We start from the raw sequence: 141,507 nt of genomic DNA on the forward strand, positions 1-141,507 counted from the left end.
TCCCCCTGAATATTAACCTTCATCAGGCGATGAAAGGTTTGTTCTTTTTATTGTGTCCCAGATTTCCTGAATGTTTTGGGATGAGAGTTTGTTGGCCTTGCTGTTTTCTTTGATCAGTGCGTTTATTTTCTCTATGGTATCTTCAGAATCTGAGATTCTTTCTTCTATCTCTTGTATTCTGTTGGTTATGCTTGTTTCTGTAGTCTCTATTTGTTTACCTAGATATTCCATGTCCAGCTAGCCCTCTGTTTGTGTTTTCTTCCTGACCTCCATTTCAGTTTTCAAGTCTTGAACTGTTTCCATGATCTGTTTGATTGTTTTTCCTTGGTCTCCTAGGGCATCATTCACTGATTTATTCAATTCTTCAAACTTTCTGTTATACTTCTCATCCATTTCTGTAAGGGCTTTTTTTACATGCTGTTTAAGGGCATCTATCATTTTCATAAAGTCAATTTTTTTCTACTTCTTCTTGATTAAGGTGTTCATGTCCTCCTGTTGTGAGGTCACTGGGTTCTGGTGGTTTCATGTTGTTTTTCAGGTTGTTGGGTGAATTCTTGTATTAACACCTGCCCATCTCTTCTTCCAAATGCTCCCCTATGGATCTTCTTTTACAGGATCAGGTTTCCTTGCCCACTGATGTACCTTCCCAGTGATGGCACTCCCCAGTGATGGTTCTCCTGATGCCGAGATCAGATCTCCGTGCTGGTTGGGTAGCTCATAAACAAAGTGCCTACCTTGCTTGGTAAAGGCAGGCTATTAAGACAAAGAAACTCCTACATGATTCGGCCCCAGCACCCAAGCAGGCTGAGCTGGGTGATGTTATGTGCCCGAAGAGGGGAGGGAGGCAGAAGGGAGAGGGGGTTCTGGATGCAAGCTGGGTGGGATAGGAAGAGAGAGGGAGTATCCCAGGAGTCTAGCCCCCACAGGAAGATCAGGAAGTATAGGGGGGATGGGGAATGTCTGAGTTCCGTGTCCCAGGCTGCTGCCGCAGGTCTGAAACTCACTCACCCCAGTGATGGCTCTCCCGTTGGTAAGATCAGATCTCTGTGCTGGTTGGGTAGCTAGTAAACAAAGTGCCTACCTTGCTTGGTGCAGGCAGGCTATTGAGACAAAGGAACTCCCGCAAAATTCGGCCCCAGCGCCCAAGCAGGCTGAGCTGGGTGATGTTATGTGCCCGAAGAGGAGAGGGCGAAGCAGGAAATTTCAAAAGCAGTTCAGTCACTATCTGCTGTGTCCTGCAGAATGTCTCGCAGATTCCTTCATGAATCAGGAACCCGGAAAGATCATCTCACCTTTACGCAAGTTCAGTAGTCCTCTCTCTCTGCGGGTTCTCTGTGTCCAGTTTATACAATAGTCCAGGCAAGAGCAGTTTCTTGCCCAAATGGCTATCAAACTCCCTAAGGATCCTCTTCGATGCCCATCTTCTTCTTGAAGTAGATTCGTGCTGCCAGGAGCAGAGTGTCTCATTGTCATGAAAAGTCCTAAGTTATTAAATCATTAAATAGCAGAATCCGTAGTCTTTGAAAGATATGAAGAATGTCTATCTAAAATATATCTATGTACATCTAGAAAATCTAACATGACTACAAACTTGACTATTATAGATAACTATTCATTAACAACTTATATACATAACATTTTTACATGAGCTACACAATCACAATACCTTAATCAATATCAGAAATACATATACATATATACATATAACAAAATTGACCTTAAATCTCTATCAATTAAGCAAAATCTATACTAATGCAAATTATTCATACCTATATCATAACTCCCTTTAAATGTAAAAGAACATTTATAAACAGTATTTGGGAATATGGGTGCAGTTATTTCTCTCCAAACTGCTTCCTGCTGAATGGGGGCACTGTTATTCAGATCTTTTATGGGATAACCTGTCTGCTAGGTTCATCTCAGTCGGCAGTTGAGCAAAGTAATTTTTTGAGGGTGTTCACAGCAACCTGTCAGGAGGGCGTGGTCTATCATACCATATTGGGATGGAAGCAATCTGCAGGGTGTCATCATCTGTGAAAACAAAAGAAGAATCTCTTTTCCAAAGTATCATATTCTTAGATCCAAATTCTGAAGTCAAGGTATTTTCAAAATATCTATGTTGGATTAGTTCAGCAGCATTTATAAACAAATATCTTTTAGCATCTGTTGCTCCTTCCTCAGTATTCAAACAAATCAAAGAGAGCATAATAGCATACAGTATCAAGATTTTCTGTGTATTTTCCATCTTTGTGCGGCTTTATTTTAATATCTATTTCGTTTATTTTTACTTTTATTTTATATTCTCTGTATATCGTTGTCCTGGAATAACTCTGTATACCAGGCTGTCCTTGAACTCTCAGAGATCCCTCTGTCTCTGCCTTCCAGGCATTGGGATTAAAGGTGTGTACTGCCACACCTTGAAGTCACAGAGGTCAATCTCCCTCTGCCTCCCAAGTGTTGAGATTAAAGGTGTGTACTACCACACCCAACTACTTTCTTTCTTCCTTTTTTTAACTTTTAAGAACTTTAACTTTTAGCCTGCATATATTTTTAAACACACTGTAAATCATTTAAAGGTTTTCTTTGTCTTTGAATCTCTCTTTACTGTATATCTCTCTTTTTCTGACCACACGAGCCTTTAAATTACTGAGCAATATGGGTAGGATTAAAGCTGTGGCTTTGCCAGCTAGATCGAGCCCATTCCTTAGCTTTTAAGCCTCATGGCAGAGGTACTGCTGGAGCCATTTTTATCACCACAACTCTGTGGTGTTTCAAAGTCCCTGCCAGCAAGCATGTTGCAGCATTCTGCTCACAGATCACACTCATTCGGACTGACTGCCTGAAAGAGTCGGAGTTTGCCCTGGCAGGACAGACCAGAAAGCCAGCATTTTAAATAAAACAGCACAACTTTTTTCCTGCTATGGCTGAAAACAAACAAGCATGCAGCCAGCTTTTATCAATATCATTTAAGTGTTTCGTGGCAGGACATCTTAATGAGCTGCAGGGTTTTGCAGCTAAAGCTGAGTCAGGAAGCCTCTCTTAGATGAGAGCACTTTCTTGCCTCTAGCAAGCAGAGCAGACCCAAGAAATTGCTGCTACCACGTCGGGCACCATAGGGCCATAGGGCCATAGGGCTATAGGACCGATTTTGAACTTACTCTGTAACCTAGGTAAGTCTTGTAGTTGCCATTTATTCTCCTGCCTAAGCTACACAGTAGCTGGGATACAGGAGTGGCCCACCATTCTTGGTGAACATTTATTTCAAAAAGGCAAAAGTCATGTCTAACCCTCCAGTATTGCAATATACACGCACAGAATGCTCAGTAGTGGACATATATCCATATATCTCAAGACTTCCAGCTTCTGCCCAATGTACAGCTCAATACTAACCTATGAGAAGCTAATCATCAGAGGGGGTACTAGACCAGCCTTTCATAAAGAACAGTACATCTTCCCAGCATGCGAGAGTGAAGTAAAACAGGGATGAGGAAAAATTTTTAAAATAAATAAATAAATAAAACTAGAGTTGTGGCAAGAGAGATACTGCAGCAGTTAAGAGCACTGACTGCTCTTCCGGAAGACCTGGGTTCAATTCCCAGCATCCACATGGCAGCTCACAACTGTCTGTAACTCCAGTCCAGGGGACCTGACACCCTCACACTGGTGCACATAAAATAAAGTTAAAATAATTTTAAAAAGAGAGAGAAAAGAAAGAGAGAGAAAGGGAGGGAGGGAGGGAAGGAGGGAGGGAGGGAGGGAGGCAGGCTCAAGGCTAAAATCAACACACTAGCACTACATATGGGTCTCACTTTGACTAACTTAAAAGAGGAAAAAAGAAAAGAAGTAGCTTTGAAAAATGAAGAAAGCTGGGTGGTGTGACACATGCCTTTAATCCCAGCACTGTGGAGATAGAATCAGGTAGACCTTTGTGAGTTCAAGGCCATCCTGGTCTACAAGTGAGTTCCAGAATAGCCAGGGCTACACAGCAAAAATAAACAAAAAAAACAAAAGACCCCGTGGGAATGAGGGGGAGGGAATGGAGAGGAGAGAAAAAGAGTGAGTGAGAATGGGGGGGGGAGAAGAGAAGAGGAGGAGGAGGGAGAATGTCTACAAACCTAACCTAAGAGAGGCACTTGTAAGCCATCTCAAAATGCCTAGAAGGTAAAGGCTATCTCTGCCTAACAAAGTGAGTTACATGATACCCTGCCTCAAAGCAAAACACAGCAATTGCAAAGCTCCTTCAGTCTGGCCCAGAATGAATTGCTAGTTTCAGAAGCCTGTTCAGTAAACCACTTCAGAAGTAATTACAGTGTCAGTTTACATTTCTAGATAACAGTAAAAAAGGGAGAGACTTCTGTCTCCTTGACAATGTCACTTTAAAAATCACAAATTTAGACATATCAAAGCTACCACTGGCATTAACAGAGTATACCTATCAGTCATATTGAATTCAATCTCTCAGCTGCACAAAATTAATATTATATTAAATCACAATTTAACTGGAATGCATGATAAATTTTTAGTGCCAGTTAATCCCTAAAATTCCAACAGAACTCTTTGGAAATTAATCATAAAACATGTTTTTTGGGGGGCTGGAGAGATGGCTCATTGGTTAAGAGCACTGGCTGCTCTTCCCGAGGTCCTGAGTTCAATTCCCAGCAACCACATGGTGGCTCACAACCATCTATAATGAGATCTGGTGCCCTCTTCTGGCATGCGGGCATACATGGAGGCAGAATGTTGTATACATAATAAATAAATAAAATCTTTTAAAAAGCATGTTTTTTTAAAAAAATTATTACACTTATCTGTGTGTGTGTGTGTGCTTATACATGTACAACGCACACATGGAGGTCAAAGGACAAAGTTCAAGAGTCAGCTTTCTCCCTAGGATGAACTAGGTCATCAGGCTTGGGAGCAACCACCTGAGCCTTTCACCAACTCAACATATGTTTTCCTGGAATCTGGAGAAATGACAGAACAGCCAAGAGCACTGGCTCCTCTTCCAAAAAAAGCAGTTTTGATTCCCAGTACCCACATACCAGCTCACTAATGTGGGAGTCCCCTCTGTATGCTGTGAATACCATTGGTTAATAAAGAAGCTGCTTTAGGCCTGTGATAGGGTAGAGCAGAACTAGGTGGGGAAAACTAAACTGAATACTAGAAGAAAGGAGGTGGAGTCAAAGAGAAGCTATGTAGCCCAGCTAGAGATAGACAATGGACAGAATCTTGCCTGTAAGCCACAGCCACGTGGTGATACACAGATTAATAGAAATGGGTTAAATTAACATGTAAGAGCCAATAAGAAACCAGAGGTAATGGGCCAAGCAGTGATTTAATTAATACAGTTTCTGTGTGGTTATTTTGGGGTGGCCCCTTTCAACAGCTCACAACTGCGTACAACTTGTTTCAGGATCTGACACCCCTCTTCTGATGGCCTCTGAAGTTCACACACATGATGTGCATACGCTCAGATAGAACCTGGATCGGCAGGTTACTCCTCAGTGACAGGGTCCCACGGAGGAATATCAGTGATAAAAAAATAAGGAAAAAATTAGGAAAGTAGGAACCAGGGGGTCTTGCATAAGCTGATGGTTTATGTCAAATAAGCTTATTAAGAAGTAGAGCCATCACCAGGCAGTAGGTGACCCATGCTTTTAACCCCAGCACTAGGAAGGCAAGATGCAGGCAGATCTCTGTAAGTTCAAGATCAGCCTGGTCTACATAGTTACAGAACAGTCAGGGCTACACAAAGAAACCTGTCTGTCCAAAAAATAATAATAATAAAATAAAAAAATGAATAAAAAAACAGAAAAGAAAAAAAAACAAGGTTGGTTGTGATAGGGCACACCATTGATGTCAGCTCTCTGGAGGCAGAGGTAAGACAATCTCCAAGGAGTTCAAGGCCAGCCTGGTCTACATATCCAGTTCCAGTCCAGCTAGGCCTACATAGTGTCTCAAATATCAACAGTATTCTATCATTTCTTTTAAACCAGTAAAGGCTAGAGAGTCAGATCAACAGTTGAAAGCACTTGGCTGCTCTTAAAGAAAACCCAGGTGGATTCCCAGCACCCACATGGTAGTTCAAAACCATCTGTAACTCCAGTTCCAGAGGATCTGATGCCCTCTTCTGACCTCCACAGGCACCAGGCACACACGTGGTACACAGACAAAACATTCATACCCATAAACTAGATAAATCTAAACAGAGCAAGTCTGATCTTTTAAAGAAAAGCTGACGTGGCAGTGGAAGGCTCATCCAGAAAAAAAGGACCTGAAGTCAATTCTCAGGATGAAGAGAACAGGCAAAAAGTACCTTGGCCTAAGTACTATCGTTTTGACTTCAGATTCTATTTTATCTACAGGGTGAAATAAAGTTCAAGTTCCCAAGCTGTAGGAAGGAGAGCTAAAACCTTCCAAAGGCTGATCAACCTCCTCCCCAAACCATAGAAACAGTCTTTAGTTTTTCAGAAACATCATGGCTGTTCCTAACAACAGAAGGCTGGTCAGACTGAAAGGCTTACACTGGATGTCAGCTGGCAACAATGGGAAACACAAAGAAAGTCCCCAGTCATTAACTTCTGACCATTGTTTGTGACTTTTGTGCTCATAAACCCCACCTCTGCACCTGCTTGGGGCTGCTGGGAGGAACAAGGCTCCAAAGTTTTTGTCCCGCTGCCCTGCTCCATCAGTGACCACTCCTGGAATGAATTATTAAAGTCTCTGGAGCCTTAAGTGGTATCTCACCTTCCTCATGGTGCACACAGCCTAGGCATAACAAGAACCCCAGAAAATTGTCCTCTGCCCTTCACTTGTGCTCCTCCCACAAATAATAAGTAAAAATAACTTTTAAAACATGAAGAAAGGTTAGCTGTGCTAGGGATAGAGCTCAGTACAATACCCTGGATTGAGTTTCCAGTTCAGCTTCCACCTCCAGAACCACATAGATAGGGGTGGCGCCACCTACACCAGTGCCTGGGAGACCGGAGCCAGGATGGCTGGGATGACGACCCTCACTGAGAAACCTGACCATATCTGAGTTAGAACCCTGGAATCTACATTAAGGTGGAAGGAGAATGGACTCTACAGATGTATGCTCCACACCCTGTAAGCACCCCTCAAACACACACACACACACACACACACACACACACCATATAATTAAAATGGTTTTAAAGGTTAAAATTCATCTGCATCTAAGTATGAGTTCAAGGTCAGTTCAGGACCCACAACACAACAAAACAAGAAATAAACTGAGTGTAAACTATCTATCAGAATACGTGGCATTACCATACAAGGTTAACAGTGAATTGCGCAAAGACAGGAGAAGCGCATACCAAATGCTGTACCTCTCTTCTATTCTGTTCTTGTCCATGAGAGGCTGTTTAATCCATTGGTTAACCAATCTTTGTCCTTGAGCAGTTTTGCATTTATTCAGTAATGCAACCAGAGACTGAGAGCCAGTGGTTCAACAGAACCCTAGTAACACACGAAATGAAAAACCCATCAGCAAAGACTTTATTTTGCCATGAAACAGAGCTGGAATAGTGAGCACTGCTCTCCAAATATAAACTAGGAACTGCCCACAATAGTTCCTCTAAGGTGAAACCTGTGCATCTGCATTTACCCTCAGCTGACTCACAGTGACTGCAGTGTCTAAACGAACTCAGAACAGAACTGTAAGGCCCTGCATTAATGCAGAGTCACCCAAACAACCAGGACAGTCTACACATACTGTCTGAGACTAGCAAAATAAAATACAATAATTAAAAACAACTTATGGGGGCTGGAGAGATGGCTCAGAGGTCAAAAGCACTGGCCACTCTTCCAGAGGTCCTGAGTTCAATTCCCAGCACCCACATGGTGGCTCATAACCATCTGTAATGAGATCTGGTGCCCTCTTCTGGCCTGTAGGCAGGCATGCCAGCAGAACACTGTATACATAATAAATAATTTTAAAAACTATCTAGTTTAACTACAATGATGTTACAGAATACAAATTCCTTACATAGATCATTATTTGTGAAAGGGAACTTTTTTTTTAATTACTCAGTTTCTTGATTTTTTTTTCCTCCCCAAGACAGGATTTCTCTGTGTATCTCTGGCTGTGCTGGAACTCGCTATGTAGACCAGGCTGGCCTCAAATTCACAGCCTCCTGCGTGCTGGGATTAAAGATCTGTGCTACCACCACCCAGCTAAATTATTCAATATTTTTAACCCATGTTGTCTTTTTTACCTGGAAAAGGTTGAGGGCTCTAACTGCTGCCATGTCCAATTTCATGTATTGGTTGAAGTCAAAAGTAGTCAGTTCAAACTGTCCAAAATTTGAATCATCTGACAAGAGTTCTAAAAACTTGATTACTGCAGATAATGATGAAACTGCAACCTAAAAATAAATATTAAATAAAAGATTCCTCCATCACTAAGTCTAGAGACTAGAAAGGCAAAACAAAAGCAAAGTAAGACTAATTGGGCAAGGAGGCACGTGCCTGGAATTCTAGTACTTGAAAGACCAAAAGAGGAAAATCAAGAGTTTGAGGCCAGTCTGGAATACATAGAGAATTGGGGGCAAATCTAGAATACAAAGAGAAACTGTCTCTCATGTTGGTGAGATGGCTCCATGGATCTCATGGTCACAGCTTGATCCCTAAACCCACAGCGGAAAGAGAACTCCTAAGTTTGTCCTCTGAGCTTCAAATACATGCTGGGCACCCTAATGACCATACACTCATATTCATATCCAATAATTAATATTTACATGTATGTGCACGTTTAAAGTGAAACTTGCCAGGTAATATGGTACAGCCTTTATTTCCAGCAGTTGAAAGGCAATGGTAGGGGGATCTGTGAGTTTGAAGCCAGCCTACACTACATTGTGAGTTCCAGACCAGGCAATGATACACAGTGATTCTCTGTCTCAGAAAGGTAGGAAAACCCAGTCTCTTGGAATGGGGAACCAGAGGGAAGATGGTTTACATCTTCAATGGACAAGTGTTAGGAATCCATCCTCAGAGAGACTGTTTCGTAACAGATCTTCTTCTAGGGAATAGCAGAATTTGCTGTTCTTTTTCTTTTTTTTTTTTATTTCCCTCCCCCCAAAAAAACTCTGCTTCAGCAAGATGTAAAAAAGAAGAGGCTACAGGAGCTCCTCTCATTCCCAGTCTGATGGAAGAAGGCCACCAAGAACCACATAGAATAAGTTGCACCAGGCGTCGTCATGGCCCCTGCCCACCTCCAACAGCTGGTGAACGAGGAAGGTAATGTGTGTCTGAGACACAGACAACTAGGCATGTACTAGCACAGAAGACAACCATCGAGAAGTGGAAAACAGCTCAAGCTGGAGAAGATGAAGGTGTCTATCTAAACAAGGACTGCTGCGTCCTTCCTCACAGATGATGAGGTCATGCCGGGAATTCCCGCTGGAGGAGCTGAACTGGCTAGCATGCAATTCTATAAACATACATGTGTGTCCCCTTACCTTCTTTGTATAGTTTACTGAATAAATATAGTTTTATTAAGTAAATAATCTCAGGTTGCAAAACTTGAATTTTTTAATCTTTATATAATTTAACAGCAATTCTCTGGTCTGAAAGAAATAAAGGCATGTATTAAGTCCTGTTAATGTTGCCTTTTTGCTGCTTCTTTGTTCTTTTTCCAAGACAGTGGTCCTCTTCGTAGCCCCTGTTGTCCTAGGACTCAATCTGTAGCTCAGGCTAGCTTCCAACTCAAGAGACAGCCTACCTATGCCCCCCAGCCTAAAATGGGCCTAAAGGATGGGCCACCACTGCCACCGGGCTGCCTTTCTACACTTCTAAAATACTGCTCCTTGTTATTTTGCACTCATTTATAAATAAACCACACCATTATTTATTTTAGTATTTTTAGTATACATAGAAGTAGAAACCCTATCTCTCAAATCAAAATAGGGTAAGAAAAATATAAAAATATAGCCCTATAAATAATTTATATAAACAAATAAAGGCAAACTAATCTATACTGTCAGAAGTCAGAACCAGGATATACCCCTAATGCAGATGAAGATGGTAAGGAAGTCTTAACAGGAAGTATAAGAAATTAACAAAAAACTAGATAGATAGATAGATAGATAGATAGATAGATAGATAGATAGATAGATAGATGAGTGAATGGACGAATAAATAAAAATAAAAGAGGAAAATATTGTCTGGGCAAGGCAGTGGTGGTACACGCCTTTAATCCAGCCTAGACGAAGGCAGATCTCTGTGAGTCTGAAACCAGTCTGGTCTATGGAGTAAGTGCAGGACAGCCAAGGCTACACAGAGAAACCCTGTCTCAAAAAACAACAAACAAAATGTATATAAACTGACAAGCAGGGGGCACATACTTTTAGTTCCAGCACTCAGGGGGAAGATAAATCTCTGAGAGTTCCAGGCCAACCTGGTTTACAAAGTGTGTTCCTAGCCAGGAAGGGTTATATAGCAAGAACTGGTCTCAAAAAAAAAGAAAGAAAGGGAGGGAGGGAGACAGGGAGGGAGGGAAGGAGGAAGGGAGGGAGATAAAGAAAGCTCCAAAATTCCAACAAGCTTCTCATCTCAGCAAGGAAGACCGTTTTCTAACCCTTAAGATTTTCACTCATCCTTGTTTTTTTCTTTTTTCTTTTTTCTTTTTTCTTTTTTTTTTTTTTTTTTGCCTTTTTGAGGCAGTTTCTTATAGCTAACGAGGGCCTCCGACTCAACTCAGTCTATACTTGAGACTGCCTCCATCTCCTGACCACAACTAACACATGATGGCTCACAACCATTTATAATGAGATCTGGTGCCCTCTTCTGGCCTGCAAGTATTCAAGCAGACAGAACACTGTATACATAATAAAATAAATCTTTAAGAAAAAACAAAAAAAGTAAAAGTAAACAGCCAGGCGGTGGTGGCACACACTTTAGTCCCAGCACTCAGGAGGCAGGCAGAGGCAGGCAGATCTCTAAGCTTGACATCAGTCTGGTATAAGAGGACAGACAACTGTCTCAAAACAACAAAAAAGTTAAAAAATAAATAAATAAATAAACAAACAAACAAACACCAAAACAACAAAGAAAAAACCTCCAACAACAATCCTTCACTGCAGACATATTTATCCTCATTTAACAGAACACTAAACTGTCTGTTACAAAGACTAGGCGATTTATGAAAGAACCCAGAACTGGTGCACAGCACAGCTGAGACACGCCACACTAGGCTATGTCTCCTACTCAAGTGACAGTAATCAGCTTCTTAACAACATTTTCTCTCTGGAAACATGGTCTCAGATCACCTGACCAGTCTCAAATCTGCTACAAACTTCTAACCCACCTTCAAGTTGCTGGAATCACAGGCTTCCATATCAGGCTCACACGCAAATGGTAGACTCCTTTCATATAGAAACTCCACAGAGATGAGCCACATATGACCACAGGGGACTTGAGAGATAGATAGCTCAGCAGTAAGAAGAGCCTGTGCTGCTCTTCCAGAGGACCCAGGTTCAGTTCCCAGCACCCACATTAGGTGCTTTACATCCACTGTAACTCCATGTCTATCCTCCAAGGGCAGCACAACACCCTCACACAGACAAAAATTAAAAATAAATCCTTAAATATAAGATTATCAGGTTATGCTAAAAATTTCCTAGCCATTTTCTTGAGTTTCCCCTCAAACTTTATTGTACATAAATAAAGAGCATCACCAGTGTGCCGTTTAGATGGGTGTGACACAAGCGTGGGCCAACAAGACGGTTCAGCAGCAGAAGCACTCACTGCCAAGCCCGGCAGGCCCAGTTTCATCCCCGAGACTGACACAGCAGGAGAAAACTGTCTTCAAAGTTGTTCTGACTGCCACCTGCATGCTGTGTCTATACACGAGAATATACACGAGCCAGCGTGCTGCAGGATGTGTGGTCACACCATGAACCCTGAGACTGTGGTGTGGCTCAGCCTTAATGCACACCTTTAATTCAAGAGCTTTCTGCTTGAATATTACAAACAGGATGGAATAAAATCAACCATAGGTCAAGATGCAGAGCAAGCACCAGTTGACAGGAAGTGAACATAGAATTATTAAGAAAAAAAACCCAGAGAGTAAGGAGGAGTTAGGAGGTGTTGTTGAGACTGCATAGGAGAAGGCAGGAGGCTTCTGGGACGCTGGCTGAGGAGGAAGGTCAGCCGGGTGCTTTCTCTGCCTCTTTGAGCTAGCAGGATTTCACCCAGCATCTGGCTCCCAGGCCTTTATTGGTAAAATTGAACGACTGAGAATTTGTTAAAAAACAACACATGCAACCACACATGTAATAAATAAAGGCTAATAAAGTCCCTAGTCATATAACACTAACCCAGGCTTGACTATACCCCAAACAATACTTCAAACTCTAACAGTCTTAGACATAAATTTGTCTCTGCTCTGACCCTACCCTTACCCTCGCAGTAGTCCAACTCTGTCTAACCCTCACACTATGATATCCCTGAGCATAACCAACAATAATCCAAGTCAGACAAAAACAAAAACATTAAACCTACTCTACATCTACCTGAACCACAAACTAAGACTAAAACTAACCACAAAACAATTTTTAACACTAGCATTACACTAAACTCTTTCCCTGAGACCCAAGCCTAAACTTAGCTCTGACTCTAACCATAATTCCAAACCAAAATTAAACACTCACATAGCTCTATTTGTAAGTTTCCATCTAATCCCAATCCTAACCATACTGCTGAATTTACTCTAAGCCTACAGCTAATATCCTACCTAAATTGACATCAAAACCAAATCTTAGCTTTCACCATGAATTTAACTCTAACTCAAACACTAGCCCTAAATAAACTGGCAAGCAGAAACCCTACCACTAACCACTAGCCCTCACAATAACACCTTAAATAACCATATATCTAATTAGTGGAAAACATTAACCCTAACCATAATCCTAAGCCTAACACTATTATGCTTAATATTAACCATAGAGGTTGCTCTCCCTTAGCACTTCAAGAGTAATACCAAAGCAAGCACTAACTCAAATCTGATACCAACACTAAATCTAAACATAAACATAATCTGAGTGTCAACTACATACAGTAGCCATACAATAACTCAGAACACCATCCCTAACCCTAACTTCCTAACCTTAAACCTAGCCCAAACCCAACCTTGACCCTAACCATTACTGAACTTTAATGCTAACCCTAATTATGGCACAATTCGCTATGAATTAACCCAACATGCACTACTTAGTACCCCCTATATACTCACATGCCAGGAACACAGTACACTGATGTGACTCTTGTCCCTTGTAATCACTCGACAATCCCCAAATAATGGAAAGCTTTTGTTAGGTATTTCTAAATTACAATTAAAATGTGAAGAAATTAAGGTAGTACATGATTTCATTTTTAATTAGAGGAAAAGAGAACTAAATCTGGGTGTGTTTGTGCCTGTTAAGGAAAGCCTGGCAGAATCAGATATTAAAGAAGGAAGTCGGGGGATCTGGACGCAATCCTTGTTCACTCCATCATCCCTAGGAGGATACCAGACTTGGGCACCTACTCCTCCTCTTCTCCCAGAACATAACAAAATCCTATTCTTGGCTTAGTTAATTAAGTAGTCAACACATCACCTATGTTCCTCAGCACCGATAGCCCCTCCCCATTACCTTTCTTCCATTTGGCCTGCAACTCAGGAGAATAAAAACCAGGTGGCACATGCCTTTAATCCCAGCATTTGGGAGGCAGAAGTAGGCAGATATCTGTAGTAGGAGCTACGGGCTGTGTTCCACCGCCCGGCTCCTGGCCACCGGCTAGCTTTATACCCGAAATTACAACACACAAATTGTATTCATTTAAACACTGCTTGGCGCATTAGCTCTAGCCTCTTACTGACTAACTCTCACATCTTGACTAACACATCTTACCAGGAAGATTCTAGCGTATGTCCATCTTAGGCTGGAGCTTCATCACATCTGCCCAAGAAAGGAGAGGCATGGCAATTAACTAACTTCCCTTCTTCCCAGCATTCTGTTCTGTCTACTCCACCTATCTAAGTCCTGCCCTATCAAAAAAGCCAAGGCGGGCGGTGGTGGCGCACACCTTTAATCCCAGCACTTGGGAGGAGAGGCAGGCGGATCTCTGTGAGTTCGAGACCAGCCTTGTCTACAAGAGCTAGTTCCAGGACAGGCTCCAAAACCACAGAGAAACCCTGTCTCAAAAAAAAACAAAAAACAAAAAAAAACAAAACAAAACAAAACAAAAAAGCCAAGGCAGTTTCTTTATTAACAAATGAGAGTCCTCCATCAGATCTCTGAGTTTAAGGCCAGCCTGATCTACAAAAAGAGTTCTAAGGTAGCCAAGTCTACACAAAGAAATCCTGTCTCAAATATATACATACAAACAAACAAACAAATATTTTTAAAAGAAGAAGAAAAGAAAATAAGATGGTTTTGCCAGTTATAGTAAATTATGGCCACTCAACCAATCACTGGAAAAGGTAAGAAGACAGGCTAATTTTTTAATGGAATATAACATTGTCTTAAAGTTGCAAAGCTTTACCATCTACTGCCTTGTCTGTTTAGTTTGATTCTCAGAATAAATAAGCTAAGAAACAGAGCCTCTGATGTATCCATTTTACAGATGGACAACAGAAACCCAGGAAGAGTGGCTTTTACTAATTCTAGGTTGCAAAAGAGATAAGGGAGTACAGAGAAGAGGCACTTTCCTGAGTGGATCACAAAAGAAATTCCAGAAATTAAACAGTGATTGAGAGTAGAAAATCACAGTTGTATACCGACACCAGTTGAAGAAGAGAAGACTCCAGGTACATGACTCTGCAAAGGTTTGAGAACATGTGGGAGTCTGGGAAGTTGACAGGATACAATAACGATGGAACTGTGGCAACAGCTGACACTATGCACCAATTAATGAAGTATGAACTTTATCCTTAGAGCCAAGATGTTTCTCTCTTCCCCTGTCTGCACACACACACACACGCACAGTATTCTCAACAGAGAGAAAATGTGCACACATATGTGCTTTAGATCTTTCTTGTGGCAGGGTGGGTGGAGGTTGGACAGGCTAGGCTAGTTGTTCAAGAACCCTAAAGAGAAGGTGGGGGTAGAAATCAGAGGTGTGTCCCCAAATCTCCTGGTGCTACTGGGTAAGAAGTTGTCCCTCGTGTCTCTACTTCCTCTGTCTATAAAGGCAAAATAATAGGTTTGCATCTGTCTGCCTTGGGAATTGCTTGAAAATTAATGGTGCAGAGACCTGGCTAGCTTCCATGAGTCAAACAACACCCTTGTACAGTACACTACTGACACACATTAAATGCTGATATAGAAAACGTGTTTTGAAGGTGGATCTGAGAATAATTATAGTTTGTTAATTATTGTTAATTTTACCACAGCTTGGAATGGTGGACTTTCTCTAGATTCTACAACAGATTGCCGCCCCTCCATCCCATTAAAGAGGCACAGTTTCTCACAGGCTCCATTTTCTCATTATACTTAGTGGTTCAGCCACCTCCATTGATTACCGAGAAAGAAAATCAAATTGTACAGAATCTCTCCTAGTGGCCTTACTGAATATACAAAAAAAAAGTTTCTTTTCACTTATCTTTAAGAAGTATAGGCACACAAGAGCTTTTAATACTTGGCACACCAACCAGGACAGCTGGATTCTGCAAGTGATGTGGTAATAGAATTGTTTCAATAGCCTGTCTTCATATTCTGCACCACTTTGTTTTCATAATATTCATTTACAGGCCGCAATCCTGGGAAATCAGTGGCTGGGTGACTTCAGGTCCTCTTGCTTCATCTGCATCATCTCTCCTAGAATAGGATTTACTGACAGTACTGCTTGTATCCTGTGAGGTTGCACTAATGTTGTTGACCAGAGAAAGAACGAAGGAACTGCCTAAATATGTTATGAGGTGTCCTGGAGCAAGAAGAGAGGGAAGCAAAGAGGCTGAAGATAGGAGTTGGGAGAGAAAAAGAGGAAGTATGGGATTATGGGACCTGGAATGAGATGGGCAATGGGCATGGAGTTCAGCAGCTGGGCCTTTAGAGGAACTCAGGAGGCTGCACTAAGAAAGATGGGACCCCCTGGTTTGGAGCCATAAAGAGGGCAGCGTCTCCAGGCTGGGGCCAGGTAAGTACTGGTTTCCTCTGTGGACTTTTGGTCAGCAGATGGCAGGAGCAGCCTCCCCTGCCTGATCCTATCTCAGGAGGCTTCCTTCGTGGGACCTTGGAATGGGGAGCGCCACCCAGATTCCACTGGGTGAGTCACTGGCTAACCAGTCCTGCAGGTCCCTGAGGATATAAGAGCGGGAGGGAGCGGCCCGGCCGCAGTCGCCAGCAACGTCCTACCCAGTCTGATCCTTCAGAATCCCGGCTCCTGGTCAGTAGCTGTAAGTACGCTCTCCTCCACCCCACCATGGCTAGGGGCTCGGAGTTAGCACCTCTGCTACTACTGCTGCTGCTGGCGGTGGTGACCCGCTTTTGCATGGCACAGACCGACTGTAAGTGTCCCACCAACAAGATGACCATCTGCAGCTCTGAGAGCCCAGGTGGCGTCTGCCAATGCCGGGCAATTGGCTCACAGGTGTTGGTCAACTGTTCCACGCTGACTTCCAAGTGCCTGCTGCTCAAGGCGCGCATGAGCGCCCAGAAGAGCGGCCGCACCCTGGTGAAGCCTAGCGAGCATGCGATTGTAGACAACGATGGCCTCTACGACCCAGAGTGTGACGCCAAAGGTCACTTCAAGGCACGCCAGTGCAACCAGACCTCGGTGTGCTGGTGTGTAAACTCAGTGGGTGTGCGCCGCACGGACAAGGGCGACCTGAGCCTGCGCTGCGACGAACTGGTGCGCACCCACCACATCCTCATTGAATTAAGCCACCGACCGACCGACCAAGCCTTCAACCACTCTGACTTAGACTCTGAGCTGCGGCGGCTCTTCAAGGAGCGCTACCAGCTGCGCCCCAACTTTCTGTCGGCAGTGCACTACGAGAAGCCCACCATCCAGATAGAGCTGCGGCAGAACGCGTCGCAGAAGAGCCTGGGAGACGTGGACATCGCTGACGCCGCCTACTACTTCGAGAGGGACATCAAAGGCGAGTCGCTTTTCACTGGTCTCCGCGGCCTGGATGTGCAGGTGCGTGGGGAGCCCCTGCACGTGGAGCGGACTCTCATCTACTACTTGGACGAGAAGCCCCCCCAGTTCTCCATGAAGCGCCTCACCGCTGGTCTCATCGCTGTCATTGTTGTGGTTGTGGTGGCGCTAGTGGCTGGCGTGGTCGTCTTGGTGATCACCAACCGGAGAAAGTCAGGAAAGTACAGAAAGGTGGAGCTAAAGGAGCTGGGGGAGATGAGAAGCGAACCTAGCTTGTAGATGCCCAGCAGGTACTGGACTTCCGCATCACCCCAGACAGAATGGACTGGCCTGTTTGTTGATTCTTGGCCAGGAGGTAATTTTCCTCCCATTTCTGACCTCTTCCTTCTCTATTCACAAACAAATTCGCTAGATGCTGAGTTCAGGTCACCTCCTCGACTTTGGTCTTGAAGGAAGCATTTCTTTAATTCCTTGTTCGGTCAATAGAAACCTGACCAGGAATTTAAGCGAAGGTGGGATAGGTGGCTTAGTTAAGAAGCAAGTGCCAGGCAGCCCGGAATTGTTTCCCAGAGACTTGAATCCACCTAAAGACTTAAAACAGTTGAAATGGGAAAGCAGAGCTTTTATTGTTGTGGGTTGGTATCCGTCTGCTCCTTGTCTTCCCAGAAAGAAGAGAAGTTCACTAATTGAGCCTGCGCAGTGTTCTTCATCCGCCGTCGTTTGTACGGGAGGAAAAGGCGTTTCCAATATTTGAATACATTTTAGATATCTCTGTTGGACTGTGTCTATTCTTCTGCCTGCTCTTGATGGAGCTGATACTAGTAATCTTCTCTTTTGTAAAATGTTTGTACAGATGCGTCTTTGATAATGCTGCTGTTTTTTAAGCAACAACTCAAGTTTAATAAAATACGGGAAAGGCATAAACCTGAAGATGGACTGTGTGAAAATTCCCTCCAGAATTATATCATTTTGTTGTTTTCCTTTGTCTAATGCTTGGGAATTCTAACATTGACTATTGAAAGTCTGGTGTTTCCTGCGGGCTGGGGTGGTATACTTGCCTACCATCTGACAGCCCCTGGGTTCTGTCCTCAGCAGGCGGCGGGGGAGGGGTGGGGAGACGGGAAAGATTGAAACTTTGGAATTGCAGTTGCCTTGAAGGTGGTTGCTAAAACTAGCCGCCTTCAAACCGGCAGAGGTGTGAGAGATGGGAGCAGCCTCTAGCTGCTTATTAAGAAACAAACCTTCCTTATATAGTTCTTAAGCCACGTGGAGGAGCTAAGACCACTCCCAAGAATCCTAGGAAATAAACGACTAGGTAGGTGGCTTCAGGTCTCTGAGACTCATCTTCTGAAAAATAGGGCTAAGAGTCTGTTTCTTTCTTGTAAGAACACTCACCTGTTGGCGATGGTAAGCTGTATAAATGCTTGCTACTGAGTGTTGGGGGGGGCAGAATCGGGGAGGGGGGTAAGGGGGAAAGATCTGAAGGTAGAAGTTGGGAGAATGGGGTGCGGCAGCGCCTCCAGGTGCTTTCCTGAAATTCCAACATTTACTATTGGTTCCCTGCTAGTTTCCGAAGGTGGGAGGTGTGGTTGCCTAGCAAAGGGAAGCCGCGCGGGGGTAGAGCCTGGGCGGGCAGGCGAGTATCGGTTTCCTCTCCTGGCTTTCGTTTGCCCAGAGGCATGTGCAGTGTGATGCTATCGCGGCAGGGCTGGCTGGGTATTCGGTGGAGAGGGAGGGCCACCCAAATTCCTTTAGGTGAGCCGCTGGAACCAGCCGATCCGGTCTGGCGGAGAATAAGGGCAAGAGAGAGAGAGAGAGGGAGCGGTCCAATCCGCAGAGTTCTGCAGTGTCCCAACACCCACTCCTAGCCTGTCAAACCCCACGTCTGGTTCACCCCTTCGCGGCCGGGCTTACTACAGTACTGCGAGTACTAAAAGTGACGCTCCACTTCACACTGGCACAGGACAACGACACCTGATCTGCTAACTAGATGGCGACCCAGGGGTTGCTGCCACTGTCGAGTTCGGCTTGGGTTTGGTGACCGACTGCTCCACGCTGACCTCCACGTGCCACCCGCAGCTCAAGTGCGTGAGCTGGTGAGGCTCCTTCGTTTCACAAGCGAAGTATTTTCTCGTAAGAGTCCTACTCTGAAATAGGAGGTACTAATCTCATTTAGCTGTTGGGCAAATACACTAATCTTGGTGTTCAAACTGTTAAGGAACTTCCCCAAACCCATATTTATGAGCACTTGCACCATTTTTTCCATTGCTGTACAAGTCAGTCACCGATTCCATCAGCTTACCGCTTCCTTTTCGCTCACTGCTACTCATGAGAAGCCAAGAGTGTCGCTCTGGGACAGCAAGTCAATGCAATAGCCGGGAAACTGATATTCCACAAATATTTAGATGCAAGGCTTTCTCCTCCACAGAAACCTATCTCCTCTCACCCCTCCTCTGCTGAACAAAACTGAGCCTCAGTCTAAAGTACCTTGCTAGTGGGTAAGGGGTAGCAGCTGGGACTGTGGGTGTTTGGCGTTGGTGGTTTAGGTTGCTTCTGGGGAGGAATGACTGTCAAGCTTAAAACTTCCTCTGCTGTTCCAGTGAAACCACTTAAAGGAAGGGAGGGGGTTCAGGCAGGTTCCCAGCAGTGGTTTGGAGGTGGAAGTGCCTAGTTACTCCCTAGTGAGAGGGACTCTGCAGTCCTCATTCCCAAGTGGCTACCTTCCTCTTACAGAGTCACCCTAGGGCCCTAGCTGAAAAGCCTTGCAGGAAGGCAAAGCATCCTTTGACCTAACCTTCCACTACAAGGGCGAAATGAACAAGGGGTTTCCCAAAACTAAATTTCTGTGGCCCAGTTGGAGCTTACAGGTTTCATTAAATTAGCTTACCCTCAAAAATCAAATAAGCAGATGTGAATGTGGATGTGGGCATTAGAAAAAGGAGCTCTCTGAGAAAGCCTTCCTCTATCAGAATGAGGTACTGGCTGAAACATCAGTTTCTTCTCTTAGCCCTGAGTAGATGCTTTGCACTTTACAGCGCTTCGAGTTGGCTACCCTCTCACAGGTGTGATCTTTGAAATACTGACTTACTGGAGCATCCAAATTCAAATCCTGTTTGGGTGAAAAAGTCACTAGCTCCCGCCTCTGTGTGAAGATCACATGAGGTATTTGATGAGTTCAGCTTATTTACACTGCTTGCTTTTCTAGATCAAATGACACAAGAAAACTAAGGTCTAAAGAGGTTGACATGCATACATATCTTCCATGAGCCAAAGTCTGCTTTGACTTCCTGGCCCATGTGACCGCCCTGAGCACCTGATGTGTAGGGGGTACCTTTCCTCTTCATTTCTTCCAAGCTGGTTATATTTCTGTTTTCAGCTCAACCTATCTGCTGAGGACAGAGCTCCTGAAGCAATGACCTTCAGGACTTTGGCCTCTTCCTCCAGGATTCCACCTCACTCCAAAATTTCCCTTTCGCTGGCTGGTTTGAGTTCAGGCTGGTGCTGGGCCTGAGAGGAATGTGAAAAGCAGGTGGGGCTCTCATCAGGTCTCAACTCGTCCTCTGAGCCACCAGCAGTCCTGGTTGATTTCCTTGTGAGTCACCAGGGTTTTCTCCACTATTTCTATTCCCTTAAGAAGAACAATAGCGAGCATTATTTACCCCTCTTGCATATTTTTGTTTACTGTTTCCAGGTAGAACTTTAGAGACAGGAAAAGTGTCAATTTAGTTGAATATTTTATTATATAGATGAAGGGATAAAACACAGAGAAAAGACTTCCCTAAGCCAGGAAGCAGGTGGCAGTTATACTTGAGTTCCTAAACTCCTCACAGTCCCACCTAGTGTTCATTTTGCCTGACTGCCTGCCTGGTTACTCTCATTTGTTTTTTGATTATTTACACACTTTTTTTTTTAAAGACAGTGTCTCACTCTGTACTCTTGGCTGGCTTAGAACTCACTCTATAAATCAGGACGGCCTCAAACTCTCTGCCTCTGCTTCCTGAATGCTGAGATTAAACATGTATGCCACCCTGCCTGGTGATTATTTATTTCTGTTTTTAAGATATGATTATTCTATAGCTTTTGGATATCATTTAAATGGGAGCGATAGTTTGGTTAAATGGTTGTAAGATGGTAAGCTTTGAAGTCACGGCTGCTATTTTCCTTTTTGTAAAATGGGTATAGTTTTATTTAACAATGTGTTAGATCTTAATAGTTAAGACCAGGCTTAGCTGTTGAAGAGATTATATCACTCCTGTTTGATCTACAGGAAGTTAGCCTAAGAGCCTGGAGGAAAAATTACTGGTTGTGAATGAGTTCGTAGATCATCCACCCACTTGCACATGGAAACATCTCCTTTTCTAGATTTCTGTGATAGGGAAACTAGGGGACCATCTGTTCACAGAGACAGTCATGGCTCCTCTGGCTTGTACAAAACATCCAAGTTCAGCTGAATGAGAAGAGACATATCTTCAACCATGATATGAAAAACAAATATCTTTCTTCTTTCCTTCCTTCTCTCCCTCCCTCCCTCCTTCCTTCCTTCCTTCTTTCCTTCTTTCCTTCCTTCCTTTTCAAGACAGAGTTTCTTTGTGTAACAGTTCTGACTGTCGCAGAACTCGCTTTGTCGACCAGGCTAGCCTCAAACTCATAGAGACCTGCCTACCTCTGCTTTCTGAATGCTGGGATTGCAGGCATGTGCCACCACCATCCATTTCAAATGTGTTTCTTTTTAAACTTCAGGTTTACACACTCGTGGAAGTTCCATCTTGTAGAAATGAAAATTCATTTAAGAAAACCCAAATTGAGAATGCCACTGAAGGGGCTCCCTACATAGGGAGTAGAGGTCTAGTATCTGATTTCTGAGGACACAGGATTAAAGAGGTTGGCACTGAGTAGCTAGGTGATAAAGCGTTCAGAACACAGAGGATCTCCCATGGCAAGACAGGCCTCTCAAAGCCACCAGGCCAGATAGATTTTTGTCCTATGTCCCCACAAACTCTCTCTCCCCATTACAACCATTTCTTTTTCATTTAATACCCAATGTCAGTTTTAAAGGATGTCTTGGTCCTGCCTTATCTCTTTTTTCCTCTTCCTATCTTTCCTTTTTCTTTTTCATCTCTCAAAAAACAGAAATAATCCTGGTTTGAGGGGTCTCCATGAACTCCTGAGAAATGGAACTGTTCTACACTATCTACAATATATTTTTACCTCTTTCTTTCAAATTACCTTCTGTCCAAACTCCCTTATCTCACCCTCCTTTTCTTGCTCTTAAAGCAACCCCTACTATTTGCAGTTTTCCCCCATGCTTTCTATCAAACCAATTCTATTCATTAGTCTTTCTTACTGTGGGATTTTTTTTCCTTCATTTTGCTTTCCAAGAATAACCATAATATCTGATGAAATAATCACACAGTACTGTCAGTGTCTCTTTAAACTCCAAAACAAAGCAATTGGTGCCTTTAGGATGATGGTTTTGTAGCTGATATAAACTAAATAACTCTATTTTCATGAAAGGTCTACCCCAGATAGTAATTAATGCAGCAAAATGCAAATAGGATTCTACTCTCATGAATGGAATGGGATTAGAGCCTAGTGCCCTGAATACTAGTCTTATAGAGGAAATGACTCTTCAACACTTCCTCAAACTAATTTCTCCAGAACACTGAAGACACTCACACTGAAAGAGGAAAAGTGACTTAAATAAAAACTTCCCAGATGCACAAGTGCCAATGCAAACACAAAAGTAACATGAACAGAAAGACAGCTTGTCTCCTCAAAAAAAAAAAAAAAAAAAAAAATACTAATCCCACGGTATTGGCCCCAATGAGAATGATTTCAATAAAATTCCAGACAAATAACTCAAAAGAATGGTTATAGACATATCTAAAGAAATCAGAGAGGCTGTGAATAAACTCCTGAATGAATTCTAAGAAAACACAAAGAGCTAAATGAAATAAGGTTATAAAAATAGAATTTAGTCAAGAGATAGAAATGCTGGGGGGGCTAAAGAGATGGTCCAACAATAAAGAGGTGCCCTATGTTCTGCTCCCAGCACCCACTTTAGGTACCTCCATGGGCACCTGCATTCCTGTGCACATACCTACACAGAGACACATAGATATACACATAATTTAAAATAAAATAAATTTTAAAACATAGAATAAATATGAATAAAAATCTGAAATAGTAAAATGAAAGTTTAATAAGTTAAATAACAAGCTCAGATGAGTACCTCACCCGTAGAATCACCATAGGAAGAACAGAATATAAGGACAGAAGACAAGGTAGAAGAATTGGAGTATTCTGTCAAGAACAAAGAAACATTATTTAAAATATACAGATGGAATATGCAAGATCTATGGGATGCTAAGAAAATAGTTACAGGCTAAAAGCATAGAAAATATTTTCAATATAACAAAAATCTGCAAATCTAAGGAAGGAAATGTTCACCAAGGTACAATAGGCATGTAGACTATCAAACAAATAAGATCAGAGTAGAAACTCTATACACCATATTGGAATCAAAACAGAACAACTAATGTATCAAAAGGTGCAAGCGATAAAAATGAAGTTACATGTACAGACAGGCCCATTAAAGTAACAGATGATTTCTCAGCAGGAACTTTTAAACAGAGAAGGCTTTAGAATGTTATATTTCAGCCTTAGGTACATCATTGGCTGCAAGATAGACTACTATACCCAGCAAAATTCTCTATCATCATGAAAAGGAAAATCAAGCTTTTTTTATAATAAAGATGACTTAAGGAACTTATGACCATTGACCTCTACAGAGAATACTGCAATAAATTCTTCAGACTGAAGAGAACAACAAACCCATGCAAGAAGCTACACAGAAAATTAGTTACACAAATAAGGATTAGGAAAAAAATATTACATCAATAATTTGAGAGTAATTAATATATAACTTTCAATAATAACTCTGAATATTAATAGCCTCAATTCTCAAACCAAAAGACACTAAATAGGAGATTAGATGAAAAAGAGAGTCCTTGTCTAGAGGACTCTGAAAACTGAAGCAACCTCTGGAAATCAATGCAGGGGTTCTTCACAAAGCTAGAAATATCTACCACATGATCCAGTTATACCACTCTTGAGAACATCCCCAATGAACTCTGTATCTTACTACAGAGATAAACTGGACCAGTAAGAGGTTTCTGGGAGGCAGAACCAGGAGATGAGAAGTAATAAGAAAGACAGGAAAGCTTTTGATCAAAAATTCTTGTACAAGTTTATAGCTCATACAAAGAAATGTATTAAATACAGCATCAGCCAGGCAGTGGTGGCATAGGCCTTTAATTCTAGCACTCAGGAGGCAGAGACAAGTAGATCTCTGTGAGGTCAAGGCCAGTCTGGTAAGTACTATGTCCTAAATACAGATTGCAGGGGGGTGAGGGTCAGGGGAGAAACATGTCAGAGTCAGCAGAAAGTTATTACACATTAGGACAAAGTCAGGAAGAAGCTAATCAAGCAATGTTGTGTAAAAGGAAAACAAGATATATCAAGTATGACAGAGTAAACATACGGTGGCCTTGCCAGTCTCTACCAGGGGAAAAGAAAAGTTCCGGGGGGGGGGAACTTAGCTCTTTTGATGCCCCCAGCTTCAGACCTTGCCCAGTCTCCTTCTGACCAACATGCAGAAGCAGCTTTCTCTCTGTCGTTTCATCAAGGCCTCTGAGAAAGCTTTCTATCAGCCTGAATCTCAGCACAGAGATCCTTGTCCTTACTTCACTGTCTCTCCATTCACAACTTCCAGAAACTAGAAAAAGCCTAGATGTTCATGAGCAAATGAATGGACAATAAAAATGACATATTTATTTACACAGTAGAGTACTATTTAGGTGTTATGAAAAGAAAACACAATTAAGCCCAGTGGTGGTGGTACATACCTTTAATCCCCCAATTAAAGGTTAAAGAGGGAGGCTGGCAGATCTCTAAGAGTTCAAGGTCAGCCTGGTCTACAAAGTGAGTTCCAGGACAACCACTACTGTTACACAGAAAATCACTCTCTAGAAAACAACAAAAAAATAGAAAAAGTGGGCCAAGGGGGGTAGAAAATTATAAAGTGTGCAAAAATTATAAATAAATGAAACTGGAAATAACCATCCTGAGTGAGGTAACACAGACTCAAAGAAACAAAGATAGCATTTTCTAGCATATGTGGACATTAACTTTGAAGCTTTGGATATAGGTGTTTGGTTTAAAATACCGATAGAAGTTAAAAAACTAATAAAGGAACCTGTCAAGCAAGGAGAGATAGAACATAATGTTATAAATGGAAGAAAGAAATAGAAGGATTAAAAGGGTGGAGGTGGAAAGGCAAGGTAGAGGAGGGAATGAGGGAGACTAACACTAAAAGTCTTTTTGAGGAAACCTACCAGAATAGATACATAATAAAAATATATACATATATAAAAAGAGTTTAAATGGAACTACCCTATAATGGGAGACAAACAAAATTCCAACTTGATACCATACACTACCAAAAGGTCCCAGTACCAGCAATAGAAATCTTAGAATTTCTGGCCAATGGGATCCCATAATCCCCACAAACATTACATGATATTCCCATTGCTCTTGGTTACCCTCCAGCACATGACAGCAATTGAAGACACCATATACTTGAGTCACAAACATTAAGAAATCAAATAGCCACTGATCTGGAAGTTCCACACCTACTGGATAACATTAATAGTGCTAGAGAATGGTTTGCACAATATGGGAGGAGAAAAGTAATCACCAGTCTCTCCCAGCAATGAACCCTGCATATTGTAATAATGACCTGTCTGGCAAGACGTGCCCATTAGGGCAATAATAGTGTGAATGTTATGGCAGTGATCGTCCACTTTCTGACTGGATCTAAGGCTCACTCCATGAGGTGGGACAAATATTTTGCACTGTTAATGAGGCCAACATCCCAAGGCCCTAAGAGAGTTTCTACTACTATTATTCTGCTAAATGGACATAGCATTTAAACTTATAATGACTTACTGATTTACTCAAAGATCAGTGTATCACTCAATCCTGTATGGTCTATTCAAACACACTGTGAACCCTGAGTTTGTAATTGCATTAGTTAAATAAAGTCAACCTTGGGTCAAGAGGCCCAGTTAGCAGTTAGTTGACAGAAAGCAATCATAGAGAATCAGGGAGTGTCTGTAAGATGATAGAAACACACGGGAAGTAGGAGGGAGGGACTTGGTATAGAGTGGGTGCCATGGTAAAAATAAAACAGTGCTGTTCCCTGAGTGGCCCATGGGCCATGAGGGCCAGTGAGTCCTAGGCAGGGAGCTTCATGGTCAGTGAGAGACCCAGACAGAGCAGCCAATCCCATAAGAAGCAGCAGCCACAGTGGGTGAGAGACAGACCGATAGGCACACCATGCAGAGTGAGGTGGGATATTTATTTAGTGGGTTATGGAAGGAAAAGAGAGAGAGTGGGAGAGGGGGGTTGAGGAAAGAAATGGGGGGGCCATGGCAATAGCAGCTAACTCTTTGGGAGAAAGACAGAAAGGAAGAAGGGACTGGCAGTCTTGCTTCAGCAGATGGGGGAGGGAGTAGGTAGGGCTTGTCTCTTAAAAGAACAGGACAGACCATTACAGTGGGTTCTTTTGTTTTGGTAGAGCAGAAGGATGCCCTCTTTCAGAGATGTTAGCAAAGAGAGAAGGTCAACTAGTTGCTACTCAATCTCCCTGAGCTAGCAGGTGTTTACACCAGGCTTTGACTCCCTAATCTTATTGGTAAATAAAACAACAGAGATTTAAGTAAAAGCAAAAGTTGGTGGCAGCAAGACAACCAGTGTCTAGGGGAACAGAATTTCTGATAGGCCACAGCCTGAGTAGCCAAAGAATCAGGCCAATAACTGTAGAGCTGACTTTGCTGGCTAAAACAGCAGCAGATTAAAGTACAGTCTCTGTGCTGATGAAAAAACAACCCTCATTAGAGAAGCTTCTTTCAGCAGATAGTGATTTTCACAGAGATCTACCACTGGAATAAGAGAATAACAGACTGTGGGATATTCACCCGTAAACGGGATATCTATGCCACAACTTAAGGCTCAGGGCTAATCACGGGGGAGAGAATGGAAAGACTGTAAGAGCCAAAGTTGGTGGATGACTTCAAGGAAATGGGGTTTTCTGGACACAAGGAGGCATACACACAGGAACTCACAGTTGTTGTGGCAGCATGCACAGGATATGAGAAAACTCAAGTCAGACAAAATCCCAGCAAGAAGTGTGATGAGGTGACCATGTAATAACCACTCATAGCTGAGGAGATGATTGATATTTGACAGCTGCTGGCGAAGGCAGAGTTGGTTTCCTTTAATGGTGTAGGCTCTAATATGTTGACCATACTCCAGGGTAGGGCCCACACCCAAGAGAAGGTTATCAATGTAAACTGGGCTTGATGGATTTGAAAAGAGAGTGTTGAATAGTGAATGAGTTAGAAAAAGAGAGAAAACAAGAAGTTGGATGGGGAGGAAGTCTAAGGTGGATCTGGAGTGACTGTGATCAAAATACACTGTATGAAAACTTCAAAGACTTAATTAAATATTATTTTAAAAATAAAACAAAACAAAACCATGAACCATCTCTTTGCTGACTTTAAGGAATATACCCCATCATCAATGTTAGTTACTACCCTAAGGGCAGAAAACAAAGAAAAGCACTGTATGTAATGTATATTTATTGTAATAATATATATAATATGTAATATATATAATATGTAATGGAATCAGATAACAATCAGGAATTGCTGCTGAAGTGGACTTCAAACAAAAAATACTCCAAAGAGAGACAGAAGGAACTTTATGTTGACTAAAGGCAAAAATCCATCAAGAGGACATTATAATTATAAACATACATTTATTAAATCCAGGTGCACTTGATCTCATTAAGACAAATGCTACTCGCTATAAGGTCACAGATTGTGATGATTGGTATTAATTGTCAACTCAACTGAATGTAGGGTCATCTGGTAGATGTGTGCATGCCTGGGAGGCATTATTTTGATAATTTTAATTGGAGCGGGTAGACTCACCTACTGTGGGTGGTAGTCCCTTGTTGGGATCCTGGGTCATATAAGTAGGGAGGGGGAATTGAAGAACATGCATGCTTTCATTGCTCTCTTCTAATTATGACTATCATGTGAGCAGCTGCTTCAAGTGCATACTGCTCTGAATTCCTTGCATGATGGACTGTAACTTGAACTGTGAGCTAAAACAAACTATCTCTCTTAAGTTTCTTCTGTTTAGAGTATTTTTTCACAGTAACAGAAAGATAACTAAAACATAGATTTACAGTGTGTTTACACTAATAGTGGGTGACTTCAATACCTACTCTACCCTTGCCCTTAGACAGGTCATCTGAACAAAAGAAAGAGAATCATCTGAGTTCAATGACATCATAGAACAAATGGGCTTAATAGATATCTACAGAGCAATCCATCAAGATGCTACAAAACACATATTCTTCTCAAAAACACATGGAATTTTCTCAAAATATATCACATATAATATATCAAAATAAGTCTCAAAAAAATATAAGAAAATTGAAGTAACTTCTTGCACTGTATCTGGCCACAGTGGAATAAACCTAGATATCAACAGCAAGAAAAAGTGTGGAAAACACACAAACTCATGGAGATTAAACAACACAGTTTGTAATGATGAAAGTGTAACAGAAGAAATCAAAAGGAAAATTTAAAATTCTTAGAAGTGAATGAAAATGAAACTTGTGGAAAACAATAAAAGTAACACTAAAAGGGAAGGTCATAGATATAAATTCTTACATCAAAAAATGGCACTCCAATAAATAGCTTAATCACGCACAACCTCACAGCCTTAGAGAAACAAAACAAAACAAACCTCAAAGGAGTCTATGGAGATAAATATTAAGATCAGGACATGTCATACACCTTATTAAATAATTATCCAGCACAAGGGAGGCAGAGGCAGGTGGATCTCTGAGCTTAAAGACAAACTGGTTTACAGGGTGAGTTCCAGGACAGTCAGGGCTACACAGAGAAACCCTGTCTTGGGGAAAATATAAACATCAGGACTTAAATTAATGAAATTGAAAAGAAAAAAAAATACAGAAAAATCAATGAAATAGTTTGTTTTTTTAAAAACATAAAAAAGATTGACAAACCCTTATCCAAACAACAACAACAAAAAATTTAGAAGAACCAAATTTTAGAATTAGGCATAAAAATTGAGACAACAGGGGAAAGGAGAGGAGGAAAGAGCATATGACCTTGAGGCTGCAGGGGAAATGGGAAGGAGGAACCAACTTAGTTAATGTGTACCTATCACATCACATTTACCTAAGGACTTGCACACAGAATCAGCTATGAGGGAGGATGGGGGCATAACTATAGATGGGCACGATCTAAGCAGTGCCTGATTTGGGTTCTAACACAATCAAAAAATTTGTAAGTCAATAAAAGGAATATTTTCTTTGTAAAAAATATATATATATAGATTGAAGCTGTGCAGTGGTGGTGCACACCTTTAATCCCAGCACTCTGGAGGCAGACGCAGGTGGATGTCTGTGAGTTTGAGGCCAGCCTGGTCTACAGAGTGAGTTCCAGAACAACCAAAGCTACACAGAGAAACCCTGTCTCAAAAAATCAAAAAAGAAAAAAAAAAAAAAGAAAGAAAGAAAATGAGCGAATTAGGAAGTGTTTGCTTGTTTGAAGAAAATTCAAGCAGCATGTAAGCATGAGACAAGAAACAAAGGAATGTGCATTTAAACGGCAAGAAGGAACAACTTTCCATATAGTGTTTCAAGTACTGTAAATACTTAAGATATTTGAATTTTGCATTTGGAGACGGTTACATATCAATATGTGAGCAATGGTATTGTAAGATAGGGTTAAGGGAAATTCTCTTTCTTATATTTATTTTTACTTATGCAATTAGGAAGTAATTATTTGCAACCACTTAAAGGAGTTCTCAGCTGGAAATTCTGAATGAGTATCTAAGCTGTGGTTGCGTCCTCTGGCTCCCCCTGGAGGACATTTAGCCATTTTGAGTTATCCTGGCTTCGACTTCAGAAACCATATCTTAGTGGTTACTAGTTAGACAAGAATGGGACTGTGGTGAAGATGTTAGTACACTAGCATTTCAAGAGTCAATTATAAAAACAACACTTGGTGTGCTGGTATGATCATTCTTTTCAAGAAAAAACAGAAAGTTTAAAGTGGAAGACCTGTTCATTGTGAAGAAGGGTTAGGATGACAAGAAACCAGAAGAATGGATAAAGGTAATGCAAGCTAATTTTTATTGGAATGTAACTTATGAATAAGGATGCAGCCGGTTTTGCAAGCACTTAAATTGTCACACCCAGTGTATGTTCCAGAAGTCTGAGGAAACATTTCAATCAAGATACTGCCCATGAACTATGGTCCATCATATCTGTGACTCTCATCAAACCCGTGGCCATTTCACCTGTTTCACATGCTGTATACCAAGAGCAACAAAGATCTGATTATTACATTGAAAGCACCTGTATGAACCTGTTATAAAATGAGTAACAGTTCATAGTTCTGCAGAGTTTCTATCACCTTTAACTTAGTATTCAGCTTCCCATACCTCATAAAAGATATGAATGCAAGTCCCTGTGTACCAACACAGCTTTCTGTAGGAGAAAATTTAGTTTTATTGCACTGGGTCCCCTGGAAACGGAGATGTGTCAGAGTGCAATATTATTGAAGAAAGTCTCCAAAAACAAAGAACACTGAGAGAGCACAAAAATTTAAATAAACAGATAGATAGATAGATAGATAGATAGATAGATAGATAGATAGATGATAGATAGATAGATAGATAGATAGATAGATAGATAGATAGATAGATAGATAGATAGAGCATTTCTCAGCCAACTTCAAGAGGAAATACGATGCCTGTAGGGTTGTGCTCACTTGTAGCACAGAGGCCATGGCTTTATATTCACAATAGATCTGTTGTTGGGTATGTGCTGTCCCAGAAAAGAGACATATGTCTTTATCCTTGGAAAACTTAGCAGGCAGGCAGTTGCTGGGATGAGAACCACTGTGAACGTGGATCTAGTATGCAGCAAGGTGACGCCTCTGAATATGAACAAAGTCCTAATTACAGTGAAGATGTCACAGGACAAATGCTTCAGTGGGATTCTTCAAGCAGCTGTCCTTTCATGACTCTTCATGAAAGTATACTCACAAAAGTTTTACATACATCATTTCAGCCATATCCCACATTGGAACACTCTTTCCAAGGGCTTAGCCAAAGGAACTTATTTTTCTTGGTCATCTGAATACAGGTGGAGTAGTTTTGGAGCCTTGACACTCACAGTCTTCAAGTGTAGCATGCTGTATTAGTTTTCATTGCTTTGAGACATAGCTGGGAAAACATGAAAAGGAAAAAGGTTTGTTTGGGCCATGATTTCAGTACATGGCTGGTCAACTCCATCACATGCTGGGGATCAAGGCTGATCACGTTTTGGGTTCTGGGAAACAGAAAGAGACACAAAGTGGAAAAGACCACATAGAGCTGTGTCCCCAGCAATGTTTTTCTTTTGATCATTCCAGTCTTCCAGAGTGCCCATCCCCTCCAAATAGCCTGTAAAATTATTAATTCATCAGTGGATTACTCCATTGATTAAGCCAGAACCTTAATGATCCAAACGCTTCCCCCAAATTCTACCTCTGAACATTTTGCAGTGGGGACCAAGCCTTCAGCATACTGGCTTTGGGGAAAAACACTGTATATTCAAACCATACAAGTCAATACAAAGATGTTGGTTCCTGAATGGGATCTGATTGTGTGTCTAAGTCTGGGCTGATATAGCAAACTACTGTAGAATGAGGTGCTTAAATGGAGAGTGTTTATTTCTCATAGCCTTGTAAGCTGGAAGCTGAAGATCAGGATGTCATTATGGTCTGATTCTGGTTGAGGGTTTCTTTCCTGCTTTATAGATAGATACTGTATACTCACATTGTAGAGAGGTCTCTAGTCTTCTCCTATAGAAGGCCATTGTCATTCAGGAGTCCTCTCTTTCAATTATATAGTTACCTCCTATATTAGTCATCTTTGAATCACTGGAATAAAAATATCTGTAAATAGTGACTAATTTTTTTTTGTTTTCTTGCTGCCCAGACCCGAATAATCACAAAGATACTAGAGCAATTACAACACTCTTTGGCTGATGGCTCAGGAATATTTCTAGCTAGCTCTTATATCTTAAATTAACCCATTTCTATTAATCTGTGTATCATTATGAGGTTGTGGCCTACAAGGTGCTGGCATCCTTCTCCTTCAGCAGCTACATGGCTTCTCCTTGACTTCACCTATTCTCTCTCTCTCTCTCTATATATATATATATATATATATATATATATATATATATATATATATATATATGTTTGGATTTCCTGCTGGGTTGTACTCTGCTAAGCCATTGGCCAAAATAGCTTTATTCATCAACCAATAAAAGCAACATATATATAGAAGGACATCCCTCATCAAATATATGACATAGTTAAATTCTAAAAAGAAAACTTTATTTTGGCCCATGGTTTGAAGGTTTTACTACCAGATGAAGTAGGACCTTTTCTCTCTGCCTCTGTTGAGGTTCCAGATAGTCACAATCAAGAAAGTATGGTTAAGCAAAATGTTTATATCATAAACTAGGAGATGGGATAAAAAGAAAGAGAGTATGGAAAGACACTTAAAAAAAATCCCACACTAGCTCATAAATGAGAAATAGATAATTATTTATTTAGGGGTAAACTCAAAAATCAGAATCTTCTGCTTGAATGGAAAACAGAAACCAAATCCAGCAACCAGAACAGAGAGACCAGAAAAAAGAGAACAGACACATGCTCTGCATCAGCACATAATAGTATAAGAGGCCACGCCCCAGTAGGTGGGTAACCACTAGCTGTAAGACTTCATACAGCACCTCCCCCTTCTGTTTAAGTAAGAGAGTTATAAGCCATACAAAACTATATACAATAAGAACAAATATATTCAATAATTATCCTATTCTAACTAGTTTAAGACTTAAATAATAAATAACTTGGCCAAGTCATGAGAGGAAAGTAACTACAACTATATAGTCTTCAACCCCATCAAAGATCCGAGAAGGGAAATAATATTACTTGAGTAAGCAGGAAGTGCAATCAAGCAACTTCTAAAATGTGCAACAAATGACAGAGACAACTGGCTGCCTGGGCAATTACCCAAAGTCTCATTTGCCACATTGAAGCAACCAACTTTGGCTAAGGCCTAGAATAACGAACAGACCATTTTCAAAGGCAGAAAATTTTTCAAAACTATCTTACCCTGTCTTGGCAAGATTTGACAGTCCTACCTCTCCATTTCAGGATACTATGTATCTTATCAATGGTTGAACCATGGGCATTTCTTTGCCCAAAGCCAGTTTTACCAAGAAGAAAATAAGCTCCAAATGGAGTGTCTTTGGTACTCAACATTCTCTCAGGAATAGACCAGTGTTGCCAGGAGCAATCGTGTCTCACTTCAACAGAAGCCTAAGTTATTTAAATGCCATATTCTACAGCTCTTTGAAGTGGTTGAAGATTACCTATCTATGCAGAATACAATCTCTATATATCTAAAGAACCTGATTAGTCTAACTATAAGTATGACAAACATAGATGACTATTGATCTAGAATCCTTAATACCTATATAACTTAAAGACTAAGTCTTCATATTAGAACATTATACAATACACAACTATGCAACAAAGGAGGACAATGACCTCAAATGTAAACAATGTGTACATATCTTGATCAGAGGTAGAAATGTATATTGCATTATGATAAATATATATCAATATATAAAAATATTTTAAGCAGAGGTAGAAGCATACATGTATACAATATTCTATGTAATTTAACTTTGCATCAAGATATGAGAATCTATACCAATGTAATTGCCTATAAATAATAACTCATAAGTATTCACTCTATCACTCACTATTATTATTAATGTGAGTAAGCTCATACTAATCTGTTATCCCATCCAATCCCCCCTTTTGCAAAGAGATCCTTGAGCCTATAAAATTTCCTCCCAACCACCAACTCTATACCAATTACAATCAACCCCTAAATGATGTCCCTAACCATGAGGACAAACGTTTTTGGGAGAGAGGACATCGTCTTATAGAATTACTTCCAGCTGTCATGGGGCCATGTTGTTTCTATGGGATCCTATGAAAGTAAAATGACAGTTAAGTTCCAAGATTAATGTCTGGTATAATTGCAAATAGTCTCTGAGCATTTGGTGGGGTTGGGTGCCAATTGTTGCAGGAGGCCACTTGTTCATCCTGGCCACCCAGCTAGCTTAGCCCCGAAATAACCACAGAAACTGTATTAATTAAATCACTGATTGGCACATTAGTTCTAGGTTTTTATTGGCTAATTCTTATGTCTTAATTTAACCCATTTCTATTAATTTGTGTATCGCCACGTAGCAATGGCTTACTGGGTAAAATTCCCAGTGTCTGTCTCCAGCGGATCCATAGCATCTCTCTCATTCTGCTTTCTTCCTCCCAGAATGCCAATTAATTTTCCCTACCTACCTAAGTTCTGCCCTATCAACAAGCCCAAAGCAGTTTCTTTATTAACCAATGAAAGCAACACAAAGACAAAAGGACCTCACACACACACACACACACACACACACACAAAGAGAGAGAGAGGGAGGGAGAGGGAGAGACAGAGACAGAGACAGAGAGAAGCCTGTCTGGGATCCCTTTAATTCCTGTGTAAATGTAGCCTCATTACTAATGTCCTATTGCCTGAAAGTCCAGAGAATCTCCAAATTCTGATAATAGGGACTGAGCCTTTGGGGCCTTTAGTCTAGTCAAAAGCATCTGGACACCATCACATTCAGCATTCAAAATATGAATTTAGAAGGCACATAAACATGTTGAAGAACTGTTCATTTGGCAAAATAATAATGTATATCCAGAACAGAAAACTTATTCAAACTCTAAAATTATCCAGATTTTTGTGGCTGTTAAGATATGTTTCTTAGATCTTCTACTGTTGAAAACTCTTGTGGGACACTATTCCTGAGAGGATGCACACAAATGTATTCACCATGTACAGGAAACATGACAGACCAAAGTAATGATACCAATGAAGTCCAACTTGAGAAACCAATGAGTTTTATTGGGATTACATAGAAGAATATAGGTTAGGGGTTTACTTACAGAAACATCACCCAAAAGCCCACCCTAGTCAGGGTGACAACTCATGAAAGCTGCATGACTTAAAGGCAGCTCAGCTGCTCTGAGAAGCCCCTTAGCAGTCCCTGAAGCTAATAGAACATTGAGGAAAGAGGTCTTTGTACAACTGGCCAGTTTTAGAGACTTTCTGGATCTTTTTAGATTTTATTTCTAAAGTTTATTTTAGACATATTTATTTATTTACTTTTGTGTATGAGTGCTTTGCCTGCATGTACTTAGACACCACATTCATGCCTGCTACTCACAGAGAAGAAAAAGTGTATCAGGTGTCCTGAAACTAGAGTTATAGGTGATTGTGGGTCACTATGTGGTTAGTGTGAACGTAGTCCCTATGTAAGAGCAACAAATGCTCTTAACCACTAAACCATCTTTCCAGACCCAAGAAGTTCCTGAATCTTAAGGGGCCTTCTTTTAGAACTTCCTGGGTGATGGAGGAAGGTGATTGGCTAATAAAGAAACTGCCTTAGCCCATTTGATTGTCCAGCCTTTAGGTGGGTGGAGTAAACAGAACAGAATGCTGGGAGGAAGAGGAAGTGAGCTCAGATGCAGGGCAGCTCCTCTCAGAGCCAGACGCTATGAAGCCAGCCGCCAGGTCAGACATGCTGAATCTTTCCAGTAAGTGCACCTAGAGGTGCTACACAGATTATTAGAAATGGGCTAAGTTAATACATGAGAATTAGCCTAGAAGAGGCTAGATATAATGGGCCAGGCAGTGTTTAAAAGAATACAGTTTGTGTGTTGTTATTTCGGGGCATAAGCTAGCCAGGCGGCCAGGAGCTGGGTGGCAGGAACGCAGCCCGCAGCTCCTTCAACACCTGGGTCTTGAGGAGCTTCAGAGGAAATTGCCATATGATAAGAGCATGACCAACTCATAATGTCTGTCCCTATCCTTGACTTTCCCCAAGAGAGAAAAACAAGCTAATGCTTCCCCAGGCTACTCCAACCCAATGACAAAGAATGATGGGAAGGACAGTGGATGCCCATCTCTGCAAGAAACAAAGTTCCTCTAATGAGCAATTTGGGGTCCAGGGATTCCCTGTCTCCAGAGCCACTCCAGAACTATGATAAACCTTGAGTCTCTTCTAACCTAATCTTCTCTTCTTTAAACAATGTCAGACCTTCATCATGACTTCCTCTGATTATTGTTATGCCTGCATCCTTCTCAAACATTTCCATTCAGTGAATACCCACTATATCTAACTCTGTCTTGATGTAGACATCACAGAAAACCTGAAATTCTAGCTTGGTATCTGGCTCACTCACAGGCTTGTGCTTTCTTGTACAATCTAAGACCACCTGCTGAGGGACGGTCTTATCCACAGTGGGCTGGGCCCCCTTATATCAATGAGTAATCATGACAGTCCTCTACAGAGGTATCCACAAACCACTGTTCTCTAGGCAATTCCTTAAACTGTGACTTTCGTCTATGAGTCTAGGTTGTCAGGTTAATAATTAACTCTAATTTGTACGGCCACTTAAGCACTCAGGGGAAGCTAGCAGGCACTTTGTTTATGGCAAAAGTGCACACACATGAAGCCTAGGCTGATCTAACACTGTGTTGGCCACAGTAAGAAAGCAGAGGTATGGTTCAGAGCAACCAAGAAGCTGAGAGTGACACCTATGCTCCTTCTTGAAGTTTTACTCTTTGGAATGAATTTGGTCCCTTAAACTTGATGGATAGTCTTTCTTTCTTGCACACATACACATGCCTTTTTTTTTTTCAAATTGGAACTAAAACATTTACCACCTTTTTTTTTTTTTTTTTTTTTTTTTGAAACCTGGTATTGTTATCCTGGGTTCAAGTGATTTCTCCAGGTTCAGTTTCCGAAGTACCTGATTTTAACTATTTGTAAGCACGAGCAAAAGCAATACTGAGTTTGGTCTGCGCACACCCATATTTCATATGCCATTTAATACTGCTTACTAGCCTGCAAGTTTGTTCATTTGGCTGAAATTAAAGTCCCTGGATTTAAAGTATTCTAAAAACTGAACTACCTAATCTTCCACTGATCAAAGTGTTAATGTCCAAAGATCCAGAAGGTTGCATTTGATCTACTTTTAGTTTAAGGTCACTTTATTTTAGCCTTAAAATTATGTAGCAATTACTCTGAAAACTGGAGAAAGATTTTAAGTCTAAGGACAGCTGGGACTACACAGCAAGTTCCAGTATATCAAGGCCTATCTCAAAAGAAAACAACAAAACTGAAATCCTGTAACTTGGTGGTATGTAGAGCTTCACACTTATCAATTATGAATCAACTTCCCAGTAATCTTTTTACACACAGTTAATTTAAAAAGGTGGCTTAGTTTGCATATTTGTTTATAACAAGTTGATAAAATTTTCCATTAAAGCTACCAGTAGCAATAAAAGTAACTATACTAAACATCATTAATAACTATTTATATTACATTGCAAACTTGTTCTTCTTTGAGTCATTAAAGCTGAGAATCGATTTTGCAACTTCGTTTTAGAGTTATTTTTTAATTATACGTATTAGTCAGGATTCTGTAAGGAACAAAACTGATAGAATGAACTATGTGCATCTATATATTAGCAAGGGATTTCTCAGAGCACCTTATAGGTTGTGGCTCAAGTGGTCCTGCAAGGGATGTCTCCTGATGGAAAGGCCAAGAATCTAGTAGCTGTTCAGTCCACAAGACTGGATGCGTGAGCAGTCCCAGTCTAGTGCTGGAGTCCCAGGGAGGTCCCAGAGAGGTGCCAGTTTTCTGTCCACATTGGAATCCTGAAGACTTAAGTTCTGACACCAGAAACGGAATGAATCAGGATAGATAAGTTTGTCAGTGAGAATGAGGACAGACAGAAATCACAAGCTTCCTTCGTGTGCACACAAATGCAAATGTACCTGGAGGCCAGAAGAGGGAGTGAATCCTCTGGAGTCAGGGTAATGGGAGATTGTGTTTCCTGGAGTGGATGCTGTGACTGACTTTGGGTCCTCTGTGGGAGCACTATGAACTCTTTATCACTGATCCATCCCTAGGTTTGGTTTCTTTGTCATAGCCCAGAATCCTTGGATGTCAAGAGCATGCTCTTTTTTCCCCATTGATGTTTTAGTATAGTATTTTCTCAGTCTTGTTCTGAATCCCTAATAATATCTCTTCTGTATGATCAAGTACATTGGTGATGGTTCTACATCCAAGTTTGAACCCAGTCAAAAATAAGCCTTTAAGAATAACAACCGATCAGACCTTGAATCTCAAAAAAAGAAAGAGAAGAAAAGAGAAGAGAGGAGAGGAGAGACGAGACAAGAAAGAGAAGAGAAGAGAAGAGAAGAGAAGAGAAGAGAAGAGAAGAGAAGAGAAGAGAAGAGAGAGAAGAGAAGAGAAGAGAAGAGAAGAGAAGAGAAGAGAAGAGAAGAGAAGAGAAGAGAAGAGAAGAGAAGAGAAGAGGAGGCTAAACATCTGAGGAAGAACTGTTTTTATACTTCTGGTTCTAATTCTGTCATAGATTTTTTTTCCTTTGGCTGGTGGATATACATATAAACATATTCAGTAGTGAAAATATTAAATCCAATGTGAAGCTCCACAGTTTCAGAATAATTACTCTAACTGTATAAAAGACCACTGAAATGTACAGGCTCTAGATCTGGTTAATTCTAGTATTTTTTTAAAAATTGTATTCCCCTTAATGAATTTATTTAGTTTTATGTACTTGATGAAAGAGAGAAAGAAGAGAAGGAGAAGGAAAGGGAGAAGAAGGAAGGAAGGAGGGAGGGAGGGAGGGAGGGAGGGAGGGAGGGAGGGAGGGAGGGAGGGAGGGAGGAGGAAAAAGTGTTGGAGCAGCTTTCTTCTGGGCCTTTGGAAACTGAAGACTGAGTGAGCATGGAAACCCAAGCTGTGATCACTGATGAAGGCCAGAGAATCAACAGTTCAAAGGGGATCCTGGGCCTACACAGCTAGGCTCACAAGATACCTTGAAACAAAATACCAGGTCAGAAGAAAAAGTGCGGTAGAGAAGTGAAGGAACCTTGGGGATTGGCAAACATATATAGAGATAAGGGATGAGGCATTAAACAATTGAACTTGTGAACTAATTTCTTGTTATTTTGATTCAGGGTCTACTTTGTAGATCAAACTGGCCTTGAATTTACAGAAATCCTTCTACCTCAGCTTCCTGCATATGGGAAATACGGCCTGCATCTTTCCTATAACAGATGCTGTACCTAGCAAGTGTTTGATGTCTCCAAGAACTACCTTCATTTCAGTAGCTTCTCTTCTTTGCATACAAGTGCCCTCTACTGGCCTCACTTAGCTTTGCAGTGCATGGACTGAACATACTATCCCACTCTGGAGATGACCTAGACCATCCTAGATAGGATGGCTGATGTTCTGAGGAGGTGTCTTCCAAGTACAATAGCTGCAAAGGGAAGAAGCCACAGCACTGAAATCTCTATAGACTGACCTGTTGTTATGCTTTCAAACTCCACTAAGCATTAATCACTCAGATGGATGGGACAGCAAGATGTCTGTTTGCTGGCACTTCAGAGTTCGTGGGCTCTACTGCATTGAACCCACAGGCAGAGAGATGCTCTGGAGGTTGATCCACCTGCTGACCTCAGGCTCAGGGATGTCACAGTCCAAAATTATTCCCAACTAATGCCATGTGCTCCCAAACACCTATGTGTGTCAGCGTCTGAATTGAGCCTCCTCTCACCTGCAGTTCCTGGTTTGTCTTTTCAATTTTACTTTAATTTTTATATATTTTTATTTAGAGCATGTTGCTTTATAGATGGGCAAACTGGGCAAACATTCCATAAATTTCTTGTGTACTACATTTTTTACTCCTTTATCAGCGGGATACTTTTATCAGAACTGATAAGCCCGTAGTGACATGTTGCTATCACACAGGGTCCTGGTTCATGATAAGGTGATGTGCATTCTATGGGTTTAACAAATATATAACGACAGGAGCCCATCACTGCAGCATCACTCAATATAGTTTCACTACCTTAAAGGTTCTCCATGCATAGTCTTTTCTCCCTTTCACTTTATCTCTGACAGTGTGATTATTATGTTGTGGTTTGTTTCATTGGTTCGTTGGTTGTTTTTCAGTTTTAACTTCTGTGATGTCATGCAGTGGGAATCAGACAGAATGTAGTCTTTCAGACTGGCTTCTTTAGCTAATAACTTTCATTAAGCTTTTCCCATGCCTTTCTATGACAACATAGCTCATTTTCTTCAACACTGAATAGTATTCTATTGTCTGTCTGTGCTACAGTTTATCCATTCCCCCACTAAAAGACATACTGGTTGCATGCAATTTTGAGTAAATATGAATCAAGTTGTAAATTTCTATATGCGTTATTCTATGTGTTTCTATATTTTTATCTTCTGAGTAAATTCCAAGGAACACTGTTTCTTATTTTTATGTATGAATTTATAAGAACCTATTTGAATTTCAAAGTGGTTGTTCTATTTTATATTTCACACTAGTGGTTTTAACTTACCTCTGTTTCTTAGAGTCTTGGGAAATCAAGTAAAGCTAGACTTTAGTGTGCACCTCACAGGAAATGGGGTAAATCTGCCTTCTGCTCCTTTCCCTCTAACAGAGCTGAGTGAGTCTAAGGAGTGTGAAGCTGAAGCCTTGAGCTGCTGATCGGGGAGCATTATCTTTCGCGTAAGCCAATTTTTGGCTCTTTCTCCTCAGAAAATCTTCAAGTATCAGTTCAGTATTGTGATAATAAGACAAAATACTCCTCGTTTATTTGGCATATTTGAAGAATGAGTAAAAGTATTCTCAATTTATTTAAAACCTATAAATAAGCCATAAACTTAGAAAGAATTAATTCAAAGAAATTTTTGGCTGCTAAGAATGGATAAGCATGCCTAACACTATGTTAATATTTTTTATAAATTCATTGAAAATAGTTTGTTTCCTTCTTAAATAATAGCTATGTCACTTAGTCTGTATGTTTCTTAATTACTCAGAATTTCCATTGTTGAAAAGTAAGTCAGGTTTAGTGAACTGTGATCCGATGTTCACCGACTGAAGGATGGTAAGGTAGCAAAAATACTAGTCAAAAGGGGGGTGCCTGCACCATGAAACCGAGTTCAGAGTGAGCATGAATAGCAAAGTATAATGTATAAAGTATGATTAAGACTCTATCAACCCAAACAAACTAAGACAAACAACTTTTAGCAGCCTGGTAATAACAATGTGTTGATTGTGCTCAGGGAAACTGAATATTTTCACCCATTCTAAGCAAAAGAATTTGCAGGACACCTCCACTTCTCTATATAGCTCTCCAAATTCCTACTGCTTGACTTTTTTTCTGGCCTCAGTTGAGTCTTGGTAGCCTTCCTCCATGGAAGGTGGCTTCATCTTTAATCAGTTCTCCGCATAGTCATCCGAATTATCTTCTAAAGCTCAATTCAATAATGTTATTTCTTTACTTAGCAATATTTGACATTACATTTTTGACTTCAGAATGACGCTTAACTGTTTAGGCAGGAATGCCATACCAATTTCAGGCTGCTGCTGACCTAAAGTTGTTTGTTTTGTTTTGTTTTGGCATGGCATGGCAGGAGTGGACTGGGCAGGGAGGATCTTGCTGGATAACTAAGGCTGGACTCATGCTCATGAGCCTCCTGCCTCAGACTCCCAAAGACTAGGATGACAGGCAAATACTGCCATGCTCACTCTCTCCTAATATTCTTTCTGGATTGAAGTTCTCTGTTCTCACTCTGGAGAAGCAAACTGAAGACCTGAGGAGCTGTCACTTGCATCTCTGTTCTTAGTGAGGGAAATGGTTTTCACACCTTCTTCACAGCTTGTAAGGTCATAACAAATAATAACTCCTGATTAGCAGTCACTTCTTCAGCTTGGTCCTCAAAGTTATAATACGTTTATGTTTTTCAGGGGTTCTCAGCTTAGTCATTTATTATAGTCATTCAGGGTTTTTTTTTTTGTTTGTTTTTTTTTTTTGTAAAAATCTCAATGTCCAGATTTTACCCACAGAAATTGCAGTCTCATTATCTGCAAAGAGTTTGAGCACAACTTTGTTTTAAATGTTCTCCCACAGTGTGGTTCCTTGGAACTGAAAATGGGTCCTCTGGAAGAGCAGAAAGCACTCTTAACAGCTAAACCACATTTCCAGACCCAGGCTTTGTTTCATTTTTGAAACAGGGTATTATTCAGTTTACCACAGTATCTTTAAACATTTTATAACCCAACTGTCCTTGAACTAGAGATCCTCAGTCCCCCCAAAGGTTTGGGATTTAAAGTAACTTTTCTTAATAAATATACATATCCCCACGAGCTGTATGGATCAGTCACAGCAAGCATTTCACCTACTTAGCCATCTCCCCAGCTCTGGTGATTCTTATTCAAGATTATCTTTCCCTGTAGGGAAGAAATTTCTTATTTTCTTTTGGAGCATGGGAGGGTATGTCCTTTTCTCACTCCAGTGAATATCTTTGAAGCCAAGCAGCCTGACGACAATATCACATTGCACCTGGTAAGTGAAAGCATCAGTAGAGACTTGCTGACAGTTTCAGAGAGTTAGTTAATGAACATTATGGCAGGGAGCATGGCGGCAGACAGGCAGACATGGTGCTGCTGCAGGGGCTGAGAACTGCTGCAGGGGCTGAGAACTCACATCTGAACAGCAAGTTGGAGGCAGAGAGATCAAGATTGTGTCTGGTGTGGGCTTCAAAAACCCCAACATCCACCCGCAACACGCACCTTGGGTAACACAGCTTCTCCAAGGCCACACCTTACTAAACAGCAGCAACTAGATAAACTGTGTTCAGGCACATGGGAGCCATTCTCATTCAAACCAGCACGGAAACCATAAGGAAAAAACATGAAGTTTTGTGCATAAGTTACTCTTTAACTTGCTGGAGGCACCAAAGCTGACTTTTCTTTCACCCACTTTCTGTTTTCTTTCCTTCACAAACCTGTTACTCTTGTCTGCTCCCTGCATTTGTTAGCAAACTAAGGATTTACAGGGCTATAATCCCTGTCCCTTTTACCCTTGTAAGGTTCGGCTCCTCTGTTGTGTTGTGCTGGGAAGTGCATATCATCCCTCCCTTCCATATTCCCTCCTCTGCTCTGAAATCTCATTTCTCAGAATTTTGCAAGCTAAGATTTGTTGTTCCTTTACCCACCATTGTCCCTCAGCAACCAAAGGAAAGAGGAGGAGCATTGGCACAGAGAAACTTCAGCTTCTTGCTGGGGAAACACAGCCTCTGGGTTAAGACTCAGGAAGTTTCTGCGCAACAGTGTGGTTGGGACTGGTAAAAATGAATCTGGAAATGAGGCCAACAGGAGAGAGTGGTGTGACTTCCTTCTTAGTTATCGTTCTCTCTGAAGGAGCTCTGGGGAGTGGAGGGTTTCTCCAAATCTCTTGCCCTCATCCTCTCTCTCACTTCAGTGTATGATGCAGATAGAAAAACAAGCAGCTATATAAAGTGACATTTTCTTTTCTAATGTTTGTTTTGGGACCACGACTCACTATGTAACCCTAGTGGGCCTCTAATTCCCTATATAGACCAGGCTGACCTTGAACTCAAAGAGATCTGCCTTCCTCTCCCTCCTAAGTGCTAGTATTAAAGACACCCATACACGCCCCCCTCCAAAAAAGGACACATACAAGCATGCCCATCTGTTTGACTTCTTGAATAAGACAGTATTTTCAGTTAAGGTGAGAAGAAAAAGTATTGACACAGCAGTTCACTTTCAGTGATCTGGGTTTTCCCAAAAGCGACACAAGAGCTAAGTCATTATGAAATGGACACCAAGTTCCTCTTCAGGAGACGGAAATGTAGGTCAAGGCTCTGCTGACATTTCCATTTGCCTCATAGGTAAAATTCTGAAGCACTCACTGACAGGCAGGCACCAGGGCAGTTGCTTGCCTCTGAAGAAAGAAGGCACTTCGAATGAGCAGAGAGGCAAAGGGACCCTGATCCCTGAAATACAGAACGACAGCTGCAATTCCCTCCGGGAATGCACAAGCCAAACTGCTCTCTCTCACATGTTCTGTGATTCTTCCATGCAATGCTCCTGATGAAAGGTGAGTCTCTCATCCTGTCTGCCACCACACCAATTCTGACAGCTAGGTGGTGAGCAGTTAGCTTCTGATGAGGCAGCTCTACAGCTTGAACTGTCTCTTCTAGAGACACATTGTCATAATTAAGAAAGAGCTCTCCAAATTCATAAGCCACAAAAAAATGCAATTGCCTGTTTTATGCTGTTTGGCGAGCCATGAATTGGGTTTTGAAGTTCTTTCAATAGGAAAAGTCAGGTTTAACTAAATGACAAAAAGCACAATAACTATTCCTGAGTAACTAACTTTTTCCACAACCAGACTGATGTGTGAAGAGCAAGGCCCCCGGTGTAAGCTGTGGACAGTGTCTTCCATCATAGGTCTCTTCTGAGGCCTAGAGATGAAGAGCCCCCTGGAGCTTTGACTTGTCATAGTTACGCCTTGGCCTTGATTCCCTTTTCCTCATTTTGTATCGTGGGAATTCTGAAACTTTCAGTTTCTGCCAGCTTTTGTTCATCAAAGACTGGTCTTCCAGTCTTGATGGCTGTGAATGGTCAGACAGCAGAGAGGGGAGCTGCTTGATGCAGGAGCCGTGTGATTTTAAAAAGGGTCTGATGGCCTCATAGGATAACCTGCAACATTTCTCTGAGGTGGACGTTCCACCCAGATGCTCTGCTTATCTGTCGCTTGATGAACCTCCTAGAACACTGCCATCTGTCTGCCCTATTTCTGTCATTCTGAAGGAAAGGATCCTATTCAAGATAATAATCACAAGACATGCAGTGATCAGTGTCTCGTTAAAACGTTGCAATATAAACATTTCTTCTTTTTTCCAGAGAGAAATGAAAGGTTTCTTCCTCATTTGGGACGTGAGTCACCTCACACTTCAGTGGCATGTAGGAATCGCCCTCTATGTTCTCTTCAGATGGTGTCATGGAGGTAAAGTGTTTCGTGTTTCTGTCTCTCTTCTCATTTAAGAAATAGAACGTTGAACAGTTATCATTTTTAAGCCATTATGTCATAATATCTATTCCACTGAGAAAAATTAGTATGGAATGAAATGAACGAAAAATATTTCAACTTCCCTCCAAAGGCAGGTTGTTTTTGTTTCATTTAGTTTGTTTTTTCCCCCAGACACCTAAATGGACACTGTCATACATGACTGTTTCCACAAAGGAGACCATCGTGAGATATTCCGTTTGGGGATTATCATAACTGTTACGTAATTTATCCAAATGCTGCCTTTACTTTAATTCTGTGAACTAATTATTGACAATCACTATACAGCAATTTCTCATTTAGTCCTTGTGATAAACCATTATTTTGTTGCTGTTTTTCTTTCTGTCTCATAATTCACACTAACATTCAATAGAACAAGTTCCTTTGAGCCTGTAGAAGTTAAGAAAGGCTATGGTTGGCACCTGGGAGTTGCTGTTGCAAACAACTGTCTCCTGGGCAAGGGTATAGTTCCGGGAAGACAAACAATACCAGCACAGGGTTCTGAACAGTTGAGTGACGTTTTTCAGACTAGGTGATTCAGAATAGTGACAAACTTGTTCATTTTCTTCCTTTTTCATTTTGTTCTGGTTTGGGGAGGTTGTTTGTTTGTTTGTTTGTTTGTTTGTTTTTAGTTTTTTGTTTTGTTTTTGTTCTGTTTTTTGTTCATGTGAAATGCTTCACAAATTTGTAAGTCATCCTTGCTTGGGACCATGCTGACTTCCAATTCGTTCATCTGTAGTCGCGAACACAGTTATGTTGGAGCTACAGATACAGATGTAAGAACTTGTAGCAAGATAACTGGACATTTCAGAGTTAGATCAACAGATGCCTTAGAAGGTTTAGAAGAAAAGATGCCAGACAATAAGTAGAACTTCTGTTTCTACATCCAAATGATGGGTACACAGCAAGTGAAGTAAGTTGGACAGTGCCTAGCACTGTGGCTCATTTTTCTGTGACTATTAGTAGAATCCAGGTGACATCTGTCAAGGTTTTCAGTAGGATAGTGTTAACTGATTTCAGTAGCTTTACTGGCCAAGTGCAGAGGCGAACATCTTTATTCTGACACTCAGGAGGCCAAGACAAGGGGACTGTTGGAAGTTTGTAGCTAGAGTGGGGTACAGAATGAGTTCAAGGATAGCCTGGCACACATAGAGAAACTACTATGTCAAAAAAAAATCCTTAAATAAACAAATAGCTTTATAAAGATATAGAAGTATAATTACACATTTCTACAAAACATCAAACATTTCTAACCAATCTAAAATGTTATTTAAGAAACTCAATTAGCTGGTCAGAGGAGCTCATGTCTATAGTACCATCATACAGGTACTATATGAGTTCAAAGTCAACATGGGCTGCATGCAAAGTAAGAGCATTTAAAAAAGAAAAGAAACTAACAAGTTAGCATGACCTACTCTTCATACTCTGTGATGCCTCCAATATGTTCTGAAAAGCCATTTCTAAAACTCAGAACATGTGACCTAATTTTTTGAGACTTTCTATGTATTCTAAAAATGGTTTCACAATGAGTCATAGAAATATGCTTTTCCTAAACTTGAATTGTCACACTTATTTAAAATAGATATGTTCTTTAAGAAAATAGAGTACATCAAAAATCTGTCTGTCATCCTTACTTGGGTCCTATGCTGTTCTACTAAATAGTATCCTGTTTTGTCTCCTCCTCCTCCTTTTCCTCTTCCTCTTCCCAGATCCTTCTTTCATTTATTTTTTAAGACCAAGTCACATTTTGTACATCAGCCTTGAACTTGCTATGTAAGACAGGCTGGCTCAAATTCCCCATCCTCCTTCTTCAGCCTGGATCCTTCTTCCAAGGATTGCTAGGATTATAAGCATATGCTACCGTGCCCTGACAGGTCTTTCTTTCTTTCTTTTTAAATATTTTTCTGGAGAACAGAGTGTGTGCCAAGGCACAAGGGAAAGGCCAGAGGACAACGTGCTTCTCTCTTTCCACCATGTGGGGTCCAAGGACCAAACTCATATCTTCAGATTCAGTGACCATCTTACTTGCTCTCATTCTTTGCTGCATAGCCTAGGCTATCTTAGAGATTAAAATATATGTAGCAAAGCTGGCTCTAAATTCGTGGTCCTCCGTCCTCACTCTCATGAGTCCTGGGATTACAAACTCCCTTTTTATGTCTCTGGTTCTACTCCCTATTGACGATGCTGTAATAATTTTATTACTTCTTTAACATTTAAGAATTGTTAATTTATGTGTAAATGTTCCTTAAACAAAATGGAATCTTAAACTACGTACTCAACAAACTAGTTCTTTAAGCTTTGTGTTTCAAGGACAAGGACCTTTTTAAAATCCAATACTGATCTTTATTCTTATCTTAATAAGATTTAAATATATTTTGATATAAGTATTTCCAGGAAGAGATACAACAAATTTTATAAAACTTCGGGTGTGTTTTCTAGATAAGAGTTTTATTTCATTAACATTTCATTTGACTTTATACAAATGACTTTATGTTAGGAGAGACTGATGGGAATGTTACTCAAGGCAAGCTCTGCACTAAACTTTAAGATAGTGATTTGGTGTCATGAAAGTAATATACCCATTGTGTCATATTTAAGTCACAGACATACACAATTTAAAATAAAAGTATTAACACTGAGATTGATGCTACTAAAAACTTTTAGTATTTCTCCATGATTTGGTCATTATTTGCTTTTTTTCAATGTTGAGCTTTTATAAATCATGTTGTTTTGCACCTTGCCCCTATATTAGTAAATTAGTGATGTGTTTTATGTGATTATTAAGTGCTCTCTTTTTGGAAGGATTTTATCATTTTATTCACATTATGCTTATAAAAGTAGTTTTATCTGAAACAAACAAACAAAAACACCCTCCCAAACAGCAAAGGCTAGGTTGAGTATCAAGAGAAGAGTTGAATTCTGCGGTTCCCAGTCTACTTTGAGTCTCATATTTGGAAAAAATGCTGTGGCTTCATAACATTCTCTACCTTACAGTAGAAGATGAAATTGTATTTGCTCTCTAACAATGAGAAAGCTCAAAGGCTGGCTCAAGCTGCTGGCCATCAGGGGATCCATAATGAAAACACACAGCTATTCTTCAGTAATCATTCAGTTATTGAAAGAATATATTTTACATGAAGTAGCATATTCTTCTTCTAAATCCCTTACAATAATTTACAAACAATTGATTATTTTATGTGTTTATTTCTAGGTATTACAACTATAAACTGCTCTGGTAACATGTGGGTAGAGCCTGGTGAAATTTTTCAGATGGGGATGAATGTTTCTATATATTGCCAAGAAGCCCTTAAGAACTGCCAACCAAGGAAGCTTAATTTTTATAAAAATGGCTTCAAAGAAACATCCCATATCACCAGGATTAATAGAACAACAGCTCAACTTTGGTATAAAGGCTTTTGGGAACCTCATGCCTCTATGCATTGCACTGCTGAATGTCCTGGACATTTTCAAGAGACACTTATTTGTGGAAAAGACATTTTCTCTGGATGTAAGTACTGTGGTGCATCCTAATGGTTAACTGATAATTGCTGGGCTTTTGAACTAAAGCAAATCAACATAGTTTACCTTTCAGTTAGATTTAAGACAGGGGCTCAACACAAATGTCTACAGAGTCGGGTTGATGAACTCTGAATTATAGAGGCTGATGAAGCCCATACAGAGAAGAAAGATTATGGCTCACTGGGACATCCACTGCCACATAGGGCCCAGTGTGCCTTGATCTGCTGGGTTTTTAAAACAAGACAGAAGTGGAAAGGGTCAATGGGAACACCATAAATTTTAAAATATGGCAAATATCCCCAGAGGACAATTTTTCCATGCTAGCCTGAATGAATAGTCTTTGTGAAGCCAGCACCTGAGGTCTGAGAGGCTACTCCTAGGTAAGGATGACCGTGCACACCTATAATCCAACACTCTGAAAGGAGGAAGCAGGATGGTGAATTCCTAATCTGTGGTGAACTGCAGAATTATGCACTGAGAGCTAAATAAATACTTCAGGGTCAAGCCATCAGAGATGCATATCTCATGGAGATAGACCTTATTTAGTGAGGTGATAAGGGATACTGCCACCAGAGAGGCACCTCTGATGGAGATACCTTATTTAGCAGGACGATAAGGTATACTGCCTTCTGAATGGGCTAGCTGTCCTCATTGCAGATTTCTTGTGTGAAGAGCTCTTTCCTTCACATTACAGTTTGAGATTCTTCCCACAGCACTACAGTGTGTTAATTGTTTACTAGGCATAATTTCCCCCTTTGCATCGGTATACTGAATGGTTCTTCTCAGCAATGTGTAATTCTAGCAAAAAAGAAATCACAGTCAATACCCTTACTCTCCCAACCAGGTCCTTGTATAACTTAGAAGCCTACCTCCCTGTAATTATCTTCCTTCACAGACAGTTGGTCAAAGTTAGTGTCCAGGCAAAGGGACCTCAATTGAGACTTTCACAGATGCCAAAGAACAAGAATTACAGCATGTCTAAAGTTGTTGAGCCATAGCTCTTGGAGATAAACAGAGCAAGAGTGTCCTAGATTCACTCTGCCAGCAGATAGCAAAGTGCTGTCCCAAGCTAACTTCGCATAAACCTTAAACCATCCCTATTCTTCACTTGCCAGTCTGTTAACTAAATACCTATGTCTCAAAGTTTACCAAACTATACACCCTGCCCTCTGGTCACAGTCTCAGTTCTGTAACCCTGGACCCTTATGTTGCCATGGCAATGGCAATGGCTCTGTCCTTACTGCTTAGCATAGGGATGTGCTTCTGACCAATGAGAGCTATTCTGGTAACTCTTTCTTTTGCTTCAAGCCTTCAAAAGAAGTAGTAACTGGAGGGAGAAGCTGGCAATAGTTAGCAGAAATGTAAAAGGATAAGAATATAGAAAAAATAAAAATGTAGGAAGAAAGAAGAAGAAGAAGAAGAAGAAGAAGAAGAAGAAGAAGAAGAAGAAGAAGAGGAGGAGGAGGAGGAGGAGGAGGAGGAGGAGGAGGAGGAGGAGGAGGAGGAGGAAGGAAGGAAGGAAGGAAGGAAGGAAGGAAGGAAGGAAGGAAGGAAGGAAGGAAGGAAGGAAAGGAAAGGAAAGGAAAGGAAAGGAAAGGAAAGGAAAGGAAAGGAAAGGAAAGGAAAGGAAAGGAAAGGAAAGGAAAGGAAAGGAAAGGAAAGGAAAGGAAAGGAAAGAAGAAAGAAAGGGAGAATTAGAATTGAGACAGAGAATTAGAGCTAGGAGGTTGTAGACAATTAGGACAAAAGAATTAGATTAGAGGCAGAAGAGAAAGAAGAGAACAAGAAATAGATAAATTGCACATAAATAGAAAGAAGGTATTGTGAGAAGAGTTTCTTTATAGCCCTCAGAAACTTGTTCTTTCACTTACTGTAGCATCTCTTTGGGTCCTGAGTGAAGACTTTTAAGGCTAGACCTTAAAATACTAATCAACCTGAGTCTTGGCAACAACAAAAAGTTTAAATGATGCTCTTTTTATTTGGATTTTGTTGGTGGATTTATTTTCCAAACTAATATAATTAACTTTGAAGCTGCTTGATCCCAATGAGAGATTTTGAAACCAAGATTCAGAATGCATTTCCAAATTACCTTTGTCTCACTGTCCTCCCAGTGAGCTGTGTGATCTTGTACAATTTGATTAGCTGACCTCAACCCCCATGGCTTTTTTGTGAAACTTAAGTACTTGTAAACAACATATTTCAATAATTTATTTAAATATATGTTAAAAATTTCAATGTATGTTAGTATTTAATTCTTATAAATGCATGATTTTGATAAAATATAAGAAGATTCTCCAGACAGGCATGGTGGCTTCTGCATTTAATCCCAGCACTTGGGAGGCTGGCAGAGTTCAAGGATAGCCCATTCTATATCAGGAGTTCGAGGCCAGTCAGGGCTACATAGTAAGATCATATTTCAATAAACAAACAAGTAACCATACTTAGGGAGATTCTCATATAATCTCTTGTTCCTAATCCCATAGGCCATGTTATGAATTACTGTCTCTGTCATTATTAAGAAAAATTTAGTCAAGTCAATCTCAAAACATACTAAATCAGTTTGTGTTCATAATATTATGAAGGTGTAAAAGTTCCTTTACTTATTTGTATAAATATCTATGGACCTTTTGTTTTTGATGTGTTTGTGTGTCTGTGACTGTGTGTTTGCAGGTGTGCATTATGTGTGTGCATGTGGGTGTAGAGGCCAGAGGTTAAACCTGTGTGCTATTTAAAAGGAGTCTTTCACCTATTTTTGTGAGACAAGGCCTTACACTGTAACCTAAAGCACACTAATTAGTCTTGCTGGTCAGGGAGCCTTAGGAATCCTCCAGTCTCTCCCCATTCAGTGCAGGGATTACAAATTTATGGCATCATGCCAGGCATGTGATGTGGGCACTTGCTGAGGGAGAGAGGACCTGCTTTTCATCCCACCTGGCTAGCTTACACCCAAAATAATCACACAGAAACTATATTAATTTAAACACTGCTTGGCCGTTAGCTCTAGCCCCCAATTGGCTAACTCTCACATTTTGATTTAACCCATTTCTAAAGATTCAACATGTCTGACCTGGCAGCTCCATGATGGCTCTCTGTCTCTGCTTTCTTCCTCCCAGAATTCAGTTCTGTCTACTCTGCCTACCTAAGTTCTGCCCTATCAAAAGGCCAAGGCAGTTTCTTTATTCAACCAATGAAAGCAGCACATAGACAGAAGGACCTCCTACACCAGGCACTAGGGACTAAACTCATGTCCTCATGCTTTTACAGCAAACAGTTTGACACCTAACTGAGCTACCTCCTTATCCTCTCACCAGGCTTCTAAAGCCAGAGTCATTCTTCAGTCCATCTTTACCATTTGGGGTGAAAGATCAGAAGGGTTCCCTTCCCCCACACTTTTGAAAATACTATAGAAGTCCTCACTTCTTCCTTGGCTTCCTATTATGGACAAGAAGAGCCAGAACAGACCCCACTATCATTTGGCCTCATGTCTGGCTGCCTGAAAACTAGGAGACTTCCCTGTTCTGTAATAAGGTCACTGTCCTAGCTAACTCCAGGCAGCTGATCAAGCATGCGTGTCTTTCAAATGAGATAGCTAGCTGTAGGATGAGGTGGAGGAGAATTGAAGAAGTATTTTTTAGACCTGAATAACAAACTTGCACCATGTGCCTTGAATTAATGCATTAAACAGTAAACTATGCCTACATTGTGAAAATCAAACCATAGACAAACAACTTGTCTGATGTATGAAATCTTGTTAGCTTGTCCATATCTTCAGGAACAAAATCACCCTCTCTATATGTCAGTACTGTGCTGTTTCTCTTCTGAGGATTGATATAAGAGTAGAGATGATATGCAATTTATTTAGAGGGAAAATGAGAAATCTCCACAGTTTCAGAGAAAGGCGAATTGTTGGTTTAACAGAAAGGAAAAAAATATAAAATAAGTATCACTTCTATTAAAAGAAATAATCCAGCAACTTTGGTTTTTAGTTCTGTGTTACTTACAGTTCCTGTTCAAAAGGCACTCATCCTATGAACAGAAAAAAAAAAGTGGTGATGGAGATCAGAGCAGACGATTTTATAAGATGGAGCAGGAAATCAAAACAGTTACCACTATGTTACTTTTAGTTAAAGCAGAATGGGTCTGCCTTACACCAGGTCCAGTTGAATGAACCTTTAATACAGGATGTTGTTGAGTCCCCTATTTTCAGGCCACCCTGATCTTAACCTTCAGTTTGGCGCTGAGCATAGGCCCTTCATTTTAGTTTGAATTTCTAGTTCATTTTCCTAGAGAAGGAACTTTATCCAAAAAACAAGCATTAAAAATTAAAATTTTTACTTAATGCCCATTCCCTGTACTGGAGTGCAGGTGACTGATTATTTGCCATCAACAGCCCAGTGTTGGTTGAGGGGTTTCTGCAGAAAGCCCAGAACCAAGCTGTTTCAGGTCAGAGATTGTTCCCCCGCCGGGACAGCCTAAGAGAAATTGTCATCCTCCACCGTCACTCTTTCCACTCATTAATTTTCGAGGTGCAATTCCTCACAGAAACCTTGGGTTATGCATGTGGAAACCCAACTGCCAGGCTAGAATTTACTCAACCCCTGGGCTTCGGGGCTGAGTTCTCAGCAAACTTACTTCCTATTAACTAGGTCAAAAGGGGGGCCGGGGCTTGAGGGTTTTGTGGTGCTCCAGAAAGCACGCTGCTTTCACTGGGCTGCTTTGATACAGGATATTTGTTCTGTAAGCTTTACGATGCCAAGTAGTCGTCCCTGCTTTAAACAGAGCGGTGGCAGGTATTTTGACACACTGTGGAAGGGAGAGGGAGACTGAGTCAGTGCTTTCCCTGAAAAGATCCAGGCATTTCAAAGGCTCTCTGGTGAGTGATTTCTGAAACACCACTATCACAGTTTCCACTATAATCCACAATCTCAAATGCTTCTTAGATACTTATCTCTGATTCAATGAGAACCTATTATGGGAAATTTGTTCAAATAGAGGTTATTGAAAAGTGTCAAATTAAATAAACCATGCAAGTGATGTTTCCATTTAACCATTTACTTAAAATTTTCAGTGCTTTTGCCTTACATGTTTTCAGTCTTCAACCTGTACTTATAGTGATGTAAGACTTGTTAGCCATTCAAAACCCTGAATATTTTCAGTGTAGCTTTTTGTGTGGATAGCCCGGCCTGCATCCTCCTGCAGCAGCTTAGTGATCTCCTCCGGAAACATCACACCTCTCTCCATCTTAATTCTTACCATTGTCATCCTTTTAATTGAGCCATTCCACTCATGGGATAAATTTCAGTGATGGGTTTATACATGTATCCAAAGACATGCTAAGTACTAGAAACACAGAGTAAAGAGAACCACAGACCCTGCCCCTTCAGAAGGTGTCCTTGGCAAATGATCTTTGGCTAGACTAAATTAATAAGTTTCCTGGTAAATGATCAGGGAGCCTTCTATAAGCGTAGGGATTGGTAAGAGAGAACAAAGTCTTAATCCTCCCTGTGTATTCAGGGTATTCTCAGGAAGTGGACAGCCAGCTTTATTCTTGGATATTTACAACCTAGCAGTGACTCTAACAATGGGATGTCCCTCCATGGCTTTACTCTCTAGCTCTTTATTCTGCTTCCCACTAACATACACTGCTCACTTAGCCATGTGCAGAGCTGTCACTTTTGTCTTTTTCAAAGTTAATGCCAACGGTGCATTCACAGTCCTGACCATTTCCTTAATGGAGAATAGTGTGAAACAAAGTCCAGAAGGTTGACGTTTGTCTTCTGTAATTGTCAAATTACAGTGCTCTCTGTCTAAAACCACAGGAAAACGTAGCAAAACTGGAAACCCCTATCAAGGCCACAAGCTCCCCAGGTCATGATCCCACTGCTATAATCCACAAGCTCTCACAACCCAGGGTACAGAATGATGTAGAGGAATGTTGCCATACTTTTGTACTTCAACTTCAAACGAGACTTAAAGATATCTTCCTCCTTGCGGAAGCCTGCGATTCTTGTTGGAACCAACGCCGCTACTCACCAAGCTCTCACAAAGCACTTTCATGTCATGAGTGCTGCTCAAAATTAGCTTTGAAAAAAGATTGGGTTGTCTGTGTTTCGGTGTGAGAATGCATGCACATATGTGTGTGAAGGTATGAAGGCTAGAAGAGGGCAGTGAATGTTTTTCTCTATACCACCCTCCTCCTTTTGTCTTTGAGGCAGCATCTCTCTCTGAACCCAGGGCTCACATTGTCTTCGCTAGACTGGAGGCCAGCAAGACACAGTTATTCTTCAGTTTCTGTTTCCCTTGGAGCTGGACTTGGATCTGGGGTTACACATGTGCATACCATGCCTAGTTCATTACACAGGTGCCATGATCTAAACTCCAGGCTTCATAATTGTTCAGCAAACACTCTTAACCCCTGAAGCATCTCTATAGCCCAAAACACAGATTTTAATAGTAAAATTGATTACATTCAACATTCTTTTGATGAGCAACAATAGAAATGTCTATCAAGTGCACGAGCCCATGTCATTATCCCATCTTTACAAGTGTGAATGAGTCTTTGAAGTTCCTGCCTTTCCCTTTCTCTCTAAGGAGGCTGCTACACTTACACCACTTTGTAATATACTTTTAAAGTCACTTTATTATATAGCTATTGTTCAGCAGCATATTTCTAATAACTCCTAAGTCCTTAAAGTATTGTCAACAGCATTGTTTTAATGTATGTTTTAGGAGCATATTATAGTTTGTTCAACCTTGTGTTGGAGCATTGAAGGAGAGTCCATGTTTTCCATTATTATGCACACTATTTTAAAGGATACTTGCATCCCTTTTTTAGCAAGTTATTTTTGTACATGTGTGGATATTTCATGAAGAATGCCCTCCTATCTGTAAAACTGCTGGGTTGTATAGTATTGTTCTCACTTGTAATTTTTAATTATATTTTTATTTATTCTGTGTGCATGTGAGCACATGTATATGTATGCACATGCCATCAAATGCATGTGGGGGGCAGAGAACAACTCCAAGAAATCCATTATCTCCACCATATGGGCCTTAGGGATCAAATTTGGATTGTCAATTTGGGCAGCAAGCACCTTTTCCTACTGAAGGATCTTGCCAGCCCTATTCTCACCTTTCACTATTATGATACACAAGAGGGTAAACCTTAGAAGTTATCCAAATTTGTACTCATACCAGAAATGTGTTACAATAGTTCCATAAACCTATCTTAACATTTTATAATTTATGATACCATTTTTAACTCTTTGTCAATTTTTTAAGCTCTATATAACTTTTTTTTGAGATTTTTGGCTGTAAAGTAATTTGTTTTGTTTTAAAGAAAATGGTCTCACTGTGTAGCTCCCTGTGTCTCACTATGGCTGACCTAGGACTCACTATGTAGATCAGGCTGTTCTTGAACTCACAGGGATCCATCTGCCTCTAGAAATAACATGTAATATTCTTGGTAGACAATTTGCAGACACCAAAATGCCTGTGTTCTTTTATATTAATTAAATTTGTTCTTTGACAATTTTATACACATATACATTTCATGATGGTTCTTAGCCTCACTGTCTTTTATCTACTCTCCATCCCCATCAACCTGCTCCTCCTCCTCACAGGTCTTTTCCCCATATCATTGTCTTTTTGTTTTGTGATCTAGCGATTTTAACCCGGGTCATCTGTGTGACCATGGTTTGAAACTGTCTATTGTGGCTAGTAGGCTCACTGGCTGGTGCACAACTGATGATAATGTTCATCCCTAACCATCAGTAGCCAAAAGTTCATCAGCAAAGGGAGAGCCCCATAAATCCATGTGGAGTGGCCCAAACTTTATTCCTCACAATTTCCCCTCCTGGTGTCCACTATGATTGCTTTCATCTGTCTTGCAATTCTCAGCATAGTCATCTCAGGCAGGAGTTTACCTAAATGGAAAAACTAAGAGAAGTGCCCTGGAAATGTGGCAATATGGCAAGCACTCAATAGTCCCATGCTTATTTGAAACCATCAGTCCTGGTAGCTTATTGTTGAATGACATAATAGGACATCTGGACGCCATTCTGGGGTTACATGGGCCTCAAGAGGCCCTAAGGGGCCAAAGACTGTCATCAAAACTCTTTGTTCAGGCTAGATTCACTCTCAAATCCTGCACCACTGAAAGGGCTGTGGACTGTGTCGGGAAGGTCACAAGCAGCTCAGCTCATGTACTGCTTAGAGAGAGAAATGGAGGGAGAGAGCAACAGGGAGAGGGAGAATGGTGAAGAGAGGGGGAGAGGAAGGGAGAGGGGGAGAGAGAGACCCTTAGAGAATTCTAATTGGTTCATCCTGAGACAGAGCTCATTCCCAAGGGAAATTCTCTGATTAGTCAGCTTAGGTCAAGTGCACCCTTGTGCGTATAGCCTAGCTACTGACATCCTTGGACTGGACTAGTGTAAGAAGGGGAGCTAAGGAGACTGGAGGGGAGTGTTCCTTCTCATAGGAAAAAACGCTAACAGACAAAACTTTTTTTAAAAATGAGGCTATGGGGAGGACAAGTTGAACAGGTGTGGGTGGGTGGGGGTGTAGTCAAGGATGTGGGAGAGAGAACACAGCTTGAAATAGTTCTATGAATACCAAACCTTAAAAAAAAACTTTTTGATGTGGTGATGGTAAAATCTGCATAGTATAAGCCACTATTTTGCCAGCTTTAAGGGCTTGTTACTGTGGCAGTTCCTGTATTTGTTTATATCCTTCCAGTACTCTCTTTCTAGGACTCTTCTTGCCAACTGTACCTATTGAATAGCATCCCAGACTTTCACACACTGCCTACCTGCCCAATGGGCCGTCATTCTACATTTTATTTGTGAATTTATCTATTCTAGATACCATTTATAAGAGGAATCATGAAGTCTTTTATGTCTGGCTTACTCTGTGCAGTGTTCTCGGGTTTTATCCATATTGTAACTTGGTTGGAAGTTTCCTTCCTCTTATGGCTGAAGTGCATGTGAACAACAAACTTTCAAAGGAGAAAGTAAAATACACTCCCCACAGGAGTAAATAGTCTTTTAGGGCAAAAGGGGAAAGCTGAAGGATCACTCACAGAGCCTAAGAACAGAGGCTTGAAGGGAAAAGTAAGAAAAGGCCCAGCTTCTGCAGAGGTCAAGCTCTGTAATACTGATGTAATTCTGATGGGGCAGAAAGGAGTTTTCCAGATGGAAGGTCACTGTGACCTTAACAGCTGTGGCTTCAGCAGAACCTGTGCAAACTAAACCTGAGTAAATTAGAGGGCTGAGGAAATGGCTCCATTAGTAAAGTGCTTGTCATGAGGACCTGAAGTTAGATCTCCTTCATCCACATGGAAGCCAGGCATGGTGATGCCTGCCTGTAATCTCCGTACTGGGGAGGCAAAGGCAGGAGAATCTCTAGGGTTTGCTGGCCTACCAGTTTAGTCAATCAGTGTGCTTCAGGTACAGTGAGAGACCTTGCCTCAAAACAAACAAACAAACAAGCAAACAAACAAAAAACAGTGGCAACAAGAACAGAAAAAAAACATGAAAGACTGTAGAGATGATTCCGTAGTTAAGAGCACACACTTTTCTTGTAGAAGTCCCAAGTTCAGTTCCCACAACCCACATAGGGCAATTTACAACTGCCTGTAACTCCATCTCTAGGGAATTCAGTGCCCTCTCCTGGCTCCCAGAGGCACCTGCACTCACATGCACATATTCCCACATAGTCAGATATATATTATTAAAAATAAAATAAATATTTAAAAAGTAATATGAAAAGTAGTGAAGGAAGACATCTAATGTGGTCTCTGGCTTCCACTTGCACCAGAATTCCTGCACACATAAGTGTACACAGACCATACACACACATACACACATCATGAACACATGCATCCACACAAAAATTTATACATGAATAATTTTTAATGATTTTATTCAAAAGAAAAAAGGTTGAATGGTAGCTGAGGGGAGGTAAAATTGGAAGGAGGCTTGCTTTATTTGAATCAGAGGAACCTGGCCTTGTTAGTATCCCACAGGAGTAGAGACTACAGGATAGTGTGAAGAGGAGTAATGCTTGGTGACAAACTGGGTTACAGGGTGGTAGTAGTGGAATGAGGAGCCCATGGGTACTCAGGGCCAAGTGGCCTAGTTTCCCTATGAAACTAACAATTTGTCAACTTTTTCCTTTATCAAGAGCAGCTCTTAGTGATTCATTTTGTTGCAGATCCACCGGATGCCCCCAGTGAAGTGACATGTGCCATTTATGAATACTCAGACAACATGACTTGTACCTGGGACGCTGGGAAGCCCACCTACATAGATACCAAGTATGTGGTGCACGTGAAGAGGTAGGTTCTACTGCCCTATAAGACACACATTCTGCTGAAGGGTGGATCGAGTAGAGACTAAGACCAGCCTCAAACCTGAGACACCTACCTTGGTTAGGGAACTTATAACCACTCCTGGGACCCTGTTGTTCTCTGCTTCATGGGACAGCAAACTCTAGGACCAATTCATTCTTTTCTCTTGATAGTAAACAGCTCAGTTTAAACAGTGACCTAAATCTCAGTCCTATTCTCCTTTGAGGATTAGTATAATATACTAAGTCACTCAAAATTTCCATTCTTTATCTTAAAAATGGGCCTTTAATGCCTGCTTGTTCTAATTGATTTTTATTTGTTTTGTGTCATGTGAGCATATAGAATACAGGCTTGGAAGTTCAAGTCCAAAGTGACAGTACATCTGATGTCTGCCACCAGCCCATTCCTCATGAGTAGTGTCTTCTGTGTGTACTCAAACGAGAGAGGGAAAAACAACTCCATTTCTTCATAAGACATTAATATCATCCTTGAGGGTGAAGCCCTCATTACATCATCACCATCAAGTAGCTCAGTCCCTTAAGACTCTTGAACTAGAGTCTGAATCATACATAGGTAACTGACTCATTGCTAGATCTCAGCATGTGAGTTTGCAGGGACTATCGCAAAGGGAACTAGACTATTATGGTGCTCTCAGAACTGACTGCCTAGGCTGATGTGATGTGTCACACACCAAGCCTGATTCATATAGGAGAACAAAGGTTAGTAAACTCATAACAATCATTTACAGAGGACTGTATACAATTTTATTTTCAGATAATTTTGGACAAATCTAGAAAATGATGCTAAATGTGTTCTGATATGAAAGATTAACTTAGATATATTAGTTATTGAACATAGATGTATCCTTATGTATAGGCAGTATTCCTAAATCTGGGAAAACATCTAAAATCCAGTGCTTCTTGTCATAAGTACTTTGGATAAGGCAGGTAAACTATAATTAAACTCTAGCAAACCCAGCCTGTATTTCGAATTGATGGAGTATAGATCAATGTAATTTTATTGTATTTTAAAGAAGACACAATGACACTGGAAAGATGGTTTAGCAATTAAGAGCATTTACTGCTCTTCTGGGAGACCCAAGTTTGGTTCGCAGCACCCATGTCAGATGACTAATAACTGTAAGTCCAGCTCTAGGTTATCTAGCCCTCTGGCCTCTATGAACACTTGCATTTACACACCTCCGTGCACACACACACACATCCATATGTGCACATCATTAAAAATTAAAAAATAATAAAACTACCTTCTTTAAAGACTACATAAGGCACTGGAAAAATTATCATACAAAAATAGTTTTCTTCTAGCAAATTCAAAGCATACTTTCCAGTAAGCACAGACAAACAAAAGGAAACAAGCATCTAATCATCTTCTAACTCACGGGAAACACAACCTTGAGTGGGAAGAAGTTAGAGAAGAAAAGCCTACCTCTCTAGTAAACTGCCCAAAGACCTTTTTCCTGCAAGAAAAAGCTGAGTTATACTGAATGCTGTGGGCAAGGTAGAAAGCAGGCAGCGGGAAGAAGAAAGAAACCTGTGTGGATCCTGGCGCCTTAGGGTATTTCCATTTAGCCAAACATCAAGAAATCAGCACAGGCAAAGTTTCACTTTTAACCTGTGTGCTTCTGTGTTCCAGTAAGAGCACACACACTGTGAAGCCTGCCACCCTGGCTTGTTCCACAGAAAAGCGGCAGCCCTTCAATGGCAGGACAGGAAAGTAGGAGATCTTCCAGTGTTGCATGGTCCTTGTCAAGCAGAGCTGAGTCTGTTGCTGCAAGAATTCTTTTCCTCCCTAGTGTTGCCCCCACTAGACAGAGCTGTGTATTGTTTTCCTGTGTGTCAGTGGGTGCTGCTGGGAAAAGACTGGCCTCTGTTATTAAGTGTCTGCTTGCCTTGTCCCCCTGTCTTCGGCTGACCCTTGTAAATAGGCTTGCTAGGAAACTCAGGAGTGTCTGATAGTGCTTTCTGCTTGTTAAAAATTGTTGAATAGAAATGAATGAATGACTCAACAGATAAAAGTGCCTGCCTCAAGCCTGACAACCTCAGTTCAATTCCTGAGACCCACAAGGTAGGAGAGAACTAAATCCAAAAGTTGAACTCTGGCCACCATATCATGATATGTGTACCTATGAGTATACACATAATAAATAAATAAATAAACAAATAAACAAATAAACAAACAAACAAATAACAGGTGAGCAGATATTCAACAATTTCAATAAGTTTTAGAAAGAGAAACGAATAAGTGATATCCCCATTCTGTCCCAGCCAAGCCAATATGTAGCAAATATGTTTTCCCATTTTATGACTTCCAAGAATGTGTTAAACCCTAGAAATTAAAGGTGGAAAAGCATAGTAATGAGCCCAACAAGATCATAAACATTTGGCAGCCAGCAGCTCTTCTTAGATGTCCAAATGGGGAACGTTTTTCTAAGTCGAACACCAGGATCTTCTGCCAGCTTGTTCCCATCAGGTTGCCAGGCTTGGAGACAAGCGTTTTGAACTGCTGAGACCCATCTGATAAACTAGAACTCTCCTCTCGCTGTTTGGGTCACATCCTTAGTAACCCATGCTTTTCTCCTTATAAGACTTGACGTCTCAATATGTGCGGTAAGAGAACTAGCCACAAACCAGTTGAGAATGTGTGTGTGTGGTTTTCTCTAACTGGAAAAGAGTTCAAAGTTGTCCCACTTACCCTTACCACTAAGCACAGTGCATCTTTCTTGTTTTCACGTTTGAATTTTTAGTTAACACACGCTAGCCTATTTTCCCAATAATTTCTCTGTTGATAAACATATGACCCCTCTTATTTCAGAAAAAAATGTAAGGCACCTATGCAAATATCTAGACACAATGACATAATTTACCTTTAGGTACAAATTTTATATATATCAAACAGATGTGGTAGTGCTCACACACTGGCAATCCCCAGTACCTAGGAAGCCAAAACAAGGGGATTAAGAGTTGAAGGCCAGCCTAAAATACGGAGCAACACTGTCTTAAATCTTTTAATTTCATTTTTAAATTTCATTTATATTCATAAAAGTAAAGTTACAAATACTTTTTAACTTGTCATAATTTAGAGTCCTCTGTTAGGTGTGAAACCATCTCATGCTTCCTCTGCCCATGCATCTACCTTCACTGGTTATCACAGTGATGCCAACATTTCTATTTCACAGATGAGCAAACTGATTTATGTCAAGGTTAAGTAAATTAGGTCTCACAACTTATGAAGGGAAGAAAGGTAATATGGTAAAACACTAGAGCTTAAAACCTGAGTTGCTAGGACATGTTATTTGGTACTACCCCTAAGGTCATGTGTCAGCTTGAGAGAGCCCTTTATCACCTGCTAAGGTGGCCTTCCTGTGGCATAACAACCTTTCTGTGCTACTTTAATGCACAAAATCATTTTTGATTAAAGCATAAAGCTCGTATCTATGTCTCTGCAAGTGTGTCACTTACATCAAGTTCTGATTCTCCTATCTGTGTCTTTGTAAGTCACATGAGTCCAGTTCTAATTTTCCCGTCTGTGTCCCTGTGAGTATGTCACATGAATCAAGTTCTGATTCTTGTTGCGGTATTAGGAAGCTGCAGAAACTCAGGAGTTGTTAAATGGACATGTAGTAATAAATGGAGCTAGAATGGAACTCTAAGCATGTAATGGCAGTAACTCTAATGCTCTCTCTTCCTCACCAACCCTATGAAAGCAGTCTCCTGGAAGAAAAGCAGTGGATGGTGTTGGCTAAAGAAATCAGGCCAATTCTTGCCTCAACTCAGCAATTCAAATGCCAAAATTGGGACAGTACAAAAAAGGTGCAGATGACTCCCCCAGCACCTGAATCCCATGAATGGTGATGTGCAGATCGGTGCAGTGTTTCCATGTCTTAGAAATAAAAAATTGGGGGCTGAAATGAGGCTCAATTAATGGAATGATTGTCTAGCATGCACAAAGCCCTAGGTTTGACCCCCAACTCTGAATAAACTGGGTCATCTTCAGCAACACAGAATTTAAAGACCAGCTAGAGCTACATGAAACCCTATCTCAAAAAGAAAAAAAGCCAGGCATAGTGGTGCAATCCTTTAATTCCAGTACCTGTTAGGCAGAAGCAAGCAGATCTCTGTCAATTTGAGGCCAGCCTGGTCTACATAATGAATTCCAAGCCAGTCAGTGCTACATGTGGGACCCTAGAGAGAGAGAGGAAGAGAGAGAGGACCAAAACACTATATGAATATTTCATAGGAGAGATTTAAAAATAAAGGGCCACAAAATGATTCAGCAGGTAAAGGTGCTCTCTACCAAATCTGATGACCTGTTTTAACCCAGGGGGTGAAAAAAGAACTGATTCCCACGGGTTGTTCTCTGACTTACACACACACACGCATGCATGCACACAGGCTCTAACATGTCTTCATCTCTTGAGAGCTAGAAGACTCTTGTTCTGCTTCTTCTGTGTGCTGTCCAACGGCAATATTGGCTAATAAAATTTGACAGTTTAGCACAAACCAAGTGGAATTCAACAGGATTAACTGGATGACGAGAAATCATCAACCATGCAATGTAAAAACATTGATGTAATTGATGTGGCATTTAATGGCTCTCCGTACTGCCTTGTCCCCAACCCCCTACCATTATCTTCTTTGTTGTCCCGGACAGCAAATGACTCCTTCTCCTCATTTAATCAACTACCTGGTACAATCAGCTCTGCTTTCTTATGTTATTTTTGGAGACTGGGTCTCATTGTAGCCCAGGATAGCCTAAAGTTCTCTGTATACCCAGGAATAACCTTGAACATAGGTTCTCAAGCCTCTGCCTCTGTTGCTGGGATGACAAGCACTCACCACCATACTCAGCTAGTTCTATTTTCAAACTATGTCACTGACCCTCACTGCAGACTAATAGTTCAATTCTGGATGATACTGCACTTGCATTCCTTCTCCTGCACCACTTTTACTTCCCAGCAGTCTACCCTTCATGAAGATGCCTCTGAAATTGCACAGCGATCCTATGTGCTCTCTTCCCCTCACGTGGTAAATCCCAACCTATCAGCTCCTCATTAGAGGGTCTTTTGTGTGTGGCCTGTTCCACTCCCAGCTACTTCCTGCCCATTCATGCTCCAGAGGACAGCACTGGTTGAGCTCTCATATAATTTCCCTTACTTGTTTTGCAATATGCTGGGGGTTTTTCTACCTATGAAGTTGTCTTCCCTACCCTGATTCAGTCTCTCACTCCTTCTTGACCCTCCTCTCACTCTCACCCTTTACCCAATATTGTGGCAGAAATAGAAATAAATGTCCAGATGAAAAGGCCAATGTGGTAAATCTCCACATTGCCCCTTGGCAGCAGGGCTCATTTATATCCAACTGTGGGCAACGCCAAGTTAGCCATTAACAGGTGCTGTAAGTACAGTGCCTGGTATCCACAATACATGAAAATATTTAATTTTTCAAATGAGAAAAGAAATAGAACTTAAAATTTTAATATATAATATTAATATTTAAGTCTATAAACATATAAACTAACATATATGACTATGTGAATATATGTATGTATTTTTACATATGTATTTTTCGCACAGTCTTATACAGGACTATATAATCACTTTTTTTTTTAGTGGAGGAGGTCTACTGAGAAAAGTATTTGGAACCCACCAAAGTTAAAGCATGGCCTATGTCATATTTGGAATTTTTTAATTCAGAAGGTTAAAATTGAGTTTGATCTATTTTTTAGTAACAGACTAAGTTTTGAAATCAGGTAAAAAATATAACATTCAACATTTCAGGAAGAAGTAAACTACATAAATATAACTTGTGGGTTTTCTTATAGTTTAGAGACAGAAGAAGAACAACAATATCTTGCCTCAAGCTATGCTACCATCTCCACTGACTCATTACAAGGTGGAAAGAAGTATTTGGTATGGGTCCAAGCTGTCAATGCCCTAGGCATGGAGGACTCACCACGACTACAAATCCATCTGGATGATATAGGTAAGGAGTGAGAGATGCTACATAGCTTTTATTACAGACAACTAATTAGCATTGATGGCATCAAATGGTCTAAATCTGAACAAAGTACACCTAAAGTTCCCACAGATCATAAACAATCAAATTTTTCTGGTATTCTTTCCCCTGGGGCAATTCTGCAAATGGACATCATTCCAGGCTCATTTCTAAATGGCGGTGATACAAATATATTTTTGAGAACTTGTGTTTCAAAAGCTAGGGAAACCTTTTTTTTTTTTTTTTACAGTTGATAATTCTAAATTTTTAATTTTTTTTATTCTTTTTTAATTAAAATTTCCACCTGCTCCCCGTTTCCCATTTCCCTCCCCTCCTCCCAAATATTGCCCCCTCCCCCCACTTCCCTCCCCCTATCCCCACTCCTCTTCTCCTCCCCCCACTCCATTCCCCCTCCCTCTCGATACTGAAGAGCAGTCCAAATTCCCTGCCCTGCGGGAAGACCAAGGTCCTTCTATCTACGTCCAGAAAGGTGAGCGTCCAAACAGGCTAAGCTCCCACAAAGCCAGTTCATGTATTAGGATCGAAACCTAGTGCCATTGTCCTTGGCTTCTCATCAGTCTTCATTGACCGCCATGCTCAGAGAGTCCGGAATCAACCCATGCTTATTCAGTCCCAGACCAGCTGGCCTTGGTGGGCTCCCAATAAATCAGTTCCACTGTCACAGTGGGTGGGTGCATCCCTCGTGGTCCTGATTTTTTGCTCATGTTCTCCCTCCTTCTGCTCCTCATTTGGACCTTAAGAGCTCAGACCGTTGCTCCAAATTGAGACTCTGTCTCTACCTCGATCCATCGCCAGATGAAGGTTCTAAGGTGATATGCAAGATATTCATCAGTATAGGATAGGGTCATTTCAGGTTCCCTCTCCTTAGTTGCCCAAGGTACCAGCTGGGGACATATTCCTGGACACCTGCGAACCCCTCAAGAGTCAAGTCTCTTGCCAACCCTAAGATGGCTCCCTTAGATAGGGTATATACTTCGCTGCTCCCGTATCCATCCTTCCTATATCCCAACCATCCCAATCCCCCGAGCTCCTCCCATCCTCCCCTTCTCATATTTCTCATCCCATTTCCCCTTTGCCCCATGCTACCTCACCCGCAAGTTCCCAGTTTTTGCCCTGCAATCTTGTCTACTTCCCCCTCTCCATGCGGATGACTATATGATTTTCTTTGGGTTCACTTTCTTATTTAACTTCTATAGGATCACACATTATATGCTCAATGTCTTTTATTTATGGCTAGAAACCGATTATGAGTGAGTACATCCCATGTTCCTCTTTTTGGGTCTGGGATACCTCACTCAGGATAGTGTTTTCTATTTCCATCCATTTGCACGCAAAATTCGAGAAGTCATTGTTTTTTACTGCTGAGTAGTACTCTAATATGTATATATTCCACACTTTCTTCATCCATTCCTCCATTGAAGGGCATCTAGGTTGTTTCCAGGTTTTGGCTATTACAAACAATGCTGCTATGAACATAGTTGAACAGATGCTTTTGTCATTTGATGTGGCATCTCTTGGGTATATTCCCAATAGTGGTATTACTGGATCTTGGGGTAGGTTGATCCCAAATTTCCTGAGAAATCGCCACACTGATTTCCAAAGTGGTTGCACAAGTTTGCATTCCCACCAGCAATGAATGAGTGTGCCTCTTTCTCCACAACCTCTCCAGCAAAGGCTATCATTGGTGTTTTTGATTTTAGCCATTCTGACAGGTGTAAGATGGTATCTCAAAGTTGTTTTAATTTGCATTTCCCTTATCGCTAAGGAGGTTGAGCATGACCTTAGGTGTCTTTTGGCCATTTGAATTTCTTCTGTTGAGAATTCTCTGTTCAGATCAGTGCCCCATTTTTTTATTGGGTTCATTAGCATTTTAAAGTTTAGTTTCTTGAGTTCTTTTTTTTTTTTTTTTTTTTTTTTTTTTTTTTATTATATATTTTTTTTTATTCTTTTTTAATTAAAATTTCCAACTGCTCCCCGTTTCCCATTTCCCTCCCCTCCTCCCACACATTGCCCCCTCCCCCCTCTCCCCTCCCCTAACCCCACTCCTCTTCTCCTCCCCCCAGTCCATTCCCCCTCCCTCTCGCTACTGAAGAGCAGTCCAAATTCCCTGCCCTACAGGAAGACCAAGGTCCTCCCACTTCCATCCAGGCCCAGGAAGGTGAGCATCAAAACAGGCTAAGCTCCCACAAAGCCAGTTCATGTATTAGGATCGAAACCTAGTGCCATTGTCCTTGGCTTCTCATCAGCCTTCATTGTCCGCCATGTTCAGAGAGTCCAGTTTCAACCCATGCTTATTCAGTCCCAGTCCAGCTGGCCTTGGAGAGCTCCCAATAGATCAGTTCCACTGTCACTGTGGGTGGGTGCACGCCTCGTGGTCCTGATTTCCTTGCTCATGTTCTCCCTCCTTCTGCTCTTCATTTGGACCTTAAGAGCTCAGACGGTTGATCCAAATTGGGTCTCTGTCTCTCTCTCGATCCATCGCCAGATGAAAGTTCCTGTGCCATTCTCCTTGGCCTCTCGTCAGCTCTCATTGTCCGCCACATTCCGAGAGTCCGGTTTTATCCCATGTTTTTTTCAGTAGCAGTCCAGCTGACCTTGGTGAGCTCCCAATAGATCGGCCCCACTGTCTCAGTGGTTGGGTGCACCCCTCATGGTCCTGACTTCCTTGTTCATGTTCTCTCTCCTTCTGCTCCTCATTATAACCTTGGGAGCTCAGTCCGGTGCTCCAGTGTGGGTCTCTGGCTCTATCTCCATCCATCGCTAGATGAAGGTTCTATGGCGATATGCAAGATATTCATCAGTAAGATTATAGGATAGGTTCATTTCAGGTTCCCTATCCTCAGGTGCCCCAATGAACTAACTGGGGACATTGCCCTGGGCATCTGGTAGCCATTCCAAGTTCAAGTCTCTTGTCACCCCTTAGGTGGCTCCCTTACCTAAGGTATGAGTTTCCCTGCTCCCCTATCCAACCTTTCTTTATCCCCATTCACCCCGATTCCCCCAGTTCCCCTCATCCTCTCCTTCACACTTTTCTCTCCCCATCACCCCTCATCCCCATCCCACCCCACCCCCAAGATTCCAATTTTTTGCCCATCAGTCATGACTATTTCCCATAGCTGGGAGGATATCTATATGTTTTCCCTTGGGTTTACCCTCTTGTTTAGCTTCTTTAGGATCACAAATTATAGACTCAGTGGCCCCTATCCATGGCTAGAAACCAATTATGAGTGAGTACATCCCATGTTCTTCTTTTTGGGTCTGGGTTACCTCACTAAGGATCGTATTTTCTATTTCCATCCATTTGCATGCAAAATTCGAGAAGTCATTGTTTTTTACCGCAGAGTAGTACTCTAATGTGTATATATTCCACACTTTCTTCATCCATTCTTCCATTGAAGGGCATCTAGGTTGCTTCCAGGTTCTGGCTATTACAAATAATGCTGCTATGAACATAGTTGGACAAATGCTTTTGTCATATGATAGGGCATCTCTTGGGTATATTCCCAAGAGTGGTATTGCTGGGTCCAGGGGTAGGTTGATCCCAATTTTTCTGAGAAACCGCCACACTGATTTCCAAAGTGGTTGCACAAGTTTGCAGTCCCACCAGCAATGGATGAGGGTACCCCTTTCTCCACAACCTCTCCAGCAAAGGCTATCCTTGGTGTTTTTGATTTTAGCCATTCTGACAGGTGTAAGATGATATCTCAAAGTTGTTTTGATTTGCATTTCTCTGATCGCTAAGGAGGTTGAGCATGACCTTAAGTATCTTTTGGCCATTTTAACTTCTTCTGTTGAGAATTCTCTGTTCAGTTCAGTGCCCCATTTTTTAATTGGGTTAATTATCCTTTTAAAGTCTAGTTTCTTGAGTTCTTTATATATTTTGGTGATCAGACCTTTGTCTGTTGCAGGGTTGGTGAAGATCTTCTCTCAGTCAGTGGGTTGCCTTTTTGTCTTAGTGACAGTGTCCTTTGCTTTACAGAAGCTACTCAGTTTCAGGAGGTCCCATTTATTCAATGTTGTCCTTAATGTCTGTGCTGCTGGGGATAAATGTAGGAAGTGATCTCCTGTACCCATATGTTGTAGAGTACTTCCAACTTTTTCTTCTATCAGGTTCAGTGTGTTCAGACTAATATTGAGGTCTTTAATCCATTTGGACTTGAGTTTTGTGCATGGTGATAGATATGGATCTATTTTCATTCTTCTACACGTTGACAACCAGTTCTGCCAGCACCATTTGTTGAAGATGCTCTCTTTTTCCATTGAATACATTTAGCTCCTTTATCAAAAATAAGGTGTTCATATGTTTGTGGGTTAAAATCAGGGTCTTCTACTCGGTTCCATTGATCGACTTCTCTGTTTTTATGCCAGTACCAAGCTGTTTTCAATACTGAAGCTCTGTAATAGAGTTACCAACTTCTGTATTAGTTATTCTTCTCTTGCTGTGCTAATACACCATGACCAATGCAACCTACAAAAGGAAGAGTTTGTTGAGTTTATCATCTCAGAGGGTGAGAGTCTATGATGACAAAGTGAAGGCCTGGTGGCAGACACCAGGAGCAGCAGCTGAGAGTTTTCATTGTGATCCACAAACAGAAAAGAGCAATAGATGACTTGAAATGGCAAGAATCTTTTGAAACATCAAAGCTGCCCCCCAGTAACATACTTCCTCCAATAAACCCATACTCCCTAATGTTCCCTAAATCACCACCAACTGGGAGCCAAGACTTATGGAGCACATCATTTAAACCAACACATGCACCACCTGCGTTTCTAAAAAAAAAAAAAAACCTATGTTTGCTTCCTCCTAAGAATAGCTGTTTCTGCAAAAGCTTCTAATATCCTAAATAATTAGCTAGGGGACTCTTCAAGGTGAATTGGTTTATTCAGACTTAGCAGTGCAATATGGCTATGTATACCATTGTAAACTCTATATGAATTCAAAGAGGGTGAGGCAAGAGATTTCAAAGGCAAAATGAGGATGACTATAAAAATTGTTTTGGATTAATTACCCTTGCCTGTAGAGATTAGTAACAAAGATAGATAGTATCAACCCAAACATGGCCAGACAGCTGATGAACAGACATTACACAAGCATTTTGTGACCAGTCCTGTCTGTAATCATGCACATGGCCATGAGTTCCTTTCCCTTTCTATCCTCACCCCCAACTTTATTTACTTAATTTCTATTAAGAGGGCTTAACACAGTTATTATGTTTCGATTCTGATCATTTTTACAGGGTTCAGAATACTTAATGATGCTATTCTGAATGCCTGCACCAAACTCAAGTGGGAAACAGGAGGAGGACTATAATTTATAGCCTTAATAGTACTTAAAAAGATTTTAAGTGGTCCCAGAGCCCTGAAAGTCTACTTTCTTTACTCCAGAAAAATTTAGAAATTGATTCCTATTGAAACAAAGCTTGTATTAGTAAAAGTGAAGTGACTGTGTAAAGCAGGGGTTATAAATCAACCACAGTGAGCTATGGAATGGAACTAGTTTCACTTTGATGTTTATGCTGTTTAGTCCTGTATAAGACTGTACTGGAAAAGCATATTTTAGCTTTATAATTCTCTATAAATTGCCTATCTGCCTACATAAGTTTAGGTAGTTGTTAATAAAACAAGAGTTTCCCAAAGTACAATCTATGAAGTTATGAATGAATTAATTGATAAAGGATATTAAGTTGTAACAATATTTCCTAGATCTAGATGCAGGCTGTTGAGTTGATAATTTATCTAACAAAGACAAAAGCTTTCATCTTTATATTATACACATAGAATAAATGAAAAGTATCAATAATGTATTCTGTTCAGATAAGGAAACTTATAGGGCCTAGAAGGATGACTCAGAGATTAAGAACATTGGCTGCTCTTCCAGAGGTTCTAAGTTCAATTCCCAACAATCGCATGGTGGATCACAACTATCTATAATGAGATCTGGTGCTCTTTTCTATCCTGAAGGCATACAAGCAGGCAGAACAATGTATATATAAAAAATAAGTAAACAACAAACAAATATTCTTAAATTACAAGTGTATATATAGTTTAGCAATATGAATATTCTAGTTACTACACAATTTCTTCTATAGTAACTATAAGATGACCCATCAGCATGTCAGTCCCCCTTTCAGGACACACAATAATTTCTTACTCTTAGAGGACTTGTTCATTGTAATTGGAGAAGAAAACAAATTAGCAGTCAATGTAAATATTCATATATTTCCCTATTCCCCAGTAGAAGAGAGTATTACTATGAAACGTATGTTATCAAGCAAGATTATCTGAAATAAACATTAATGGTGTGTTAGCTTACTGTTACTCTGACAATATACCCGAAATAATCAATTCATGAGAAGGAGGGATGTCATTTAGCTTGCCATTTTGGTAGTAACAGTCCACAATTGGTTGATCCCATTGCTTTGGGCCATGGCAGAGAAGTACATCATGGTACGGTACCTGGTGGAAGAGGCTGCTTACTTTATAGTTGCTAGGAAACAAAAAGTGCGAAAGGAAGAATCAGAGTCCCAAATATACCCTTTGAAGTCACATATCTCATAGATCTATGACCTTCTACTAAAGTATGCATCTTAAAGTTTCTGTCATCTCCCAGTGGTGTCAAGCTGGGTACTAAGCCCTTAACATATGGGACACTGAACACATGTAAAGTTAAGGTCCCAGAAGAAAAGATACCTCCTTTATCTCTTTTTTTATACTCCAGATAATGAGGCCAGCAGTTGGTGTTTCTTTAGGCTTTTAAGAAGTATTTCTTTGTTACATAATAAATCAGAAAATAAGACAAGTTCTATCAGCTGTTACTTAGATTATGAATTTATGGGACTTTGTACTTTGAATTTTGACATGTCTCTATATTGATGAAAAGCTATCAATTTCTTCCTGGGGAACTCTCTTAACCACTAGTATTTTGTTTCTTTTTCTAGTAATACCTTCTGCATCCATCATTTCCAGAGCTGAGACTATAAATGCTACTGTGCCCAAGACCATAATTTACTGGGATAGCAAAACTATGATTGGAAATGTATTCTGTGAAATGAGACACAAAGCAACAACAAACCAAACGTGGAATGTAAGCTAAGTTTTCATTTTTCCTTAGCATCTGAGGAAATGATTTACAGAACAGCCCATTAACAGTGTTCAGACTGGACTTAGGAAAGATTGGTTTCTCACACTTTTGACTGAGAGGATATTTGAACTACTCTAGTTTCAGTGATTACTGTGTGTTTCTGAATAGGATTGTTTCCCAAAATGATCTTCTGACTTCTCTAAATTGTTAAATATAGTGAATTTACAACTAAATGGGATCATTTTTAGTTCCTTAGCATTGTCTCTTAGGATGAAATTTACATCCATATCCATGAATATGAAACTAAAGCGCTCTATGCTGAAATTGGACAGCATGATTCAAAATGGAGATGTTAGAGTAAGATGTCTGTAACAAATTCCCAAGCATATATATGCTGGGGGAACTCTGTAGTGATGAGGCAAGCAGGCCTGCTTTCCTGCCACTCAGCTCGTGGCCGCCTGGCTACCTTATCTCCCAAAATAACAACACACAAACTGTATTCATATAAACACTGCCTGGCCCATTATATCTAGCCTCTTCTTGGCTAATTCTCATTTCTTGCTTAACCCATTTCTAATAATCTGTGTAGCACCACAAGGTGGTGTCTTACCGAGAAAGATTCAGCATGTCTGACCTGTGTCCATCTTGGGCTGGAGCTTCATCGCCTCTGACCCAGAGAGGAGAGGCATGGCAATTGCCTCACTTCCTCCCAGCATTCTTTTCTGTCTACTCCACCCACCTAAGGGCTGGCCTATCAAATAAAGAAATAAATAATTTCTTTATTAACCAGTGAAATTAACTCCTCCATCAGAACTCCTTTAACCACTGCCTTTGAGATGCTGGCCTACTTTGGGCGTGGCCTTGGGTGCTATAAAAGCAGATGCATAAACTTGCTCAGTCTCTCTTGGCTGCTGGATTCAGTTCCTGTTCCCTGCTTGTACAGAGGATTGTTGATCTGTGAGTCTACCCCTAATAAAGAACCCTTTATTATACTCAATTCTGAGCTAGTGTGGGACTACTTTATTGTTTTATATATATATATATATATATATATATATATATATATATATATATATATATTAGCAACTTGTTAGTATTAAAAAATTAAAACAAAAGAATTCTCAGAGACACAGGCATTCTTTGAAGATACGTAGCAAAACTTGTGAGAAAGTCTGTAGCTAACCACGGCTGCAGTTGTGAGGAGGTATTGGCAATCTTTTAAAGGGGCCACTACAAGTTACATAGGGAGAAAACAAAACCATTGAGCTATCTAAGGAAAAGTCAAAGAATACTTGCATTATTTTTCATTTCTTAAGTGTGATTAATAATATCTGGACATGGTTAGCCAGTTAGGTGCTATTGGTCCCTTGAAGGACTAAGATATATCAATGACAGACACCTGCAATACCATCCCTATTCATCATAAATCCTCTGAAGGTATAGATCCTACAAGGACAGACACTTGCAATTTCATAAATAAAATCCATGAAAGTTCCATTTATGGTCTGTACAGAAGGATGCATGTCTGACCAACTAGCTCTGTCAGTAAGACTAATGATAGAGAACAGGCTTCTAAGTTTCTCACCCTGATATGGAGAACATAGTGTAGTAAGAAGTCATACTTTTGCCCATCCATAAATATGTGTGCCTATAAGACTGAGATGTAATCATAAGATTACATGTACATATTACATGAAAGTGCATGATAATAGGGAGATATCATAGCTGTTATTGCACTAGTGAAATTGCAGATGAAAGTAACCGTTTTCAGAGTCAGTGGCCCTGCTGACTTTTCCAGGCAAGGTTCCTCCATCTGAGAATAATTTCTCAGGTGGGTTGATATCTAGATTATCTGAATTATGACTATATTATTATTATCATTATTTTAAGTAAAATTCAAAGATGAATAATCTTTTAAAATGTATCATTGTGATTAAAACATTAAAATGAACTGCAAATTCTAAGATGTTTATCTAAGTCTCAAAGTAGTTTTTTAAAATGTCAGTTTATAAAATACATAGAGTTTTTCTCTTACATAAGTCTGACTAAAATAAAGATCTTGAAAGCTTGTTTGTTTTAAAAGACACAGTAGTGGTAAAAATATACTTAATTTTTAAAAACAATATTTGTATTTATATATGCATTCACACATATATACAGTTAGCTTAGGTACAGAGTTGGTGAAAAGAAACTGTGTTTCCAGAGACTGAATGACTGATTGGAACTTCAACACTGTGGGAAGACTGGAATGTTCAATGTCCAGAGTTCTAGCCCTCTGGCACAGCCATTCCTTGCCCACCTCTGTGACAGGAGTTTTAGTGCACACATCCTCAGGATGCTGAAGCTAGCATATTTTTATAGCACGTCAGAAAAGGCAGTAAATCATTCAAAGGTTTAATGTTGTCCCTCTGATCAGGTGATCAGCTTTGTGTCTGCTTACCTCCTACACTTTCCCTCATTATGACCTCTGTGTGAGGGTAAGGGAGTTCACACACACTTTCCCTCATTATGACCTCTGTGTGAGGGGAAGGGAGTTCACACACACTTTCCCTCATTATGACCTCTGTGTGAGGGGAAGGGAGTTCACACACACTCAAGGTCATTGAATCTTACATTCCTAACAAATCACTCTGGAGTACAACTAGATTGAAGGTTAACTCAAGCAAACTGCTAAAAGTGGTGCCGGGCTCTTTACAATGTGTTCCTGCAGTCATCTTTCAAATTATGAAGTGAAAATGTACCCTTATAATACAGAATGTTGTGTGATGATATTTTCCTAGGGAGATGTAATATATACACACATAAATGGGGAGAGTGGTAGATGGATGGAGTATAGATAAATAGATCATAGATATAGATAGATCAGAGATAGAAGATAGATGATAGACAGACAGACAGACAGACAGACAGACAAACAGATAGATGGAAGGGAGAAGTCTATTCACCACAGAAAAGGAACCCATGACAGAACAAACGAAAGATTAAACCAATGTCCAACTTAGTGAAGCAATTAACTTTTATTGGGTTCCTAGCAGGACTAGGTGGCAGGTTTGCCACAGGAACAGGGATGACTCAAAAATAGCTGCATCACCCAAAGGTCCCAAAAGTAGTGATGACTCACTGAAAGCATCCACCCTGGAACTGTCTGCACAGCTTTGAGATAACTCAGTCTCTTCTCTGTGTAGCACCCAGCTGCCAACGACCCCTCCCCAAGCAGCTGTTGGCACATTTTTATGCTAGGGAGGAGAATCTTCCAAATTTCTCTTCTCTTGGTCAGTGGCATGAGTTTTTGTTTACCTCCTGAACTTCTATAACAAGTGTCATGGTGCTTCTACTCCTCCCTCCTATCCCCATCATATTCGTTATCTTCTGTAATCCTCACAACAAACCTCACAACGTTCCTTTGTGACAGGTAGCTTTAACTCCATTGTATAAATGAAGTAAAGCCTGAATGAGTCAAGTCAAGGGTTTCCACATTTGCATAGTACCTAAGTGCCTCTCACTAACTCTGTATTGCTCCAGAGACCCAGTGAATAGTCAGAAAATGAAAGCAACAGGTTCCAATTCAAAGCTCACATTCCATCCCCTCTACCATGCTTCTAAAATACAGCCACTAACACAGGAAACGGTAGATCACCATTTCTTTCCAAAATGTTCCAGTCAAGTCAAAGATAGCCAGGATGAAGCTTTGTTTAATGTTTTCATCTAGGTCATTACAGTAAAAAAAGACTGGAAAGTTGAAAAGGGCTGTACTTTCACCTCAGCTCTAGGATGACAGTCTTTATCAAATTAGCTGGCAGGCAGTGACAGAAAGCTATCTAAGGAAAATCTTGTGGCTCAGATCACAGGGTCAAAGCTCTGTTCTTCTGTGTAGCCGGCAGCACCCTTCTTCTAACTGCTGCTAATTGTAAAGTTAGTGGATGCCTCAATCTGCTGAGCTTAGTGATACATTCTGAGACATTTACCCAAGAGAATGTTAGGCCAGATTTAAATCTTAAGACAAATGGCTGTTAAAGGGGGTAAGAAAGCCTAAGAAAACACCAGGTATAAACAGCAGCATTGCATCTCTCCATAATCAGGATGTTCTGATCAGCCAAGATCAGAATCTGCAAGACCTTTAATATAGACTTCACTTCCTCAAAGAAATTCAGTTCACAATCCCTTCTTGAATTCCAAGATTGGGTTGGGACATATAAAGAAGATTTAAGAAAGTCTCAGCAATAGCAGTAGGAAAATAAGCCAGACATATTGTAGTCCAACTTACAAAATAAGACCAGATCTCCAATGATGGTTGTGTATAAGTGAGATATGTCAATAACATAGACACATTTGTGTCATTTCACATCAAAATTTTGAGTAACAATGAACACACAAGTTAAAAATTCATGTACATTCATTTCATTGACTTCAGTTTGCGAGTATAAATGTAAACTACATTCCCTGGCATAGAATGGCCCCTCTCTTTGGTTATCAGAATATTGATATAATGGTCCCTAAGATATTGGAATTACCCCCAGGAATCTCTTGCTAGAATCCTAGTCCCAGACAGAGGGGGTAAGTCATCTCCCAAAGAGAGTTCACAAAGCTTTACCAACTTGTCAGACCAATTTGAAGGACAGCTGGAACCATGACAGTGGTGATGGGTGGGCCACACCTTAACCGGAATCACTTAGCAATGCCACGTTTTACCTTTTATTTGAACTTAAACTTCATTTCAGACCTTATAAGATGTACTGGACCTCCTAGTTCTCCTCCCAATATGGCCACATTGAATAAATCACCTCATCCTGCTTTTCATTATTTCTTGGTCTTTTTAACTGACCCATTGTAGATGAGTGACTGTGCCTAACTTATTGGGCTGCCAGCTTTATTTAGGCTCTAACCCTAAAAACTTTGTTAACATTTTTGGCAAGCCATGGACTCCAGGAACAAAGGAGACATTTGGAGTGTGTGGTAGTTTGAATGAGAAATGTTCCCCTAGTGCATCTGATCATATGGTGCTCTGTTGGTGGTAACATTTGGGTAGATTTAGGAAATGTGTACTTGCTAGAGGAAGTCTGTCACTGGGAGTGAGCCTTGAGGTTTCAGATCTACAGGCTGCTACCAGTTCACTCTGTGTTTCCTGCTTGTGGTTCAAGACTGAGCCCTCAGCATCCTGCCGCAGCTGCTGTGCCTCCCCTCTGCCATCACGGACTCTTATCCTTCTGGAACTCTAGGCCAGATAAACTCTTCAATAAGTTGCCTTGGTCATGGTGTTTTATCACAGCAAGGAAACATAACTAGTACAGAAGTTGGTACCAGGAATGAACTTGTTGTGAAGAACCTGATCATACAGGAATTGCATGTATTGGTCATTCCTATGGTATCTTAAGTTGTGAGACTATAGAGAAATTCATTTTATAGTTTACCTGAGATAAAGTGAGTATCTGCTTTTTATTTTGTTTTTGTGGTTTATATGTTTTACCTTTTTATAATTGAAAAAAATTTCACAAAGATACATTTTCCAGTTGTAGGTCTCTGTGTTGTTCTCATATACTGCAAAAAGAAACTTCTCTGACAATGACTGAGCAAGGCACTGATCTGTGAGCATAGCAAGGTGTCATTTTATTGCTATGTTCTTTTAGAAGAACAATAGTATTTGGTTTTCCACTAGACCCATGAACTATCTAGTCTCAGGTTCTTGATCATCCTAGCAATGTCTGGCATGGGTTCCATCCCATGAAGTGGGCCTTAAATCTCAGCAGTGTTTGTCATTGTTAAACCAGAATATCTTGCAGACAGGTCACCTATGTAGATCTCAGGGTTTGTAACTTGATTGGTGTTTCTACTCTGGTAGCATGAGTACCTTCTAGATCATGAACACTAGTCAGTAGGGATCAAGTTCCTAGTTGGTCCCTACTGGCCAACTCAAGTAGATGTAATCCATTGCAGAGAATGGGGTTTTATGTGGTGGTGTAAGATATATAGTTGGAGCAATATCTACCCCCATTATTACTGACTCCACTTAGATTTCTTTCATCTAGTCATGTATTTTTAGGAAGCTTCTACAATAGTAGGTTTCCACATAGTACCTCAAATCGTCCTTAGTGTTGGTTTCTCTTCCCTATATTCTCTCCATTACCCCTCTCTTTCATTCCCCCTTCCCATTTAACCCTCCCAATTCAATCCCTCCCATCTCTCCATAACAATACATTCTATTTATTTTATTTTCCCTTCTTTGGGAGATCCCCTTCTCCTTCCCAATCCCTTACTATATCCCTAACTTCTGGGGTTAATTATGAACATTGTAGCGTCCATATCAAAGACTTAAAAACTAACAACCATGCCCCATGATGGTAGCACATACCTTTAATCCCAGGACTTGGAAGGCAGCAGCAGGTGGATCTCTGTGAATTCAAGGCTAGCCTGGTCTACAGAGAGAGTTCCTTAACAGCCAGGACTACATAGAGAAACCCTGTCTTGAAAGAAAAGAATTAACATTCAAATATAAGAGAAAACATACAATATTTGGGTATGGGTTACCTCACTCAAGATGACTCCTTTTAGCTCCATCCATTTGCCTACAATTTTTATGATTTTTAAAACAGTTCAACAATATCCCATTGTATAATGTACCACTTTTCATTTTTCATTCATAAATTAATAGACATCTAGGCTGTTTCCAATTTTAGCTATTATAAACAGAGCAGCAATGGATATGAATGAGCAAGTTTCTCTGTAGTAAGATGTAGAGTCCTCTGGATGTATGCCCAAGAGTGGTATAGCTGGATTTTATGATAGATACATTTTCACCTTCCTGATGAATCCACACACTGATTTAGATCATGGTTGTACAAGCTTGTGCTCCCAGCAGCAATGAGTAAGTGCTATGATTTCCTTATATGAGCTGTCCTTTGTTTTCTTGATCTTGATATTTTTGACTGTTGTGAGATGAAATCTCAAAGTAGTTTTGATTTGCATTTCCCTGATGACTAGGGATGTTGAACATTTCCTTAAGTGTTTCTCAGTCACCTGTGTTTCATTTTTTGCAAACTCTCTGCTAGGTTATGAATTACATTTTTAATTATATGCTTTCTTGATGCTTAAAATTTTTAGTTCCTTATATATTTTAAATACTCTTTCCAATGGGCAATTGACAAAAATCTTTTTCCATTCTTTAAGCTACTCCTTTTCCCAAATGATAGTTTCCTTTGCCACACAGAATCTTCTCAGTTTTACAAGGTCCTGATTACTAATTGTTGATCTTAGTGTCCATACTATTGTTGTTCTCTTCAGAACATCTTTTCCTACACCAATTAGTTCAAGCCTATTCCCACTTTCTCTTCTATCAGGTTCTTATGATGATCATATGTTGAGGGCTTTGGTTAATCTTGTATAGGATGATAAATATAAAACTATTTGGATGCAGACATCCAGTTGACCAGCATCATTGGTTGAAGATGTTGTCTTTTCTCCAGTATGTATTTCTGATTTCTTTATCAAAAAATGAAGTGTGGATATGAATCTTCAATTCAATTCCATTTATCAATGGGTCTTTGTGTGTGTGTGTGTGTGTGTGTGTGTGTGTGTGTGTGTGTGTGTGTGTGTGTGTGTACCATGCTGTTTTTACTACTATAGCTCTAAAGCACAATTTAAGGTTAGGGGTGGTGATACCTCCAGAAGTTCGGGAATTAATAAGGATTGTTTTAGTTATCCTGAGTTTATTGTGTTTTCATATGAAGCTAGAAGTTGTTCTTTTTTAAAATTTGTATAAAATTGTGTTGGAATTTTGATGGGGATTGCATTGAATCTGTAGATTGCTTTTGGTAGTATTGCCATTTTCATAATATTAAACCTAATGATCCATGAGTACGGGAGATCTTTCCATCTTCTAATATTATCTTCACTTTCTTCAGTGTCTTAAAGTTTTTACAAGTCTTTCATTTGCTTCATTTAAGTTACCCCAAGATATATTTTTTGAGTCTACTGTGGAAAGTACTGTTTCCCTGACTTTTTCTCAGTATGTTGACCATTTTATATAGGAAGGCTACTGATTTTTGTGAGTTAATTTTGTATTCAGCTACTTTGCTGAGTATGTTTATCAACTATAGAAATTTCCCACTGGAGTTTTTTGGATCCTTTATGTAAAGTCATATCATCTGAGAATGAAAATACTTTTATTTCATCCTTTCTTTTTTGTATCCTGTAGGCTGAGTTTTTTTGTCTGGACAGCCAGTTAGTTCTGTCTCACCAGCTTCTCCCAAATAACTACACAGAGACTTAATATTAATTATAATTGCTCAGGCAATAGCTTAGGCTTGTTATTAACTCTTATATCTTAAATTAATCATATTTTTATCTGTGTTCTGCCTTACCTCAATATAACGTGTTCATCTCCTGCTTCTTCTGTCTCCTCTAGACTCTTCTGACTTTGCCCTTCTTCTTCTCAACATCCTCCTAGTCTCTCCCACCCAATCTCTTCCTGCCCAGCTATATATAAATTAGTTCTTTATTAACAGTGAGAGCAATACATCTTCACAATAAAAAAAAGGATTATTTCACAACAGCATCCTCTCATTGTCCTTCAGTTGTCTTATTGCTCTACTTAATACTTCAAGTACTATACTGAATAGGTATGGAGAAAGTACATAGCCTTGTCTTGCTCTTGATTTTAGTAGAAATGCTTTGTGTTTCTCTCTGTATAGGTTGATGTTGGCTTTGGGATTGTTGTAAATTGTGTTTATTATGTTAAAGTATGTTCTATTAGTAATCTCTCCAGATCTTTTATCACTAAGTGTTGTTGGACTTTTGTCAAAGACCTTTTCTGCATCGAATGAAATGATCATGTGACTTTTGTCTTTCAGTCTCTTTGTATTGTGGAGTACTTTTATTGATTTATGTATGTTGAGCCATCCCTGCATCTCTGGGATGAAGTCAACTTTATAATGGAGGGTAATGTTTTTGATATGTTCTTGTATTTGATTTGTAAGTATTTTGTTGAAAATTTTTGGACCCGTTTTCATAAGGAATATTTGTCTATAATTTTCTATTTTGGGCTGAGTCTTTGGTTTGGGTTTCAGGGTATGCTAACTGAATACCTTCTAACTATGGTCCTTATTGTTATTAGAGTTGTTGCAATAAGTAGCCCAAATAGAATAGGTTTGGACACTTTTTTGGTTTTGGTGGTGATGGTGGTTTGGTTTTTGTCTGTTTGCTTTTTGATTTTTCAAGATGGGGTTTCTCTGCACAAAAGCCCTGGTTGTCCTGGAACTCACTTTTTATTGTAGACTAAACAGGGCTCAACTCTCAGAGCTCTACCTTCCTTTGCTTTTTGATCAAACTCACATAGTTTTGCCTGCCTCACCTCCTGACTGCCACTGTAGTGGGAGGGTGCTTGTTAGTTCCTGGCTGCCTGGCTAGCTTAGAGCCAAAATAATCACTATAGTAATTAAATCGCTACTTGGCCCATTACTTTTAGCTTCTTATTAGCTAACTTTTACATTACATCTCCATAAATCCGTATATTGCCACAAGGCTGTAGCTTACCAGACAAAGTTCTAGCATCCGTCTCTGGCGGCTACATCGCATCTCTCTAACAACACCCTTCTTCCTCCCAGCATTCAGTTCCATCTTTTCTGCCTACCTAAGTTCTGCACTATCAACAGCCCAAGGCAGTTTCTTTATTCACTAACCAATAAAAGTAACACATAGACAAAAGGACCTCCTATACCATGCCACTGCTGGGATTAAAGGCATACATCACCATGCTCAGCTGGATACCCATTCCTTATGTTAAATTATGTCAAATTCAAGAGACTAAGTAATGGTGTAAAGCAGAAAAAGGATTTTATTCAGTGGCCATACTGGGAGAGAAACAAAGAGATCCAGTGACAGACACCATCTCCACCATGGTACCATCTATCTTTAGGCAAGAGATGTGTATAACTAAGAAGTCCTGGTAAAGATGCTGTCCACTCTCATCATTTTCTTGCTTCCAGCAGTATCCTTCAAGTTGTTGTGACTGTGTAAAATATCTTTCTGGGAGATAAAGTCTCCCTCTGACTAACACCGGAGCCTCAACCTTTTCGTTCTAATGTGAAATTTTTAATGAATTCTTACATTTTGGGAATAATTGTTTCAATATTTTGATCACTAAAAGGAGAGGAACAAATGGCTCTTTAGAATATCTTTTTCCTGTTAGTACAGTTACACTACTTGTATTCTGTGTGTGATATTTGTTGCCGGCACCAGCATATTTTATCTCAAAGCTACAATGTGAAACTGGAGAGTGGGAAGTGTAACTTGTTCTGGCAAACAGACATGGACTGTTGCTCCCAGCAGTGGAGAAGTTCCCTTAGTGCTTTATCAATTCTTGTTGTGGGTTAAGAGGCATCCTTGGCTTTCTTGGAGAAAAGTAAATGGGGGTGCAAGTCAGTATGAAACAGAGTTGAACTTTATGAAGAGATTTTAGTGTAGATTTTAAGCCTGAGGGTTGTGAAAGAGAGAAGCACTTGGGAAGAATGTAAGACACACCTGAAAGCATGGGGTAGACAGGCAGGCTTCTTAGTGTCTCACTTCTTCTTTCCAATAGTATTAAAATGCTGGTGAATTTTAAGGTTATTTTCTTCAAAGATTGATAAGGAACATAATAAGACCACAGTAGCTTGTTAGATGTACCTAAAAAGGATTTGTAAAAGTCTAGACCATGAGATGTAAGAAAGGAAAGATGGAAAGAGATGAAAAAAAGGAGAAGAGAATAAGTTAGGTGGGAGGAAAGGAAGGGAAAGAAGTGGAGGGGAGGGAAGAGGAGGAAGGGGAAGGACAAGAGGCCCATAATTAGTTTCAAAAGCGTTTTGAATTCCATTTGTTGAAAAGGGGGTTGAGGAAAAATAAACTTAGCAACATCAAAGGAAGTGATGCCAAAAAGATTTAAGATATGTTTTATTGACTCCTTGACAAACAGGTTTTTTTATTGATTTTTATTGAGTGCTACATTTTTCTCTGCTCCCCTCCCTGCCTCTCCCCTCCCCTTCAACCTTCTCTCAAGGTCCCCATGCTCCCAATTTACTCAGGAGATCTTGTCTTTTTCTACTTCCATGTAGATTAGATCCATGTATGTGAACTTTGTTTGGTCTGGTCAGGAGGGCACACTGCAAGTTGGGGCTGTTGCATGTGTTACTAGAAAAGCAGTAGAGGTTCCTGTGATGTGGAGCCCTGGAGATGAGGTGGGGCACCTGTAATTGTAGAAGGAGCGGCAGGCTGTGTTCCCACCCAGCTCCCACACACCCCATAGCCAAAGCTCAGTGAAACAGCATTTTTAAAGGCAAAAGTCACAGAGACCATAATTTACATCAAAGTTAGATGAGGGTCAGAGTAACTTTGAAACATTCATTTCTGGCAGAATATAGTAATTACTTTAGACAGAACATGACGATTATTTTTTATTTATACCTTCCTCAGTTATTTTAGTTTATGTTAAGTTTGTTAATGTTTGTATAAATATTAATTATTGGTTAGTACACCTGGACCATGGTCAAGGTCATGGAAATATCAAATGTGTTGCCAAGGTAGCTGTAATTATCGTGGGGTAAAAAGCTGAGAACCATTTAAGTAAGCACAACATGGAGTCAGGACAAGATGGTGTTGTTTTAGTCATGACATACCTACATGGAGGGAGATAAGGAACAACTGTATGGTGGGTATCATCAACATCAATCAGGTCCAAGAGAAATGAGTAGGCTTTTAGAAAGACCCCAGAGAGCCAGAAAGGAGCAACCATGAACGACCATGTGTCAGGGGAGACAAACAGGACCCAAGTACAACACAGGAGAAGCCAGACCTTTTACCATCATAGCAAACTAAAGACTTGTGTGGGAATGAGGCAGCTTCCTATCACCCACAGAGAAAAGTTCCCATCTCCAACCTGCTAGAGAAAGAGGTTTCCTGGAGAGACTGTGGAGAATGTAGTAAAGAAAAGCATGGAGGGAGAAAGCTATTTTACAGTTAGAAAAGGCATTTGCTATAGGAATTGTCAAACCATTTGCCACTATGCAGTATAAAATCTAGGTCTGTACAAATGTTTACATCAAAGACACCATATTTAGGCCATTGACAGCCATTATTTAATTTTGTGTGTGTGTGACAAGATGATGCTACAGAAGAAGGTTGGCCGTTCGGGTCTGATTTCTGCCCAGGACAAGGCATTTTGAGAAAAGGTACCTGCAAGAGTCCTTGAGCAAAAATGGGTTGTATCCATTATGAGGCTTGATAAGTCAAGCAAGTGGAGGGATGTGAGGGAAGCCTCTGCTTCCTAATCTCCCAAATGTGTGGCCATTGTCACATCCAGGAAACCAAGCTGAGTTTGGGCATCCCCAAAACTGACTGGTTTAGAGCAATGAGTTCCAATCCAAGCTCAAGTGAGGCTCCGAGTTGGTCCAGAAACGGCAGTTGTCCCAAAAATGAGAGACTTACCAGAGAAAAAAAGAGGCCAGTGTAGGGTGTGGAGAAACAGCAGTAAGCACAGAGGGGTAGGGGCCCCAAAGAGCATCTGTCTCAGCTGAGCCCCCTCATGGGTTTTGGCACCATTATCATAGGTCTCAGGTTAGGAGCTCGAGTGTACACTGAGGGCGGATGGATTGTCTGAGCAGTGTTCAGACCCATGAGGCGGAGTGTGTGCCCTCTTACATGTTTAAAAAAAATGGCAAGGTTCACAGCAGCACTTTGAGTCAATGTATGCAACTGTCTCTAATCCCAGGAAGCAGGAAAAGGGGAGGAGGTCTTACGTTTTGAGAAAGGAAAGGGTGACCTTGAGAATGTGAGGAGAATAAGGGGGGACCCTTTAGCTAATATGATTCTCTCCATCCTTTAGAGTAGACAAAACTTGTTCTTGGTCAAGTAAGTAGAATCTCTGGCTGCGTAGACACCTAACATTCTGCTTATGCTGGGTCAATCACTTTGGCTAAGGGACAACCCCTAGGAAGAAGGGCTCACTTGCCATGCTTAAGAGATAAATAGAATAATTAGCTCTTTAATGAAGTTTGATACTCTTCTTTCTGCCCCAAGTTCAATGGCAACATAGAGCCATAAGTCTGCATGCTTTTCTGAATAATTCAGAAAGTATTCAGAATTATTCAGAAAAGTGAGACTTTTCTTTATTTTCTAAACATGTTTTCCAGACTTTTTGCTTGTAAGTGAGGGTACAGAGAAACCACCAAACTGGACCACACAATTTATAGAAAGAAAGCTTTATTTGAAGAAATTCAAAGCTGCCATGCAAAATGCAGGAAAAGTCTTGATATTTTTAAAGAGATGGGCTGCTGCAGAAGGAAGTGGGAATAGCCTGGAAATTAGAGTATCAAGTGGGAAAGTCTGTGAGCCAGAGAAGCCTGGGGACTAGAGAGGAGACTTTAATATGTGTTACTAGGGAACTAGATGCCGCATTACTGGAGATATTTTACTGTAGGGACAGATAAGGGAAGTAGTGGCTCTTCCTAAAAGACAGAAACTTGTTTCACGAGTTTCAGAATGCTGATTTTAGGGTTTTGTTTATCTGCTAGCAATCTTCTGTTTACCTAACCAGAGTCCAGCCTGAGCTGAGCTCAGAATGCCATTTAGGACATTGTCAATGTCACTGCCATGTTGGGGGTCCACTTTGAATCATGCATCCCCCAATATTTTGTACTTCTTACTTAAATGCTTGTGGCTACTTATAGGCCATGCATGACATTCATGACCTCCATGACAGCTTAAATGTGTGGTTTTCTCCTTCTGTAGCTGAAGTTTTACAGCATTCCTGATCCAGGAGTTTTCTTGTTAAATTCTTATAATGTCCTCATTCTTCCGTTTGAATCTATTCTCAAACTGTTTTATTCAGAGCCCCAAAGGGTTAATTAATTAATTTCCCCCGTATCAACACAGGGCAGGTAGACCCTGATAGCTTGAATGCTTTTATAGGAGAAGTGGGAGCTATGTAAATGAGCTCTATAAAAAGTACCAGAAGTCTTTTGAGCACACACTTCCCCTTCAGCTCTCCGGCCCACACCCATTCTCTGGGGTGCTTTCTTTCCCACTATAACGTTTCTGTGTTTCTATAACAATACAGCAAACTGGTGCTTCACATCCTCCCCCTCCTCTGAGTGCCAGATCCTCTCCTTCAGCTACTCATTATCTTTGTCGTCTTCGTCTTGGCGCCTTAAGCTCCTATCAAGAATCGACTAAGGGGCTGGAGACATGGCCGCTGGTTAAAGTGGACTTCAATGCTCTTGTAAAGGACCAGGGATCAGTTCCCAGCACCCACATGGTAGGTCATACCTATCCATGACTTCAGTAAGTCCCTTTCCACGTGGTGCTGCAGTGAGCCCTGGTCCCTCTCTCCTGGATGAACCAGCTGATATGGGGTATGTTTTTCACTTTCCTTGATAACAGATGATACCAGAAATAAAATCATGAGTGCATTCCTGAGCTATTTTCTCTCCTATTTCCTTTCCATTGCATTTTTAGAATCCACTTTTCTTGGGTGTTTTATTCGCTCTCATTCACTTGTGCACACACTTTCATATTCATATATATATATATATATATATATTATATATATATATATATATATATATCTTACATAAATCTCCAATTTAACAACTTAGCTTCTGAGTATTAGTTTCTAATTTTTCATGGGTAAATGAGATGTTTTCCTCATTCAGTGAAGTCATCCATACAAGTAATCAGCACTTGCCCTGAATTCAACCACAACACCAAATAACTGAATGACAGGTGCATATCAGAAATCTTAGTGATAGTTAGATGGGACAAGAGGATAAGTTCAAGATTATCCTCAGATACACATCACTTGAAGCCAGCCAAGCCTGTGTCAGATTCTAACTCAAAAAAAAAAGTCCACTACAGAGAAAGAATATGAATGATTACAATGAAATTCTCCATCCCATGGTGGGGAGGGGCAACTCTTCCAAAGTGCAAAAGGTATCATATTTTGGAATTTCTGAGATTTCCAAGTTTGTCAAATATAAACCAGTATGGATTTTCCTTTTAATTTTAAAACCTGCATCTGGTTGTGTGTGTTTTATACAAAATACTCTATTCTTGCCTGTTTTCTCTGGCTCTGGGAAGTGCCCAGGAATCTAGTAGTGTTCCATAGATCTGCTAATGGAATAACCCATCCTAAATGCCCATCACATCACCTCACTACCTCTGTGCTTCTATTGTAGGTTAAGGAATTTGACACCAACTTCACAAATGTGCAGCAATCAGAATTCTACCTGGAGCCAGACAGTGAGTATGTATTTCAAGTGAGATGCCGAGGACGAGGTAGAAGAAGCTGGCAGCCCTGGAGTTCACCCTTTGTTCACAAAACTCCCCAAACAGGTGGGTTTGCTTAAATTCTGTGTTCTCTGTGTTTTCATCTCCTTCTAAGCATTCCTGCAGCTTGCCTGCCACCATTGAGAAAGACTTTTCTGTGGAGGGTGATAACACTGAAATCAGCATTTGCTTGGAGCTTTTTAAGGGTGGCCATTTGTGAAGTGGTTTAAACCACCTGGAGATACTTAGGTTTCTACACATTTGCTCTCATTTTTTTCCCGCAAAGGACGTGTTCCACACACAGTTGGGGTGACAGTTCTTACAAACATGCTAACTTGTTATCAGTTCTTGTTTTGAGTTACATTTTTAAAAAAGTGTCACAAAAATAAAAAAATCAAGTGATGTGAATAAACACTGATTATATTAAAAGTAACCAGAAAGTCTTAAAAACACTTAACCATGGAATTAATGATTTTTCAGCCAGGCCTCACTGATAAAGATTTAGAAAGATCTCGTTCCTATTATTATTAGTTTAATTACATATCTATTTAGTCACACCACACGATATCACCGTCTTAGCTGAATAGATTTCAATTGTAAGCAAGTAATAAAAGCAAACAATTACAACTGTCATAATACTCCAGAGTGGCTCCATGAACCGAGATATGCCTTTATGTATAATTTCTATGCCAGGTTTTGTTTTGCTTTCCAGAAACAACACATTTGTCTTAATTATACTCACATCATTAATAACATCAGCCTTCTTGTAACAGCTTGACAACCATGATCTGTGATTTCAAGTAGAAGGAGCCAAGCAAGCCAAGTTATTTTGGCGCCCCCTGATGTTCAAATCTTAGAGATACATTATTAAGGGAATAATTTTCAATAAATTATCAGTTCTCTATTTTTGCAAGTTAAAATTTAATATTTTCTGTCTTCAGTTGGTATTGGTATTGGCAAAACTTCTTGAGACTCAATAAAAAGTAGATTTGCTTTGTAATGAAATTCTTTTTCAAATTTTATTTTATTTTGATTTTATGTGTATGGAAGTTTTATTTACTTGTTTGGGTCTGGAGCCCACAGAAGCCAAAAGAAGGCATTGGATCCCCTGGAACTGCAACTCTGAATGGTGGTCAGTCACAGGATGGGTACTGGCAATCAAACCCAGATCCTCTGGATGAGCTCGAAACTGCTGAACTATGTCTTTAGCCCCAAGTAACCTGGTTCTTTTAAAATGAAATCTAGAGTTGCTCAAATGCATATAATTAAACATAATATACTTAAATTTACAAAGCACTGCTCTCTGTAAGCTTGTTTTGTTTCTCAACATTTTTGGTTGTGTAATTGGCACCATTTTGTCATGATTTGCTAGACAGCACATTGCTCATGGGTCATTGCACTGAGTTGCTCAAATGCTGTGCGCTCTCATCACCACTGATCCACACGCTCAATCTTTCTTGTTGTCCAGTTTTGTCTGAACAAGTGGAATGGCAGATAATCTTTCCCTACTCCAGGTCCAGGGGCAGGCCAATAAATGGTGCATCTGTGTGCATGCCTGTATTTGTTTCTTTAGACAGAATATCACTCTGTAATATAGGATTGTCTTGAACTTACGACAGTTCTCCTGTGTCAATCCTCAAGTGCTGGAAATACAGGTGTATGCCACCATATCCAGCACAGATGTTGTTTAAGGACAAAGGTCTTCCATCTAGGATAAAAGAGAATAAGAACCTACAGAGCCTAGTCTTAAGATTTCTTATTTCATAAGGAGAAATTTCATTTAAAAGGTAAAACAAAAATCAAACTTAAATATTTTTTCTTTTTTATTGATTTTATTGAACTATACATTTTTTTTCTCTGCTCCCCTCCCTTCCTCTCCCTTCTTCTTTAACCCTCTCCCATGGTCCCCATGCTACCAATTTACTCAGGAGATTTTATCTTTTTCTATGTCCCATGTAGATTAGATCCATGTATGTCTCTCTTAGGGTCCTCTTTGTCATCGAGGTTTTCTGGGATTGTGAATTGTAGGCTGATTTTCTTTATGTTTAAAAACCACTTATGAGTGAGTACACATGATAATTGTCTTTCTGAGTTACCTCACTCGATATGATGTTTTCTAGCTTCATCCATTTGCCTGCAAATTTCAAAATGTCATTTTTTCTGCTGTATAGTATTCTATCGTGTAAATGTACCACATTTTCCTTATCCATTCTTCAGTCAAGGGGCATTTAGATTGTTTCCAGGTTTTGGCTATGACAAACAATGTTGCTATGAACATAGTTGAGCACATGTCCTTGTGATATGATTGAGCATGCTTTGGGTATATAGCCAAAAGTGATATTACTGGGTTGAGAAAAGTTGTTTCCTAATTTTCTGAGAAATCACTATACTGATATCCAAAGGGGCTATACCAGCTTTCATTCCTACCAGCAATGCAGGAGTGTTCCCTTTACCCCACAACCCCTCCAGCATAAGCTGTCATCAGTGTTTTTGATCTTGGCCATTCTTACAGGTATAAGATGGAATCTCAGAGTTGTTTTGATTTGCATTTCTCTAATGACGAAGGATGTTGAACATTTCCTTAAGTGTCTTTCAGCCACTTTGATTCCTCTTTTGAGAGTTTTTTGTTAGGTCTGTACTCCGTTATTTTTATCGAAATATTTGTTCTTTTGATGAACAATTTCTTGAGTTATTTATATATTTTGGAGATCAGACCTCTGTCTGATGTGGGGTTGATGAAGATCTTTGCCCATTTGTAGGCTGCCATTTTGTCTTGTTGACCGTGTCCTTCGCTTTATAGAAGCTTTTCAGTTTCAGGAGGTCCCATTTATTAACTGTTTCTCTCAGTGTGGTAGTAGTAGTTTCTCAAGTATGTTTTATCAAATCCTTATTATTTACCTTTTTAAGAATCCATGAAAAAACAGTTATCATTGTGTTAATTAATATTAATTTAGCCTATACCACATGGCAGGCCTTATAAGTGCTTAAAAACCTCAGTAAGCAAAGGAATAGAACAAGATCTATATATTGGAGAAGTTTTATTCTAGAGAAGATAGGAAAGAATAAAATTCATGGTATCATTACCTTATATGTACAAATACAAATAAAATCTGGGAGAAGCAATTTACACAGGTGAATATTGACATGACTTGTGATTGAGACATAAAACAAAATCTATTCCCATAATATTATTATGGTTAACCAATTTGCTTGGTAATATAGGTATATTTCTAACAGTTAAACTCCAAGTAATTAAGGGTTTATTTATAAGAAAGTACATTCAGTCCAAGCAATAATGTTCCTTCCACATAGGATTTTCCCAATTTATTTTCTAAAAATTATTACATGTGTATCACCATGTTTCCATGTAGAAGGAGCGGCAGGCCTGCTTTTCATCCTGCCTGGCTCCCTCATGGCTAGCTTAGCCCCCAAAATAACAACTTACAAATTGTATTCATTTAAAAACTGCTTGCCCCATTATATCTAGCCTCTTACTGGCTAACTCTCATATCTTGCTTTAACCCATTTCTAATAATCTGTGTAGCACCACAAGGTGCATTTACCGGGAAGATTCTAGACTATGTCCATCCTGGGACAGAGCTTCATCGCGACTGCCCCAGAGAGGAAAGGCATGGCGATTGCCTCACTTCCTCTTCCTCTCAGCATTCTGTTCTGTCTACTCCGCCTATCTAAATTCTGCCCTATCAGGCCAAGCAGTTTCTTTATTAGACCCACCTACACCATTTCCATATTTCCCAAATTATATCAAACTAGTTTAGTGGACATTTCTCTGTATTGCTGCTCTCTCAAAGCTTGATCTTGGGTACAGGGCATAGGTAAACATTCTTATAATCCTGTAACATGGGAGGCTGAAGCAGGATGATTTGGAGTTCAAGTTCATCCTAGGCTATGTAGTGAAAGTCTGCCAATAAATGATGGATGGATGGATGGATGGATGGATGGATGGATGGATGGATGGGTGGAGGTGAATGGGTGGATGGATGAATGGATGGATGGATGGGTGGAGGTGAATGGGTGAATGGAAGGATGGATGGATCAATGGATTGATGGATGGATTGGGGATGAATTGATGGAGAATACAAGCAGCAAAAACTGGCCTCAAGCTGAGATGTTAGTCAGTTGTAGACTGCTTGACCTACCTGCTTCAATTACTGCCAACTATGACAACAATAAAAGCTTTAAAAAAAAAAAAAAAACCCAGCCTCAAAAAGAAACTGAAAGAGCTCATTTATAGTTAGAGTTGGGTGACTTGAATTACTTAATCTCTTTTCCTTCCTTGAGTATTAAGCCTTTACTGGAAAGCAGAGCTCTATAGCAAAAAGAAAAAAAATCAGTTCCTCAGAATAGAAGGTCAGGTTTTAGCACACCCACAGGGGAAGTTTTGCTGGTTAGACACCCATGCTCCTCTATCCTAGCATGTTATCAAGAGGTCACTTAGTAAGACAGGGAGTCTTTAAAACATAAGATATTGGCTAACATTTCTTGGATGATTACACAAGTAGGGCACTATGGAAAGCATTTTACCTCAAAATTGTCCTTTATTGACATAGTCCTGTAAAACCAGCATGACCATTGTTCCACCATTACCTTCACCAGATGAAGGTATTGAGGTCCAAAAACTTGCCAAAAGTTACACAACAGGCAAATAGCCAAGTTCTGGCAAGATCAGGCTATGGGGTTCCAGAACAGTTCTGCCATTTGCCTTCCCTGGAGAACCAGGAATCGCCTGTGTCCACCCCATCTCAGCATCCTGTCTAAATGCTCCACACAAATGTCAGTAATAATGCTATGCTGACAGAATCTTGTTTCTATTGGAGGACTCACTTTGAAAATGCACAAGTGGGGAAATAATCATAACACACCATCAAGTACTTCACACCTCGTCATGAGTAACTAATGAGGAGGCAGTCTTAATCTGTGGTGATGATAATGAAACGACAGGACTTCAAAAATCTTGAGATGGTATAAGAAAGGGGGTAGTCTGAGAAGAGGAAAAAAGAACACGTGGAAAAGGTAACTTTGTTGAAGGCAGGATAGCCATGGGCATTTCATAATAAGTTTTTCAAGCAGATTCCAGTCAAGTAAACTAGAGTATGCTGTTTCTCTGAGTGGGAGCCCTGGGCCAGTAGTTTGGAAATGCCTGTGTAGATTCCTGAGCCACTTCACTTTCAGGTTCTTCTGTAATGAAGTGTAAGAAGCATTGTTCTAAATGGCATAGTAACCTTCAAATAGAAGCTCTGCTTGGGTGTCTACTACCTGGAATTCCAGCATGAGGCACAAGTCCCACCAGGAGGTCAAGGGCAGCCTGGACAATATAGTGAGTTCTAAGCCAGCCTGGAAAATGTAATAAAACTCATCTTCACACCCCAAGAACAGAGAGAATTACTAGCTACCATTCTTCCCAGCTTTAGTTTCCAGCTCTCAATTTTTCAGTGTTCCCAGCCTATTCTTGGGTTCTTTAGATAACTAAGACAGAAACAAGAGGCAAACAATACCATCTAAATGAGCCCAATAAGGGAGACAGCACAAAAAAACAGTGTTCCTGGATTGGGTTCCCAGGGACTCAAGTGTCACAAATACTTAAGTAAAAGGTGGGCTCCCAAGGTCACCTAGTCGGCTACTACACACAACCCGGAATTTCTACACATATATTTAGAGATCTTTGCTCTCCTTTCCAGAGTTACTGCTTGGCTTAATGATCTACTTGTGTGAACTGGGTCTATGTGAGCTCTGCATGCAAAAGAGGGTGGAGGCACTACCTCTGTACCCTCACTAAGATGTATAAACTAAGTTCTGATCTATTATAAAAGTGGGGGTCGTGGAAAAGCTTTGGGGAGGAGTCAACAGCTCTGCAACCTGGTCATTGGTGGAAACCTTCTTTGTAAGCACCATGCATTGGCAAGAGGCCTTGGTGATAGTTTGGGGCCCTATTGTTTAGTCTCCTTAAGAAAGAACACCTGGCAAAGGCAAGAAGCAGGGCAACACCAGTTTCAAACCTGGTTTTAGTAATCACAGGCTTCGGAGAGCACGGAAGAATCTTAGGAATTCTCCTGAGTGCTGTCTGCGCACTTCCCTGAGAGTCTGCCCATCCTGGCATCCTTGGCAGTGCAGGCTCTTGGGAAGCACAGGCACAGGTCTGTCTTCAAGAATCGTGTCCACATGACCCTTTCTGCCACATTCAGCTTGCTCTGGCTGTGAGGCCTCAGTGAGACAGAATGACTGAGGGCTTCTAAGCCAACAACATGGACAGCTGCTATAGAAATCCCTGGGACTTTAGGCACAGATAATACCAGAAATGACAAAGATAATTCGTCAATAATTTGTAGAAAATTAATACTGAAAATGTGTAAGTTCCCTGAACTCAGTGCTACCAGTGTAAATCGGTGACACTGTCTGTCCTACAGACCTCTTTGTGATAGAAAAGGGCTTGAATTTTGCAATCCTCTTATGAAGCTAGAGCGCCAAGGGAAAGGCAGTAATTTCTTAATGACTAATTAGTGTGCTTGAACTGCAGCTTTCAGTAGAAGTTTCCCAGAGAAGACAGACACCTGCCTGGACGGTTTTCTGGAGGAAGGCAAGTGTGAGCAAGCTGGGAAACTCCTTCTCACTTTGTTCCTGTGGAGTTAGTAGCTGTAGCACCACCAGCGCTGTTTAGGTGCTCATTATCAGTTTTTCAAGATTTTTAGTGCCTAAAGAAGAAAAAAAAAACAAACATCTTAATAGAACTCAACATATGTGCTGTTAAGGGTAATGCAAATTTGATAATGCTGTACAGAGTTTTCCAAATTTCCCCTCATTTATAATTAGAGACTTGTCATTCACACATATATAGATGAATTATAATTTGTAGATTCTTAGTTAATAAACTGTGAAATAAACACAGCGCTCCTTGAAATATGAGCCATTTTTGAACTTCTAATCCAGGTTTTATCATCTCCTGGTCCTGCCTCTAATAAACCACTGTGTTTCTGTAGGATAAGTAAAAACTCAAGATTACTGAAGGGCTAGAGAGATTGCTCAGTGGGTAGGAGTGTGTGCTGTTCTTCCCAAGGGGCTCCTAGACTATTCAGACTTGAGAACAGGGAAGGACTGTGTCCAAAACCAAGGCTGGAACTTTGAAGAATCTTTGACAACAGGCAAAATTCTTACCTCTAGAGTTTTGACATGCTTTGATCTCTGACCCTCATCTCTGTGTGGTCCATATGGCTTGGGGAATTTTCTTGAACAGCTTCTGGTTGTTTTGCTTCTCCTTCTCTTATTTGTTGCTGTAACAAGATGCCTTTGTTCATCTTCCCTTTTCTCTGTAAACATGTAATCAATGAAGGAACACATGAACTAAGAGAGTCTGTTGGTGGTGTCTCTGCATACCTTGCCATCCTTAATTATCCTGGATAATATGATTCGTGCTACCTTAAAATAAGTCTTGAGTTGGCTTAGTTTTCCCAGTCTCGTGGTGAGTTGGTTGTTTACTTACTATTGTTTCTTCCTTGGGCTACTGATGCCTGCCTGCTGTTGTATGGTCGGTGTCTTCACTTTGTCAGTTAATATAGGCTAGACCAAATTTTTGAGTATGGTCTGATGGTATTGAATTCCACCTCCCAGGTTTGGCCTGGGATGATAACATTTAAATGTTGTTAGATGGCTGAATTATTAAAGTAAGATTAGAAAAACAGGAACCTAAAGGAGATATTTGTTTTAAGAAAATAGTTGGTTGGTTTTAAAAAAAAGTTACCTCTTGCTTTAACTCTTCTTTCTTTTGGAAAGAAATAACCAGAATGGCCACCTGTCAGCTCTAATCTAAGTTCTTGTAATACAATTCTTTACTGACACAAAGACTGACAAAGGAAGAAACAAAACTATCTCAAAGAAGCCCACTTAGAGAAACAGAGCCTTGAAAAATAATTAGAGATATGGGGCTCAAGATATATAGGGAAAATCAACAGATAAGGAAAGGAAATTCCTGTGCAATGACACTTGTCCCAAAGCTGATTATAATAGTGAGAATTTGGAGTCAATTTAAATGTCCAACATAGCAATAAATAATGTTTTGACGCTTTAATTTACATAAAACAACAGTCTCATTGTGTCTCACGAGAATGGCCCCCCATAGACTCATGTGTTTGAATACTTGGCCTCTAGTTAGTGAAACTGTTTGGAGAAGATTAGAAGGCATGCCTTAGTGAAGAAGGTGAGTCCAGATCTGACCCAATTAATCTCTCTCATTCTCTCTCTCTCTCTCTCTCTCTCTCTCTCTCTCTCTCTCTCTCTCCTCTCTCTGCCTGCAACTTGCTTGTCAGATGTGAGCTCTGAACTGCTACTTCTGCCACCTTTGTCCCTGCCATAACAATCATGAAATCTCTAAAACTGTGAGCAAGTCCCTCAATTAAATGCCTTCTTTGATAAGTTGCCTTGATCGTGGTGTTTTTTCACTGCAACAGAACAGTAAATAAGACAGTCATTAAAATCCCTAAGTGAAGCATGGCTGTTTTCCAGTTTTGCTGTGAAGAACATAAATCACAGAAAGGATTAATAATCCATTTGGGATTATGTAATTCCACGTGATGGAGGTAGGACCTCTGCTCTTTTATGTGAGTCAACAGTTTATGTTCAAAACAGCTTTTCAGCAGTAGTGTGGTTGAACGAATACTGCATTGTATGAGCATGATGAATATTAAGCAATCATAAGTGTGTTTTGAGTAATTTTTAATGAGGAAGTGCTCATTATATAACACTGGATGCAAGAGACACACTGTGGCATTGCCAGAGCATGTGATCTCCAATAGGGAATCGATGTGGAAACAAGTATTTCAAATGACTGTCTCTAGGTTATGACAGAGTCTGAAATCCTGTGTGCCCTCTATAATCTTCTGTACTTCCCAAGCCTCCCATAATTAAAGTGTGTTGATGGAGTGATCAAGAAAGATATCTGGGAAACATAACCATACACTAAAGCTTTGAAGAACCAGTGCTCAGTATTTTAGCCCAATAATACACACTGTAGTGGGATCTAGAACGCAGTGAGGCCAGGCAGTGCTGACACCCTGTGACTTATCCTCGGAGACACAATGTCATCTTTGGTGAGGGCAGACTTCTGGCAGGTTCACCACCATGAACTGCCCTGCTGCAAAAGTGAGACTATTAGTTTATGAACCTAGTGACCAGTACATAATACGTGTAACAACTAGGTGAGACATTGACAAGTTAGTTACCATTCCTAAGTCTTCACTCGTAAACAGCATGCTTAGTTACGATGAAGTTATAAGCATGATTGTGAGACTCAGCAGAGAGCATATGAGGTCTACTGTGTCATCTGAAACACACTGGAAGGTACTGGATGGTTGCCTCACAGTGATAACAAACATAGATTGCCCAGACATGGTTTGCCTGGAGGTCACCGTACAGTGAAGAGCTATGGAGATCATTTGGTACCAGCTCAAAGAAACAAATAGAATTCATTATTTCTAAAACCAGTCCTTTGGAGTAGATTTGGTTAATTTAGCCTGTTATTTGTTGGGCTTACGAGTATATTTATGCTCTGGTTTTTGTCCCAGAATGAGGAACTATTCTTATTAATGAAAGACCCCGGTAGGGACCTTCCCTCAGGTGGAGATCCCTGGACCCAGAGACCAGGCCGAGACCACGGGTCGGATGCAAACTGCAAGAGGTTTATTAGGTAGACACAGGTACCTGTGGGCGGCAAAGTCTTTCGGAGGACTTGCGCACCTGCAGACTGGGAGGAGGACTTTTTATAGGAAAGAGGGCATCAAAAAGCAATTTACAGAAGCAGAAGCTTGGTTATCGGAATGAGGCGGGGGGTATGAATGGTTTTCCTCTCCCAGCATGGATGTCTGGCAGCAGACATCCTGCTCTTATCTTATAGATATCCTACTTTCCTCTCACGAGAGCAGGCTAGCTGCTGATCTTGAGAATCTTTCAAGCAAACAGGACGTTTTCCCGGGGAGCCTGCTAGCTGCGGGTTCTGAGGAGGGGGTCTGTAGGGTCTTTCATTGTAAAGATTGTAAAGACTCTAGCTATCTCCAGAGACATTATTTTCTTTTTTTTTTTAAGATTTCTTTGTTTATTATGTATACAGTGTTCTGCCTGCATGTATGCCTGCAGGACAGAAGAGGACACTGGAACACATTACAGATGACTGTGAGCTACCATGTGGTTGCTGGGACTTAACTCAGCCTTGGGAAGAGCAGCCAGTGTTCTTAACTGCTGCACCATCTCTCCAGCCCCCAGCCTTCAGCCCCCACTCTGTCTTCTATTAGGATCACTCTTACTTTCCATGCCAGTATGTGTAAGCTACATCAAAAATCTTTTGAAGTTAGAAATTATTTGGGTTTCTGAATGTCCTCAAATATATCCTGTGAAGATATAATAGTCACACAATGTAACACTCTACTTCAGGGCAGAATTGCCCCCACTGTGAACAGAACACCACATGTAATAAAGAAATAGCAGAGATAGCATGAGAGTTTCCCAGCATGGTAGTTAATGGCCTGGTGGTTGAAGCTGACACAATGTTCTACAGCTGTGAAGGAGTCTGTGTGTATCATTCTATTTGCGGGGGTTTTCATATGTTAAAATACGTAAATGTACTACAAAATACTAAAAGCTGGTGAATTAAGAGGGTATAATTGGGTTGTTTTTATCTTACACATCTGTTTTCTGCAAAAATGTCTTTGCCATAACTTTTGCTTTTATAACAAAACTTAAGTATGATTTATAAAGAAATTGGCCACTTGGTGGCAGTATACCACGGAGAATGTATGGCATCATTTTGGCCTATGCTAAAAAAAAATTGTCATAGATTTTTGATTTCTTCTCTGATAGTCCTGTTTATAAGGTATTTTATTCAGATACCTAATTCTCTGTGAAATTATCCTCTCATAATCAAGCACCTCTTTTAAATGACTAATTTAATTTAAATGAGTACACCTTGTTGATTTGAAATTATAATAACAGACTCTAAAGGAAAATTGCATTTACTCATTAAGGCTAGGAATGTTAACTATAATTATTTTGTATAATATAAGTTAATAACTCAGTAAAGTTTTCATTGTCAAATAATCAACTTAGTTTATACAAGAAAATTATATTAACTTGTATTAAACTACAACAACACAACTCATTATTTTTAAATGAAAATGCTAGTTTTCAAATAATAAAAATAAAAATACCAGCAACATATGCTGTAAACCTCTGCCTTTACTAAAGGGAAAATTATGCTGCATTTTAATGTTTTGTTTCTGTTCTTAAAATTCCAAAAACATGTAGCTGCAAGTCCCTCCCGAATTGGGAGAATTGTCACTGCTCAGCGAAACATCCTTCTAGGTTGCTGGCCTGGCAGTTGGCCATGACTACTTAACCTTCATGACTCAGAATTTAGTAGAATTATTTTCTGGGTAGCAGGAAAAACTTCGGGAAATATTGAGAAGCTCAGAATAATTTCTGATAGCCACAATCACAGGGAACATTTTGTTCTTGATGCAGAAAGTCAGAACACAGACAAACCTTACAGTTTTTAGTTACCTATACCTTCTAAAATCACCAGCCCCAGCTGACAGAAAACTGCGCTGAAGTTGACTGCATACAAATAGCCTCTTCAAAAAATTCTAAAGATCTGTAAGAATCTTTTCTTTGAATATGTGTTGTCGATTTCTTAATGAATGTCCCAGGGACCACACTTTATCACATAAGTCTTCGGTGGCTTGGCAACAGGGACATCTCAAGTTGTACAAGACACTTTTTCAAAAGGTGAATTTGAAACAGAGACCCTGGGAATGACTAGGTAGCTAGGGTTTATGAGATACTGAACTTAGAACGTTTTTCAGAATCAGCCTTCTTTGGTGCTGTCTTCTGCTCTTGAAGGTTGTGTCTTTGAAGTGACCTCTGACAGCTCTCATTTATTAGGAAGCAAGAGGTGGGCAAGCTTGCTATGGAATGCTTTTGAATTTAGACTTAAAGTAAATTAATTGCCAAGACTTCTTACCTCACCCAGTTCTGAAGTTTTCATTAGTGAAGCCCTGAAATTCTGATGGCTAGACAGGGCTGGCAAAGATCCTCCCGAGCAGGAAAGCAACAGAGAGGAGTTATTAGTGACATCTCAACGCTGTGGTACAACTTTAAAGTGTCTGCTCATGAAAACTCCCCTTGGTGCAGCCAAAGCAGGATGAGCAAACTAGAGCCTGTATCAAGGCAGAGGTGATGCAGCCTGGACGGTCAAGGCAACTTGGGCTTCATAGCATCATTGCCTATTGGAAGAAACCAAGTAGGGACAAGTTATTGTGCATTTTTATCATAGGGTGAAATTTTTCTCTTGGTCGTGTCTTGGTGTGTGTTGCCAGGAACCAAGTGAAATTGCTAGCCACATTGGCATTTTAAAGCCTCGTGTAGTTTTAACTGTCCAGGCAGAAGTTCCTCCTTTGAGACGTAGTCACTGAAAAGAAAATAAGAAAAGGTACATAGTTGAGATCTGTGCTTTATTCCACCCTCTGAACCTATGGAAATTACTAGTTTGATCATCTCCAGACAAGAGAATGTCTCGGGAATGTGGGTCACCTGAATGCCCAGTTCTAAGTTGCTGATACTCTTCCTTTCTTGTTCTAAGTACCCCAGGTCACATCAAGATCGTCCCAAGAATCTCAGAAGATTGAGATGCTCACTGCTACAGTCATTAAAGGACATTCTATTTTTGGTAAAAAAAAAAAAAATGCACATACATTTATGTGTGTGTATGTGAATGACCATGTATTATGTAGTATGTATGTGTGTATATATGTATGTATGTGCACTAAGGCCTCCTCAACAGGAAAATTCCATACCAAAAATAATGCATCAGCATTTCTGGGAGATACTTGACTAGGTTCAAAATGTGCTTAAACTGATTGTAAGCAGTAGTTCAGCCTGCTGTGGTAGTGAGTTTGCCACATTGTTGTTTCAGCAGACTCTTCTGAGTCTCAAGTCCCAAAAATGTCTATCACCTGTCCATCATGTGCTAGGATTGTATATACATCATCTGTCAATCTGAAAAGCTACCTGTTGAGATAAATGCCATGGGTCTACTTTATAGGCGCAAGAACTGAAGTTCAGGAAGGTTGAAGAATGCCAAAATGTATGAAGCTATTAGAAATTCAAGCCTTACTCTTTTGTTTTCATTTATTTGTTAGTTTTTGCTTTGTTTTGTTTTTCAAAACAGGGTCTCACACTGTAGCCCAGTTTCAGGATGTCCTGAAATTTATAAGTCTCCTGCCTCAGCTTCCCAAGTGCTGGGATTCCAGGCATGAGACATCACACTCAGCCCTATCCTTCTAAATATACAAGTCTGTGCTCTTTCTTTTAGATGAACCAGTTACCATTTTATTTGGTAATATGGCTTGATGTGTTTTTATTGATGGCCATGCATAAATGTTTCAGCATATAAAATTAATAGATAAAAGTATACAATGAGCAAATATAACTCCAAATTGAAATTTGTCATTGAAAAACTTGAGGCCCTAACTATTTCACTAGTAGACTATTTGCTTCCTGACACGGAAATCTAACAGAACTAGAATAAGAAATTTTGCAGGTGGTATTGATATTTTTGCACTGTTAATTCATTCAACAAATATGTGTTAAATGACTATGTATCAGGTACTGTTCTGGGTGATGGGAAATTAACAATGAAATAAATGGACAAAGCTGGACCTGATGGTATCTGCCTTAATCCTAGCAGTGGGGAGGTTCAAGCAGAAAGATCAACAGTTCAACACCTCAGCTACATAGAAAGTTTAGAAGCCAGTCTGGGCTAAATGAGATCTTGCCAGAGTGAAGGAGACAAGGGATAGAAGAAAGAAGGAAAGAAAAGAGGAAGAAAAAGATGGAAGGAAAATGTAAACAATACTTTTGTCTTGAGGTTCTACTTTTCATAGATAGGGAAGAAAAATAACAAAATAAAAAGGAAAATGTCTCATGTTGTACAGAAACATGAAGCAGGCAAAAACATCCCAGTATAGATTCCTAGTTGCACACATGCACTATGAATTTTCTGTGGAAATTTTGGAGGCTTGGGACCCATGACAACTCTATTAGACACACAAGACGTTCTATGTCTTATAGAAAATTAAATGTGAATCTCAACAAGTTTGTAATTATTCCCCAAATCCATAGAGCTAATGAATGACAGAGTTTAACTAGACTCCTGGTCTCCTGGTGCCTCCGATCTCCTCCATAAACCATTTCTCTGAGCACCATGTGACCTTGATAACTTTCTATCTAATTCCAAGCTATAATGCTCAACAGTGTGCAATAGTGTGTAACCCCATTAGTTGCTTAGAATATTCAAAAATAACTCTTAAGCCCTAGAAAAATACTAATTCCCTAGTGTGTGAGGATTTGAAACAGACTAAAGTTCACAGGCTCCTTACCTGGCAAGTGGGTTTAAAGATAAGGAAAGCCAGCCTGGACACCCCCAGGTCAATGGAGCAGAGACGTGGCTAGTGTGGGGCTAGAAGCTGCCTAGAACTAATTATTTAAGAAAAGTGAGAAAGGGGCAGGGATGGAAGAAGGAGGATGGAAAGGTAGCTGCTAACTCAGAATGGCCCACAAGTCCCAAGATGGTAAAGTCACATCTGAAATACCATCTAGATCTGAAAATACTGAGGTTATCGTCCCAGGTACTGGGGAGAAATATGAGTCTCTGAGTAGCACGTGTTGGATAAACTATATTGAGAAAGCTAAAGAGATAAGTCAACTTCAAAATGTAAGAAAGGTCTTTTTTAAATAGGTGTAAGATATAGCAATTTTTATTTCTTTCTCACAGCATATATTGTGCTAAGCAGAATTACTGTGCTTTCTCATAGGTCAAACTTCATTTTAAAGAATGGTAAGATAAATTTTGCCTCGCAGAAAAGGTTACAAAAAGATCTTAGTTGTGGCTTTGGACTGCTATAGACATTGTCACAGCAATTGGAAATTCTCAGCTGTGTCAGACAAACCAAATGAGGTTCATCAGAACACATATTCATATAAAATATGTTCGTGTGAGTTGACCACATTTGCTGGAGATGCACTTCTAGAAACCCATTGACCTCAGATGGATGTGGTCCAATTTCCTCAGACAGAAGATGGTTTCCTGGGGTACATAGTCAGGCAATCTAGAAGGGCAGTCACTTTGTAGTCTTAGGTGAGTGTTAACTCTTGACTGTCACTCTAAGCAGGGTACCGAAAGCAACGACATGGTCATCACATGGACACAAATGCCTAGTTAAAATTACTTTTCTTTCCTTTGTTAGATAATAGTCAAGACACTGGATTTTTGTCGGGAATGGTCTTCTTGGGCATCTTGTTGCCGATTTTCTCTCTGATTGGGATATTTAACAGATCACTTCGAATAGGGTAGGTTTTTGCAGTTTCTAGTTTCTGATTTAGGCCATATAAGTATACTATCAAAATGTAGTCAATTATTTACTAAAAATACACATTAACATCTTTATTTTGAGAAAAGAGAGATTTTAATCATTATTGTGTGTGTGTATGATGTATGGCTGGGAGAGCGCACATGCCACAGGTGCGCGTGGAGGTCAGAGGACAACTTTGATGAGTTGGTTTCCTCCTTCCACCTTCAAGTGAGTTCAGCAACTGATCAGGTCACGCAGGTAACCACAGCTGGTATAAGGCTGTGAGTGTGACATCCAGGTTTTGTCCTGAAGACAGCATTTCACAGCACTCCTCCCTGTTCTCTGGCTTGTACATTCTGTCTGCCCCTTCTTCTGTCATGCTGTCTTGACTGTCATGCTGTCTTGAGCCTTGCATTATAGGTGGTCCACTCAGACTAATCATTAAGCATTACTTGTTTCTCAGCACTTTGACCAGTTATGAGTCTCTGCATTGACTTCTGCTTACTGCAAAAAGAAGCCTCTCTGACCCAGGTTGAGAATACTTCTAATCCATGGGTATAAACAAATACATAGAAGGAAATTTGACTACATGACCATTTAGCAAGAGAACAGTAGTAGATTGCTTCTTTATTTAGGCCTATCCCCTCTTCAGATATGAGCTTTTAACCAAGTTTATAGTATCACAATTTAATTACCTCCTGTGGAAAGGGATTCAAACCCAATCAGAAAGTTGTTGGTTACTCCTGCAACATTCATGGCACTATAGCACAAGTGAACACATCTAGCCTGGCATTTTAGTATTGTAGAACATGGAATTACCACTGGATAAAACCACTGATGACTTTTCTCCCTCAGTGGCCTACATAGCCCCTTCCAACACTATGAACACTGACCAATAGGAAGAAGTTCCAGGTCAGTTCCAGCATAATTTCCCTATATTCTGCAACCAAAATGCATGGTGTCTTCAGAAATAATGTCTTACCATCTAGTTATGGCGGGCAGTTAAAAGCAGTGGTAATGGTTTGTGTTATCTTGAGGAAGGGCCCATCTTCTTTCAAACAACTTATCCCAGTATAGTATTAGAAAGGTTTATGCCTAGTTGTTCAAAATGAAATATGAGTAAGGAAAGGTCTTTAGCATTAAAGACCTCTGATATTTCTAAATGTTACCAAATGCATTTGGCATTTTGTATATGTTAATAGACTAAAGCTGTTTAATGTTGCAGTTTTCTAATGTGTGTAATAATGCATAGATTTGGAGATACATGAACATTCTTTGGTTTCTGACTTAAACTATATATGTATAACCAATCAGAAACTGGAAGCCAGTGTCGTCTTTGTCATCACTTGCTTCAGGAGGTAATCAATCATCTAAATATATAATCAAAATGAAGAAGAAAGAGTTTAAGCAAACTAGTCTATAAATTACTATATTATACTTATTATCTGCACAACCTTTCCCCACAGAACTTAATATTTCAAATTTTAAATTATATGTTAATAAGTATATCCCTAGTGCATTTCCAAAGTGGACTAACTAAAATGCAGTTTTGCTTGGGGATGTTTTAAAATGCAACTAAATACAAAGACTCTTGAAATATCTTAGTGTTCAAATAATGCCTGCAAAAATTTTTATATTAGTATTATCATCTAATTATATCCCAGATATTTTTGCAATTTTAACTAGTAACCATCTTATTACTATAATTAGTAAAACCCAAAAGCTTTTAGTTAGCAATAATCCATAAGAAAATAGAACGATCCCTGGATAATTTAATTGCTTAAATCCTAATTTTAAGAAAACAAAAGAGAGGCTGGGAAAATGGCTCTTTCATTAATGTGCTTGCCTTGCAAGCAGCAGGACTTGAGTTTGAGCCCTAGAATCCAAGTTAACAAAGGCCACAGGTATTGTGTTGTTTACTCATAATCCTTGTGCTGGAAAAGCAGAAACAGGCATATCTGTGAGGCTCACTGGCCAGCCTACCTGGCCTACTTACCAAACTCCAGGACAGTAATAAACCCTGCCTTCCAAATAAGGTTGATAGCACCTAAGGAATGACACCCAAGGCTGTCCCCAGGCCTTCACATGTACACATATCCACAAATTCACATGTATGTATGAAAGTACACACACATACAAAGTAGAAAGAAGAAATAATTCCAATATAAGTATTTAACATATATGTAGATACTGTTGGCTACCAAAACTATACATTATTGATAAAAGCCTGTTATTAAAATCAGAACTAAAACAGAAGCAAAAATCACCTTTTAAATGCACACAGATTATATCTATTACTGACTAAGATCAAGTTATCAATTATGCATCAGTGTCGCATTAAGGAAAGTAAAAGCTCTTCACTTGGAGTCATTTAACCAAGAACGAAGTGCAGATTTGAATCCTCTGCTCATGTTCTCTGTACCTTCAGTCCTCACCTCTCTGTTGTATGAGTCTAAACCTGTACCTGCCTGAAGACTGTCTTGCAAATATGTCTGTCTTTGTGTCTATCCCTGTGTGTGTATGTCTCTCTGTGAGTGCTGTATGTGTTGTGTTTATTGCACAACGCAGAAATCATCACATGGGGAAGGAAAGGGATACTTGACAGAAATCTTTAACAGAGTTTTACAAGGGATTAAGTCTCTGGCTCCAACTGATCCCAACTGACCCAGATAACATCAATGATAAGCATTATTTTTTTATCAACTAATATCCATACATGACTGCTTTCAACTTTTATGGTAGACTTTAGAAAGTGGCTTTAAACTTCTGTGTTTGCTGCTTTCAGCAAATTATACACATGGTCTACCTGGGTCAGAGGCATGGAAGAGTAGATTATTTAAGATTACAGCTATGCATTAATTTAGGTTGCAAATGTTGATTACATGGAAAATCCAATTCAAGTAGATGGACTGTTAGATTATTTCTTAAAGGCAGGTTAAACAAACTGAATACACAAAAGGCCAGCAGTCTCAAATCTTAAGTGACCTTAAGGTGTATTATTAACTCTGACTGTGAGGAACAGCTAAAATTTCAGTCTTTTAGAATGCAAAATATTTTCAGAATATTGTATTGTCACATAAATATAACAAAACTAAGAGTAGGCAAATTTAAAATATGTATGAAAAATCACTGTATACTGTACCAGTGTACTCTGTGAAATGGCACAGTAACATCAGCTCACTATCATGGTCTAATTTTAAATATAGAAAGTACATGCATGTAGGGATATAGCCCCACCCATTGGGGGCGTGTTCGCCTCGGGCTAATGTTTACGGATAAATCTGCCCGGCGTGATCCCAGCAGCCCTTTCTTTTCCTCCGCTTACCTAATTTTCTGTCCTATTAAAGGGCTACGGCAGTTTTCTTTATTTAACCAATGAAATTAACTCCTCCATCACATGCATTAATTTTAAAAACTGAATCTTAAAAGATTGTATAGATATATGTAAAGAAATAATTTTTTCCTTGTGTTAGTCAAGGTCAAAGGATCTTGCAAAGTTCACTTGATCATTTTTGTTGTTACTTAATAAATGTGTTTAGGGAACCTGTTAAATAACAGGTCTTACTTGTTTTTCAGTCTCTTGATGTGTAAAAATATACCTCAGATCAGTGTGGTCTTGGCTATATCCCTGGTACAACCTGTTTGCCCAAATAAGTTCACACAATTAGTGAAGAAGGTGTTTTTATACATGAAGACAGCACCAGGAGGAACATTTGATAATACCTCAAACTGGTTTCTACCTGAATGCTTAAGTAAGAGATGGAAGACTTTGCTTGGTGGGGATAAGCTGAATTCCATTCTAACTTTGTGCATCACCTATGATTGAATGCTCTGATTCTAAATAAATGTGCTGAGAGAGCATGATGGTGCATAATTCCAGCATTTGGAAAGCAGAGACAGGAGGATCTCTGAATTCAAGGCCAGCCTGGTCTGCAGAGTAAGTTCCATTATAACCAGGATGACACAAAGAAACCCTGTCTCAAAAAACAAAGGAAGGAAGGAAGGAAGGAAGGAAGGAAGGAAGGAAGGAAGGAAGGAAGGAAGGAAGAAGGTGCTGCTTCTAATGTATTATTTTGTCTTCTAGAATTAAAAGAAAAGTCTTACTGGTGATCCCAAAGTGGCTTCATGAAGATATTCCTAATATGGAAAATAGTAATGTTGCAAAATTGCTACAGGTAATCAAGCAGCACTAAAGAGAAACTGATTGGTTCCAAGTGTGGTGGGTATGTTAGTAATACTAGTGTTGGGAAGGCTGGGGCAGGAGGATCACAAATTTAAGGCCAACTACATAATGAAACCTTTTCAAAATAAATAAGCAAGGCTGGAAAGGTTGCTCACTGGTTAAGAGTATTTATTGTTCTTGCAAAGGACCCAGGTTCAATTTTCAGCACCCACATGGTATCTCCCAGCTATCTGTAACTCCAGTTTCAGAGGATCCAATGCCCTTTTCTGACCTCTTCAGGCACCATATATCACACATACATATAAACTTAAAAATAAATAGTAAACAACAAAATCCCTGCAATTGAAATATCAGTTGAAGTGTGGTCTGGTCATTAGAGTAGAAACATAGCTAGTGTGTGCGTGGAGACAAAGTTGTAGCATTTCAAGCCCTCCTTAGATGAAAGAACAGTTAGGGGAGTAAAGGTAACTGCTATTCAGGAAGAAAGATTGGTAAGTGTCTTCGGGTAAGAGGAGGAAGGAAAGAAACACCCTGTGGAGCACGCATTGAAGGCTCCAATAGGATTATTATTTACAAGATGTCCAAGTCTTGTTCCATTCCATTGTTTCAACTTTATGGACCTTGCAAAGATTATCGTTGAGTGACTGTGGAAGATGGTGTCACCAGGGGTAGACTAGGATTTATGTCAACCAGGAAGAAAGGAGTATACACCAGGATGTGTTGTAATAGGAGCGGCGGGGCTGTGTTCCACCACCCGGCTAGCTTTACCCGAAATAATTACACGGAAACTGTATTCTTTTAATCACTGCCTGGCCCATTAGCTCCAGCCTCTTATTGGCTAGCTCTTACATATTGATCTAACCCATTTCTAATATTCTGTGTAGTACCACGAGCTGGCTTATCAGGAAAGATCTTAACCTGCATCTGTCTGGAGTGAGAGAATCATGGCGACTCCTGACTCGGCTTCTTTCTCCCAGCATTCTGTTCTGTCTACTCCGCCTACCTAATTTTCTGTCCTATTAAAGGGGCCAAGGCAGTTTCTTTATTACTTAACCAATGAAACAACAGATAGAAAGATGACCCACCTCCATCAAGGATGACCCTGGGAATGAGGGAACTGGGGCGGGGAGCTTTGCCAGCTACAGAGAAAAGGGTCAGAAGTATGTTTCCAGAACTCTGCTCATCCATCACCATTTTCAATATCCAGTTAGTGGGTCAGAAACGTGTGATACTACCACAACAATGACCATAGAAAATGAACCCAAATGTGATGGAGGCAGAGAGGAAATATTGGAAGATGAGGACTTTCTTGAAAGAATGTTCTAGGCAGAAGAATCATGTGATCATGTGAGCTCAAGAACAGAGGGGCCAGCAACATCTTGGACAGTTCAGGCCTATTTGTAAAAACAGACACACACACATGGTTCTGCTTAACATTGGGTGAACCGTGTCTTAATTTGCCTTCTATTGCTGGAATACACCAGTATGACCAAAAGCAATTTGGGAAGGAAAGGGTTTTCTTCATCCTACAGCTTTAAATCTATTATCCAAGGAAGGCGGGACAGGAACTTGGGGCAGGTAATGATGCAGAGGTCACAGAGAAGTGGTGCTTACTGGCTTGCTCTCCATGGCTTGTTCAGTCTGCTTTTCTATAGCACCCAGGATCACTAGTTCAAAGGTAGCACTGCTCACAATGATCTAGTCCCTTCTACATCAATCATCAATCAGGAAAATGTACTACAGACTTGCCCATAGGCCAATCTGGAGGCCACATTTTCTCAATCCTCTTCCAAAAAGACTCTAGCTTGTGTCAAGTTAACATAAAACTAGTCAGCACAACCACTAATCAACTTAACCCAGACATACATCATATGGACAAAATAAAAATAAAAATAAATAAATAAATAAATAGAATTTTTAATACTTTTTTTGTTTGGTTTTGGTTTTGATTTTTTAAGACATGGTTTCTCTGTATAACAGTCCTTGCTGTCCTAGAATTCCCTCTGTCAACCAGGCTGGCTTCAAACTCACAGAGGTCAACCTGCCTCTGCCTCCCAAGTGTTGGTATTAAAAACATGTGCCACAACTGTCTGGCTAAAAACTTTTGAAAAAGGTTATAGCCAAGAAATATGCTTAAGACATGGATTATTCTTAATCCTATCTTTGGAAGGCCTGAATAAAGGTTTAGAAGACACCAAAGAAAGAGAAGGCAGAAATCATCCAGGACATAAACACTAAGATAAAAGTGAAGGGGAGGGGAGGGGAGGAAAAGGAAGGGAAGGGAAGAGAAGGGAAGGGAAGGGAAAAAAGGAAGGGAAGGGAAAAAGGGAAGGGAAGGGGAAAAGGGAAGGGAAGGGAAGGGAAAAGGGAAGGGAAGGGAAGGGAAGGGAAGGGAAGGGAAAAGGGAAGGGAAGGGAAGGGAAGGGAAGGGAAGGGAAGGGAAGGGAAGGGAAGGGAAGGGAAGGGAAAAGGGGAAGGGAAGGGAAAGGAAAGGGAAGGGAAAGGAAAGGGAGAAGGCAACTTTCAGCCGTAATTCAATCATTCAGTTGATTCCTTTGAATAGTTTTTGCTTTGGGGGTTGTTTTGTTTGTAAAATGACATAATGTCCTTTTTTATTTCTAGGAACAAAGTGTACATGAGGATAATACTGTCAGTGAGCAGGACCTGTATGTGGATCCTGTGATTACAGAGGTAAGTGAAACCACTCACCTGGAACACAAGCCTACAGGTTACAATGAAGAAAAGCTCGTGGGCCTCCTGGAGACCAGAGACTGTCCGCTAACAATGCTGTCTACCAGCTCTTCTGTTGTGTATATTCCTGATCTCAACACTGGCTACAAACCCCAGATTTCAAATGTTTCCCCTGAGGAAAACCATTTTATTACCAGAGATGAGGAGTCTACAACTCTTGAGGCCACAGGTGACTGCTTTGCCAGACTGAAAATATACCCCAACTTTGCATTTTCTTCTTCAAGTACAACTTTACTAAGCAAAACACTAATTCTTGATGAATTGAACCTCGTTTTAAATCAAGATGCGTTCAATCCTCTTGAAATACAGAACTCAAGACAGGAGGAAACCACCATGATTTTGGAAAGTGGCTCACCCAGTGAAACTATCCCAGAGCAGACCCTGCTTTCTGATGAATTTGTCTCCTGCTTGACAATCGGGAGTGAGGACTTGCCATCTGTTAATTCTTACTTTCCACAGAACATTTTGGAAAACCAATTCAGTGGGATTTCACTCTTCAAAAGTAGACTATCCCGTCAAAGTCAGTGAGAGAAGCTGCCTTTCCACTGAAGGCCAAATCTTCCCTCAAAAGAAGTATACTTACACTCGCAAGATGCCAGGAATGAACCCTCCTCGGGGGCAAAACAAAACAAAAACAGTGAGGGTAGATTTGTTTGCTTGCTTTCATTTTCATTTTTTAATATTCCCACTTGAGACAGGATCTCACATAGCCAAGCTTGTCTCCAACGCACTACAAGGCCAAGGATGACTGAACTCCAATGTTTCCTGCCTCTCCTCAAGTGCTAGGATTAAAGGTGTGTGCCTCCAAGACTATTTCTTTCATAGTTTCACCATTAAGTTGTACAAAACAACTCTGTTTGTATAAAGAATAAATAGTGAAGAATACATACTAGTGAAATGTAGGTCTTTAAAATCAAAACGTGAATATTTCCTTGCAACGGCAGAATCAAGTATAATTTTTATCTTATCACTTAAAGTTAGATATAGAACCAAACAACAAAATAAGGAAAAGCAGAAATAGAGACTAGCTGCTAATTAACATACTTGCTTATTGTTCTTCCACTATTTTCTTTGTTTTGGATTAAAAATTTGTAATCCAAATGGGGCTGATTCCTCCATTCAGGTTAAAAGTGGTGGGCATCATGCTGTGGCAAACACCAGTATTTTCATTCTAACAGAAATCATGCCAGGAGTAGGCACGGGATTAGCAAGACAGATGGTATGACTGTTATTCTCAACTAGGTGTTGAGGATCTCAGAAAACCGCCATGAAAACAGATACATATCCTACTCTGGAATGGTGGACACCCACTACATCTACCCTTGTCCCATTGCCAGTGTCTGCTGCAGACATTGCAAGTTGCTCCCTACATGCCTCAATTTACCTTCTTCTCATTTTCTGAAGCCATTGTGCTCCAAAGTAAAACAACTAGTCCCAATGTAAAAAGCTTAGAACCTGATGGAAAATCTGTTGTTTATCCTAAAATATGTGTGTTTTGTTGTATTTTATATAATCTAAAAAAGAAGTTGAGTGTCACTCACAAAATTGTGATTGTTAAACATCCTGACTTGTAAATTATAATAACTTTGCTTTATTCTTCTCTAAGGGGAGATTGCCAGTAAGGGAAAGGGGCAGGTTAGATTTGATGCATAATGCCAGAACAGATCACCTTTGTTTGTTGACTGATCTGGTCTATTAAGAAGGATATTTACATAGGCCATTTCATTGTAATCATAAATCTAATGCATTTAGAAAGCTTTTGTCCAGTTTTAGGGATGAAAGCAAAGAGTTCTTTGCTCATCTGTTGATGCTTCCGGAACAGTGTGTGCCTCTCACCCCAGGTGGTGTGAAGGGAGCAGCAGTTTGGGGTATCCCCTCCCACCACGTGCCTTTTTTCATGTTCAGCACAGGAAAAAACTTTTTTTTCAAATTAGCTTACAAAGTAGCAGGTTTCTTTGTGGCTTTAACATATATACTCAGTTTTGGCTGACACTCTCCCTACTTGATCTTCTTGCTCCCCCCCCCCCAGTGTCCACCTAAGCCCTCCTCACCCCAGCACCGCCACTTGTACTTGCATAGCAAATGTGTTCTATTACCCTCCCCACCTCTCTCCCCCTGAAATCATTTTCCCCCTCCCTAGGGCCCCTTTCTAGGTTCCTGGCCTTTACCATACTCACAGCTACAAACGCACATATAAAAACATTAAAACTAAGGATCCACATAAGAGAAAGAACATGTAGTGTTGCTATCTGGGCACGGATTCCTTTATTTTATAGAATGTCTGGTGGATGAAGAGATGTTTAACAGTGGGTACTGCTCTTACAAAGGAACTGAGTTCCATTCTCAGTATCCATGTTGGTTGACTCACAGCTACTCAAACTCCAGAGGATGTGCCAGCCTTTCTAGTCTCAAAGAGTACCTGCATTTATGCATACATACTTCCATACAAACACAGAGCTTAAATATATTTATAGAAAACAATATATACTATTTTCTTGGCCATCCATTTTCCTGCAAATATCATAACTTCATTTTACTTTGCTGCTGAATAATATTCCATTGTGCAGATGTACCACACTTTCACTATCCACTTATCAGTTAAAGGACATCTGAACTGGTGCCGTTCCTTGGTTATTGAGAGTAGAGCAACAATGAAGGATGAACAGTATCTCTGGAGGGGATGCTAAGTCCTTTTTGTATAAGCCCAGTGCAGTTGTATAAAAGATCTTTTCCACAAGGCTTTCCACAGTGTCAGCACCAGTTTACACATCTACCAACCATGCGCAATGGTTCCCCGCTCCCCACATTTTCACCAGTACTTGATTTCTTGATGATAGCCAGTATGATTGGGTGGGATGGACTCTCAAAGCTTTTTTATAACATAATTATTTATTGATTTTTAGAGAATTTCACATCATGCACCCCAATCCTACTTACCTCCCAGTCCCTCCATATCCACCCCTCACCTCTACATCTTACAAAAAGGCCACCTCATTCTTCCATCTTCCCACATCTCCAACACCTCTTCCTCCATCCTGGTGGCCTTGGGAGCTGTAGTGTGTCGTCACATGGTGTACCCTTTTTTCCACTCAGCTTGACTTGCAAATGTTCATTACAATGTGTCATTTGCCTGGTTCAAGACCTCTGAGTTCTGGCACACTGTCATCACTGGACCTCACCGAAACCCTTCTCAGACATCATGCTGTTGCCTGAATCATGGAGATCCTGCAGTTACGGTCCACAGAACCAGTCCCTTCACACACTCGAGCAAGTCATAGATTGTGTAGATGTTAGGGTGGGTCAACCCAAGGCCCAGGATGTAGGCCTGGGTGGCAGTTGAGCTGGTCAGTCCAGGCTGGTGGATGGGACCCCTCAAGTGAAGGGCAGAGCCATCTCTCCTATACCCATGCCATCAGGACCAGCTCTCCCACACTTGTAATGTGGGACCATCTCTCCTGAGTGCAGGGGTCCCAGTTCTCCCATGAGGAGTGGAGTAGGCTCTCCTGCTGCAGTGTCCATTGAGGGGCAGGGCCAACTATCTCAAGGGCAGTTCCGGCTCTCTCAGCACTGCCCTTGGATTCCAACATGCATGGTTCCTATGGCCCTCTGTGGTAATATGGGCCGTGGAGATCAGTACAGATCCCAGTTGCAGCAAGACCACGGACCCAGAAATGGCCTAAGCAGCAACGCAAGCCTGAACATTACCATGACTCCAGGAGGCAGCAGGGGTCACCCAGATCAGTATGGTTCTGGTGGCAGCATAGCCCCGGACACTAACATAAGCTCAACTGGCTGACCAGACCCCTGGCATTGATACAGCTTTCGATGGCATCAGAAGTCATGGGCATTAAAACAGACCCTGGCCATGGTAGGGCCATGGACCCAGGCGTGACCCTAGGCAACAGTCCAGGCCCAGACAATACCATGGACCCAGCTGTTAGTGCAGGCCACTCCGATGAACATGGCGCCGGCAGTAGCATGGCCCTCGGACACCAACATGGCCACAAGTTGTCGCTTAGAACCCAGGCATCCATGTGACCTTTGATGGCAACATGGCCACAGGCATCAAAACAGACCCAAGCTGTGGTAAGACCACGGACTCAGACATGATCCTCAGCAGTAGCCCATGCTTGGATGTCACCATTTTTAGAATTCAGGCATTATGTTGGTCACTGTCACCTGGCAGGATAAACCCAGGCAGTACCTTAACCAGCCCAGGGTCCTATGACTGCTGCTTGTGCTCAAGTACAACTGTCCCTTTAAGAGATAAGCTCTGCCCATTTCCACTCTCTTTCCAGATGCTCTTCTGAAGGGGCAGACAGGACATTTCCTGTCCTTCCCCCCCCCCTCCTCTTCTCTTCTCTTCTCTTTGCCCTCTCCCTTCCCTTCCCCCAATAAAAGTTTACAATAGCCACAAATAGCATAAAATATCTCAGAGTAACTCTAACCAAACAAGTGGGAGACCTTTAATTTCTTGAAGAAAGAAATTAAAGAAGACACCAGAAAGTAGAAAGATCTCCCATGCTCTTGGGTAGGTAGAATTAACATAACAAAAATGGCAATCTTAACAAAAACAATCTACAGATTCAATGCAATGCCCATCAAAATCCCAACAAAATTCTTCACAGACCTCAAAAGAATGGTACTCAACTTCATATGAAAAACCAAAAGAACCAGGATAGCCAAAACAATCCTGTACAATAAAAGAACTTCTGGAGCCATCATAATCCCTTACTTCAAACTCTACTACAGAGCTACAATACTGAAAAAGCCTGGTATTGGCATAAAAACAGACAGGAGGACCAATGGAAATTAATAGAAGACCCGAATTTTAATCCACACACCTTCGAACACCTAATTTTTTACAAAGAAGCAAAACTGTCAAATGGAAAAAGGAAAACATATTTAACAAATGGTGCTGGCATAACTGGATATCAACATATAGAAGAATGAAAATAGACCCATATCTATCACCATGCACAAAACTCAAGTCAAAATAGATCAAAGACCTCAACATAAAGCCAGCCACACTGAACCTTATAGAAGAGAAAGTGGGAAGTATACTTGAACACATTGGCACAGGAGACCACTTCCTAAATATAACCCCCGCAGCACAGACACTGAGAGAAACAATTAATAAATGAGGCCCCCTGAATCTGAAAAGCTTCTGTAAAGCAAAGGACATGATCAACAAGACAAAACGACAGCCTACAGAATGGGAAAAATCTTTACCAAACCCACATCAGACAGAGGACTGATCTTCAAAATATACAAAGAACTCATGAAATTGGTCATCAAATGAACAAATAATCTAATAAAAAATGGAGTACAAACCTAAACAGAGAGAACTCTCAACAGAGGAGTCTAAAATAGCTGAAATGTTCAACATGCTTAGTCATCAGAGAAATGCAAATCAAAACAACTCAGAGATTCTATCTTACCCTTGTAAGAATATACAAGATCAAAAACACTGATGACACCTTATGCTGGAGAGGTTGTGGGGAAAAGGGAACACCTCTGCATTGCTGGTAAGAATGCAAGCTGGTACAATCCTTTGGATGTCAGTGTGACGATTTCTCAGAAAATTAGGAAACAACCTTCCTCAAGACCCAGTATTACCACTTTTGGGTATATATCCAAAGGATGCTCAATCATGCCACAAGGACATGTGCTCAACTATGTTCACAGCAGCATTGTTTGTCATAGCCAGAACCTGGAAACAACCTAAATGCCCCTCGACCAAAGAATGGATAAGGAAAATGTGGTACATTTACACAGTAGAGTACTACACAGCAGAAAAAAAAATAACATCTTCAATTTTGCAGGAAAATAGATGGAGCTAGAAAACATCATTTTGAATGAGGTAACCCAGACACAGAAAGACAATTATCATATGTACTTACTTATAAGTGGTTTTTAAACATAAAGCAAAGAAAACAAATCACAATCCCAGAGAACTTACACAAAATGAGGACATTAAGAGAGACATACATAGATCAAATCTACATGGGCAACACCTCCTGAGTAAATTGGGAGCATGGGGACCTTGGGGGAGGGTTGAAGAGGAGGAGAGAGAAAGGGAGGGGAACAGAGAAAAATGTAGAGCTCAATAAAAATCAATTTAAAACAAAGAGAACTGCTCTTGTAGGTGATTGGAGTTTGTTTCCAGTACCCATACTAAGGGGCCCACATTTGCCTGTAACTTCAGCTCAAGAGCTCCAAAGTCCTCTTTTGGCTTTAACAAACACCGGCATTCTCATATATGTGCCCAGGTATGCTGTTTAGTTTTATGTCAACTTAACACAGGTGAGAGGGAAGTGGTTCTCTAGATACCACTACGAAAGAGTCAGGGGGAAAATGCTAAAACATAGTGGAGTACCTTACTCCGTACACTACTATAGCTGATAAGAAGAATAATTTCTTTTCTGTTCTAGAACCTTCTTGCTCTTTACTCTTCTTTCTTACATAAGAGCAAAAAAAAAACGGAGGCACATCCTGCCCCTCACCTGGGCACCACAAGAGAGCAGGCCCCCATTGCTTTGGTGAGGGAGAGCTGCAAGGCTGACTAACTCAGCTACCATCCAGGCCCAGATTCAGGGGTTTGAGTTGGCCCACCCCAATGTCTTTCCCATCTATTAGCTTTGGAGCACGTTAAGGGACCCATTCTATGGAACCGTAGCTGCAGGATTCCCATGATTCAGTACAGCAGCAGGGTATCCAGATGAGTCTCAGTGAGGATGTTGTAGCAAAAGTCAGAGACCCTGAACTCATTACAATGAACATTTGCAAGTAAAGCTATCTGAGGAAAGAGTGAACTGCGTGACATATGCATCCAATGCCACTTTGACAAATGAATATGTGCTAGAGTGGTGGGAAGGATGGAGGTGTAGAACGGTGCATGCACAGCAAAACTGGAGACATGACCGCTGTGACGGGAGTGAGAAATGGCTGTAGTTGATAGAAGAGCAGGTTGTGTCCAGAGGGGTAGGTGAGATGGTTTTGGTTTGTGTGTGTGTTTGTTTTTTGTTTTCTTTTAATTTTTGTTTTTTAGTTTTTTTGGGGGGGGAGGTTACAAGAGTGGAGGGTGGATATGGAAAGACTGGGAAATGAGTAAGATTGGGGTGCATGATGTGAAATTCCCAAAGAATCAGTAAAAAGCTTTGTTTAAAAAAATGGAGACAAGATTAAATTCAGTGGGGCCATTTCCTGGAGTAGGGTGTGTGTGTGTGTTTGTGTATGTGTGTGGCTGACTGCCCATCTCTCTGTCTGTCTGTCCGTCAGTCTGCCTGTATGTCTGTCCATCTGTCTCTTTCCCCATGTACTTTACTTAAAGTGGAATCTTTGAACGAGAGTTAGAAATAATATGGAAGATACAATAAGGCTGTGGCTCTCGGGCTGCATGGGCTGCACGGGTTGCTGGGTTACACCTCCCCGCACATTCCCAGAATTCCTTGTATTTTTAATCATCCTTTTTTGGACAGAGGGGCTGCACGTGACTGCATAGAGAAGATTTCAAATATGTGCTTCAACACTTTACCCTTTCTCAAACACAGTTAGTTGCAGAATTCCAAGGTGTAAAGGCGGCGAGAAAAGCAAACTTCCTGCTGAGAAACCCCTGGAGACCTGTTTGAGGACTCCCTTTATCTCTTACCTGCAGCTGCCTCTGAAGCAGCATGAAGAACCCAGACTGGGCACCTCTCCTTTCTGTGCACTGAGTCTGGCCTAGAGAAGCCTGAACCCCAGGACTAAACAGAATTCTTCATCTGACATAAAGTGGGCCAATCCAGACCTCCATGCTGAGCATCCCTAGCTTTCTCTGTGCCATGGCTGGGCAAAGGAGCTCCTCCCTCACACAGCTGACAGAGGCAAACTGCAGGAAGCATGACCTCACTGCTCTCCGGTTGCTATGTGGTTTGTCTGGGCTTTGTACAAATTTGGGCTCTGAGAGCAGTGGAAATAAAATATTGTATTGTGAACATAATTACATTTGATAAACCTGGAGATATGGAATCCTACTGTGGCTTCTCTCTGTGTGAGGTAATTATACCAATTACAGAGGATTGCACCTTAAAGGGAATTGTTACCCACTTGGCAGACACTATTGATTTAACATACAAGAAGTAATTAAAAATAAACCATGGCTCTCTCTGAGGTAAAAGCATAAAACTAAGTAAAGTAATTAAATTCAGATTCATGAATAGATTGTGTATGATTCTATTTAAGACGAATTACAGAGAGCTAGACAGAGTGTCACTATGACTTTTACCCACTGCCAAGATTAACCATTAAATTCCAATTGATGTTTCATATTAGGGCTTTTTTAGCCATTTTACTAATTTCATATTCAACCTAACTCAGGAAAACGACTCTATACCTTGTATGTGTAGAATTCTCATAACTGCTCTGAAGATACATTCTGTTTGCCCTCATGTTCAGAAATGCAAACTATTGTCTCTTCTCATAATTAACATTTAGCAAATATTAAGAATGTGATTTTAGGGGCTGGAGAGATGGCTCAGTGGTTAAGAGCATTGCCTGCTCTTCCAAAGGTCCTGAGTTCAATTCCCGGCAACCACATGGTGGCTCACAACCATCTGTAATGAGGTCTGGTGCCCTCTTCTGGCCTACAGGCATATACACAAACTATTGTATACATAATAAATAAATAAATAAATACTTTAAAAAAAGAATGTGATTTTAAATGATCCACTTTTACTCAAAACAGTGAGAATATTCTGGATGAGTTGTATAACAGGAAAAATGATAAACAAAACAGCATAAAGCTAGGTAGCAGTTTGTAAAACCATATTTTTATTTTATTTATAAATTTAAATTTTTTAAATTATATAAAAAATGTAGAACTTTCTTTCCTTAGATCACCGTCTCAAGCAAAACAACATACTTCCTCTAACCATAAAGACAAACCTAAAATTAGCTGCTCTCTCAGAGCACAGGAAGGAAATTATAAACAGTCCAACACCAGGACCCGCATGTGAGGTGCGGAAGCCAGTGAGCCCTCTCTTTCACTTCTTTTTGCTTCCTGCCTGAAAATTTGTTTATTCCAATTTTTGTCAGTTTTTTTTTTATTTGGTGTATGTTAACAGTATTTATAAGTGATGGGTTCCGATGGGGCCTTTCATACATGTATATGATGTAGTTGGATCTCGTTATCATCTCTTGTCCACCTCCCACTCTCGCTGATGTAGTCTGATCGTGTGTACCCCTGTTATCATCTCTTGTCCACCTCCCATTCTCGCTGATGTAGTTTGATCGTGTGCACCTCAGTTATCATCTCTTGTCCACCTCCCACTCTCGCTGATGTAGTCTGATCATGTGCACCTCAGTTATCATCTCTTGTCCACCTCCCACTCTCGCTGTTTCTCTTTCTCTTCTCAGCTAGTTCCCTTTTACCACCACATCTTTTTCTTTTCTCTTTTTCTTTTTTTAATGACGTGATGAGTTTCATTAGAGTACTTCAAAGAAGCATGAGTGCTGGACTGTTTTACAGAAGCACTGACAACTTTCCAGTGGTTACCTCACTGAAGAAAATATCTGCCTCCCCCAATAATTATGAATTATATAAATCTTCAAAGAGGGTGAGGCCTCCTGAGCTCCTCCAACCCAATAACTTGATAGTGTCAATGACAGGATAGTCTGCCTGAGAATTTAATATAAAAGAGAAAGAAAGAAGTGCAACAGTACACTAGAGAGTAAACATTTTATTTTGGAACTGCATAGTATTTCATGAAAATATATTTTAAGCAATGTGAGTAGAATCAAATATATGTGTATATATGTATGTATAACTGTTTGATATATATGTTTTTACACACACATATATATACAAATATGTATGTATGATTGTTTGAGCTGGGATCTCCCTGTTATGCCCCAGCTAGCTCCAAGCTCCTAGGCTCAGGCAATCCACCAGCCACTGCCTCTGGAGTAGCTGTAACCTCAGGTGTTGCCACCATACTCAATTAGCACACATTCCCAACACAAACTAGGAAGACAGTGGGCATTAGAAGCCCACAGAGCTGAGTAGAGAGGTCTGCCTTCCCTCCTCTTAGCAATGTGATTTCTAGCACTTGCTTGTCTCCTGGGGATTTGATTTCTTCTTCCGTAAGATATGGCTATATTGTCACCAATAAGGGACAATGACAGTGACTCCACACTGTCACCATCAGCAGCCCGAGGAGTCCTAATCTTTTAGGACTCCTCATTTAGGATCACCTAGATTTGTGGACTTCACACAGAGAAGAATTTTAGACATAAATTTCTGAAGCACATTTAGAGGTTTTATTAAAGACATATTTTAGCAGGCTGTGCTGTTTTGTTTTTAATTTTATTTATTATTAATGGGGCAAGGGTGCTACATGCCATGGTGCATATGTGGAGGTTAGAGGACAACTCTTTGTGAAGTCATTTCTTTCTTTCCCCCTTATGTGAGTTCTTGGAATCAAACTAAGGTCATCAGACTTGTGTGACATGCATGCAACCTGCTTAGCCACCTCATTGACACAAAAGATCTTTTAATATAGGTTTAAGCATGAGGGTTGGGAGAAAGAGCCACTCGTGGAGAAAACAGGATACATCCTTACAATTATGTACTTCCCAAGAGAGAGGGGAAAATAAGACCTATAGGGAAAGTGAGACATGCCCAGGTGTAGGTTCCTCAAGTTAGAGCCACAACCGGTATCTTCCCTTTGACATACTAACCAGTTTGATGATTCTCAAGTTACATCACAAGCACTTGTAAAAACTTTTTATCTAAATACAAGAAAAGTTCAGCTCTCATTTTACTTTAGGATACAATGTAGATTTAGTCTATCTCTGCCACTGAAATGGAGTTTATTTCTATTTCATTAAATATAACGGGATTTTAAGAAACTACCAGCTGCCAAATATTTGCTTTCTTTCATCATCTTTGCGTGTTGCCTTTGGTAGATCAGCTTGGAAGCTCTGCTTGATTGACTAGGAGGACACAGGGAATCTTGTGAGGGAAAAGAAAGAATTCAGTGAAGCCCTGAGCATGATGACAAGCAATTAAGGCAGGTGCCAAAGACGAGCCAGAAGCGTTCTGCGAGACAGGCAGCTGTCTGCTGTTCCGGTTTGCAGTGACTTCTAAAAGCACCTTTAAAAATTCTCAAGTTGAATCTTTTCCATTTTGTCTCTTTGTTTTACTAGAGTAGGAATCCTCATTAGCAAAGAAATTTCAAGGAAAACGTATAGAATTCTAAATACAACTGGCGTTACCTATAAGTAATAGTTTTTAAATTTCAAACTTACTACAGTGTGCAATGTTGGGCAAATATTACTGTCCTTTTCCCTGTGTGCCCTTTTTTTCTGCAACAGGCATGCAAACTCTGGTGTGACCTGCTACAGATGTCCCTAAGTTGCTTACTTCTTTCTTCAAACAGTTTTTTCCCTCCATGGACATCACATATGATGACTTCTTTCTTGAACCACCCAGTCTCCGTCTCCTGTCACAGATTTTCCTCATCTCATCCATCACTAAGACACTACAGACCCCAGAGTACTGATCTCAGTCTCTCCCTTGTGACTTTGTCCATTCTTGTGGCTTACACATATCTAGATGTTACAAAGTTGGGTGAAACCAAACTCTCTCCTGAGGTCCACATTCATATATTCAACCATCTACTTGTCATCTCCATTTGGGCTCAGGGGCAGATAAGGACTCATGGCTACCCTATAAGGCAGCAATAAAAGATTCTCTCTACAAGCTTCAGCATCTGGTCACAAGAGTGACAAATGAGAGATTAAGAAGAGAAAAAACATACATAATTAAACATCTGCACATGGAAGACCCACAATGTGTGAGTGATGTAGGTGGGTCTTCTTTCTATGTGTTGCTTTCATTGGTTAATTAATAAAGAAACTGCTTAGCCTGATAGGTCAGAACATAGGTGGGTGGAGTAGACAGAACAGAATGCTGGGAGGAAGAAGGCAGTGAGTTAGACACCATAGCTCTCCTATCTGAGATGGATGCAGGTTAGAATCTTCCCGGTAAGCCACCACCTAGTGGTGCTACACAGATTACTAGATATGGGTTAAAGCAAGATGTGAGAATTAGCCAATAAGAGGCTGAAACTAACGGGCCAGGCAGTGTTTAAATGAATACAGTTTCCATGTAATTATTTCAGGTAAAGCTAGCCAGGCAGCGGAATGCAGCCTGCAGTTCCTACCACATATGAGACATGAAGAAAGGACATATGACCAGCTTATACATAAGTCCCACATATGGGGACAAACAAGAATTTGAAGGGGATTGTGGGGGATAGCAGAAGAGTTATGAGATGGAGAGGAAAAGAAGTATGTAACAAATAAGAGTTGTCTTTGCATGAAGATAAAGAGTCTTCAGAAAATGAAAGTTGTCTGGCTGCTAGCAGCCCTAATGGGAAAAAATAACAAAGTTGACCTAAGCATGGTGCTGACTGTTGAAGGCACCCTACCCACTGTGTAAGTTGTCATCAGCATATTCAAGTTCAGGAGCCTGAGCTCCTCCACCTGCAACTCCATTCACACTCAGAAGTAGCACAGGCACTTATCTAGTTATATATATATATATATATATATATATATATATATATATATATACTTGGACTCTTCGTTGACTTTTGATTTGCCACTCAGTCCTCACGTTCCTACCAAAAACTATGTGTCCTACCTTCAAAATACACCACTTCATCCAATTGCAAAAGTCACTGACCAGCAGATTCACCAACAGGTGATCCAGCTCAAAGCCTGCAAGTGCAAAGGCCTTTTTGTGAAATTCTATCTAAAACAATACCTCCCCCACCACAACTCAAACACCATTCTTCCTATTCCACCGATTTTTCCCTTTATTTGCAGCATTCAATCTAACATTGAATATACTGCATACCTCATTAAATAATCTTGTTCATTGTCACCTACTACAATATGAAACCCAAGAAGGCAGGAATTTTGTTGGCTTATTCTGTCAAAATACAAAATTACAAAGAATTACAGGTCTAATTGGCTTTTGATTGTGGTGAATCAGGGCAGTCTTGATACTGCAAAATAGCATGGGTGATTTCCCCCTACCCAGAGCAGTACAGGATGATGAGTTTGGCAACGTAGCAAAAAGGACACAGACAGCAGGAAAGTTGACTGATTAACATCAATTTCTAATCACAATTTTGTAGTGGATAAAGAAAACTCAAACTTTAAGACTTCCTTAAAGTCTCATTTGCTTCTCTGCCATTTAGTACACAAATCAATCAAAACAGTAGCTCCCATTATGCATCTAGCAGTTCCTTGAAAATATTTTTTATTATAATTATATTATGTGTATGGGTGTTTTGCCTATATGTGTGTATGTACACCATATGCATTCTGGTACCTAAGAAGGTCAGAAGATGCCATAAGATCGATCCCCTGGGATTAGAGTTACAGATAGTTGTGAACTGTCTTTAGGAGCAGAGAATCATTCCCATGTCCTCTGTAAGAGCAAGTGTTCTTAACTTCTGCAACAATTCCCCAGCCCCTCCCTGAAAATATTTAACGCTAAGAATAGTGTCCCATAAATGGGCACTTCAAATTTGCTGATGGAACGAACAATGGCACAGTTTATTAATTCCTTCATCTTCCTGTGAAGGAAAATGTGGTTACCTGAAGCCAATGACTAGCTTTCAGACCCGTGTAGACTGAGGTAGTTGTTATTTGTTTTCATAATACCCCTATCTCGCACCTCCATCCCAGATCGTTCCCTAATTTCCCATCATGTGATTGGTGTGAACGCAGCAATACTTTGCACTTTATACATTTTTCTTCTCATCTACTCAGTCTTATTTTCCTGAGTCATTCCACTATGTCAGTCATTTTCAATGGACTTCTTTGCTTTTGCACAAAACCCCTTTTGTCAGGTGGATTCATTTGATAGAAATAAGGCCCCACTGAGCAAACAATGTCCCTCATTTGGGAAGAAATCTTTCTACCTTCCACACTTATTAGACAGCTTTCTGCCTGATGATCAAGCACAGGCAAGCAGTGCACTAAATAATAGAAAATGAGTATGCAAACATGCATGATCACCTTTCAGAACATTAAATATCTTTTAACAGCTTAATTATAAAGTACAAAGCATTCTTATAGCTGATAAGAAGTTTAGCAAAGAGAAATATGTCACTTCCATATATAAATTTAGAAATTCAGCATTAGTGATTAAAACCTTGCCTTTCTGCATACCAAGTATGTGCTCTACCAGTGAGCTACAGTCTCAGCTGCAAATCATTTAGTTCTAACAGTCAAGTGTTTGTTTATTTTCTATTACTGTTTGTGGTGGTTTGAAATGTGGACTTGTTGGAGGAAGTGTGTCACTTAGGCTTTGAAGTCTCAGATGCTCAAGCAGACCTAGTTTGCCTCCTTCTTCCTGCTGCTTACTGATCCAGATATAGAACACAGCTACCTCTCCATCACCATGTCAGCCTCTGCACCACCATACTTCCTGCCAGGACAATGATGGACTAAACTTCTAAACTATAAGCCAGTTCCACTTAAACATTTTCCTTTATAGGAGTTGCCATGGAGATGATGTCTCTTCACAACAATAAAACCCTAAGGGTCTTGTTAAGACTTCATTTACTAAGACACTGGGTTAGATAACACCTGATTTGTTTAGATTCAACCCAATCTTTTCCTGAAGGAAACTAAGCTTAGCCTGATGATTTATACAGGCTTTTCTGGGCCAGACCTTCTCCCTCACTCCAGTCCATGGCTCTGTTAAAACTTACCAGATTAGCATACCCACAAATATGTCAGTGGGTCTCACCCTGTTTCAATTACCCAGATTCATTTCAGAAAAAAATTAGCGGGGAAACCCTAGTGATACCAAACTACTGAAATCGAAGCTCCTGTGAACTCTGTGGGAACTTTCTAAAGGTTTGTCAGAGGTATTTTATACTCTTCTAGGAACTAAGTTTCCTCTTTAGGAGAACAGGCTGTTTGCCTTTATTGACTATTATTCTCACCGCTAGTGCCCTCCTAAGCAGACTTACAGATGACAAGCAATGGGAGCTTCATCATGCAGTCCATCTACAAACTCAACTCCCTGTACCTTCTTGCCTTCCATAAAGCACAAGAAGGACACCGCTGCCATCAAACTTATCTCTATGTGCCCTGCACTCTCTCTACGTTTGGTCCTCTGCAGAGACTGTCTGTGACTATGTGTTTATGATACCCTTACCATGTTTCCAGAATTTACCACAGTGTTGGGTTCTAATTAACTATAGCAGGGACTACTAAGTTTCTGTCAATATGCTATCTAATGGAGTAGCACACTCAGTAAAAAAAGATACAATGCCCAGTCTCTCTTGCAGCTAGGTTTGGCCATAATGAGGTATGCATAGAAACTATTGAGAGAGATACTAAGGAATGTTTTTAAAGCAGTGGAGAGGTATGGAATAGACAAAGAAAGAAGTCATTTTTTTCTCATTTTTGCCAACTAGAAAGTTGTACAGTTTCAACCCTCATTCTAATCCATAAGGTGACTTGAAAATTAGAAGCCATATACCAAAGATGCTTGAGCAGGGGTGGTAAGATAACAGTAGGTAAAGGCAGTTGTTGCCAAGCCTGATGACCTGAAATTGATCCCCAAAACCAGCATGGTGAAGGGAAACTGACTTTTGGAAGCTCTCCATTAACTTCCATACCATACATACTATGGCACACACACATACACACACACAAACACACTCATAAACACACACACAAACATACACACACGTAAAAAAAATTTAAGGTAGTCGGGCAAAAAGAAACAACCAATGATTTAAGGAGTTTATCTGGATGAAATTCTTTAATCTAACTAATATTTTGGACTTTTAAACTTGAAATTGAGGGTTTAGAGCTTGTCCCTTTATTTTGAGATGGAATCTTACTCTGATATTTCTCAGGATTTTTCTGCTGCAGCCTCCCAAGTAGCTGGGACTATGAGTGCTTGCCACTCTACCTTGCTTATTTTAGATCTCTGTAATTAGAGGTCTTGCTATTTGTATCTGAAATAATCTTTTGTTGTTGTTGTTATTTTTGGTTTTTCAAGACAGGGTTTCTCTGTGTAGTCCTGGCTGTTTTGAAACTCACTCTGTAGACTTTGCTGGCCTTAAACTCAGAAAAATCCACCTGTGTCTGTCCACCACTTGGCCTTAATCCTTTTATTTCTTATTTTTTATCTCCTCCCCCCATCCTGTGTATGTGTGTGTGTGTGGTGTGTGTGCGTGCATGCATGTGTGTGTATGTGTGCATACATGTGAAAGTCATAGAACAACCTGCAGGAGTCAGTTCTTTCCTCCCACCACATAGGCCCCACATATCAAGCTCAGGTCATCAATCAGGCTTGGAGGCAAGAACCTCGACTGGCTAAACCATCTCACTGGCACTTTTAAACTAATCCTCATGGATTCAGTGGGTGACCAGAAACTGCACTTCAGAGGGTAGATGGCATACAGTTTCATCGAGTTTGTAATGGGCAACTGAACTATATACTAAAATACTAGGGGGTTACTGACTTTCCTTTATCCATGACAAGTATGTTACTGTCTTAGTCACTGTTTTATTGCTGTGAAGAGAAACCATGACCAAGGCAACTCTTATTTTTAAAAAGCATTTAATTGGTGCTTGTTTACACTTACCGAAGGTTAGTTCATTGTCATGGCATGAAACAGACAGGCGTGGTGCTGGAGCAATAACTGGGAGTTTGACATCCCGATCCACATGCCACAGGTAGAGGAAGGGAGAGAGAAAGACAGAGATAGAGAGTGTGCTCCAAGCCACAACATTATACAGTAATTGCTCAGCCATTTTTCTTGAGCAATTTATCAGAACCAAGGGATCTGGTAAAAGCTAAGCCAAAAGACAAGGCATTTTGGCGTTATTGACTTGTGTATAAGTGGTTGTCCTCTATTGTAGATTTTTTGCTGTAGCTGAACTCCCATTCTGTTACATATTTGGTGATTCATTCCCTATTTCAGAACAGTTTCCCACTGCCAGGCCTTGTTCCTCTCTCCTAAGTAAGCAAAGAGATCTGCCTTCCTGCAATTATCTTAATCAGCAGGTATTTGGTCAGTGCTTAGGGTCCAGGCATACAGCATCCCATCTAAGATAGTCACAGATATACAAGGACATAGAATTACTGCCTGCCCAAGCTGTTGTTCTGATTTTACCTCATTCAAAAGATTTTTAACTCTGTATGCTCACTTTCACCTCAGTTTACTGATGATTTAGTTCAGGAAGTTTATGGCTTCTGTTTTACTCTCAAGGACAGCAGAAGTGTTAATCAGCTGCAGTCCAGAGAAAGACCCACAACACCCTAGACCAGAATGACTGATAACAGCGCACCCAGGAACTGATAATTTAGAGGCCTGGGTCCCTTCTTTGTTTCTACTGCCTAGAGCAAAACTCCAGACCTAGGCCCATAGAAACTGCAGCATCTGGTGTATGTGCAATCTGATCTAGAGCCATCAGCTTCCTGCAGGTTGCCTAGTTACCTGGTAGCCTCTATGCATACTGGAAGAAAAGAAGTGGTGCTGATTTAAACAATCTGTGCCCTATTCATAAGTTTGCTGAAAATAAACCTTTTAGCTTATTTATTTATCACCTAAAAATGTAGCATAGCACACTAGCCTTCCCCTCTAGAATTTCCTGATGATTTAATTCCTTTTTTAATTAATTTTCTCCATTAAGGAGTTCACTGAATGTGTACTACTCACTCCCACGGATCTCTCTCTCTCTCTGTTTGTGTGTGTGTGTGTGTGTGTGTGTGTGTGTGTCTGTGTGTGTGTGTGTGTGTAAAAACCCTTATCTGATTTTCTATGAAGCAAAAGAATTCTGGCCCTGGAACCTTCTAAGGCTGGGGAATTTCTGGGTTTAAGGATATATATATAACTGAGAACATTTGTAACGGGCAATGGAGAACAATGAAGAACAAGAAGGAACAATGAGAAATGAAGAGAGAAGAATAAAGAATTATAGCTAGATGGAACCTGTTGTGAGTAGACTTCTTTACCCTCAGATCTTTAGCGCCTCCCCCCCACTTAGCTATTCATGATGTCTTTAATTGAACCCTGAGCAGATGTCTTAAAGGCTGGAACTTTAAGGCTCCAGTTGTCTGGCACCTGAACAAATTTCTGTTTCCTATTTCCTTATTGTGGAGACCTGAGAGGGTTTAAATTTAAATCCTGAGAGGGTTCTCTAGAAGCTGGACTTTTAGGGTTCCCACTAAAGAAATAGACAAGAGTTCCCATTAAAGAGATAGTCTCTCCCACTGGAGAGATAGAATATGTCTGGTGTGGACTTTTGACACCTCAAAGCCCATCCCTAGTGATATACCTCCTCTAACAAACACACTTCCTAATCCTTCACAAACAGTTCCACTCCCTGCCTAAGCATTCAAATATTTGGGAGCCATTCTCATCCAAATTGCCACAGTGGCTAAATGGAAATTGTCTTTATTATGGGAATGGAATCTTCCATAAGTCTGGTCAATTCTGGTGAACATTTATATCCCAGCAGCCTAAACTTTTGTTGTCTCTAACAATCCTGGATAGCACAGTGCTTATCTTTGGGGTATTTTGGAGGTAGTGCTCCTTTTGCTAAATTCCACTTTGTGATTTCATGTCTCCTAAGCAAATCTTTTGGAAAATCATTTGTAACATCAATTTTATTACCCTGAGTTTCTTTTACATCATTGAGATTTTCTAAATAATTTGTGCTAGCCTCAAACCTCTCGTTGTCCTGCCTCAGCCTTAGGAGTTCTGAAATTACGCAAATAAGCTGCCAAACCCAGTGATAATTAACAAAACTAAGGACTGAAACCATTTAGAACTTCCATTCTTTTTTATGTTTTCTATATGTCTGTTTATTCTGCTTGATAACTGCAGAGCCTATTTCTGTTCTGACCATATGGATAAAAACAAGACTGACAGCAGCTTTGGAACTGGGTCTCTAGTGTGCCATTAGAGAGTCACTCCCCCACACACCCAACTCCAAAGTTCATCCCAAGGGGGAACTATAGGAACATTACCACATCACCAGAAATGTGGAAAGAACTGCTTCTCTTGAATACATACACTGAAGCTGATCTGAGAAATCTGGAGAGAGGGCTTTCCAGCTAGGGAATTAAAACTCTGTGCCATTATGAGACTGAAGAGATGGCTCAGCAGTTGAAAGTGTAAATGGTCTTTCATAGGACCTGAATGTGGTTTCTAGCACCCATGTGGGCTCATACTCATCAGTTACTTCAGCTCCAAGGGGACCCAATGCCTTCAGCCTTCACAGACACCAGAACTTATATACGCATAACATCGCCCTGATGTAGAAGAAACCCAGAAATAATGAAATTGATGTTATAAGGGATTTACTAATAGATTTGCTTAGGAAGTCTCACAAGTGGAATTTAGCTAAGAAAACTGGTGCGGGAGAATTGTCTGTATTCTGTCAATCATATTTTAAATAAATGCTGATTGGCCAGGCAGGAAATATAGGCGGGAAAACTAGACAGGAAGTAGAAATGATGTAATGAGAACAGGAGAATCTGGGAAGGAGGAAGTTGATTCCTCCCACCCCTTCCCAGACCACCGAAGCAGCAGGATGTGATCTGCCCCACTGAAGAAAAGTACTGAGCCACATGGCTAACATAGATCAGAAAAATGGGTTAATCAAGATGTGAGAGTTAGCCAGTGAGAGGCTAGAGCTAATGGGCCAATCAGCTTATAATTTATGGAGACCTATATGTGACTTTCTTTGGGGCTAAACAGTTGAAGGGACCTGGTGTGAGGACAGAAAACACAAACAAGCAGGCCTCCGATCATGCTACAGAGAACATTGTCTCTAAAATATCCCAAAGGTAAGTACTATGCTAAACCGGCCTGTTAGCAACAAGGGAAATTTGGGATTCTAAGGTATAAATGTTCACCAGGATTGACCAGCCATTAGGCCCTAATTTCCATAAAAAGGACTGCCTCTAAAGGGCAGCTCAGAGGGCAGCAGTGTAAAGTCACAGTCATCATTAAGTCCAGGCCTGTCATTAGGACTGCTGTACTCTTATCAAGAAAAACATAATTCTACCAGGTGACCCTATTTGTTATTTGTTATTACACTGACATACTTAAAATAATTCTGACAATATGTAATGTCTTTGTGGTGTAAATCTCCTGTCTGCCTACAGCCCCAGACTTGCAGTCTCCTGTCCCTATTTAAATTGTTTGGAAGTGTAACCTGGGGCCAAACCCAAAAGAAATTTATGATGACCACATGTATAGGATGCATAAGTCTAAGGTGGATAAAATCTAATGAAATATTCAGCTGGAGCAGACTCTTATTTAGTTGCTAGCCCCAGTTGGTTGGACCCTTAAGTAAAGAACTTGTCCTTCATTTCTAAGCATGTGGAGTAATTCCCCACTGAGGAGGCATATTATTATTTCTATTACATTAAAAAAAAACTAAAATAAAATGAAGTTCAATTACAGGAATGGAGAGATGGCTCAGCAGTTAGGAGTTCTTTGCTCTTCTAGGGGACAGGTATTTGTTTGCCAGTATCCACATGTCAGCTTGCTACCATTTGTAACTCCAGTCCCAAGGGATCAGACAGTCTCTTCCAGCCTCTGTGGGTACTTCACACATGCGGCACACAGACACACATAGAGACAGAACACCCATAGTCATAAAAACAAAAACATAATTTTTAAGACAATATGTTACTGTGTATCCTCAGCTATCCTGGAGCTTGCTGCTGTGTAGACCAGGCTGCCCTTGAGTTCACACCTACCCTCCTACTTCTACCTCTCAAGTGCTGGGATTGGAGGTCAGCTATAAATACTTCCTGAAAGTTCAGTCATACTCATAACTCATGGTTCATCCTTTCATCTTACGATCTATTTTCTTTTGCCACTTAGAATCTAGCTTCTGTTATTTACAAGTGAGATTCTCAAGTGATAACATTTCTCAGAAAAAAAAATTAAAGAAAAACTTCATGTTTGTCTTCTAGAATGTACATGATTTTGTGCTAATGATGGTTGACAACAATTCGTAGTGTTTGTTTAACCTTGTACTCTAAAGTGCTTGAACTTGAACAGGACCAAAGCCTAAGGAAACAGTATGCTGGTAGCTGAAGCTACCCTCCAACTCCTCTTCCACTGACATCCTTGCAATTGCAGGTGATAGAACAAATGAAATCAAACTGAAAAGCCATGAAAACACCATGGTCTTAGAGGCCTTTGAGGAGACACTAGCTCATGTTATCAACTCACCGAAAATCCTGCTTGGAAGTCTGAAATAGGCTGGAAGGCCTGTTGGTTTTTTTTTTGTTTTGTTTTGTTTTGTTTTGTTTTTAAACTTTCTTTTTTTTATTGAAAAAAAAATTTTCTGCTTCCTCCCCACCTCCCATTTCCCTCCCCCTCCTCCCGTCCCTCTCCCCCTTCCGCCACTCCTCTTCTCCTCCCTCTCCAGTCCCAAGAGCAGTCAGGGTTCCCTGTCCTGTGGAAAGTCCAAGGTCCTCCCCTCTCCACCCAGGTCTAGGAAGGTGAACATCCAAACTGTCTAGGCTCCCACAAAGCCAGAACCTGAAGTAGGATCAAACCCCGTGCCATTGTCCTTGGCCTCTTGTCAGCTCTCATTGTCCGCCATGTTCAGAGAGTCCGGTTTTATCCCATGTTTTTTCAGTCACAGTCCAGCTGGCCTTGGTGAGCTCCCAATAGACCGGCCCCACTGTCTCAGTGGGTGGGTGCACCCCTCGGAAAAACATATAGTTATCCTCCTGGCTATGGGAAATAGACAAGATTGCCGGGCAAAAAATTGGAATCTTGGGGGTGGGGTGGAATGGGGGTGAGGGGAGATGGGGAGAGAAAAGTGTGAAGGAGAGGATGAGGGGAACTGGGGGAAACGGGATGACTGGGGATAAAGGAAGGTTGGATAGGGGAGCAGGGAAACTCATATCTTAGTTAAGGGAGCCACCTAAGGGTTGGCAAGAGACTTGAACTTGGAATGGCTACCAGGTGCCCAGGGCAATGTCCCCAGTTAGTTCCTTGGGCACCTGAGGATAGGGAACCTGAAATGAACCTATCCTATAGCCATACTGATGAATATCTTGCATATCACCATAGAAAGTTCATCTAGCGATGGATGGAGATAGAGACAGAGACCCACACTGGAGCACCGGACTGAGCTCCCAAGGTCCTAATGAGGAGCAGAAGGAGGGAGAACATGAACAAGGCCTGTTGTTTTTATAGTTATAAATGGTCCTAGTCATGACTTTATGTCTCTGATTAAAACACTGTTCCTGGATAAAAATATCAAGCATCAACTAAGAGGAAACCACCACCACCCCTAAAAAGCCCAGCTAAGTTTCAGAATGTGAATAAAGTATGGTTAAGCAAAATTGTCGAGCCAATGGATGCAAGCTTTCTTTCCTAAGACTACATAAGCAAAAATCTTTTGCACGGTACTAAGTTTGATGTGGTGTAGCATGTAAAAGAGAAAGCATTGTATTTGCATAGAAACCATATAACTCTTCCTACAAAGTGAGGAAGAAATTACCTAAGTGTCAGCTCTGACACCTCCTACTGTAAATAGGCTTACTGAGGTACCAGGCATCATTATCATTAATACATAAACTTGACAGAAACAAAATCTCAGTGCACACGCTCGTTCTCAGCCTCTGAGGTACGTGTTATCACCACCATTTTATGGCAAAGGAAACTGAGTATTGCCCAGCATCACCCACTAGTGTGTGGTCATAGAGAGATACAGCTTTGGAAGACATGTCCCTTCATTCCTACCCATGTGCCTAATCCAGCAATGCACTAGAGGGTCCTTAGTGAATCCCAGGGGCTGCTGTTCAAATTGTTTCTTTAAGTAGGCATGCAAATACAGAGCCTTCTTCTTAGTAGTAATAATACATAAATTACAACAAATATAAAAGCTATACCAAAACAATATAAACATTAACAGATGTGTGTGTGTGTGTGTGTGTGTGCCCACACGTACATGTACATGTTATGGGAAAATTACTGAAAGCACACCTGTGACACACATCCAGATCTAGTCACAATAAATCATTAAAGCCAGAGTCTACCACTGAATGAAACACTTGGACCTGGACCAAACCTTGCACATAAGGAAGCATGACAGACTTTTCTGTCAAGTGCTTTTGGGACAATCACCAAAATTTTGATGCCTAAGATTATAAAAAGAAATATAGGATAATGTTAAGTTTGTTGTGTTTAATGCTATACTGTGAGCATTTAAAGGCTTATTTTTATTTACATTAAAACACATACAGATTTTATAGATAACTGTAACAAGCTGTTACATATGCAAGCAGCCTCTCTTGGCGAGTTCAAGGGGAAGAAAACAGAGAGAGAGAATAATAAGGAATCATCCATACAAAAATACAGCTCTCAACTCAAAGGAAACAAGAGAAAGTTTGTTCTAGAACCAAAATTTAAACGATCATGGCCTGGGATACAATGTTACAAAGTGGAAGCAGTTTCATGGAGCTTTATGGTAACAGGACAAAGAACATCAAAAATCAAGGCTTTTTTTGGTCTTTAGTATATTGATAGAACCATCTGGGAGGTAATTTCTGCAAAATGGGAGAATCTCAACTACAGGCTTTAGGTGTTGTCTCCTGGCATTCTTCCAACCTCTCTCAATAGACAATAAAGTTTTGTTACACATATATACTGCTGTTGACAGAAGTTTCTGTCCTGCTTTGTTCCCGCAGTTGTTAAGACCCAAATAAACACACAGAGGTCTGCATTAAATATAAACTGTTGGCCTATTAGCTCAGGCTTCTTATTAATTCTTATAACTTATATTAGCCCATAATTAGTGTCTATGTTAGCCACCTGGCTTGGTACCTTTTTCAGGTAGGCAAGCACATCTTGCTTCCTCTGCATCTGGGTCATGACTATAGACTCAAACTTCCTTTTCCCATAATTCTCATTGCCATGCCTCTATTTCCTGCCTGGTCGCCGTCGCCCCGCCTATACTTCCTGCCTGGCTACTGGCCAATCAGAATTTTATTAAAAATAATACAAGTGACAGGATAAAAGACCATTGTCCCACAGCATATCCCAAGGGTTTTTATCTGTTTATCAGGATATTGGATCTCACATCGATGTGGGCAAAGTATGGCTCTTTGGGGAGACTAAAAATTATAGAAATTATAATTATGCTCTAGGATCTGCAATAGTCCAAACTCTCCATAGTCACTGAAACTTTAGTAAATATTTGTGGGCAGAGCTTCTTCCCAAAAATTCTTGGGCACAGAATAAAACAAATGTGACAAAATCTCTCTAAAAAAGTAATAAAGTAAAATAAAACAGGTAACCTGGGGAAATGTGGAAATTCTTTGTATAGCATTCACATTTGTTCTGCCAATTTGAATCATTTCAAAAATGTGATGATTATGCTTGGCTAACCCAGGAACCTTGGTTTCAGGTCAGATTTCCCATTATCTCTCTACCACATGTATACTGGTCTGAATGAAAAGGGCCCCCATAGACTCATGGGAAGTGGCATTATTAGAGGTGTGCCCTTGTTGGAATAGGTATGACATTGTTGGAGGAAGTGTCACTGGAGGTGGGATTTGAGGTTTCAGGCTCACTCTCTCTTCCTGCTGCTTGCCAATCCAGACATAGAAGCTACCTCTCCAGCACCATGTCTGCCTGTGTACCACTATGCTTCCTGTCATGACAATAGTGGATAAGTCTCTGAACTGTAAGCCAGACCCAATTAAATGTTTTCCTTATAAAAGTTGCCATGGCCATAGTGTCACTTCGCAGCAAGGAAACCCTAACTGATAGCCATGTTTGTTCTTCTATAAAACCTCTTTGGACCTTCTCTCTCTGGGTATCAAATATACACCTTTTCTGAACTGTGACTTGTCATTCTATTATGTAAACAAAGCTCTTTATCCAGGGTATTGACCCACCTATAGAGTATCCAGGTGAGACTCATTAAGGAACACATTAAATTGCTAAGGTTTATGATTACTCTTAGCAATAGGCTAGATCTGCTATTTAATACATGTACCATGAGAATATGGGACTCTGTGCCAAAATTATTTACAGTCTCAGGAAGGTGGTAATATAGTACTAAAAAGAGCATGGGGTTCCTGGAAACTGGAGCTTGCAGCTTTCACATGAAGCCAACCTGAATTGCAGTCATCTATGCTGCTGAGCGTGAGTTGGGACCAGAACTGGATCATCCTGAAGAGGAGGGAAGTGAATACCCCAGAGGGTCTTCTGTCTTTTCAAACACATTGGGTCTCGCCTTTCAGTAATGTCAATCAGTTACTTGAGCAGAATCTCTGCGGTAGCTCAATTACTCACCTGCTTTGAAGCCACGTGTCTCAGTCCTGTTCTGTCAGAAAAGGCCTGCCATGCTCTCCCTTCTTTTTAATTATTGTTGTTGTTCCCCTTAATCTAGCTTAGATCATATTGCGGTGTGCTCCCAAAGCCACCTTCACAATCACAGTGCTTAGCCTGGATTATTTCTTTTGACTGGTTTAGACTTCTATCCTCCTTCTGAGTCCGTAAATTCAAAGAAGTTAGGGCAGTCTTTGTTTTGTTTTGCCTTTTTATCTCTGTGATGTATTTCTCTAGACAGTGCCAAAGACAACCTATTATAAGTATCTATTGAGTATAGCAGTAATTATAGTAGTAACTACATTTTTGTACCATCAGATATTTTAATTATAACCATACTAGTAGGTGGGGAATGGTAGCTTGTTGTGGTTTTAATTTGCATTTTTCCGATGACTAATGAGTACCTTTACATGTACTTTTGGCCTTTAGGAAACCCTGGGAGTTGAGGTGGTAGGATCGTCACAACAAATTCCTACCACAAATGGGGTGGCTGAAACAGCAGAAATTTATTTTTCCTCCAGTTCTGGAGGCTGGAAGTCAGATACCAAGATGTCTGAGCACTCTTTGACATCCAAATGGCTGCACATTCACAAGATCCCCTGTGGAATGTCTGTGTCTTAAAAAAAAAAAGGGGATACCCCTTGTTAGGACACCCAATCATCCTACCTCACACAATCCCTTTGTTTTAGTCACCAGCCTGTGTAACATGGAGGGTCCTGTTTGTTGTTGTTTCTGTCCTCCCACCAGGTCCCCTACACTGTTTAGTCCCAGAGAAAAATCACACAGATTTCTATAAGTTATAAAGGAGCAGAAGGTCCTCCCGCAGCAAGCTTGAAGGCACTCTCTACCTGGAAACCCGCTGGACAGACTAGCCTGAGAATTAAGTAGGCAATCTGCACCCTCCATCCTGTCCTCCATTACTAAATCCCCAGAGTCAAACCCAGCCCTGTAGAAGACCCTTACAGGAGCCTGTCCTCCCTCTCTGCCACCACTCCCTGGGACTTCACCAAACCTCATGATAGATTCAGTTTCTCCCCTTCCTGTGGAAATTCACAGCACCCTCTTCTAGCCTGTCCCCAATTCTGAATGTCAACTCCCAATATCGAGGAAACATTCTACCAAGAACCCCAGTGGCTACAGTTGGCAGAGACTAAGAAGTACTACTTATCAGGCAACCCACATTACTAAAATCCAGAGAAATCAGTAGAAACCAAAGAACAAAACGTCTGCCCATAAAGACAAGACCAGGTGTCAACAGTATAAACACCTAGAATTAGAATCATGCAAAACTCAGATGCCGAGATACCACCACAAAAACACAATGACACCCAAGACAATATGGCTCCACCAGAGCCAAGCAATTCTAATACATTAAATGCAACATAACTAAAACACAAGAAAACTTAAAAATACCTATTATGAATGTGTTCAAGTGTTAGTAGAACATTAAAGACATGTTACATTCTTTTATGCTGTGGAATATTTATTTAATGATGAAAAATGTGTTTTATGTTGCATTTTTAAAATTCTACTAAGATGTGTTACTTTGCCTGTCTAAAACACCTGATTGGTCTTATAAAGAGTTGAATGGCCAATAGCTAGGCGATAGAGATAAATAGGCAAGACTGGAAGGCAGAGACAATGAAAAGAGAGAAGAGGAGGGAGCGAGAAAAGGAGGAAGAGAGGAGGCCACCATGGGCCAGTCACCCAGATACACATCCAGCCATGTAGTAAGAAGGGAAGAAAGGCATATAGAATATAGAAAAGTAAAATTCCTTAGGCAAAAGGTAGATGGGATAATTTAAGTTAAGAAAAATTCGCTAGAAATAAGCCAAGCTAAGGTCGGGCATTCATGAGTAAGAATAAGTCTCTGTGTATTTCTTTGGGAGCTTAGTGATGGTCCCACAAAGAGCAAAGACTAAAAAGAGTAGAAAGGAAGGAAAGAAGGAAGGAAGGAAGGAAGGAAGGAAGGAAGGAAGGAAGGAAGGAAGAAAAAAACATTAAAGACCTTAAAGAGAATACAAATAAGTCATTAATGAAGTCTGTAAAAGCATAAACAACACAGTGCAATGAAATGATGAAAATAGTTCAAGATATAAAAGTAAAAATAGAATCACTAAAGAAAACCAAAAGTGATGTAAAATAGGAAGGAAAAAAATTAGTAACTCAAGCAGGAATCTTAGAGGAAGTTCACCAACAGAATACAAGGGAGGGAAGATAGAAGCTTAGCACTGAAAACAAGATAGAAGAAATGGATAACTCAGTCAAAGAAAATATTAAACCTTCAAAATTCCATGCACAAAACATCTAGTAAATATAAGACAGTATGAAAAGAAAAAAATCCATGAACAATAGAAAGAGAGGAAGAAGAAGAAACCCAGACTAATGGCACAGAATATATTTTTTAAGAAAATCTCCTCATCCTAAATAAAAAGATGCCTCTCCAGGTCCAAGAAACATACAGAACACCAAATATGTTGGACCAGAAAAGAAAGTTCTCTTGGCATGTAAAAATCAAAACACTAAACATATAGAACAAAAAACGAATATTAAAAGCTGCAAGGGAAAAAGACAAAGTATTACGTAAAGGCAGACCCACTAGAATAACACGGCTTCTCAATGGATGCTCTGAAAGCCAGGATGGGCTGGATGCATGTTCTACAAACTCTAAGAGATCACATAGGTCAGCTCAGATTTCTATACTCAACAAGACTTTTGATCACAGTGGATAGAATAAAAGCAATTCCTTGATAACAGCAAATTTAAGCAATATCTACCTATAAAGCAGCTCTCCAGAATGTGTTATAAGGAAACTTCAGCTTGAAGAGATCAATCATACCCAAGAAAACACAAGGAATAAATAAAACCAGAGCAGCGTATCAAAAAAATGGGGGACCCTTGCCATAACAACAAAATAACAGGAATCAACAAACACTGCTCTTTGATAATTTTCAACATCAGTGGTTTCAAATCCCCCAATAAAAAGACACAAACCAACAAACTGAACACTAAAACAGGATCTATCTCTCTGATGCATCCAATATACACACCTTAATAAAAAGATAGACATCATCTCAGGGTAAAAGGATGGAAAAAGGTATTCCAAACAGATAGACCCAAGAAGCAAGCTCAAATAGTCATTTTAGTATATGACAAAATAGACTTTAAAATAAAAGTAAACAGAAAAGATAGGAAAAAATACTACATACTGATCAAAGGAAAAATCCTCCAAGGATATCATAATTTTAAACAATTATGTATTAAACACAAGGACACCCAAGAAATACTTCTACTGCTTAAATCACATAATGACCCTACACAGTGATAAACAGGTTATCCAGATAAAAACTAAACAGAGAAATCCTGACACTGAATGACATCATAAATGAAACAGATCTAGCAGATTACCAGTGGCCATGTCAGAAGAGCAGCAGGTGACAATTAAATTCTAAGTGTCAGTCCAACAGGAAGCAAATCCCCGATGTATGAATCTGAAATAGGTAAGGTCCAGAAATCACAGACTCCGGGATGTCTTTTGCTTTCACTGCGCTTTTACATGTTTGCCAAGGCCATCTGTCTCTGGTATCTGGCATGGTATGAATGGGTGTGGGGAGATCCCCACTGCCTGTAATGTAGTACATTATCTCATGGAAACATTCTGTACTAGGTATTTTTACCTGTAGATTATTATGAAGATGATTTCTTCTTAGGCTGTACAGTTTAATTGATAATAATAATGCTAGTTTAAACAGAGCTCTGATGATTAAAATATATGCAATATAAACAATGCAATAAATACAGTAAATTATATAATATATAATAGATCTAATATATTATATTTATATTTGTCACACAGCTAAGGTCTATCAGTTTCATCTAAGGAGCTATATACATCACAGTTCAGGTTAATGATTAAGGAAAACAACTGAGTCACCAGGAGCCAGGCTGGCTCAAATTCTTTTAATTTTAATGCTGAAAGATTCATTCACAGGTTTCAGTGTGCATCATAGCTGAAACAAACCCTTAAAATCACATCAGGTTAGATTAGATGTTTTGATAATAGCTTTGAGATGGAAAACCCTAGAAAACAGAAGTTCACACGGACACATAGGCTGAGTTATAGATTCATTAAGTTAGGATCAAAAATACAAAACAGCTCAATTATTATTAACTGATGTACTTTTCTTGCTAGGATTAGCTGATGATCAAAGGTACCCATTTTGCCCTCAATCTCCTAATATAAAAAAAAATATATTGATGAGCGGATCTGTACCCTAAAGATTTAAGGTAAAGCTGACTGATGTTTTTTATGTTTAAAAGTTTACGTTTATGATTCCTTTAAGATTCCTTAAAAGATTATCTTTCAAGATAAGCAATAAAGTGATTAATTCTTTTCTTATAACTGCAATATGCTACCTGCCAGTAAAAGAAGTGGCTGAGAAAAATACCCTGCTTGCTCACATTCTGTTAATCTATACCAAACTACAGGTGTAAATTTATGTGGCTTCTTGAGATAATTTTGTTTTTATCATGTAAGGGAGATTAAAAACTTAATTTTATCTGTAATCATTGTAATCATTCACTTAAAAAATAGAATGTAACCACATTGTAATTTTATATTGCATGAAAGATTTTTTGGGATATATAAACTATAAAGAAAGAAAAACGATAGAGTTAAAAGGAAAACATCAAGAGAGACAGAAAGGACATTTCTGGATAGGGATAAGAAAAGAGGATAAAGAGCATAGAATAAAGACCACAGAAGAAGGAATCCATCCAGAGAGTGTGTGAGTGTCTTTTCCCTTAACCCCCCCATCCCCCAGTTAAGAAAGTTACAATGCACTGAATCGCAGACTCAGTGGATTTCCCCTTGAGCCATGTGCTGCTGGAGGCTGGTCCCCCAGGCAACAAAAACAAATATTCACAGAACATTTCACCCAAGCACAAAAGAATATACCTTATTCTCTGTACTTCATGGAACTTTCCCCAAAATTGAGCACATACCCAGTCACAAAGCGATTCTCAACAAATACAAGAAAATTGAAATAACACCCTCTATACCATCAGACTGCCACAGATTAATCTAGATATCAACAACAGAAACAAGAGAAAGTTTACAAATTAATGAAAACTGAACAACTCTCTGATGAATGAGAAATGGGAGAAGAGAGACATAAAAAAAAATTAAAGACTTTCTTAGAATTCAATGAAAATGAATACATAGCATACCCAAACTTATGGGACACAATCAAAGCAATGCTGAGGAAAATTTATAGCACTAAGTGGCTACATTAAAAAATGGAGGTCTTATATTAGCAAACTAAAAGAAATAATGATACGCAGGAGAAGTAAATTACAAGAAATAATAGAAGTGAAGGCTGAAATCAATAAAATAGAAAAAACAAATAGAATGAATCGATGAAACAAAAAATTGTTTCTTTCAGAAATTCAATAAATGGCCAAACCCTTAAGCAAATTAACTGAACAACAGAGAGAGAGAAGATCCAAATTAACAAAACTAGAAGAGAGTAATATAAAAAAAAAAGTCATTAAAGAAATTCAGAGAACCATAGGACATACTTTACAAATCTGTACTCCATCAAATTAAAAACTTTTAAAAATGGAAAAGTTTTATGATAAATATTACCTACCAAGGCTAAATCAAGATCATAATAAGCAATTTAAACATACCTATAACCCATAGTGAAATAGAGGCACTAATTAACTGTCTCCAAACCAAAAAGAAAGCTGAGGACCAGATGGATTCAGTGCAGAATTCTACCAAACCTTCAAAGAAGAATTGATGCTAATACTCCTCAAATTTTTCTGCAAAATAGAAACATAAGGAATATTGCCTAATTCTTTTTATGAAGACACAGTCTCCTGATACCCAAACCATATAAAGATTCAACAAAGGAAGAGAATCACTGATATGAGATGTCCTTCTGTATATGTTGCTCTTAATGGTTAGTGAATAAAACTGTTTTGGCCTATGGCAGGGCAGAATATAACCAAACTGGAAAAATAGAGAGAGAGTAGGCAGAGTCAAGGAGATGCCATGTAGCTGCCGAAAGAGAAAGATGCTAACATTGGAACATTACTGCTATGTCCCA

At 40.2% G+C, this 141,507-nt stretch overlaps 2 protein-coding genes across 2 annotated transcripts; both read left to right on the plus strand.

The window, feature by feature from the left end:
- The first annotated feature begins 16,346 nt into the window (after positions 1-16,346).
- On the plus strand, positions 16,347-18,022 carry Tacstd2 (tumor associated calcium signal transducer 2). Its single transcript, XM_057782857.1, has one exon. The coding sequence runs from the start codon at positions 16,423-16,425 to the stop codon at positions 17,377-17,379; it is 957 nt and encodes a 318-aa protein (XP_057638840.1). The 5' UTR covers positions 16,347-16,422; the 3' UTR covers positions 17,380-18,022.
- A 26,362-nt stretch (positions 18,023-44,384) lies between these two features.
- Il23r (interleukin 23 receptor) lies at positions 44,385-110,516 on the plus strand. Its single transcript, XM_057777871.1, has 11 exons — positions 44,385-44,404; positions 45,214-45,316; positions 48,588-48,884; positions 59,108-59,231; positions 65,085-65,245; positions 72,217-72,362; positions 87,557-87,713; positions 100,285-100,371; positions 102,950-103,052; positions 107,139-107,229; positions 109,860-110,516. The coding sequence occupies exons 2-11, from the start codon at positions 45,220-45,222 to the stop codon at positions 110,514-110,516; spliced, it is 1,920 nt and encodes a 639-aa protein (XP_057633854.1). The 5' UTR covers positions 44,385-44,404; positions 45,214-45,219.
- Positions 110,517-141,507: the final 30,991 nt, after the last annotated feature.

The sequence above is a fragment of the Chionomys nivalis genome, chromosome 1 (assembly GCF_950005125.1).
Source record: "Chionomys nivalis chromosome 1, mChiNiv1.1, whole genome shotgun sequence".
Taxonomy (NCBI): Eukaryota; Metazoa; Chordata; class Mammalia; order Rodentia; family Cricetidae; genus Chionomys; species Chionomys nivalis.

Bases quoted from the DNA above. Each gene is read 5' to 3' on its own strand.
- Tacstd2 (XM_057782857.1), top strand. From the start codon at position 16,423: ATGGCTAGGGGCTCGGAGTTAGCACCTCTGCTACTACTGCTGCTGCTG.
- Il23r (XM_057777871.1), top strand. From the start codon at position 45,220: ATGAAAGGTTTCTTCCTCATTTGGGACGTGAGTCACCTCACACTTCAG. The intron at 72,363-87,556 runs GTAAGCTAAGTT...CTTCTATTGTAG, and splicing joins CAACAAACCAAACGTGGAAT to GTTAAGGAATTTGACACCAA. The intron at 107,230-109,859 runs GTAATCAAGCAG...TTTTATTTCTAG, and splicing joins ATGTTGCAAAATTGCTACAG to GAACAAAGTGTACATGAGGA.